The following is a 144,179-nucleotide window of genomic DNA, read 5'->3' on the forward strand; positions in this document are numbered from 1 at the left end:
CTTGAAAGGCACCAGAGACATACAGGGAAGAACTGAGTTGTTTGGCATCGAGGTAAGAGCTGGAGAGGCAGCTTTCTTCTGGACAGATGGACAGACGTGAGGGCAAAGGCCATTGTTCCTTTGGTGAGCCCCTCCCCCATGGGGCCTGCAGACCAGAGCCATATCTGGGACTCCTGGCTCATACTGTTTGCTCTGCCCTGGTGATTCCGAGGCCCTGCCCCACCCAACCTTTGGGCCACCCAAGCTGTTTCCAGTGGCTTTACCATAGGACTGACCTGTCTTGGCTCCTACTTCAGATTTTCCTAAATTCTCTCAAGAAGCAGCATCTAGCCTCAGCGAGCCCCATACCTCTCACTAAGTGGCCCCAGGCTTGGCAGTAGGAGGCACTAACTGAAATAAAGAATAATTTAGAGGGAATCAATAGTAGAGTTGATAAAGCCAAGAAGCAAACCATCGATTTGGAATATAAGGAAGCAAAAAACACCCAATGAGAACAGCAAAAAGACAAAAGAGTCCAAACAAATGAGCCTCTGGGACAACTTCAAGCATACCACCATTTGTATCATGGGGGTGCCAAAAGAAGAGAAAGAGCAAGAAATTGAAAACCTATTTAACGAGATCAGGCGCATTCAGGGCATCTCCTCAAAAAATTAAAAATTAAACTGCCATTTGACCCAGTGATCCCACTTCTAGGAATATATCCTAAGAAGCCTGAAACACCAATCATAAAGAATATATGTACCCCTATGTTCATAGCAGTACTATTTACAATTGCCAAGATCTGGAAACAGCCCAAAAGTCCATCAATAGATAAGTGGATAAAAAAAGCCATGGTACATATACACAATGGAGTACTATGCAGCTGTAAGAAAGTTCTCTTATTCTTTGAGACGACATGGAGGAAACTGGAAAGTATTATCCTGAGCAAAATAAGCCAAACAGAGAAAGAAAAATATCACATAATCTCACTTATTTGTGGAATATAATGAACAAAACAAGCTGAAAAACAAAATAGACCCAGAGACATGGAAATGGGGTACAGATTGACAAACCTCAGAAGAGGTGAATGGAGGGTGGGGAAGAGATAAACCACAGAACTTATATGCATGTACTGTGTGTATAAACAAGGACATAGAGCCCTGGCCAGTTTGGTTCAGCGGTTAGAGTATCGACCCATGGACCAAAGAGACCTGGGTTTGAGTCTAACCAAGGGCAAGTACCTCGGTTGCAGTTTGTCCCTGCCCCGATAGGGGTTGTGTGGGTGGCAACTAATGTGTCTCTCTCACATTGATGTTTCTCCCTCTCTCTCTCCCTCTCACTCTGTCTGAAGATAAATGTAAAAATATCTCCTCGGGTGAGGATTTAAAAATTAATTAATTAATTAAATAAATAAATAAATGGCATCCTAGCCTGGCCAGTGTGGCTCACTGGTTGAGCATGGACTGGTTGAGCATGGACCCATGCACCAAGAGGGTGCCGGTTCAATTCCTGGTTGGGGCACATGCCCAGGCTGTGGGCCCAATTCCCAGTAGGGGGCATTCAGAAGGCAGTCAATTGATGTCTTTCTCTCACATTCATGTTTCTATCTCTCTCTCTCCCTTCCTCTCTCTAAAAAAATCAATAAAAACATATTTTTAAAAAAAGACAAGAACATAGACAATAATGTTGAGGGGGTGGCAGGATTGGGAGGAGGGTGTCAATGGGGGGAAAACGAGAAACATCTGTAACAAAAATAAATAAACAAACATTTTAAAAAAATAAAACCTAGCCCTGGCTGGTTTGGCTCAGCAGTTAGAGCGTCGGCCTGCGGTCCAGAGAGACCCGGGTTCGGTTCCCGCTAAGGGCATATACCTCGGTTGCAGTTTGTCCCCGGCCCTGGTTGGTCATGCGGGTGGCAGCCACTAGATGTGTCCCTTTCACATCTATGTTTCTCTCTCTCTCTCGTCCTCTCTCTGCCTCCCACTCTATCTGAACAAAAAATAAAAAAATGTCCTCGGGTGAGGATAAAAAAAAAATAAAAAAAATAAAACCTATTTGAAAAAATAATGACAGAAAACTTCCCTAATTTGGTGAAGGAAACAGATATACAAGTCCAGGAAGCACAGAGAGTCCCAAACAAGATGAACCCAAAGATGTCCACATAATGACACATCATCATCAAAATACAAAAGGTTAAAGACAAAGAGAGAATCTTAAAAGCAGCAAGAGAAAAGCAGTTAGTTACCTACAAGGGAGCTCCCATAAAACTGTCAGTTGATTTCTCAAAAGAAACTTTGCAGGCCAGAAGGGAGTGGCAAGAAATATTCAAAGTGATGAAAAGCAAGAATCTACAACCAAGATTATTCTATCCTGCAAAGCTATCATTTAGAATTGATGGACATATCAAGAGTTGCCCAGACAAGAAAAAGTTAAAGGAGTTCATCACCATCAAATTAGTATAATATGAAATGTTAAAGGTCTTCTTGAAGAAGAAGATAAAAAATATGAACAATATAATGGCAATAAATACATGTCTATCAACAATTGAATCTACAAACCAATTGAACAAGCAGAACAGAAATAGACTCATAGATACAAAGAACTTTTTGTTGGTTGCCAGATGGGCAGGGGTTTGGGGGATATGAAAAAGGTGAAGTGATTAAGAAGTACAAATTTGCCTTGGATGGTTTGGCTCAGCAGTTAGAGCATCGGCCTGTGGACCAGAGAGTCCCAGGTTCCGTTCCCGCTAAGGGCATGTACCTTGGTTGCAGTTTGTCCCCTCCCCAGTTAGGGTTGTGTGGGTAGCAATGAGTCGATGTGTTTCTCTCACATCAATGATTCTCTCTCTCTTTTCTCCCCTCTCTCCCTCCCGTTCTATCTGAAGATAAATGCAGAAATGAAAAGGAAAAAAAAAAAAGAAGTACAAATTGATTTTTAGACTGAGAAACCTCAAAAGGAAAGGGGCAGGGGGACAGGAAGAGATAAACCGAAGAACTTATATGCATATATGCATAACCAATGGATACAGACAATAGTGTGGGGAAGGCAAGAAAAGGGTGGGAGCAGGGAGGAGGGGTCAATGGGGGCAAAAATGGAGGACATCTGTAATATATTCAATAATAAAGATAAGTTAAAAAAACTGAAAAACATTAGATATCAGTGTTTTTATTCTTTGACAATGTAATATTACAGAGAAATTATTCTTCTTTCACTGTTCAGCTCAATCATCATATATTCTTAATTCTTAATTGTCATTTGTATTATTTCTTTTTTTTTTTCCAGTGTGGAAAAGGCAAGAGGGGGGCAGGAGGAGGGAGGAGGGGCTCAATAAGGGGAAAAGGAGGGACATTTGTAATACATTCAATAATAAAGATAAGTTTTTAAAAAATCCAACAAAGAATTGTTAAAAAAACAAGACTCAACTGAGTAAATTTAAAGATCAAATTGGCATTATTCAATGATTCATGAATCATGCTGCATCCCAGGTGGCAAATAGAAAGGAGGTCCTTGAGCTGCAGAAAAGGGACGGTTTTTATAGCCAGAAAGGGGGTGGGAAAAGGAAACTTCTAGCAAGGAATGTTACCAATCCAAAATCTGTGTGCCTGATGCTCTAAAATGCCAAAACTCAAAATGTCAGAGTTTGGAAATATTTATTGATCGAGAAGGTGCCATTAGAGAAGACAGAAGTTTGGGTCCTCAAATCCATTTCAAGAAACAATGGAGTTCAGGGTTCTTTTATGTCAAAGGAAAGGGAAAATGGGAGGGGCTGTATTTGTAAAAACTCAAGCCCCAAGTAGAATTCCTCTAATGATTAATCTGTCTAAAGCAGGAGCTATTAGCCTGAAGCCATGGGAACAATTCAGGCTTGAATAAGATGGATCAGAGAGACAAGCATATCACTGTTACAAGAGTGGATAGTTTCAGGCTTAAGTCACCCTCATTAAGGGACCAAAGGGGTGTTTAGGGATTACTTCACTTGTGTTGACCAGGAAATTCCAGACTGGCCAGTTGAAATTACATTTTTGGGAGTGGCTGGAGCTGCAATTAAGTTAGGTATTAAGTCTTGGCTTGCTGACACAGGGCTTAGAACAAGTGACTCCATTTGGGGCCTGTTGCTTCTTTTCTAACAGAATGAATGAAGCAGCACATTTGATTTTGCTTACATATCTTGGCCAAACAGATTATCAGTTTAATTTCCAGAAAACAACATTATGAAATGGTTTTAAAGATACCATCTAATTTTATTTTAGCTATTCACTTCCTGCCCCTGAAACTGGACAACGAATGGGTCCAGGCCGCTGTTACTACTTGAGCCAATGAAGCAGAGACAAGGTTGAATTGTATATGAGTATTTATTCCAATATTGTTAGCAGTATGGGAGAGCAGTGGGTCATCCTGTAAAATCTGCTCTGCCCACCCTCACTTGCCAGCTGCTTTTAAAGCACAGAGAAAGAGCAGTTAGGCAAAAAAGAAAAATGGTTATAGGCAAGCTAGGAGGAATGTGGGCTGGAGGCTGCAGGGGCTGCTCACCAGTGCGTCACAGTCACAGGTCCAGTGTTCTGATAATCAGGTTGTTAATCTTTCCATGATGTCAGGTAGTTTCCCTTGTCCTCAGATTAGGAGAATGGACAGCATTCCTGAGGTAAACTCCTGAGGTGCACAGCTCCCAGCCAGGTCAGAGTGGGCTTTTTTAAAATCAAAACAAAGCAACCATGATTAACATTGCAAAGGATGATAAACATTTCTTATAACTATGGCTAGCATGCCACTACGATTAGTTCTCTATTCTATTCTTCTCTCCTGCCCCTTTCACCCCCATCTCCAATTTCACTCTTTTATTTATTTATTTTTTATCCTCACCCGAGGACATTTTTGCATTTATCTTCAGATAGAGTGGAAGGGAGAGAGGGAGAAAGAGAGAGAGAGAGAAACATCGATGTGGGAGAGACACATCTAGTGGTTGCCACCCACACGACCCCAACCGGGGCTGGGGACAAACTGCAACAGAGGCACGTGCCCTTCACGGGAACCGAACCTGGGACTCTCTGGTCTGCAGGCCGATGCTCTAACCGCTGAGCCAAACCGGCCAGGGTTCCAACTTCACTCTTTACAAAGGGTTGCTGATACAATTCGGATACCAAAAACTCAATTCACTTTAGATTTAGGTTCTTAATTTTAACAATAGAAAATGTAGGGGAGAAAAAAATATCCCCCTACCTTTCTGAGTTCTTGGCGGAAGACAGAAAACAAACAGAAGTTTATTAACATGTATATCACATGTACACATGAGAGATACCCAGGGAAACTGAGTAACTGCCTGAGATGGCCCATCTTTGGCTAACGACAAAAATATAAAATAAAATAAATGGGGATGAGGCCGGCCAGTTATGGGAGGTTAACAGAAAAAGTGGGTAAGGAAGGGTAAAGTTTGTTAGTGCCTTTGATACCGTTACAATAATCTGGCTATTATTAAACAGTAAAGGCGCAAAAGGGAAGACTGGATAATATAGGCATGCCATTTGTTGCCAGAAAGTTACAGATTAACACTCTAGGTTTGTTCCCTCTGATCAATGGGAAAAAAGCAGTTTAGACACATGCCCAGTAAGGTGTGGGGTGATGTGGGGAAGTATCTGTCAGTCACACTTGCCAGAATAGTCATGGCCACTGCAAGCTCAAGAAATCTGAGATACATAATCTCCTGAACAAAGAAAGTTTGTACTTTTAGTGCTTTCTCTCTTGCTGCCCACCAGACTCCTGACTTTTGGGGTTCCCATACCCTGCATTTGCCCACATGGACTCATGGCCATGTGGGACCCACACAACGGACTGATGGATTAGATTTAGCCTGATGTTCTGCTGGATTCAATTCCACTATGGAATGGAAACTCTGGACACTGGCCCTGCTTCTAGCTCTGCTAAAGCCCCAGCTGCCCCTTTCCCAGGGCTGGACTAAGGCACATGGGACTTTGCAACCCAAGGAATGTAACTCCACACAAATAAAGTCTTTTACACATCTTATTCTCCCAGGGGGCTTCTGAAATTGTTATTTCAGTGGTGCCCCAAGAACCTCACTCCCACTAGTGATGGGGACATCTGGCCCACTGATTTCTCCTGTAACACCCTCTCCATTAAGATTCCTTTGTGACCACAGAATATCAAGACAAAATGCTGCCATTACTGTTGATATTTGGATGATAATTTCTTGTTGTAAATGCAACCTTAGGTGGTGTGAAGGGGTAATCTGTTGGGAAATGAATTGTCAAGAAAAATACTCCACCCTGATAGAGATTACCATTTAGCCCCATTATTGTAGCTTGCCAATGGAACATCTCATCTCCAATAGGACCTGCTAATCACTGGGTTGGGAGGTCCCAAGCCAGGTCATTCAATTCCTTGTGGATTCTCTTCAGAGCCATCCTGGAAGTACTTGTGTATGTTTAAAGACCAAGTTGTTCCTCTGGAGCTTGTAAGTTCAAGAATGATTACTCTCTGAAATAAACTGATTACTACGGTTCATTAAAAAAACAAATTCTCTAGTGATTTAGAGTCAACTTTCTCTTGCAAGTACACAGAGGGAGAAGAGAAAGAGATTTTGTTTTCAGATTCTCCTGTGCCTGCTGTTTCTCAAAATAATCCTTATGCCAAAGATGCATATTTTGAGGTGTTTATTCTGCTACCCTTCAAAAACAAGGTTTTCTATCTTTGACAGTAAAACTTGCCCAACCTGATTAACCCTCTTCATCCCACCTAGAAATCTTTCCTTCCCTCTTCATGCTCCTCACCATCCCAATCCTCTTTTCCTAATGCTTGCTCCTCATCTTTCAGAACCCAGTCTTCTTTTTCTCATCCCACTCTTTCCACAATGAACCATGAAGTGTATCCTTTGAGGATAAGCCTTTCATATGTGTATGCATCCCCCCAAATTCAATGTAATTTCCTTAGTTTTATTTTTTGACAGGTTTTAATTTTTTTTTTTTTTTAATCCCCAACAATGCTTAAAAGAATCTGGCACCTTGGCCCATTATCTGAAAATAAATTGCTATAAAAATCCTACCCAGCCAGGAGTGTGGCTCAGCGGTTGAGCATGGACCCATGCAGCAAGAGGTCGCCCTCCGGGTTGGGGCGCATGCCCAGCTTGTGGGCCAGATCCCCAGTGGGGGGCATGCAGGGAGCAGCCAGTCCACGTTCCCCTCATCTATGTTTCTCTCTCTCTCTCCCTGTCTCTTCCTTTCTCTCTAAAGTCAACAAAGAAAAAAAAAAATCCTACCCAATTCCCTTATCACTGGAATTCCCTACTTAACTGTTTCCACCCCAAAGAGCCACCGGATCAGAAAACAAAGCACTGTGCAGACTCGGCGCAGCGCGGGGCGGCCGGCGCCGGGAACTGTGCCGCCCGAGCCCAGGGCCACCCTCCGACCTCCGCAGGCCGGGTCGGGCCCCCACGCGCGGCGGGTACGGCCGGGGCCGCTACCGACCGCGCGGCTCCTCGCCAAAACGCGCGAGCGCCCGGGGTCCCCGGATGGGCCCGGCGGAAGGTCGGCCTCCGGGGAGCAGGGGCGACAGGAAGACGAGGGCGCCGCCCGCTCCTGCAGACCCCGGAGCCGCCTTCGTGGGGCCGGCGGCGGCAGCACAGTGACCAACGCCGCTCCGACCGGCCGCCACGAAGCAACTGCCACGTCAGGGCAACTTCACAAACCCGGGGGGGCGGTGACGCAGGCCGGGCGGCCTGGCGGGGTTGGCCGGCAGCCAATCCAGGACGCTGACCTCCAGCCCGGCGCCTGCTTCAGCGACGCCCCGGCCGGCGCCGGCGCCCGCCCGGCCCGCAGGGAGGCGGGGAACAGCGGAGAAGGCGGCGCCATCGCGGAGCCCGCGCCTCGCCCGCACCCTCGCCACCCCGCCCGCAGTCCGGCCCGGGCTGGGCGCTGCCTGCGGAACCCCGGGGCCTGGCCCAAGTGGCCCGAGCCGCGCTGAGACCCGGCACCAGCGGCGCGGAGAGGAGGCCGGAGCCATGGAGACCCGCTACAACCTGAAGAGCCCAGGTGAGCAGCGTTGGGGGCGCCGGGCGGCGCTGGCAGGTGGACCGGCGTGACCCCGGACCCTGGCGCCAGCCCTGCGGTCCCCTCGCGTCCGCCGCCACTCGCGGCTCCAGTCCCGGTGTCGCGCTCTACGCGAGGCCGCCGCCTGCCGGCTGGTGCAGGCCGCAGGGCAGGCCGGCGCCCCGCAGCCCCCGGGCTCGCCCTTCCCTCCTCGGCGCGGCGGGAGCTGGGCCGTAAGCTCCGCCGTCCGAACGGGCAGACGGGAACGGCCCTCGCCGACGGCTCCCCGAGCTCTGTGGCTCTTCCCCGTCGCTGCCGCCGCACTTTCGTGAGCGGCGTGACTCACTCCCATTGGGGAGGTAGGGTAGCGGCGCGTGGAATCGGGCAGACAGGAAACGCCCGTCCCGGACCGGCTGGCCAGGGGGCCAGGGCAACTAGCGGAGTCGCTCCTTCTGCCGCACTGATAGGTGGGCGGTCGTGGGCCTTCATTTCCTGTGCTTATGACCCGGCCTCACCTCCAGGAGCCCCGCAGCCCGGCCTCGGACCCTTTGCTGGCGCTTTCTGAAGAGGCAGGAGTACGCGGTCCTCTGGGTTCAGGCGGCTTGACGAGAGCGCTGTAGATGCTCTTTCTTCTCTCCGCACCGCGATCTGTCGGGAGCGAGGGACTGCACGGTTCAGCCCCGACCGAGTCCTCAAGTATCTGATGGTTGACGGCTCTTACTGCTTTTTTTTCTCTTTTCTTCCAGTACAGTTTCTCAGTAGGAATCAGCAATGTTAGCATTCTTATGGAAAGGGCTGACGTTGTGAATCTTTTATTTTATTTTATTTTTTTAAATACAAAGACGCCAGAAAAGTGTGAGGGTATTGATTGAACAGAGCCTTGGTAACTTCAGTGCTGTCAAACTAAGTGATGTTCTTAGGTGACCAAGTATGTAGAGTGGGTCATAACATTGGGGCGGCAGGGCATAGACTCCTTTAAAAATCTGGTGAAGACTGTGGGCTGTCCAATAAATAATTTATACAATTCAATTTCAGTGGGTTGACAACTTCCCTCCTCCAACCCATCTCTTAAGAATGTGGGGGGAGGGGGAGAAGATCAAAGAGAAAGAGGAAAAGAAAACTTAATTTTAAGGGTAGATGGTTAAATTATTTAGATTGTGGTAGATTTATATAAAACACGGGCTAAGCCCTGACCGGTTTGGCTCAGCAGCTAGAGCTCTGGCCCTCAAACCAAAGAGGCACAGGTTCAATCCCCAGCCCTGGTCAGGGTTGAGCTGGAGGCAGCCAATCGATATGCCTCTCTCACACCCATGTTTCTCTCTCTATCTCTCCCTCCCTTCTACTCTATCTAAAAAAAATAAAAAATAAATAAATCTAAAGATATCCTCAGGTGAGCATTAACCAAAAACAGAAACAAAAAACTGGGGTGGGGGTGAGGGTAAAATATATGGTGACTCCTTGGTCAAAAGGTACCAAGTTCCTTAGAACACCTGAGATATTTAAAAAAAATTTTTTTTTCTTTATTGATTTTAGAGAGAGAGGGAGAGAGAGAAAGAGATAGAAACATCGAGGAGAGATAACATCGATTGGCCGCCTCCTGCATGCTCCCCACTGGGGATATGGCCCAAACCTGGACATGTGTCCTAACCGAGAATCGAACCAGCAACCTCCTGGTGCATGGGTCAGTGCTCAACCACAGAGCCACACTGGCCAGACCACCTGAGGTATTTAGTGAAATGTCTAGAGATAATGCAAATGTGACTAACAGTACAATTTGGAATGGAGATTGTTGTCAGAAGACATTCCTTGCCCTGGCCAGTCTGCTCAGTGGTTAGAGCATTGGCCCACAGACCAGAGAGACCTGGATTCGGTTCCCGCTATGGGCACGTACCTCGGTTGTACCTCGGTTGCAGTTTGTCCCTGGCCCAGTTGGAGTTGTATGGGTGGCAACCAGTCGATGTGTCTCTCTCAACGTCCATGTGTCTCTTTTTTTCTCTTCCTCCCTCTCCCTCCTCCTCTATCTGAAGATAAATGCAAAAATGTCCTCGCGTGAGGATAAAAAAAGACATTCCTCAATTTTATAGGTCATCATACCTGAGATTAAGATAAGCATTTAATATTCTCCAGAATTTTGTACATTTCCAAAGTACATGACCTATTGCCAGCAGGCTGAGTTTTGGCCAACATGCTTCTAGCTGTGTAATAAATTTGCTTCCTCTTTTTGGTTTCATTTCCTCAAAGGTGATGTTATTCTAAACAGAATTTAAAAAAAATTTTTTTTCTTTTTTTATTGTTATTGTATAGATCATTTAGAGTTCATGGAGAAGGTGAATTGAATGAAATATGGGACTTTTAGAAAATGCTAGGAGGCTTAATGAAAGTATTTCCTTTATTTTATTCTCAGTTCTGTGATATATATTTTTTATTATTATTATTTTTTAATCCTCACTCGAGGACATTTTTTCATTTTTTGTTCAGATAGAGCAGGAGGGAGAGAGAGAAACATCCATGTGAAAGGGACACATCGAGTGGCTGCCACCCACACGACCCAACCAGGGCCGGGGACAAACTGCCCCTGAGATACATGCCCTTAGGGGGAACTGAACCCGGGTCTCTCTGGACCGCAGGCCGACGCTCTAACCACTGAGCCAAACCAGCCAGGGCAGTTCTGTGATATTTTTAGAGTAATGTATATGTAAAAGGAAGTTATACTACACAATGTAAGAGATATAATCCTTTTTCTCACTATATAATAGGGAGTTAGTTGTCTTAGAAGTATGGATGGGACAATTAAGACAATACAGATGCCCTGGCCGGTTGGGCTCAGCGGTTCGAGTGTCAGCCTGCGGTCCGGAGAGACCCGGGTTCGGTTCCCGCTAAGGGCATGTACCTCGGATGCCGTTTGTCCCCGGCCCTGGTTGGGTTGTGCGGGTGGCAACTACTCGATGTGTCCCTTTCACGTTGATGTTTCTCTCTCTCTCTTCCTCCCACTCTATCTGAACAAAATATGGAAAAATGTCCTTGGGTGAGGATTAAAAAAAAAAAAAAGACAATACAGATGACAGGTTAAGGGCCAGTGTGCTAGTATGTGGATAGTAAATTTGTTCATTTTATAGGTGGGAAAACTTACTGCTTTATGAATGGACTTGTAGTTGTGGGCAGAGCTCTGTGTGTGGCTATCTCATAAGCCCTCTGACTAGTCTATCAGTAGTGGCCTCTGGATCAAGCTCCTTGATTCTTTTTTGGGTTTGCTCTGGCCAAGGTAGTAGGGTGTCGGAGAGCGAAGTAGGGAGACCTATGTATAAAGAACCTCCTGCAGCAGCTTTCCTCAGAAGGGGCTGAGGGGCACGTTCAGCAGGTGATTGGTGTATGTATAAGAGATTAGTGCAAAGGCACCTACTATCTCCATCAGAAACCCAGCAGTCATCCTGTCCATGCCCTTGGTGTCCACTGCACCTTCATGCTAATCATTCTCAAACTTTAATGTACAATTCAGGTCCTTCTCCTAGGCTGTAGACACATAGAATCTAATGGTGATTTAATATCTTCACCCAGATTTCTCACAGACTGAAAAAAATATCTACAAAGTATAAACATCAAACTTACCAGTTTTCTCTCCTCCCCTAAATGTGCACCTCACCTTAATATTCCTTGTCCCAGGGATTGACAGCACCCAAGCACCCATTGGAGTCATTTTTGATCTCTTGGTCTACTCCTTTACTCCACCCCCTACCCTAAAACTCTCTCTCACATAGGCATTTGAGCATGGGTGCCAATACATGCAGATACATATATATCTACCAGTTACTATTGCCACCAGATCAATTAAAATAAAACCTGTTTAGATCAGTTCTCAAATTAAGAAATTTTCAGTAGCTTACTGATAGCTGTGGATACAGTTCAAAGTAAGTTGTTTTGCTTGGCCTACAGGGCTGCTCATGATTTGATCTTTGCTTTTCTCACCAGCCTTACCCTATCTATCCATCCATTTTTGCCTGGGTTTCCCCAGATGGAACAGCTCTTCTCACCTATATGCTGTGGTCCCTATTGGAACCTCTGCTTAGAATGCTTTCCCTTTAATCCATTTGAAATTCCTATTAATTCTTCAGGCTTCTTTAAGGTTCAGTCTTATCCAACTCCTATAGGCAGTTCCTGTATTTGTAAATAGTTGGTCAGTGTTTGTGTTATAATTGTTTTCATGTCTTTCTTACTGTGAGCTTTTTGAAGGCAAGAAGCAGGTCTTGGTCATTCTTTTATTTCCATTGCTCAGATATTCTTTAAATGCTTGTTGAGTGGATATCTTTGCAGGGTCTTTCTGGGCAGAAACATTAGTCCTTAAACATTTGCTTAAGTGCCTTCATATGGGAACAGGAAGAGGCATTTGGGGAGCATGACATTGGGTTCATGTCCTCAATGCACCAGTCTCCTTTGCATTTTACCCATGCTTTGGGATTGATGATATCAGGATATTTGTTTTGCAAAATAAATAGATTCATGAGAGACAGTGACATGTAAAAGATCCCCTTAGCTGGAGCTTTGTCTCCAAACCACAAAATAAACGTAGTAAACTAGCCTGGGCATGTGCAGAATGCCACTGCCTCGGCCTATGGAGCCTAGTGCTTGGATCCAGAGTGATCATGTGGCCTCCATGAAAAGAAAGAACAAGAGCAGTCACGCAGATGCTCCCCACCCTTTTTCCTGGAACATCTTACCATGCTAGGAGAATTTCGCTGAATAGATAAAGAGGAGTTGAGATAAAGAGATAAAGAGGAGCTGATGGGAAAAATATGAGATAGCAAGAGATGGAGTATCAGAAGTGGCAGACTATATGCTCTAGCCCGAGTTATCAGTCAGAACTTTGAATTTCGACTATTCCATAGCAGTAATATTTCTCCTTGGGAGTCAGAAAACCATGCCATGTGGCCAACTACATATGCTCAAGGACTGATTTTGAAACAGAATTATTGAGATGGCCTTATATCCCAATTCATTTCTGATCTTAATAACTTGTGATCTGGGGAAGAGGGATGGGTGAAAAGGAAAGGATAATTATGTGAAGAAATTATTGACTCCCATTTGACAGATGTAACATTGAGGCAGAATAAGATGAAGTAACTTGTTCAAGGGCTTAGAACAAAGGAATCAGAGTAAGTATTTAATTATAATTTTTTAATGGTATTGCTTTAAAAAAATAACAGCTGTGGTAAAAACCATAAGTTTCTGCTTTAAAATTGGTGTTCTGAGGTGATTTACAAAATATTCCTCTCAGATGACATTGGAGTATATACTTTGTACATTCCCAAATAAACGAATAAAAATATTTATTATCTCTCCCACACAAAAAACAAGGTTTTTCTTGTTCTTAATTTTTTGGAGGGGGATATTAATTTTTTTTTCTTTTAAATTTATTTTTCCTACAGATGTTTCTCCATTTTCCCCCATTGACACCCTCCTCCTGATCCCACCCCAGCATTGTTGTCTATGTCCATTGGTTACGCATACATGCATATAAGTTCTGTGGTTTATTTCTCCCACCCCCACCCCCACCCCTGTCCCCTTCTGAGGTTTGTCAATCTGTATCTACTTCGGTGTCTCTGGGTCTATTTTGTTCATCAGCTTGTATTGTTCATTATAGTCCATAAATAAGTGAGATCATGTGATATTTATCTTTCTCTGATTGGCTTATTTCGCTTAGCATAATACTCTCCAGGTCCCTCCATGTCTCTCAAAGGATAAGAGATCTATCTTTCTTACAGCTGCATAGTATTTCACTGTGTATGTGTACCACAGATTTTTTATTTTCTTTTTTTTTATCCTCACCCGAGGACATTTTTCCATTTTTTGTTCAGATAGAGTGGGAGGGAGAGAGAGGAAAAGAGAGAGAGAGAGAAACATCAATATGAAAGGGACACATCAAGTGGCTGCCACCCGCAGGACCAACCCCGGGCCGGGGACAAACTGCAACCGAGGTACACGCTTTTTGCGGGAACCAAACCTGGGTCCCTCTGGACCGTAGGCTGACGCTCTAACCGCTGAGCCAAACTGGCCAGGGCTCCACTCATCTACTGATGGACACTTGGGCTGTTTCCAGATCTTAGCAATTGTAAATAGTGCTGCTATGAACATAGCGGTACATATATTCTTTCTGATTGGTGTTTCAGGCTTCTTAGGATATATTTCTAGAAGTGGGATCACTGGGTCAAATGGCAGTTCAGTTTTTAATTTTTTGAGGAAACACCATATTGTTTTCTAAATATTTTTTTCTTTATTAATTTTTAGAGAGAGAGGAAGGGAGATGGAGAGAGACAGAAACATCAATGAGAGAGAACGTCGATTGGCTGCCTCCTGCATGCCCTTAGCCGGGGATTGGGTCCACAACCTGTGCATGTGCCCTGACCGGGAATTGAGCCAGTGACCTCTTGGTGCATGGGTTGTTGCTCAACCACTGAACTACACCAGCCAGGCCAGAGTCAGTATTTTTTTTTTATCCTCACCTGAGGACATTTTTTTTTGCATTTATCTTCAGATAGAGCGGGAGGGAGAGAGAGAAACATCGATGTGAGACAGGCACATCAAATGGTCACCACCCATACAACCCCAACCAGGGCCAGGGACAAACTGCAACCAAGGTACATGCCCGTGGCGGGAACCGAGCCCGGGACCCTCCTGTCTATGGACCGACACTCTAACCACAGAGCCAACCGGCCAGGGCCAGAGTCAGTATTTTAATGCAGCTCTAATTCAAGAGTCCATGTTCTTTTTCACTAAGACATTTGTAATATATTTTATTTCAGAAAAAGTAGATTATGGAAACACTAGACTAACCTCATATTCTGTTTGACTATGTGGCTTTAGCTCTCACATGGTATGTGCCTGCGTGGCCTATGAACTAATAAAATCAACATGTTTAGTTGTTAAGTGAATGATTGTTTCTTTAAATGCATCCCTGTAGTATTTCTGATCCTTTCATATATCTCTCATAATATCCAAGTACTATTGGGTGTTTATCTTTTCTCTAACTGAACTGAGCTAGGTGAGGAGGAGGCAGAGAAAATGTGATAAGAGTATAGAATGACATAAAATCTGACCTCTTCAGCTTGATCATTATTCAGGTAGCTGATGAGAAATGAAGGCAAAACAATCTCCTTGGCATCTTAGATTTCTTACAGCAGCCAAACTAATGAACTTGATAACAGCTTCCATGATTTTACTTATACCTAATAATATTAACTTAAAACAATGATATTTCCGTGTGCTCCAAACCAAGGGTTTTCAAACCTTGTTCCATGGACCCCTTAGATAGATTAGGTGGAAGGATGGTAAATAGCTTAAAATATCTTCCATGTTGGCGGCTTCAACCAAAACAGCTGTTTTACTTACTGAGGTTCTCATTAAGCTTTTCTTTGAACAAAGGATTTTATCTCATTGCTAAATAAGGTTAAAAACCATTGCCTTTAATCAGATCCTTGGAATGAGATTTTTTTTTAGGGGAAAATAGTAAAAGTTAATTCAACTAATATTTGAGTGCTTACTATGTACTAAGTCCTGAGGAGATTTCAGTAAAGCAGATTATTTTGCAGGAAAGTCAGGTGTTAAGTAATTACAAGTGATATGAACTTCATAAAAAATAAGAGACAGAGAGTTACGGAGGCTTGTAGTAAGAGCACTCAACCTGGTGTCTAGGGCAGTGGCTTTCAAACCTGTACTGAGCATTAGACTAACTTGGAGAGCATTCCTGGTCTCCATTCCCCTCACAGAACTCAGGGATTTTTATCCGTCCAGACAGGAATCTCTAGCCACTAGTCTGAGGGTGGACAAGGGAAAGTGTCAGGGACACCTTCCTGAGGAGTTTACTTAAAGGTTTGGTGGGGGCCAGTCTTGATGATGGGGTAAGGGTTGGGGGTCGGAGCAGCATTGCAAGCTGAGGACCCAGTAGTAGGAAGGAAGGTCTGGAGTAGAGAGAAATGGAGTGTCTAGAACTTGTGAGAACAGTGTTTCAATATATATATGTTTCTAATATAGCATTTATCATGCTGTTTTGTATTTACTTCCTCTCCCGTTCCCAAGACTATAAGCTCTTTGATAACTGAAATTATTTTATTTTGGTTATAGATATAGCATCTAATATGAGCTCAGTAATTTGATGATCAAGTGAACAAAATCTCTTCCTACAGGGGCCTAGTTCAGAGTTGGAGATGGAAAAGAATATTAATGCTTATGGAATAGGATAGTCACTTAAGAACTTTTTTTCCTTACCTTAGGAAACCTTGATTAAAATGAAAAAAAAAATTTTTATTTTTTAATCCTCACCTGAGGATATTTTTCTATTTATCATCAGATAGAGTGGGGGAGGGGGGGGAGAGAGAGAGAGAGAGAGAGAGAGAAAGAAAGGGAATGGGAGAGAGAAACATCGATGTGAGGGGGACATATCGACTGGTTGCCTCCCGCATGACCCCGACCAAGGCCAGGGATGAACTGCAACTGAGGTGCGTGCCCTTGATCGGAACCGAACCCAAGACTCATTGGTCCGTGGGCCAATGCTCTACTGCTGAGCCAAACTGGCCAGGGTGGGAAACATTTTTTTAAATCTTCACCCAAGAATATATCTTCATTGTTTTTAGAGGGAGGTGAAGGGAAAGGGAGGGAGAGAGAAAGAGAGAAACATCGGTGTGAGCAAAACATCGATCACTTGCCTTCTGTACACACCCCAATCTGCAACCTGAGTATGTGCCCTGACCAGGAATCAAACCCACAACCCTTCAGTGCACGGGGTGATGCTGCAACCAACTGAGCCATGCTGGCCAGGGCTAAAATGAAATTTTATGCAAAAGTCCTGATACAGCCCTGGCCGGTTTGGTTCAGCGGTTAGAGAGTTGGCCTGCGGTCCAGAGAGACCCGGGTTCGGTTCCCGCTAAGGGCATATACCTCGGTTGCAGTTTGTCCCGAGCCCTGGTTGGTCGTGTGGGTGGCATCCACTTGATGTGTCCCTTTCACGTCGATGTTTCTCTCTCTCTCTCTTCCTCTCTCTCCCTCCCACTCTATCTGAACAAAAGAATGAAAAAATGTCCTCGGGTGAGGATTAAAAAAAAGAAAAAAAAAAAGTCCTGATACATACTGAATTGTGATATTGTGTGGGAGTTGCTTCTTAGTTAATCTCTCCTGATAACTTTCCACAGTATACCTCCACACATTTTACTTTTATTATTTCCTCTGCGTATTCATACCCACCTGTGTAATTCCTACTCTTTCAGATGTCGGTACCTGACATCTTTTCTCTAATGTCTGCTGTCAGTTTAGGTGCCCACCTGGTGCATACCTCTCTTATAGCACCAAGAACAATCCATTTTCAAGCAGTTTCCTGGAGTCTTGGGCTACCTGTCTTTTTTTATGACTTTGCTATCCTACACCAAGTATATGGACATTTTTTTAGCACCTGAAGCTTGAGGTGGGAGGAGCTGGGATCAAAGGACTGACCTTTGAGAGCCAGTAAGGTTGGAAGAAGGTACAGATACAGATAGGATTGTTTATTGTGATTAATGGTCATTTATCACGGAAGTAAAAGACTGTGCCATTAACTGAAAGAGGTGGAAGAGAGGAGAGATGAGAAGTGAGTAAATAGGTGTGAAATAGTGTTAGGGGGCTAGTTGGAGAGAGTGGGCCAGTGGACTTACTAGTGAAATATAGGAACATTGGGTGACATTGTGTCCCAATGGAAGTTGTTGATAATAACTCTATAATGGCATCAATATGCCTGCCCCTCTGACTTTTTTACCTCCCTCAGTAATGCTCAGGTGTTTGGGTATAGACACCAAATAAGAAGATGGTTGGGTTGGTCAGCTAGAATTGAATTTTATTATGAAAGAGGAGCCCCTAAGGTTAAGAGTGTGGCTAAAGAGGGAAATGAATATAGGGATAGGTATGGTAAAGAAAGTTGTGTGGTCAGTGGATTGGAGGTTTTAATTGAGCTGAAAAATAATTTCCAAAAGGAAATCAATTAGGTCTATGGAATTCAGTGATTTTTGGAGACAGTACCATTAAGTTAATGCAAGATAGTGGGTGGAAAGTCCCAAGAGGTTGAAAATATAGGGGAGTTTACTGTTCATGAGCATGAGTTCCAGAGGGCACGTTTTTGTTAATATAGACATTTTAACGTGGTAGGGTTGTATTGCCTGTGTTGGAATTTCAGCTCTGTTATTTACTAGTTGTGTGACCTTGGACAAGTTTCTTTGTGTGGAAAATTGGGATTTTTTTTTTAAATCCTCGCCTGAGGATATTTTTTCATTGATTTTTAGATAGAGTAGAAGACGGGGGAGAGAGAGAAGGAGAGAGAGGGAGAGAGAGCGCGACAGAGACAGAAACATCTTTTGGTTGCCTCCCACATGACCCCCACCAGGGCTGGGGATCAAACCTGCAACTCAGGTACATGCCCTTGACCGGGAATCAAACCTGCGACCCTTCGGTCCTCGGGCAGATGCTCTTAACTGCTGAGCCAAACTGTCCAGGGCAGAAAATGGAGATTTTCTATCTCATAGCATTGTTCTGAGGACTGTATGAGTTAATGTTCGAGTGCTACCACATAGGAAGTATATATAAGTACCTATTAAATACAAATAGTGCCTTTATGAGACTAACCTATATATTTAATTTAATAAGTAACTCTTCTAATACCCAGCTACCATTTCCTCTTCCCTTTCAGTTATTACTGTTATCCCATAATTAAACCTTTACTATATATTCAGTTGAACCAGTTCTCTATATGTTTTGTTAAAGTAGAAACTTTTTCATTAAGTTTATAAATCTGTGCTAGTCACTTGGTAAAGTATATTTTAAATGTCTCTATCTTATGAATTTTATTTTAGCTGTTAAACGTTTAATGAAAGAAGCGGCAGAATTGAAAGATCCAACAGATCATTACCATGCACAGCCTTTAGAGGTTAGTTTTTGTCTCCATCTTCTACATATGGATTTTAATATTTTAAACAAGTTTCTTAAAATTGTTTTTTCATTGCTTTGATCATTGCAGATGTATTTGATGTGGTTTATTAATGTGTTTTTCTCCTAGTAGTTTCCTCAGTATTTTATTAGCCATTCTGAAATCAACATTTTAGAAGAAGCAGATTTCTGGTCTCTGTAAAATGGGTCTCAGATACTAAATTGGTTTGAGGTCTTGAATATGAGGGAGGGAGGAGAAGTGGAAGGAACTCAGTACTTTTTATAATTTGGAAGACCTAGCCCCTTGAGGGATCTCTGCAGCTAGTCTGGGCTTTTTGTACAAACAACTCTACCTCACTTCAGTCTTTTTGTCTGTAAAATGAGGGTATTTAAATGTGCTCAGTTTTGTTTCCATGGTAATAGTGAGAACAAAATGTAATAATGTATGCACAAATATTTTGCAAACTGTCAAGTACTTGCTAACTGTAAGACGATATTGGTATATTAACACTACTAACTGCTTTTAAATAAGTTCTTAGGTTTATTATACAGTTGACCCTTGAACATTGCAGGGGTTGGGGCCCTAAGCCCTACACATTTGAAAATTACTGTATAATTTGACTCCCCAAAAACTTAACTACTAATATAGCCTACTGTCGACTGGAAGCCTCACTGCTAAAATAAACAGTCAAATAACACATATTTTATATCTTACATGTATTATATACTGTATTCTTACAATGAAATAAGCTAGAGAAAAGAAAGTGTTAAGAAAACCCCTGTTATTCAAGGATCAACTATATAGTAATTATCACTAATTAGTATTCAAGGAATAATTTCTAGCTTAATTAAATACCTAACAATGCTCAGACATTTTATTTATTTATTTATTTATTTATTTATTTATTTATTTATTTATTTATTTGGTACGTGCCCCTAGTGGGAACCGAACCCGGTACTCTGGTCCACAGGCTGATGCTCCAACTGCTGAGCCAAACCGGCCAGGGCTGCTCAGACATTTTATAATGCATTTGTTTAAAAAAGATTTAGCTCTTATGGGACATGAAAACTAGATTAAATAGCTTTTATTTATAACTTTTATACTTGAGCTTGAGACATTTTATGCATTAGAAACTGCTCTAACAATAACGTAAAACATATTTTCTCACCCAATATTTCAGATAGTCATTAATAAAAAGTTAAACTTTTTAATAGTGCTGATTTCTTGTTGGTTATTGTTTTTGTTCAGGATAATCTTTTTGAATGGCACTTCACAGTTAGAGGGCCCCCAGATTCTGATTTTGATGGAGGAGTTTATCATGGACGAATAGTACTGCCACCAGAGTATCCCATGAAACCACCAAGCATTATTCTTTTAACGGTAAGAATCCTTGGCTTTTTGGAATGCTTGTGATTTAACTTTTCATGGTGGCTGCAAAATTTGGTCGACATACTCATTTACATTAAGAAATAAAGTGGGCCCTGGCTGGTGTGGTTCAATTGGTTGGGTGCTGTCCTGTGCACTGAAAGGTTGCTGGTTTGATTCCTGCTCAGGGCACATGCTTGGGTCGGGGGCTTGATACCTGGGGGTGTGCAGGAGGCAACTGATTGATGTTTTACTCTCACATTGATGTTTCTCTCTCTCCCTCTCCCTTCCTCTCTCTCTAAAAAATGTTTATTTAAAAAGAGAAGTTAAAGCCCAGCCGGTGTGGTTCAGTGGTTGAGCATCGACCCGTGCACCAAGAGGTCACTGGTTTGATTCCAGGTCAGGGCACATGCCCAGGTTGTGGGCATGCAAGAGGCAGCCAGTTGATGTTCTCTCTCATCAATGTTTCTCTCTCTCTTTCTCCCTCTCTAAAAATCAATAAAGAAAAAAGAAAAAAAAAGAGAAGCTAAAAAAAATAAAAATAAAGTGAAACATTATTATAATTTTGCTTTTGGGAGCCAGGTCTTGGTACTATAATTTTTCCCCCTAAATAATAACTTATATGAATTATTGATATAGTGTGGTTGTTAGAATTCAATGAATTAATGTATGTAAAGTGCTAGGCACAGTGTCTGGCACATGATAAGAACTCAGTAAAGGGTTGTTAATATTGTTGTACCTCTTTTTTTTTTTTATCCTCATCCAGGGATATATATTTTTTTGTATTTATCTTCAGATAGAGCTGGAGGGAGAGAGGGAGGAAGAGAGAAAGAGAAACATCAATGTGAGAGAGACACATTGATTGGTTGCCACCTGCACAACCCCAACCAGGGCCGGGGACGAACTGCAACCAAGGTATATGCCCTTAGTGGGAATCGAACCTGGGACTCCCTGGTCCGATGCTCTAACCACTGAGCCAGACTGGCCAGGGCTATTATTGTACCTCTTAATCATATCATCTTCTTTAACCTCTCACTTTTCATGTGTAGCTCTTAGAATATGAAGTGACACAGAGTCCTCAATAAATGTTTGCTATATTATTACTATTTATATCTTAGAATTTATCTGTGTTCACATATTTTACCTCCATCTGAAAGAAAACTATTAATCTAATTTTTCTTCTCTTTGCTGAGATGTGTTTCATCAGTAAATTCCTGTCTTAATTGTTAAGCTTACCTTTCCTCATTTTCTTTTATTTACACATGTACTTAATTGCTCTCAAACTTGAAAAAAGCAAAACAAAAACCTTTCTTTATCTCTGCTTACCACTTTATGTTGTTGTCCTGTTCTTTTCTTTGATAACCTTCAAGGCATCTTTACTCTGATTTAGCCTGCTGCAGTCTGGTTTCTACACATGCTCACAGCACTCATCTCTAAGCCCAGTTTGAGAAATCCCACTGCTTTTTCTCAGTCTTTATTCTGTTCCATCTAAGTTAAACATCTGACACTCATGGGGTAGCAAATAGTAAAACAAAAGATATTCATTAGTAAATACCAAATTAATGCTGCTTTTTACCTATATTTGGTGTAGTGGAAAGAGCATTAGTTTCAGAGCCACTAGACCTGGATTCTAACCAGTGCTATTTCTATTACACCACAGGCAGGTTACATAATCTCTTTGAAATCTGGTTTTCTCATCTGTCAAAAGTATTGTGTATGGTAAATATAATCACACTTTATAAAGTTCCTTGCATAGAGAAGCTGCTTAACAGATATTAGGTAATATTTAGAATCATTAATGCTGGCAGCAGGGCTGGAGCAGGGTCTTGGAGTAGCTCTGCTGTGGTAGGAGTCACTTTTATTTGCTAGATCGTGGGGAGAGCCAAGTGGTCTAGGGGGAGGGGCTGGTGCATGGGAAAACTGGTAGGGCGGGTAGTTGGAGCAGCAGCTGTTCACCAACAGGTATAGAAATATTTCAAGAGTTAACCAATGATATGGTCATATTTAGCACAGTGACTGAGAATCAGCCTTGCCCTCCTGATTTTCAGTATTTGCTTTTGCTGGGTTACTTCTCTTTTGAAAACTTTCTTTTCCAACCTTCATTCAGCAAATATTCATTAAACACGTGTCATTCACCCTGTGGGTGTAGCAGAGAATAAGTCAAATTCTCTGACCATATGAAGCATATATTCTAATTTCATACCTCTCTCCCTTCCCCTAAGTACAGATATTCTTTAAATTCAGACTTCAGCTGTTTTTTATTATTTCTTTTTTATTATTATTTTTTTATCTTCACCCGAGGACATTTTTGCATTTATCTTCAGATAGAGCAGGAGGGAGAGAGGGAAGGAGAGAGAGAGAGAGAGAGAGACATGGACGTTGAGAGAGACACATCAACTGGTTGCCACCCACACGACCCCAACCAGAGCCCGGGACAAACTGCAACTGAGGTACGTGCCCTTAGTGGAATGGAACCCGGGCCCCTCTGGTCCGCAGGCCAACGCTCTAACGGCTGAGCCAAACTGGCCAGAATTGTTTTTTGTTATTTCTATGAAATGGCTTCAGTGATCACCTCTGCGAAGTCAGGTACCAAAGATATATATCTCCTGATATCACCATGTCTGTATTTCTACCTGCCTGCTGGACATCATCAGTAGCTCTTCTACCAAGAAAATAGATTCATGTCCAAAACTGAAATCATTATCTCTACTCTTCCTCCTTTGTGTTCCTGTCTTATGAAATTGTATCATCCTTTTGAAAATCACTCTCACCTCAGAGCCTTCCTTACCAACATCTAGTTAAATGATACTAAGTCATTAGATTTTATCCTAGTCACTCACTGTATGTCTTCTTTTTTTAGATTCTTCACAGAGCCTAGCACCATACTAAATACAGAGGAGGACATCAGGACATCTTTATAAATCAATTATTTAGATTTCAGTTGTATAATTCAGTTTCAAAAAAGTGCTACAACTTATAAAAACAGTTTGTATTATTCATTCAGAATCCAACAAATATTTGTGGAGTGTCTATAAGGGGACAAAAATCTGTATCCCCTTAGAGATTACATTATTTAAAAATTATCTTTAAAAATTATTTACATGTAAAATATATTTATACTTATAAAGTGTAAAACATTAAACACATCTATAATTGTTAAATGCCTTATTTATTCCTAAGGCTAATGGACGGTTTGAAGTAGGCAAGAAAATCTGTTTGAGCATCTCAGGACATCATCCTGAAACTTGGCAGCCTTCATGGAGTAGTGAGTACTAATTTAAAGTGAATATATCTTATATAACTTTAGTCAATTCATAATGATAAAGTATAATACCTCCCTGAGATTGAAGCTGTTTTTGATAAATAATTTGACATTATTGAATAAATAATAAAAATGCTTTTCCTTGTTTAGATATTGGCCATCGTTTTAGTACAACCCTTCTACCTGTACCTCTTCAGTGAAAGCCTGAGTCTTTCTTTTTCTTTCCAGAGTAAACCCAGTTCCTTTTACAAAGCAATTTAGATTGATGTTTATTTTTTATTTCAGTAAGAACAGCATTATTAGCCATCATTGGGTTTATGCCAACAAAAGGAGAAGGAGCCATAGGTTCTCTAGATTACACACCTGAGGAAAGAAGAGCACTTGCTAAAAAGTAAGTTTTGCATTTCATTATTTGTTAAGACCCAAATATTATTCTGGGAAATGGCTATTAGGAGATATGCTCTGTTTTTACTTTGTGAGTTACCTTTGTTTGCTACAGGTTCTAGCCTTAGTTTTGCTCTTTAAGAAATTCAGCTGTACCAATTTTCTCAGGTTTGACCAGAGTCTAAAGAATTGATTTCATGCTATCTGGTATTAGAAGGTAGTTGATAACATCAATCTACAGTGGGAGATATCTTCTAGAAAACAGTACAAGTCATTGTCTCCACTTGGACAGTAATACAGATGGAAGAGAACTAGAGCCATTATTTATATGTAGCTTTCCACAAGATTAAAGATGTCTTGAGGGCAGGGAGGGAATCCACTTATCCATCTTTGTATCTGTAGTAACCGGCTCATGTAGGTGCTCAATGGGTGATCTGGAATAAAGACAAGGATATTTTATTAAGTTGTCGTTTCCCAGTGCTGTTACTTTCTCAGTTTTTCCCAGGTGCACTCTGTATAACACAGACTAACTCATTAGATTTAGAATATTCTCTCCTTTGAGTAGTGCTAAGACTATTTCTTGATTTTGATAATTTTCTTGTCTGGACTCGGCTGCCTACTACTCTTCAAACATATTTTATGAATTAAATTATACAGGGGTAGACAAAAGTAGGCTTACAGTTGTGAGTATGCAAAACACAGAGTTTGTTCTTGTATTATTATTTATTAATTATTGCATTATTTTTCATATGAACAAATATAAACCTACTTTGCCTACCCTGTAGAATATCTTACCCTAGCATGGCCCAGAATAGGCCCCCTACATATGTTTGTTAAGTCAAAGAGATTTTAGTGTTTGGAAGATTTGGTAGACTCCTTCGTTTCTTTTTAAATCTTATTCCCAAGTTCTGGGTATATTACTTGCAGCTACTATTCACAAATTACAATATGTACTTTGAATACATGACATTTGTTTTATTTGATATTTTTTTTATCTTGGCTTTCAGTCTTGATATTTTTATCTAGTTCATTTCATGTACAAGGTGAAAAAAAAAAGAATTTGGTTTTTTGTTCTAGACTTGTCAATGTATATATTCCAGGTTTTAGGTCTGAATTAGAGGCTTTTTAAAAACCTGATTTTGCATTTAACCATGGTAAATTACTATTTTTGTGGATAAATTAATATATTCAAAATAAACATTCTTCTTTAAATTTCATCTGACTTCTCAGTTAAAAGTGGACATATTTTAAGGCAGATAATTTAGAAATAACTGATTCTCAAAAGGGTATGGATAGCAGAACTGCTTCTGGTGAAACAAAAAATATTCATCAATAAATACTAAATTAATACTACTTTGACATATATTTTGTGTACATGAACTATTTAATAAATTTAAGCAGCATGTTCTTTAAGGCCTAAGGATTTTATGTTGAACTAGATATACAGTAAAATAATTTTTTAAAGGAAGTTCAGTAATGTAACAATAAATATTTTTACATAATATACATATTTACTTCTAGTCATACAAACCCTCAGCACTCTTGTGAACTTTAGGGCACTTTTTGGCTATATCTGGAACACAAAGGAGAAAATGAAAACATAGAAAAACAAATAAATCTTAGGAAAGTCTAGTTAACTGGTTGAGTATCTACTTAATATAATCAGTGATAAATTTTAGAGCCTGAATTTTCCACGAATTTGTCTTTCAAGTGTACTGCTATTTAGATTCATAAGATTTGTGATTTTTTTTCCTGGAAATATCTGTAAATTCTATTTTTAATTGGCTTCTTTACTGTTTTATATTTGTTTCTGCTGAAAATGATTTGAGCTAAAATAATTTGATCTTTATAGTGAACTTTTTCACAGGCTTAACATAGTGTTGTTATGTGTGATCTTGAGGACAGTGTAGACAATTTATATCTTTTGTTATACAAATCTAAAGCTTATTTTTCTTTATATAGTATGTTGGGAAAATAATGAAATCTAAGCCCAGATTTTAATGTTAGATTTTTTAAATATTGAGATATAATTGATAAGAAATTTTTATAACAATCTAACATGTATATGTCTTAGAACTATAATTATTGCCATAATTGTCTAATTTACATGTAGATAAATGTGATATGGAATCCATTGTTCTTTTCTTTTAAATTTAATTATTCATTGTTTGATTGTCTTGAATGAATATTCATGTATTTGATTTGTACTCATCAAAAAAATTATTTCCTACCAGATCACAAGATTTCTGTTGTGAGGGATGTGGCTGCACCATGAAGGATGTCCTATTGCCTTTAAAATCTGGAAGCGATTCAAGAAAGGCTGACCAAGAAGCCAAAGAACTGGCTAGACAAATCAGTTTTAAGGTACTCTCAATTGATAAATAAATTCAATTTATTATGTAGCCCTTTTATGTAGTTTCAGAAGTAAAGTAATATAGTCCTATTGTAATAAGGGTTTTTTTTTTTAATTTTTATTTTTTCTTTATTGATTTTAGAGAGAGAGAGAGGAAGGGAGAGGGAGAGATAGAAACATCAATGAGAGAGAACATAGATTGGCCACCTCCTGCATGCCCCCCACTGGAGATCAGGCCCAAAACCTGGTCATGTGCCCTGACTGGGAATCAAACCAGCGACTTCTTGGTGCATGGGTCAACACTCAGCCACTGAGCCATACCGTCTGGGCTGCAATAAGGTTTTTATAAGTAATTTTTAAAAAATCACAAAACTAATAATACATTCACAAAGGCATTATATAGCATAGTGGTTAAAAGCTTTGGACTCTGGTATACAGTGCCGGGATTCAAATCCCAGCTTTGCTGCTTAGTAGTAGGATATCAGACACATTACTTAACCACTTTGTGGCTTTTTCTCATCTGTAAATAATAATAGTACTTATCTTATGGGATTCTTATAAGGATTAAGTGAGTTAATGTTCACTTTAATATATTGCATTTAGAAGCGTCCCTGGTGCTTAATATGTTTTAGCTATTATTATAGAAAATATAGGTAAGCAAGAAGAAAATAACAATCACATATTCCCAGCCCCAAGAAATTAGTGCTGTTATTTTGGCATATCTCCCTTACATACTTTCTTTTCTGTATATATTTTACCCAAACATATAAATACTTCTATAATTTAATTAGCTCCATAAAAAATGTCAGCCTGCCTTAAGCAACATGTTACCTCATCCTTCTTTTCTTCCTCTCTACATCCTGTCTGTCCTTTAAAGGTCTAGTTCTTGGGAGAAATCTTTCCTTCTATTTTATTGTGCCTGAAAGAGGAGGTGCTTAATAAATGTTGGTTATAGTCTTTCTTCTGAAGATTCCTATTGTATATAAAATTGCTACTCTGAAAATCTTAGGACCAGATGTGTTTTATACTTAAGAATTTCAGATTTTATATTAACACTCATAGAGAGATCTGACGCAGTACCCTATAATCAAGCTCATTAATATTTCATCACCAAACCTGGGAATAGCTACACTAATGTGGAATAAAGATTGTTAATAGCCTCACATGTCAGGCTTTGCCTGAAAATTACAAAAAGCTTTAGATTTAATTTTTATTAAAAAAATTTTTTTTCTTTATTGATTTTAGAAACAGGAAGGGAGAGGGAGAAAGAGAGAAAAACATCGATGAGAAAGCCCTGGCTGGTTTTGCTTAGTGGTTAGAGCGTCGGCCTGCGGACCAGAGAGTCCCAGGTTTAGTTCCCACTAAGGAACTTTGGTTGCAGTTTGTCCCCAGCCCCAGTTGGGGTCATGTGGATGGCAACCACTTGGTGTGTCTCTCTCACATTGATGTTTCTTTCTTTCTCTTCCTCCCTCTCTCCCTCCTGCTCTATCTGAAGATAAATGCAAAAAATGTCCTTGGGTAAAGATAAAAAAAAAATTGACGAGAGAACATTGATTGGCCACCTCCTACATGCCCCACACTGAGGATTTGGCCCACAACCTGGGCATGTGCCCTGACTGGGAATCGAACCAGCGACCTCTTGGTTCATAGGTTGATGCTCAACCACTGAGCCATACCAGCCGGGCCAAAAAACTTTAGATTTTAGAGATTTTTGCAATTGTGGATTGTGAACCATGGGTGTTAGTTTTGTCCTTCACTGAGTAACATCTCCTTGAACAGGGATTGTCTGTGCATCTTCCTGTAATACCCAGTATAGTGTTGGACACATGAGTGCTCAACACTTAACTGATTGTTGTTGATATTAAAGTACCAATTAAAATAGATCTAAGAGTTCTGGCCTATTTGGCTCAGTGGTAAAGCATCGGCCCGCAGACCAATGAGTCTTGTATTTGATTCTGGTCAAGGGCATGTACCTTGGTTGCAGTTCGTCCCCCAGCCCTGGTTGGGTTCATGCAGGAGGCAACCCATTGATGTGTCCCTCTCACATCAATGTTTCTCTCTCTCTCTCTCCCTTTCTCTCCCTCTCTCTCCTTCCCACTCTATCTGAAATAAAATAAAATAAAATAAAATAAATCTAAGAAAGGGGATTTAGTAGGTTGTGAGTTATTCTGTACATTTTGTCTTGTTACACACTTCTGGGTATTATTTTTTTTATAGGCAGAAGTCAATTCATCTGGAAAGACTATTGCTGAGTCGGACTTAAATCACCCATTTTCACTAAATGATTTACAGGACAATATACCCACAACATTCCAGGGTGCTACGGCCAGTGCATCGGTATGGTTCTTGTCTTTTATACATATATATATTATCATTATTTGCAGTAGTAGAAGGAGATCCTAGAGTAAATATCTGAATTTTTTGGTTTTCCTAACAGTTGGATTTTAGCCCAACTCTCCCTCTAATGAATTACTATATATCTTGAACAAGTTATTCATGCTTTCTGGGCCTTCTTTTTTTTGTTAGATGGGGCTGGACTAAATAATTTTTAGGTCCTATTGTTCCCTCCAGAATTCTGTGATTTCTCTGAACAGTTTTTCAATATAGTGCTTTAGTCAGAATAAAACAAAATATACGTACAGTAGCCACTTTCTAAATAGGCACTCTGTCTTTGGAGCAAAAGATTTGCCTTAGACCTGCTCTGTCCAATATAGTAGCTAACAGTCATTGTGGCTATCTAAATTTATATTTAAATTATTCTGAATTAAATTAAGTTAAAAATTCAGTTCCTCAGTTACACTAGCCACATTTTAAGTAATTCATAGTCACATGTGGCTAATGGTTACCATATTGGGTAGCACAGATATCGAACATTATTATCATCGTACAAAGTTCTATTGGACAGTGCTGCCTTGAGCATGGTAAATGTTCAATAAATAATTATTGATTGAAAGGTTGAATGAACGGTATGGCTGTTGTTAAATGGTATGACTGTTGTTAGTTGTGCCCTGCTCTACTGTCTAAATATTGGCAGGGCCTAGGTCATTAGAGAGATGGATTAAGAAAATGTGACTGAACTGTTACCACATAATTAGGAATATGGGGAAAACATTGACTTTCTGTATATTAGAGATAAACGATCTTTTAAGGTTTTTTTGGTAACAGATTGTTTGGTGGAATAACCATATCTTCCTCACCTCTCCAGTTTATAGAGGTTTTAAAGGGTCAGGAAAATTGGAATAGAAGCTGGACAGATGCAGATTTGCCCTTTACTCAGGAATAGCATACTGTAAAGTCAGACTAAATAGTGTTGAGTGGCTCTCTCCTATGCAGAGAGTGAGATGGCAGAGAAGTAGATTGGAGAAATCAGGGTGCGGATGCTCTGAAGGAAGTACTACTTGGAGGACTGGAGAAGGAGGTACAAGAAAATAGTGTAGCCCTGGCCAGTTTGGCTCAGCGGTTAGAGAATCAGCCTGTGGTCCAGAGAGACCCGGGTTCAGTTCCCGTTAAGGTTGTGTACGTTGGTTGCCGTTTGTCCCTGGCCCTGGTTGGTCGTGTGAGTGGCAGCCACTCTATGTGTCCCTTTCATGTTGATGTTTCTCTCTCTCTCTCTATCTCTCCCTCCCACTCTATCTAAATAAATCTGTCTTAACAAAAAATGGAAAAATGTCCTCGGGTGAGAATAAAACAAAAAAAGAAAGAAAGAAAACAGTGTATGTTGAGAGTTAAATTGTTTTCACATGATCTCCATGTAATTTTATGTATTTTAGAGGAATATAGTGATTCATTTTAGTTAGCGTTTTTGTTTTTTTGGTGCGTGCCCCTAGCGGGAACCAAACCTGGGACTCTGGTCCGCAGGCCAACACTCCAACCGCTGAGCCAATCTGTCCAGGGCAGTTAGTGTATGTTTTAACTTTTCATCTTTAAAATTCTAATTGTTTTCTTATTTCATAGTTTTTTTAGAAATAAAAACATCCTATTATAAATTTGTGATATGTTTAAGTCTTTTTAGTTTATTTTAAATCTATGTCAAGTTTTTCTGTTGCATATTCCAGTTATACTTATTCCAGTTGTAATTTGTTTTATAATTATTGTCTGTCTTACTTCCCAGAATGTAATGTGTAAGTTCTTTGAGGATCAGGGCTGTGTCCCCAGTGTCTGGCATAGTGCCTTGTATATAGTAGGTGGTCAATATATATTTGTTGATTGAATAAATGAAGTTTAGGATTAGCACTTTTTAAAAAAACTAGGAGTACAGGTAAAGAAATAAAGAAGTTTAAGTAAATTAGATAGCATAAACAATGTTATCATTACAGTAGTAGTTTTAATTTTGACTTTAAAGTACATAAAACTTAGAATAATTTCATAGATACAAATTCTGGTTAAAACACTGACAAGCAATAAGTTATGTACAATTGTGAGTTAAGCTTTTAATTACATTTATATACAAATCTCAGAGTGTGATTATATAATTTGATCACTATGGAGGTAACTGAAACCTGGTTTTGGCTATGGGTGGCTGCTTTCCATGCAAGTGTAATATAAATTCAGAGATGTTATACATCAAATCCCAGATAAGCTGTTTTTTCAACCTTCAGGGGGCAGGAGATTGCCGAAAGTCTAAATACAGCAGATAACGTTAGACCATCTGTTGCTTGTTGGTGCAGATTTTTTAGGGGAAAATACTGATGGTAGTTTTATATTCTTCCAGTCTGTCAGATTTTTTTCCCTTTTCCTAGGATTGAGGTTCTGAATAAGCCATTCCATTTTGTATTAAAACACAAACACAAAACTCCCTTTAGAGGATGATTATTCCAGATTATAGAAAAATTTATGTGACATCTGTGACTGTGATTTTTAAAAAATATTTTAATTTAATTTAATAAAACATATCACATTTGTTCACCTTCCCATAAATGGTTGCTTCATCTTAGTTAAGAGACAAAAACTTAAGACTTAAAGTCTTTATTCTATGATATGCATTTGGACAAATTTAGGCAAACAGCAAAGGTTTAGAAGTCCCACCACCGATCTTAAAGCATTTTGAAAATGCTAAAGCGCACTGATTCTCCATCTGGCAGTTCAATATGAACTGCCAAAATTTGGTCCAATTAGTCCTTCAACTCTAAATAAACTAGGTTTCTCAGGATCTATGACCCTGGGTCATTACAGTTTCCCCTTGATGTGATTATTTTAAATAGGAGAAATTTTAGAACTTTATAATACTGTAGCACTACATTTTAGTCAGTAATTTATTATCCAAAAGACACTAGAAACATAGAACCTAATTAAACCCGTATATCTATATAAATATTTCCATTAAGTTGATGTACTGAAATATCATCTAAAGTCAGTGTTGTAAGGGATTGTTGTTCTAACTATATTAATCATACTGATAGAGATCCAAACAGCTGTCCTAAGTAAAGTCATGATTTTTTTTTTTAACCTAAATCTGGTGCCCCCTAAGGAATCTATATATATATACATACACACACACCACATATATATACATATCACATATATATACACATATATATTTAAAAATTTTTTTTTCTTTATTGATATTTAGAGAGGAAGGGAGAGGGAGAGAGAGATAAAAACATCGGTGAGGAAGAACATCGATTGGCCGCCTCCTGCATGCCCCCACTGGGGATCGGGCCAACAACCTGGGCATGTGCCCTGAACTGGGAATTTAAACTGAGTCAATCTCTTGTACTAGTTTCTGAATTGATAGTACATTATGTTTTTTTATTTTCCTTAAGAACCCATCTCCTTCTATAACCCTTGAGTACTTTTGCTCTATCAGATACTTTTAAAAAATATATATTTTTATAGATTTTTAGAGAGAAAGGAAGGGAGAGGGAGAAAGAGATAGAAACATCGATGTGAGAGAGAACCAATGATCGGCTACCTACTGCATGTCCCCTATTGGGGACTGAGTCTGCAAACTGGGATTGTGCCTGAACCAGCAACCTCTTATTGCATGGGTCAACACTCAACCACTGAGCCACACCAGCTGGGCAGCTCTATCAGATACTTTTATCTTGGCTGAGCAATTGAAAGAATGGGAGATTTCAAATGGACTGTTTAATTGGCTGCTGTAGCTCAGTTCAACTCGGTGAGTCACTGTATGACACCTGTGACAATATAAGACCTCACAAAATGCTGCAGCTTTGTGTGCTCTCTTCAGTGAGCAGACTGCTCCTGGGAGTCTGGAGTATGGAAGTCCAAGTTCATGCAATCTAATTTAGTATCAGCACTAACATATTTTTAACTCAGAGTCAGTAGTTCTTTTCTACTGCTGTATTATGGGTCACTACATTTTAGTGCTTCCAAAGGATAGTTTTAAGAAATACAGATTATTTAAGCTGTTTAATTCAGAGATGAATGTCAGATTTAAAATGTAATTTCATCTGCATATAACAGATGAGTGGTTTTTCCCTTAATGTTCATAGCTGTGGCCAGCACAGTCCATACTCTTACCTTTTGAAAAAAAATTTTGAATTGCATTATTTGATTATTTTTTCTATTAAATATTACATTTTTCTCTAATATAACGTATTTAAAATATTTATGTATTTATTGATTGATTTATTTTAATCCTCACCTGAGGATATTTTTCTATTTTCAGATAGAGTGGGAGGGAGGGAGGGAGGGAGAGAGAAAGAGAGAAGGAGAGAGAAAAAAACATCGATGTGAAAGAGACACATTGATAGGTTGCCTCCCGCATGAACCCAACCAGGGCGGGGACAAACCGCAACTGAGGTACATACCCTTGACTGGAATCGAGTCCAAGACTCTTTGGTCCATAGGACGACATCTAACAGCTGAGCCAAACCAGCCAGGGCTAAAATGTTTTATATTTGCTTATTTTTAGTTATTTTGAATAAAACATATGTTCTTTTTTATTTGAAAGAATGTGTATTGGCACTAATATAATCAATATAAACTTGTTTTCAATAAAGGAATTAAAGGTCATTGAATTATTATAGGTAGAATTAAAGTATCTAAATAAATGAAATGGAATTCATATTAAAGAGCTTTCATGTCTATTAACTATAATTAAGATTTTGGCTCACTTGGTACCACATTGTGGTTATGCGGTCATGGAGCAGTCACTAAAGGATAGAAAACATTTGATATCCAGTGCTTTATGGGGGGCAACTAGTGTGTCAAAGTAGAGGGTACACTGAATCTTCTACAAGTGCCTCCAAATTTTTCTCTGTACATATCTAAAGAACTCTTGATGTCACTTAAAGTAACACGAGTCAAACATACAGTAAAGGGTTCTTCTAGACTTGTGTTCAATTCAGTTGACAAGAATTGTGAGAAATGATAAGCCTAATTTTTGCAGTGATATTGCTGTGAAGAACATGTGGTTTGAAATTGTTTCCTATGCTCTATGATTATTGGTGGAAGCACGTTGGCATAGTAAGATAATATTGAAAGAAATATGGATCACGAGAGGCATCCTGTTGCGAGTTGCCTTTTTTTGCCATTTAGAATGGCAAACTTTCAAGCAGAAAGTGGAAACCAAATTGTTTCTCTCCTTGACTCTCCTGAAGAAGGGAGGTGCCCAGATGCCTAGCAGATTCTGTTGGAATTGCAGGTGAGGGAGCTAGAAAGCCACCTGTGGAGAATGTGGGTAAACTCTGTCCTTGTCTTGTTTGTTCTGTTAAATTCCTCCTCCACCTGGTGAGTACTCAGAATAAGTTGTGTTGCTAGCTTACTCAGAAGGGTGAGTTAATAGGAACAATTAGATAATTCTTGGTAGTTTTGCCCTCAGTCATGTTTAGTGCTCTGAGATTCTTTGTACTCTTGAATAGTTAACAGGTATATGTATAAGTTTTCTTTGCCAATTTCAAACAGAATTTTAAAAAATTTCCTAGTATGCAGTCCAGAACCCCTCAGGAGCATCCCTTCAACAACAGCCTGTCCAACCTGTAGCTAAGAATACCTCCATGAGTCCTCGACAGCGCAGGGCCCAGCAGCAGAGTCAAAGAAGGTCGTCTGCTTCACCAGATGTAACCCAGGGCCAGCAGCCAAGAGACAACCACACTGATCATGGCGGATCTGCTGTCCTGATTGTCATCTTGACTTTGGCATTGGCAGCGCTTATATTCCGACGAATATATCTGGCCAATGAATACATATTTGACTTTGAGTTATAGTACTGTTTTGTGTCTTAAGAGCTGTGACTCAACTGCTTCATTAAACATTCTTCATTGGGTATAATCTAAGAATTGTTTACAAAAAATTATTTTGTATTTATCCTCCATTCCTTTTTTGATCCTTATAAATTCAGTATGAATATAGCTAGACATTCAGACTGTATCTTGCTTAGTTTAAGGGACTAGAAGTCAAGTCCCTTGTCTCACTATATGACCTGCTTTACAGGGAATAATTTGTTATTTCTCACCTTAGCTTTTTATGTAAATTTGTGATAGTTTTCAGTATAGCCCTTTTAAATTTTTGGATAAACAATGGTGTTTTAAGTTCCAATGAATATTAGTAGTTACTCAATATCATTTATTGAGTACTCTGTTTCTACTTATGTAGAATGATATAGGGATAAGAGTTGAAAAGGCAAAGTAAAACCCCTCCAATAGCTTACTTAAAATGTCATTCATGGGGAACATATTGGGATTACCCATTCTTTGACATACTTTATGTCCTTAACATTTTCAGTGCAAGTTACTATTACAGTCAAACATTTATGAGGAAATGAGATTGCATCTTGGCTACTGGATGTTACTTGAAGAGGGAATAATGCTTTGTAACCACTTTGATATGCTATTATCCCATTATCTCCAAAGAGCACATAAGATTTAAAAAGAAAAAAGGAAATAAAAAAAACAATCCTCCATAGATCTTTGTTTGAAGGAAGGGAGGGAGGGAGGGAGGGAGGGAGGGAGGGAGGGGAGGAGGGAGGGAGGGAGGGGGAGGGTTCAAGCCAGGAAATCACTTGATTTTATTGCCGAAGTTAAGTGAGAGTATCTTAATATTTGAATGTTTGCTCTGCTTTGAATTGTATATCTTTTGAGATGTATATATGCCTAGCTTTGTAATCACTATAAATGTAATTATTCTAGAATATGCGCAATATTAAACTATTTCATGTACCATATTAATAGAAAAGCTCAGGGCCCAAGCAATAGTGATAGAAATTAGAAAAACCTTTACTTGGAATTGGCCACCTAATCAAAGCCCAAGAAATAATTTTCAGTGCAAAATCAATATATAACATAGTACTAGCCAGCTCCACAGACTCCAGTAGATAATTTTACCATCAGAATGCCTAGTGAGAACGTATAATCACAGAGAAACATTGCCTTCAGCATGTTTAGTAGCAGCATTGAAGGCACTCGAGAGAGTATTGTTAGTGAAGATTTAATTTTTAAATACAGGCAGTCCCCAGCTTTCAAATAGGTTATGCTCTAAAAGCATTTCTAAGTTAATTATTTTACAACTCAATGTTGTAAATGGTGTTTAGGTTCTAGACCAGTCCACAAAATTAGTTTGTAATGTATCTTGAATAATTTGGGGGATGGTATCCATAAAGTCCTTATGTGGTTTTAACTAACTGAAATTATGGGCAAGATAGAAACAATTTTTAAAATGATTTTAAAGGCAAATTTAATTTTTACTCCTGCTATGGGACTTTGGTTCTATTAACTGTCACACAATTCCTGTGTCTCTCTCATAGCCAATCTTCCTTTATGTCTGCATCTAAAGTAAGAGCATATTGTATACTATGATATAATACATAGTTGTCTTAAACTTTAATAAATGAGCATTTTAAAAGCATTTAGAGATTGTTTCTGTTATATCTACAGCAGAAGGTGGTAAAGTCTAAAAAGCCCAAGGACTTTATGAAGACCGGTTTGTTAAGAAAATTTTAAGTTACCATTTTATAACTTTATTGTCATGAAAAAAATGCATTCTGAAGTCTTGGTTTAGTTTTTAGAACATAAGATATTAGAAATATTGGTTCAGTCATCAGTGATCTCCTAACAAGAGGTTACTGACCCTGGAAGGCCAGGAAACGTTATCACCAGAGAAGGAAATCCCTGTGCTCTCAGCCTTTGTGGAGATGAATCTTGTGCTAGAACAGTCTTCCCTCCGTCCCCTCTCAGTCACGCCCGAGCCCGCCTCTGGAGCTGTGTGATCTTGTTGCATGTTTCCATGGATGTACCTGTACTTTCAGATTGATTAAGCCAAGAAGGTTTTACATTGTGCAGATCCTTGTCTAACTGCTTAGCCTCTCTTCCCTCACCTGTCAACTGCCAGACCACCTTCTTTGCATTGGGATTTATTTTTTAATACCTGATACACATATCTGAAAGTGGCATCTTTTATGCTCCTTCCTTTTCAGCTTAAATATGTTACTTAAAAATTCTTAAGCTGTCAGTCTGACCCCCATGTGGAATTCATGAGCAAAACTGATCTTTGGGGCCATTCTTACTCACACCCCACCTGATGGGCCTCTCCAGAAAACTTATTATTAAAGTCCCACTTTAACCCTTTATTTACAGCATAAGGTCAAAACCGAATGTATGATCTAGCAGGTAAAGGCTTAGGACTCATTCTTTTGCCAGTCCTCAGATTTAGGTAACACAGTGACTTTTTCTTTGGCTGACATATACATGCCTACATGCCAAGGTAGTTAAAATAGCATGCTTGAAAAGATATATAATGTCTGTTTCACCTGTAACTGTTTAAGCAAACGAAACCTTCAAATTGTATGTATTGTGGGGCTTTTATGTAGCACTTTACATTTTCATGCTGCTTACTGTTTTTATTCCACTGAAATAAATGAATTTCATCAAAATTCTCAACTAATTTTTTTAAAATCCTTTAAAAATTGTTTATTATTTTGACTATGGAAATATAAAATTTCTATTTCAGGAGAATAAGAAAGCTCTTTGTTATTTTTAGCCATGAATAAACTTTCTGGTATTTTGAGACCTCCCGTTTTTATAGACTGGAATCAGTAAACAAGCAAATCTCACACATTTGGACTTACTTGAGCAGAAACCCAGGCTGAGTACTGAAAGCCTATATTGTTTTATTACTTGCAAGTAAGTATATGAAAGATGAATGCGTTAAGTGAACCTGACTTTTAACAAAGAATAATGTATACATTAACATGTACTATTAAGCCTTTGTGGGAGGCTGTACATTGCTCAAAAGCTGTTTGAAACTCTTTAACAATATCCTCCAGAACCAGTTTGAGCTGCTCAATAAAACCAGTGATTTTATTTATACCTTGTTTTGATCAAAGGTTGTCTTCTTTATGTTATTGGTCTTCTCCCCCGTCCTTTCTACATCCTTGGATATTCTCTAGCATCTTTTCACTTCTCTTCACGCTCGGTGCCACGACCCTCATTAGCCTTCGTCTCCTCTGAAGCGGTGCAATAACTTCTAACATATCCAGTCTTGCCCCATTCCTCACTGCAGCCAGTGCACAGACCTGACCCTCTTCCAGGCGCAGACCCTCCATGCACAGGACAAGGCTGTGTGTGACCACAGTTCCACCTGGCTCTGGCCTAATCCGACCTCAGCAGATGCTGCTGGGGCCTTCCCACAGCTCAGCCTGCGCCAGTGGGGCCAGTCTCTGTCCTGAGAGAAATGGACAAGTGTTAAAGCTCTACATCCACTGCCTCACACCACATACAAACATTAACTCAAGTCCGAGACCTTGAGGTAAGAGCAAAAATGAGGAAATTCTTAGAATAAAACAGTATATCTTTGTGACCATGGGTTAGGCAGTAGTTTTTTAGATATGCAATAAAAAGCACATATAACCAAAGGAAAATAAATTATATTTTATCAAAATAGAACTTTTCTGTTTTAAAAATCATCATTTAGAAAGTGAAAAGACAACACAGTGGGAGAAAATATTTGCAGATAACATATCTGATTAGGGACTTGTATCCAGAATATCTAAAGAACTCTTTTAACTCAATCTGATTTAAAAATTGCAAAGGGTTTGAATAGACATGTGTACAAAGAAGGTGCACAAATACCCAAAACCACACAAAGAGATGCTCACTGGTCATTAGGAAAATGCGAATTAGAACCACAGTGGGGTAGCACTCCACACCCACTGTGATGGCTAGAATAAAGAGAAAGTGTTGGTGAGGATGGGACTCACATGGGGGGCGGGTGGGGATGTGAAATGGCGCAGCCGTGTGAAAAAGCTGCTCGACGGTTCCTCAAGAAGTTCAACACAGTCACAGCAGTTCTACTCCCAGGTAATATAAAAGAGAAATGAAAATGTGTTCATGCAAACTTGAACGTTAATATTCATAGCTGCATTATTAATAGCCAAACTGGAAACTCAAATGCCTATCAACTGATGAATTAATTGTTATATCTATACAATGGAATATTATTTGGTAATAAAATGAAATTACAATATATGCTACAACATGGATAAATCTTGAAAACTGAGTAAAGCCAGCCACAAAGGTTGCATATTGTATAATTTCATCTATATGAACTGTCCAGAATAGGCAAATCCAGAGAGACAAAGTAGATTGGTGATTGCCAGGGCTGGAGGGGAGGGTGAATGGGCAGTGACGGCCAATGGTATGAGGTTTCTTTTGGGGAGATGGAAATGGTCTAAAATTAGATAGTGGTGACTGTTGCACAACAACTTTAGAATATACTAAAAACAACACTTTAAAGGAGTGAGTTTATGGTATATGAATGATGTTTCAATAAAGCTTTTATAAAAAATGTTGCGCCATCTCCAACCATGGTTTTCTTTCTATTGTAATTACATAATTGAACTACTGAAAATAACAGTGTTAAAAAAAAATTTTATGGGACCTAAAGTTGCATGTGGAATTCAGCGATAAATATTTCTTGAAAACCAACATCTGGCATAATTCAAGGGTTCTAGCCAGTCCTTTATTAACTTGTTCCAAAAGGAAGAAATGAAGAGCTCTTTTGAACACAATCTATGGAAAAGAACTTCCATAGGTTTCTCCCCTTCCCCACTAAATCTTTGGCAGGAGTGGGGCTTTTAAACAAATTGCCTGGATAATTCTGAGGAGTGGTCAGGTTTGGGAACCACTGAATTAGTTCCCATACTGAATTATTCCCACTCCCAAGTTTCTATTCAACTCACTGTAACTTGGCTTCCTGCCACATCTCACAACAGAAACTACAGGTAACTGAAGTTAGGAATGATGTTCTTCCTGGTTGCCAGATCTAGCAACCTGTTTCCTGCCCTCCCTTCTTGGCAACACTGACTGTTGACTATCCTCCTTCCTGAAACTCTCCTTTGGTTTTCATAGTAAACTTCTTTTGCTTCATTCTGGCAGCCCATCAATCGTTTAAAAGTGTAGATTCTTGCCCTGGCCAGTTTGGCCTCAGCGGTTGGAGCGTCGGCCTGTGGTCCAGAGAGACCCGGGTTCGGTTCCCACTAAGGGCGGGTACCTTGGTTGCAGTTTGTCACCAGCCCTGGCTGGTCGTGTGGGTGGCAGCCACTCGATATGTCTCTTTCATGTCGATGTTTCTCTCTCTCTTTCTCTCTCTCCCTCCCACTCTATCTGAACAAAAAATGGAAAAATGTCCTCGGGTGAGGATAAAAAAAAATAATAATAAAAGTGTAGATTCTTCAGGATTCTGTATTTGGACTTGGACCCCTTCTGTTTCCCTGGAAGATCTCACCCCTTTCTGTGATTAAATTATCAGACACTGATGGTACCAAGTCTATTTCTCCAGTCCAGATCTATCTCTTGAGCTCCAGGCTTATACTCCAGCTGCCTACTGGGCATCTGGAGGTCCCATGGCACCTCAATCTCCACAAATCAAAATTTACCTCATCTCCCCACCAAATTTGCCCATCTCTAATGGATATCAACTAATGGTTGTTCCATTGCCAGACCTATCTCCAAACCAGGACCTCCTACTCTATTCAGTCACCAAACGAATTCTACTTCAGTAATAACTTGACTACGTCATCGTCAAGTTCTGTCGTCTCTCCTCGTCTTCACTCTTCGTTTAGGGCAGAACCTTCGTCATCTCCCTAAGTATCTACCACACTAAAATTCTCTCCACTCCCAGGATGCAACAGGCGAGCAATAAGTAGTTTTAAAACATTTTATTGTCAGTAGGTTAAACATAACCACATGTGTCTTTACACTTCTGATGTTCATACTTCTATATCTTACCATAGGCATTAAGCTTGATTTATTGATGTTTGACATTATATATTGTAGGATTAAAGACCAAAGTTTTTTTTTTTTTATTTTTATCCTCACCCAAGGACATTTTTGCAATTTTTGTACAGATAGAGTGGGAGGGAGAGAGAGAGAGAGAGAAACATCGACGTGAAAGGGACACATCGAGTGGCTGCCACCCACACGACCGACCAGGGCCGGGGACAAACTGCAACCGAGGTACGCGCCCTTAGCGGGAACCGAACCAGGGTCTCTCCAGACCGCAGGCCGACGCTCTAACCGCTGAGCCAAACCGGCCAGGGCTAAAGACCAAAGTTAATCGAATGCTCATGATAGGAAGAACAGTTTACATAATCCTGAGTTCTTTGGTTTATACTTTCCTTCAAAATCAAAATGTATTTTATATTTTGATAAGATGTGTTTTCACTGAAGACATTGATGTGTACATGTTGGAAAAGCAAGCCTCTTTGGTCAGAGGCAAAGCACAGTCTCTTAGATCGAGAACTAAAGCAACCCTGTGAAAATAGGTCATTTGTGTGTTTACGCAGCATTTCCCGAGCACACTCATTCACTCGTCTCCATGTCCACGACGTCTTCCCCGCAGCCCACTCAGAATCCAAGCCGACTCCCTGGTGAATGTGACAGACTGGTTTTACGTAGGCAGAGAGATGGATTAGTGATTTCAGCAAAAAGCTGGCATGTTCCAGAGATTTAATTTTTTTATATAACAGTTTTAGTCAAAGCTGTCCTGAAGCTCAGCCGAAGCAGTTTCACAGGAGGACAAACTCGCTGACTAATGACCAATCACTAAGCAGCAGGGAGGACAAAGCCTGGGCGTTTGTGTCGTGTCCCGGGGAGTGAGGGGTGGGGCGGGACAAGCATCAGTATCAAATATTAATTCGGGAAAGTGACCCCGCCAGCCTGACCTCGGAGAAGTGCTGGCACGAGGCAGCGGCGGTATCGATGGTCAACCCCGGGGGGATTGGCCCCGCTGCAGGTCCCTGGAAAGCAGCTTGTGGCGTTGCAGACATTCACAAAATGCCTTATTTTACAAAACTCATTTTGTTCTTGTTTTGCCTGATGGTTCTGGTGGCCAGCAGAAAGCCCAAGAGGAGGAAATGGACAGGGCAGCTGGAAATGCCCACGCCAAGGTAAAGGCACGGGTGAGGGGGAGGGGGACCCCAACACCCTCCTGCCACGGGCAGGGAGAGAGCACGGCTGGGCTGTGGGAGGCTCCGTTCCGGGGTCTGCGTTCAGCCAGAGCATTTTGATTTGAGGCAGGTAGTTGAAAACTCAGTAGGTAAAACATCTTTGTATCTCTCAGGATTCTATCCTGGAGGAACCATAAATGGCCTGCTAAGTAATTACACTCAGTATTTTGGTTTATATACAGGAATTTATCCAGATTCAGTAAGAAAAAAATGTACCTGGGAGTTGTCTTTAAATTATTTGAATTGGAATAACTTTATAATGGTATAGGGATTCATTTTACTGTTTTGAATCTTAGAAAAGGTGTTTGAAATTTGCTAGATTATCAGAAATATATGTCTGGACAACAATGAATGACATTTCGAGATGTAATGGAAACATTTCCAAGAAATATTGGTTAAGCTCAGAATTTACCTTCAAAATCATTACCTTACGAATCAAAGTTCCTTAATAGTTTATTGTGAACTGATGTACAAAGCATGATACTCCAGGCCTAACTGTTCAGCATGAAGGACAGAGCAAGTAGCTAAGATACACCATGTGTGAATGTTACACATTTGTTTTCCATTCCACTAAGCATTGTGTGAACTCGTGATTATGAATATGAACTAATACCTTGAGGCACATTTTCTAGGTCAGTGTTCTCTATTTTTTTAATTTATTTTTTATCCTCACTTGAGGATACTTTTCCATTTATCTTCAGGTAGAGAGAGTGGGGGAGACAGGGAGAGAGAGAAAAACATCGATGTGAGAGAGACACATCGACTGGTTGCCTCCCTCACGACCCCAACCAGGGTCGGGGACGAACTGCAACCGAGGTACGTGGCCTCGGCCGGAATCGAACCTGGGACTCTTTGGTCTGCAGGCCGACGCTCCAACTACTGAGCCAAACCGGCCAGGGCAAGGGTGAGACTTTCTTGAAATCCATCCCATAAGGTGTTAAAGTGGATGAAAAAGAATGAACATACACATTCAAATAATATAAAGTAATTATTGAACAGAGAGTGAACGAAAAAGGTAGAGCACGTGGGCATCAGGAACCATGGCTCTGGCCCCACTGCATCCCCTGGGGCATGGACTGGTCAGACGATCACAGAGCTATGCCACGGTGTTTACCATCTCCGGGATGTCCCCTCACCCACCCAGGTGCTCATCCTTGCCCCTCTCTTGTCCTCATACCCCATGCCCGCTCCATCTGCCAGACCTTCGAACCTCCCTCCAATCTTATCACTGCTCTACACCACACCCCCACCACCCTCCAGGGACCGTGTGGTCTCTGCAAGTTTCCTATTGGCCTCCTGTCTCTACACTGTCCTCCTGCAGTCTCCTCTACACATTAGCCAAGTGGTCTTACCAGGGCCTAAACCAGATCTTTCGACTATCCTGCTCAGATGTCCATGGTCCTCCCGGCTCAGTAATATACCCACAGTTCTTATAATCTGGTCCCTGGGCTGTCTCCCGGCTCCTTTCTTACCAGAAGGATCTCTTTGCCCCCAGCCCTCGAGTTTTCTTACTGCTCCTCACACAAGCCAGATTCACCCCGGAACATTTGTACGTCTATTCCCCCCTCAGAATGCCCTTTCTTCAGATCTCATGGTTTGCTCCCTCCCCCATCCTCTCCAGGTTTCAGAAGGCTCCCCTAACCACCCTCCACACCAACCTTTCTCTCTTGTTCCTTACCTTGCTTTATTGAGGGCCATTTATGGCACTCAGCACTTCCCGAAGCCACATTGTTTATCTGTCTCTCTCTGTGTTTATTGTCTCTCTCCCCCACAAAGTTATCCCCGTGAAAGCAGTGAAAATATGTCCTCCCCATGACTTGAACGGCATCTGGACTGAGTAGGTGCCCCATAGAAATGTTTAGCAAATGAATTTGAGTCCAGAAATTGAGGAGCTGTACCACCAGAGTGTGGGACGGCTGTCCACATGGATGTTGGCATCCCTAAGGTTGATGGGAGGAACGGAATGGAGGGAAAGAACCGGTTGGTGGCAGAGCCCTCGCTGGAAATGGGAGAATGATTGGGAGGTCTGCGGCCCGGCCAGGTGGGAAGCTCTGGCTTATAGGGGAATCTGCTTCTTGGGTAGGAAGGGAGTAGGAGGGGGATGAGGGGTGGTGCAGGCCAACCTCTAGACCAGCTGAATAATGAAACTTTTTGTAACTGTGGAAATGTTATATATCTGCACTGTTGAATATAGCAGCCAGCATCCACGTGTGGTTACTGAACCCATACGTTTGGCTAGTGCAACTGAGAAACTGAAAGTTAATTTCATTCTATTTTATTTTATTTTATTTTTGTATTTATCTTCAGATAGAGTGGGAGGGGAGGAGAGAGAGAAACATCAATGTGAGAGAGATAGATCGACTGGTCGCCACCCACACGACCCCAACCAGGGCCGGGGACAAACTGCAACCGAACCCATGACTCTCTGGTCCGAGGGCCAAAGCTCTAACTGCTGAGCCAAACCAGCCAGGGCAATTTCATTCTATTTTAATGGACATGTGGCTAATGGCTAATTTTTTTTTTTTTTAATCCTCATCGGAGGATTTTTTTTTTGCATTTATCTTCTGATAGAGGGGGATGGAGACAGGGAGGAAGACAGAGAGAGAAACATCAATGTGAGAGAGACACATCTACTGGTTGCCACCCACACAACCCCAGCCGGGGCCGGGGACAAACTGCAACCGAGGTACATGCCCTTAACAGGAACTGAACCCGGACTCCCTGTTCTGGGGGCCAACACTCTAACCGCTGAAGCAAACCGGCCAGGGCATGGCTAATTTACTTGATCAGCACAGCTTTAGACTTCCCATCAGATGGCACCGTCTGGGCAGAGCTGCTAGAGAATGAAAGTGAAGGATCTCGCAGGAAGATGTCTCAAAGAGCAACCCTCGGGAGAGGACACATGTTGTGTCCCTCTTACAGGGTTAAAGCAGGAGATATGCTTACTTCCCTAAAACAATGAATGAAATGTGATAAGAACACTGAGTAAAATAGGAGTATATAAAAATGATCCACAAACACTCAAAACGAAATCTCTTCATTTACTTCCAGAAAACTTAAATCGCCGACACATAACAAACATTATAGTAACCTGACTTCTTATAAAATTGCTTATTTTCTTCCGTCAAGAATTAGATCTCACATCCTGTCAAATGTACAAATGACCTTTCCTTCCTTCCTTCCTTCCTTCCTTCCTTCCTTCCTTCCTTCCTTCCTTCCTTCCTTCCTTCCTTCCTTCCCTCCTATTCTCTCTCTCTCTTTTTCCTCTTCCTATTTCTCCCTCCCTTCTTTTCTTCCTTTGTTCCTCCCTCTCTCTCCCCTTCTTTCTCCCTCCCCTCCTTTTTCTTTATTTGTGTAGTGATAATCCTGTTGCTAGACTATTGCTTTAGAACATCTTGGACTTCGCTGCTTTAGGGTTATGAATGTGGTGGTGGGAAAAGACCTGGGGAGAGTGAGTGTAAATGAGAGAGAAGAGAGAATTACTCCTTTGTCGCCTGGGTTAGAGGAGAGAGGGAACGAGGGTCCTCCAGCTGCAGCGTCCACCTCAGGGGCTGCAGCACCTCTGTTTCCAGCTTGGCCTTGGTCCCTTCTGGCTGTGGAGAGAGGGGGCTGAGGCTCTGCACCAGACAGCTGCCAACTGGACCGACGTCAGCATCAGGTCTGACTAAGATACAACCAACATTTTAATTTTATCTATTTATTTTTTTAATTCTCACCTGAGGATATTTTTTCCATTGATTTTTAGAAGGAGGGGGAGAGAGAGAGAGAGAGAGGTTGATGTGAGAGACACATCGACTGGTTGCTTCCCACAGGACCCTGTCCAGGGCCAGGGATCGAACCTGCAACCCAGATCCATGCCCTTGACCGGAAATAGAGCCTGAGACTCTTTGTCCACAGGCCAACCCTCTAACTACTGAGCCAAACCAGCCTGGGCTGCAACAAACATTTTAAAACTTTATATTTGTCTCAAATTTTTAGTTATCACAAAAGCAATAACAACACGAGAGAAATGTTTAAAAAGAAAAACCCCCACATTTGAATTCCTCCACCATTTAACCCAACTACCAGCCTCTAATCACAACTTTTGACAATTAAGAGCTTGTCAGGGTAGACTGGCACCCAGCCAGGGGGTATATACTTTAGGAAGGTTCTGGAAGGGTCTGTTCCTCAGCTTGCCTGTGAGGATCCAGGGCAGAGGGGGGTCGAAAGGGTGGTCAGCATGTGTGTTTTGAGCCTGATGGAGAAAAGGTGCCTAATGGTAGTGTTTGCGGGAAGCCACCTTCCCAACACTCTCACTCAGTGCCTTGGTGGGCCAGGGAAAAGTGTCTCTCCCTTGTCTTTGCAGTCACCTTTATAAGAAGAACCTCGACATGACCAAGATCCGGAAGGGAAAACCTCAGCCACTTCTCAGAGTGGAGGACCATGATTTCACCATGAGGCCTGCCTTCGGAGGTAGGACTGTGTCCTTCCCGTCCCCAAGGCTGCCTGCTCTCCCCCGGGGCATGTTCTGTTGGCTTCCAGAGTCACGAATTTTCCCAAGGAGAAAGGGCTGGGAGGAAGTGAGTAGAGAGAGCTGTTGACAGAAGAGGAGCTGATGTGACTAAGCTGTTTACATTCAGAAAGGACATGCCCCACAGCTGTTGACTTTCCTAAAAAAATAAGAGCCGGCTGGGAGAGTCTGGACACAACATGGCTCCCCGGCTCGGGCACCCCTTTTCTTGCTGGAAATTTGGGGTTTTGAGGAGGCCAGCTACTTTTCAATGCAGCGACAGTTTAGTAAAAGCCACATTATGAAGCCCCTCTGCAAACTGGTCCCCAAGGAACTTCCCTGCGTCCGGGGTCAGGGAGGAGTGGCATGGCAGGTGGCTGCACCTTTCAGGAACTGGGGGGCTGCACAGGAGGGCTGGGAAGGGGCCAGCTGTTCGCTCTGTCCAACCAGGTGAGGAGTGGGGTGAGAACCGCTGGCTGCATGAGCTCTGGGGCTGAGTCTTGGAGCATTTCGGCTGATGGGCCCTGACCAGACAGACCCAGGCAGGCTGGCCTCCATTTCCCCTTATCTTTGCTCTTCTCTTTGGTCCCAGCATTCTCCTGGGGTGGCAGCAAAACGTAGGGGTGACCTACGGGCAAGTCAGTGGCCCCCTCTGGGCCTCTGTTTGCTGGTTTGTAACATGGGGACAGTGACCCCCTACATCTGGGGCTGTTGTCAGAATTAAACGACATAATGCAGGTAAAGCTCCCAGCACACACCCATTCACGTCTCCTTAGAGAAACCCAGCCGCCAGGCTTTCCCCTTGTGTATCTGCTACGAGATTAAGACATTAATCTATCCCAGAGGCCTCTGCATTTTGAAAGTCCTCAAAGCCTCCCATTCAGTTCCCTGAGCTCTGACACCTGCCGGGCAAAAGGAGACGAGTAAGCAGATTCCAGCCTGTGCCTCTTCCTCCTGCTGGAACATGGCCCGCCACCGGCGGTGAAGGTCAGGGGCCGCCATCTCTGGTTTCCTGGGAGCTTGCCACGAGTAATCCCACCAAGGAATTTTATAACAATAAAGTTTTCCTGAGCAAGCAGTTCTGAAATAGCTGTATCTGCTCCAGGAGGCCCCAGCAAGACGTCCCCGTCAGCAGAAAACTCCACCTTGCCCTTGCCTTTCTTTTATTATAGACAAATTACAACTTCTTTTTTTTTCTTAATTGATTTTTTAGAGAGAGGAAGGGAGAAGGGGGGGGGAGAGACTGATTTGAGAGAGAAACATCAATCAGATGCCTCCCTCATGAGCCCCAAGGGGATCGAACCTGCAACCTGGGTATGTGCCCTGACCAGGAACTGAGCCTGCTACCTTTTGGTGTATGTCCAACCAACTGAGCCACATGGTCAAGGGCTCCACCTTGCCTCTCTTATAAAGTGTCAGTTAAGGTACAGAGGGTTAGCTAAGTGGCTAGAACAATAACAAACAATGGTATTATTATTTATTATTAATAATATTAAATAATATAAAAATCCAGTTAATGGCAACTAATACTTTTTTGGTGATTCCTCTGTGCCAGGCACCATTTGAATCAAGGTACGTACACACACAATCTTATTTTAGTCCCCACAACTACTCTGTGAAGTAGAGACTGTTATTATCTCTAGATGGGGAAACTGAGGCACAGAGGGGTGAAGTGACTGACCCAGGCCACACTGCAGCTGAGGTTAGACCCTCCCTCCTAGCCTAGTCTCTTTCTTGCCCCTCCTACCGTCTGTCCCCTGAGGCAGAGCTGACGTATCCATCAGGCAGAATAGCCATAGCATCTGAGAGCTCACCAATGACACTCTTGGGGCTCTCTTGAAAATATTTTAAAATCAGAAGAAAAGAGAAATTTTTGGTAGAAGAAAAATTTTTTAATATATTCATTTTTATACTAATACAGTTGGAAAACATGATTTTTAATATTTTTTTAAGAAAGAAGGGTCCCATGAAGGCAAACACGCATAGGGGCCCCAAAAATCCTGACCTGGCCCTGACTCTGCATAGTCCTGTGGGGTAGGTATGTGTGTTGGGGTGTGGGTGATGGTCTGAACAATGTGTTGTAACTTTCTACAAGGCTGTTGTTGCTGGCAGGAGCCTGAGCTGACACCTGGTCAATACCCTTAGTTTACAGAAGATGAGCCTGGGGTCCAGAGGGTTAAATGATAGCCACAGAACAGCTGGGGGCAGGATTTGTTTCTTTTCCTGCCCGATGTTGGCTGCAAAGCTGAAAGCCATATAAAAATGCTCCCTCCTCTGGGAGAAAGCCAGTACTCAGGAATGGTAGGGGAAGTCCTGCCATGTTCCCAGAAACCCCTGGGTGACCTTTTCAGTGTGGAAAGAGAACAGATTAAAAATCTAGCAGCTTCCTAGTAATTCTGGGAATCAGTTGACTCAAATACCTTGTCTGAGCCCTCAGCTGCCTGATTTGGTGGTGTGTACCGGTTAGAGGAAACTCCAGTGCCCGGGGCTTCTCCTCCATCTGTTAGAAGAAATATTTAATTTAATGTTTAAACATTGTGGTAAACTATATATAACACAACATTTACCATTTTAACCATTAAAAAAGTGTTTTTATTGATCTTTAAGAGAGAGGAAGGGAGAGATAGAAACATCAATGTGAGAGAGAAGCATCGATTGGCTGCCTCCTGCACGCCCTCTATAGGGGATGGAGTCCGCAACCTGGGCATGTGCCCTGACAGGGAATTGAACTGGCCCCTCTCAGTCCATGGGAGGATGCTCAATCCCCTGAGCCACACCAGCGGGGCCATTTTAACCATTTTTAAGTGTGCACTTCAGTGGCATTATGCACCTTCATATGTTGTGCAACCATCACCACCATCCATCTCCAAAATGTTTCATCTTCCCACACTGAAACTGCAAACCCACCAAACAATAACTCCCCACTCTCCTTTTCCCCCGGCCCCTGGTAACCACCCTTCTACTTTCTATATCTACGATTTGACTATTCTAAGGACCTCATATAAGTGGCATTATACAGTTTCTGACTGGCTTTTGTGACAGGCTCGTTTAGTTACCATAATGTCTTCAAAATTGATCCATGTTGTACCTTGACAGCATTTCCTTCCTTTTTAAAGCCAAATAATATTCCATGGTAAGAATATATCACATTTTGTTTATCTACTCATCTGTCATTGGACATTTGAGTTGTTTCCACATTTGGCTATTGTGAAGAATGCTGCCATGAACATGTGTGTATGAATATCTGTTTGAGACCCTGCTTGCACTTCTTTTGGGTATATACTCAGAAGTGGGGTTGCTGGGCCTTTTGAGGACCCACCACACTGTCTTCTACAGGAGCTGTACCTTTCTACAATCTCACTAGCACAATGCTGATTTTTCATTTAAACTGTGTAGATGGGAGGACAGGAGGGATGTAGTGTCATCATAGAGTCTCTTGAATTATATCCAAGGAGTTTTTCAGAGTGTTCCAAAGTAAGTTAGGTTCTCCAATCAAAATACTGTTGTTCTTAAGGCAAGTATGTGTGGTTTGTTGCTGTTTTGAGCTGTTCTTATGTGTCAGACAGGATCTGTGACGGTTGCGGACCAGTGGTGAGCAAGACAGCCACAGTTCTTGGAGTTTTTACACTCCAGTGGGGGAGAACAGTGCTAGTGAAATCCTCACACCACGACGTCAAATTGTGAGAGCTGCTGGGAAGGAACAGTCAGGAGCTGTGGGGGTGGTACAGCCAGGCATGGTCATGGACACCAGGTGCCTCAAGGAGCCAGTGAAGACAAAAATGCCAAGAAACCACGCTAGCCTGGGAAGCTCATGCTATTGGAGTCTTTTACATTAAGTTATTTTGTTGTTTTGTTTGTTATCCTCACCCAAAGATATCTTTCCATGGATTTTTTTAGATAGAGTGGAAGGGAGGGAGAGAGAGAGAGAGAAAGAGAAACATTGATGTGAGAGAGACACATCGACTCCCCCATGACCCCAACCAAGGCCGGGGATCAAACCTGCAACCCAGGTATGTGCCCTTGACTGGAATCGAACCCATGACCTTTTGGTCCACAGGCCACCGTTCTCACCGTTGAGCCAAACTGGCCAGGGCTACATTCAATTACTTTGCCTGAAAGAATAGATTATTCTCAAGGAGTCTACTGGGGAAACAGATAAATGATTAAGAGCAATCAAGTATCACAGAGCAACGCAGGACGGCTCCGTGATGGAGAGGGAGAACCGAGAGGGTGGTCAGCGCTGCTCAGAGAAGGAGCAGAGAAGCCATCATTCAGGAGGTGACGCTCACGAGTCCGGGAAGATGTGCAGTGGGTGCGCCCAGCAGACAGAGAACAGAGGACAGACCGGGGGATGGGAACCCAGCAGTGAGGGTGAAGCACATCAGGGAGATGTGAGCAGCACTGTGTGTGAGTGTGTGAGTGTGTTACACAGGGAGGGACACGGCGGGAGGAGACTGGCGCGGGTTGGGGCAGCTCCGGGAAGGTTGTACTGTGTTTGGAGTCTTAGCAGCACAACCCAGGCTGAGGAGTGACAGGATGAGGCGTGTGCTTTAGAAAGTTCCCCACGGGCCTGCGGGGAAGATGCTCGGCGGTTAAGAAGGCACACCGGACAACAGCAGACCACTTCAGCTATGGTCCAGACCAGAGTTAGAGAGGGATTGAGCTAAGGCCATAAAAACAACCAGGGGTGGGGGTGGGGAGACAGGGATCTGTGAGATGCTAAGGAGGGAGATGGCCTTTGATGGGATTAGAGGAACCTGGACACCTAAGTGTCTGACCCCAGGAGACCATTCACTGAGATGGAGCACCTGGGAAGCAACTGGAAAAAAGATACAGTCATCGTTGGGGAACAGACAGCTGCTCAAAGGGGTGAGTGAGGACTTAATGGTCTGCTTACAATGGTGTGGACAAGGTTCAGGGAAACCACCAAGCCCCGGTGAGGCGAAGGGCTGGAAGACTGCAAAGCCATTGCCAGCTGGAGGTTTGAATGATAAGAGGAGGGAGCAGATTCAAATCTGGAAAAGAGCTAGAGCTGTGGAAAAGGGCCCAGGCAGGAGCTGTGGCCTCAAGAAAGGGCTTCCACCTGTAGCCCTGCAGGGAGGGATCTGGGAGAGACAAGATTCCCTTCCCTCTCCTCCTGCTTTCTGATACCTGCTGGCACCTTTGTTGGCTGAACCCAACCAGAACACAGAGGGCAAGGGGTAAGGGCCTGTTGTCAGCAGCAGCCTTAGGCCCAGGCAAGGAGACCCTGCCATGACCACACCTGCCCTCGGGATGTGGCCAAGAGGACGTGCCCACCTGGGTCTCTCTCTAGGCCACATCCAGGTTAAGGGACGCAGAGTCACCTGTCCGCACAGCCCTGAGCTGCTTCCAGGATCTACACAGGTCCCTTCTGCAGGCAAGCTCCCAGGGGGACGGCTCCACCCGTGTACGCATGCCTGGTCCTGACCAGTGGCCGCGGGTGGCTATCAGAAGCAGGCTGGATGGAGCTTAGATATGTAGGTAGGGTGTCCACATGTGCAAGAGGTGCCCTGTGCAGGGTGCGGCTGTGGGCGAGAAAAGAGGAAAGATGGCTCAGAAGTGGGCCTGCCCTCCCTGCCCTCCACATACCGGCCCGGAACGCTGAGGTCTCTGACAGTTCTGAAGTTGGACGTGGCCTCCTGGGTTGATATGAAGGTGTCAAAGAAGTAGGGCAGCACATATGTCATTCTGCAGTTTCTCAGCGTGCCATAACCTTTAGATATTCCAGCATATAGCATATGGCCTCCAGTTGTACTCTAGGCTGGGGCTGGGCCTGCAAATGTGGGTGCTGTCCATAGTGGTCAGCTCCAGAGTTGGGCAGAGCAGAGTGGAGCCTGGGTCTGGAGAGGCAAACCCAGAGGTCAGCATTGGGCAGGTTGACATTGAGTGAACCAGGGAAGACTGGGAGATGTGATGTGACCAGAAGCACTGGCTGGACCTGTAATGCTTTCCCCATATCAGCTTCTAGAACACAAGAGAACCTTTCCAGTGATACATTTAAACAGCAAAGGGCTGATTTAGGAGCGAAGGCCCGAACATTGGCTCGTGCGCTTCTTCAAGCATCGCCGGGTACTTGTTGGAGTGGCAATTCTCCAGTCCCACCCCAGGCCTCCTGAACCAGAGACTCTGGGGGTGTGGCCCAGGCGGCTGGTTTTCACAAGCCCTGCTTTGGTGCTGATTCACACGCACTGGACAACTCCCAGAAGTGAGGTTGTACAGTGTCCCAGGCCCTGTGTCCATTTTCCTTCTCTGTCAAACTATTCCACTTTGCCACCTCCACCAGCTGTCTCCACTCCCTACCTATCACCATCTCCACCCCGCTGTTCTTGCCGAGTAGAGGAGTCTTTCCTGGGCCTTGGCCTCCCCGACCTGTCTCCGATGGCCACTCTCCTCTGGGAACCTCGTCCCTCTGTGGTCTCTGTGATGCAGCTCTTCCCTGGCTCCTTCTCTGCGGTCCTTGGGTTTCTTCTCCTCCCCGAAGACACTCAGCCCCTCCTACAACAGTTCTGCTGCTGATGACTCAGCCTCCCTCTTGAGCCTGATCTCTGACTCAAACTCTAATTGCCTAGCTGTGGTTAAGTCCAGAAGAGGTCTCCACTGGATATCTAACCAATTTCTTAAAATTAATATCCATAAACAACCCTGCCCCACAGCCCAGCTTCTGTCCTTGGTGCACGGTGAATTTCCACCTGAGCTAAGTCACTTACACTAAGTCATTTACGCTAATATTTCTGTTGAAAACGAAATGCTTAAACTTGCAGCATTTCGGAATTATCACGTTGGACAATGTTTGTTCATTGGAGCATTTAGTCTATTAACATTTATTGAATAGTATATATAGTGGTTTAAAATCTATCATCCTACCATGTTCTTTTTATTGTCCAACCTATTCTATATATCTCGCCCCCCCCCGCCCCCTTTGTTGCTTTCTTTTGGATTTATTATTTTGGCTTATTCTTACTTTGGCTTTTTCTATTTTGAAAATACATATTCTTACTATTTCTTGGTGGTTCCCCAGAAAACAATATGAATCCTTGGCTTATCACTCCAGTGTGTTAATCAGCTGTTTCTACTGTTCTCCAGACAATGCAAAGGCCTCAGAACACTCTTACTCCATCTATACCCTCCCTACTTAAATGTTATCTTCACTGTGTGTTTTTGTTTTCTCAGCCCCACAATACATTATTAGTATTGTTTTATGTAGTCAATGTTCACTTATGCACATATTTACCATCTTTGTTGATCTTTATTTGTTCTTGCATGTCCAGCTCTCCTTCTGGAATCACTTCCTTCTGCTTGAAAACACCTTCATTTAGGGCAGGACGCTTGCTGGCAAATTCTCTCAATTTCAGTTTGTCTGAAAATTCTATCTCACATTCGTTCTTGGAGTGTCAGCAGGGAAGAAATGACATATATCTTTTTTTTTATTCCTAACCCAAGGATACTTTTCTATTTCTCATCAGATAGAGTGGAAGGGAGGGAGGGAGAGAGAGAGAGAGAAACATTGAAGTAATAGAGCCATATTGACTGGTTGCCTCCTGCACGACCCCACCAGGGCCAGGGACGAACCGTGACTGAGGTATGTGTCCTTGGCCGGAATCGAACCCGTGACTCATTGGTCTGTGGGCCGACGTTCTAACCACTGAGCCAAACTGGCCAGGGCAATATATCTTAATTTAAAAATTGATAAATCCCTGATATGCTTTCCAGGACCATGTAAAGAGAAGTAACAGCAGAAAGCTTAGGAACCGAGCAAAGCCCTTGGCTGAACACGTGTTTCCCTGATGCTGCCTCGAATCTGTCACTTCACTGGCATCCTGCCTGAGATCCCACCAGTGACTCAATTTGGCTCACCGGATCCCTCTCTTAAAGCAGAAAACCCCACAGCTATGTTAACCAGCCGAGGCATGCATGCCTCGTTAGTTTAACTGGACTGTTTTCTTTCTAACACCTGATACGCCTCAGTTCTGCTCAAGACATAAACTTGTTCACGAAAGGAGGAGGAAGATCAGTAATTTGGAAGAATTTCCCCCATAACCAGTTTGGGATGGGCCTCAACATGGAGAGTTCAGGAGAGCCTGGGAGCAGCTTCGGGCAGGTCAAAGGCCAAGATCAAACCCATTGTGCTCGGACCACGCAGGGCAGGGCTGTTGGTTCTGTTCAAGCTCGAGCTATGACTCCCCCGGAACCTCCTGAACACACAGCTCCGGAGCCTCCTGAACACACAGATTGTTTACCCCCAACACCAGGTTCCCTGTGAACTTGACCTGCACTCCCTTGCGGCCGTACCTGCAGAGCACTGACGCCACCCTCCCAGGCTTTATCAAATTTCTCTTAGACCGGTGCCTGGCGCTGTGGAGGGCAAGGCAGGCCCTGAGAACAGACAGACACAGTGACAGGCATTAAGCAACCTGATATGTTTTATCTGTGAAATGTCCTCCGCCCAAATCAGCTCCTGGTTAAACACTGTGCGCATTATCTGAAAACCAGGCCACGGGGAAGTGAGTCCAAAGAGGGTGTTGGCTATGCTGTTTCTTCCCTTCGGCTTCTGAAGTGCTGGTTGTTGCAGGCCACACAGTGGGAGGGTGGAGCAGAGCACACCTTCCACGAGAAGCAGCACCTGCAGGGGATAAGAGCTCCAACTCGGGGCCGTTTAACATCTCAGGCTAACAAAGAGTCCAGAGGACCGGGAATTAACCCGCTCCACTTCCTGGAGAGCAAAGTGGGAGCACACGGCTGTGCAGGGTGCAGCGCTCTGGGTTCTGGGAAAGGGCCCCCGCAGGGTGCTGGCAGACCCTCCCTCGTGTTGCAAGGCCCTCGGGAGGAAAAGGGCAGACTACTCAGCCCTGCGGAGGCGTCCTCCGCCGCTCCCCGAACACCCCTCTTCTGCTGCCTTCAAAGTACCCCTGGAACCTGGAATAAGGAGAGAATATGGCTTTAGAGCAGGGATTTCTCATGGGCCCTGACCTAGCCATCAGTTGAAGAACACAGGGAAATAAAAAGATCTGAGAGGGAAAAAGTAAATTTAAAAAAAAAAAAAGTATTGTACTCATTTGCTTTCATGGTCAAGACCACAGAAAATATCAATGAAATCCCACTAGTAATGAATAAATGCTTCCATCCTATCGAGCTCAGCCAAAAACCTGAATCTTTAATGGTGGGATTGCAAGTAACTAGTATTAGTAAGCCTCAGGGGGAGGTTTAGGGCCATCAGTGAGCCCGCCCAATGCCCAGGGCCACCACCAGGAGGACCTCCTGCCCCTGCATTTACGCTGAAATAGGGCTGAGCCTTCTAGTTCCTGCTCCCTCAGGATCTCTGATCCTCCTTCTCCGCCCACGGCTGAAGTCTTGGTCCCTTCTAGTCCATCTCATTCCCTAAGAACCGGACTCCCCCTGACACCCTAAGGTTCTCCCCACTCAGACCACCGTGGGCCAGGGTGTTCCGGTCCAGCACTCCTGGCCAGGGCTCAGAGGGCCCAGGGGCTGGCTTCTGGACAATGCCCTCTCCCCGGGAGGCCCAGTCCAGTTGCCACCTGACTCTCTCAGACACATTTTTTGCTGCGAGTATAACAGCATTCATTAATATGTTTGACAGACACAGGATTTTGGTTTTCCTCATTCTAGGTGTTTTAAAAATATCAAAATTCTTAAAAAAAACGTATGGAAGCATAATATACATACAAAAAAGTGCACAGGTTATAAGTGTATAGCCCACTAAATGACAGCAAAATGAACCTACCAGTGTAGCCATCACCCAGACCACAAAATAGAGCAGGAACCCGCAGGCAGACATGGTTTTAGAGATCTGGTCACAGGCCAGATGACACTGAGTGCCGAGCTTCTGCGCGGTGTGTTTTCGTGCTGCTCATCTGACGTGCCCTGAAAGGATTTCAAAACCTGTGCGATGTTCTTCCACTGCATCTAACTGTGCACAGATCTCATCTCCCACCACGTCAGAGGCCTCCAGGGACAGGACCCGCTACTGTTAGGTACTCTGCAGGTAGAGTTTGAATGACTGAATGAATCTAGCCCTGGGTGTGGAGGTGTCCCAACCCTGTGTCAGAGGCTCTTTGGCCTCATTCTTAGGCACCATTCCATCCCTTTTAGGTATCACAGGAGAATCAACAACCAGGGTCTCCACTCACGCACTAGAGCAACATTAGTGGCTCTTCCCTACAGAGATAGTCCTGGGAGTAGAAGGCAGTGTTCCAGCTCTTTGACTCATTGCAACAAGCACGGATTAAACATCCACCTTGGCTCGGGAAAGGCACGTAAAGCAGGCACAGTCTCTGTCCTCATGGAGAAAACTCGGGCACCCAACGCGACAGGAAGTAGCAAGGAAACCCTCGTAGAAGTCGAACCAGCCTGGTGGTGGAGAGAAATGTGTCTTAACCAGCTATCTTTGCTCTCCCGCAGGCCCTGCCATCCCAGTGGGTGTGGACGTGCAGGTGGAGAGCTTGGACAGCATTTCAGAGGTGGACATGGTACGCAGTGCTCTTGGTGGGGCCACCTAGAGTGTGGGGTCTCGAGGCTACGGTTCTGTGACAGCCGGTGGCTGGTGGGCCAGGCCAGAGCTGGTGGGAATAAAACTGGGACTTGGAAGTAGGCCCAGCTACAGTAAAATCTAAAGCAGGGGCTCTGGAGTGTCATGGGTAAAGATAACTTGAGGACTTGAATCAGATCCCTGGGCCCCACCTTCTGCTTTCTGATTCAGTCTCTGGGAATGAGGCCCAGCACCTTACACTTGAGTGTTCCTCAAGTGATGCGAGCAGTCAGATGAACCACGCTTGGAGGAGAACAGGAAGTGAGCTTTTTCAGATTGGAATTCTGTAGGAAAGGAAGCTTTCTAAGCCATCTCTCTGGTCTCACCTGGCTCCCCCAGGACTTCACCATGACCCTGTACCTGCGGCACTACTGGAAGGATGAAAGGCTGTCCTTCTCCAGCACCAGCAACAAGAGCATGACCTTTGATGGCCGGCTGGTGAAGAAGATCTGGGTCCCCGACGTCTTCTTTGTTCACTCCAAAAGGTCATTCACCCATGATACCACCACGGACAACATCATGCTGAGGGTGTTCCCGGATGGGCACGTGCTGTACAGCATGAGGTGACTACCCACGTGGACGGTTTCTCTGTCCAGTGCCATTCTTTTTTTTTTCATCCTCACCCGAGGACATTTTTCCATTTTTCAGATAGAGTGGGAGGGAGGGAGAGGGAGAGAGAGAGAGACATCGATGTGAAAGGGACACATTGAGTGGCTGCCACCCGCACGACCCAACCAGGGCTGGGGACAAACTGCAACCAAGGTACGTGCTCTTAGCGGGAACCGAACCCGGGTCTCTCTGGACCGCAGGCTGATGCTCTAACCGCTGAGCCAAACCGGCCAGGGCTCCAGTGCCATTCTAATATGTGTGGCCAGCCTCTTTGGCCCTGAAGAGTTTGTAATTGCGGTTGTGTCTATGGGCTACTTGGGATGATACAAGTCTTCTGATACTAATACAACACTCCAGTGTAATGGCCACCCTCGTAGCTGGTGAATTCCCTGTTGTTGGGGATCTTAAGCCTGATTAGGAGACTAGATGGGACTGAATGAGTTGAGGGAGACAATGATCTTTATGTACCACCACCCCTCTGTGTATCTAGGTCCAAATTTCCCTATTCTCTAAGGACATCAGTCATTGGATTATGGCCCATCCTATTTCAATATGACCTCATCTTACCTTGATTACATGTGCAAAGACCCTATTTCAAAATCAGGTCCCATTCACAGGTATTGAGAGCTTATACATGCTAGTTTATTGATAATAAAGATTTTTAAAAAATAGCTACTGTTTATTGAGTGCTGTTGCAGGTTGGCTTCTGGGCTAACTTGAGCGACCACACCATCTTATTCACATCTTCCTGGCCTGCCTGTACAGTTCACCAGAATCAGATGCTAATACCTTTGGGTGGGGTGTGGGAAGGGGGCATAATCGTCCAGGTATCTCTGGGGAGGCTGGTTGAGAGCAATGACAAGAGAAGAGTGCAGAGGTGAGCCATTGGCAGCCAACACCCTTAGTAGCTGGGATCCAGGCAGAGCACCGATGTCTCCTGCAGAAAGACAAGAGTTAAGGTTCTGTAATTCGGATATTTGGGTTTCCAAACTTCTGAAACAGACGCCAAGGAGGCAGCTGCTCTTGGTCAGGTTCATGTTCTCCTACTCAGGGCAGATGGATGAGACAACAACTCACTGTACGAGCCAACACACGTGTTTGGATTTTCTAGGATTACAGTCACTGCCATGTGCAACATGGACTCCAGCCACTTTCCCCTGTACTCCCAGACCTGTTCTTTGGAGCTGGAAAGCTGTAAGTATCAGTATGATTAATGATCAATCTTTGCCTTATTCTCTCTCCAATATTTGTGCCATTTTAGTAACCATGAGACTGAGTGCTGCTGCCAGTGTTAACTGTTTGCTCTTAGGCTGGCATAGAATTTCCCTGTTGCTTCACCCTGCATCAGAAGCAAAGGAGGCAAATTGATTATTTCCCCTCCTCAAAGATGCACATAGAGATGAAGATCTGATGCTGTGTTGGAAGCATGGAGATGAATCCCTAAAAACAGATAAGATCTCCCTGTCTCAGTTCCTAATTCAGAAATTCCACACCACTTCCAGACTGGCCTTCTACAGCAGCACCGGTAGCTAACTTCTTTTGTGTGTGTGTGTTTCTTTTTTGTAAATGTATGTATTAATTTTTATTTTTCAATTACAGCTTACAATCAATACCACTCTGTATTAGTGTCATGTGTATAGCATAGTGGTTAGACAGTCAGACACTTCACAAAGTGGTCCGGTAGTTAACTTTTGCGTGGTCTGACTCAAATGTGAAAGAAAGTAGAATTCTTCTTCAGTCTTAACCTTTCCTTTCCTAAAGAAAATACATTCTTCTTATTAAAATAGTTCATAGTCCCCCAAAACATAAACACCACTTAAAAGCAGAGAGTAAAAAAGTTGCTGCCCTTGGAAATCCCATGGCCAGAGGTAGTCATTCCTAACAATTTAGCAAACACCCTTGGAGACATCTTTTTTTCTTTTTCAAATTTTATTTGGAAAAGGTCTTTATTGTCAGGTAGAATGCAACACCGTGGAAGGAAGAGAGGGAGGGAAGGAGAGAGACATCTGTATGAGAGAGATATCAATTGGTTGCCTCCCACATGACCCTGACTGGGGCTGGGAATTGAACCTGCAACCCAAGCACATGCCTTTGACCAGGAATTGAACTGGAGACCCTTCAGTCCTAGGGCCATCGCTCTAACCAACCGAGCCAAACCTGTCAGGGTGACAACATCTTACTTTAATTATGTAATTTCACAAAAGTGGTGTTTTATTTTACATGCTGATCTGAAACCTGGTTGACTTAACAAATGGACAGATAGCTTTCCGAGGCAATGTTTTATACCTACATTTAGATCTATAGTTTCATTGTTAATGCTAGGGCAATCTCTTCTTGGACCCTGGGCCATGTTTGAAGCTTTGAGAGGATCCATTTGTCATCTCTTCTCTAATCTCACCATGAGTTCTGTATTAATTTCTTTGGACTGCCACAAGTAATTATCACTGAAGGCTCTAGGGAGGACTCCTTGGCTCTCACTAGCTTCTGGAGGTTGCTGCACCACTCCAATCTCTACCTCCGTGGTCACATGTCATTCTCCCCGTGTCTCTGTGTCTTCATATGGTGTTGTCTCTGTATCTGTGTCCAAATTTCCCTCTTCTCTAAGGACATCAGTCACTGGATTATGACTTCATCTTATCTTGATTACATATGCAAAGGCCCTATTTCAACATCAGGTCCCATTCACAGGTATTAAGAGTTAGGACTTCAACATATCTTTCTGGGGGACACAATTCAGCCTACAACAGCTCTGCAGTAGCTATGGGGTCCTAGAGGACTTCTCACTTCATTGCCCTTTGTCCCAGTGCTGAGAAACCCAGGCCCTTCCATGGAAAGATTTTGTGCTACTGTCTGTCCCTGCGTGGCCATCATTTCCCCATTCCCATGTCCCAACCCACACTCTTCTGTTCACAACATGAAACATTGGAAGAGAGTGAGCCCACCAAGGTTGTATTGGTGTTGAGCCTGCCCAAGCCTGCTTCCCTTTATGCCTGCAGTGCTCATCCCTCTCTTCTCTTTCATTCTGATATGTACTGCCGCACAATTTTCTTTTCTATTCTTGGGAAGTTCAAATCAACTTTCTTTCTAAAACCATTAGTAAGAGTTCTATTATAGGTTTTATAATGTGCCACTGTTTTGAGTACTTTATATGAATTATCTAATTTCTACTCAACAAACCTATGGTGTACATGTTATCCCCAGTTTACAGATGAGGAAACTGAGGCTAGAAGGAATTAAGGTTAATTGACATTACCTAGCTGGTAAGTGGCCAAGCAAACTGCCTTAGTCACTGTGTATACTCCTCTTAGAGGCTTTCTACGTTGGAATAACATGCTTATTTGTTTGTTAATTTTGTCCCTGTTTGAGACCTTCTGGAGTCCAGATTAAAATGCACCTTCTTTCTGCTCGCATTATTATTTATGTGCCAACAAGCGGGTTTATCATTCCATCCCACAGGGGCTGTGATCTCTCCCGAGTGCTCTGTGTGGAACACGGAGTGTACATTTCAAAGCAATGCAGTGAGAGCGATGTCAGGGACAGAAGGGCTCACCGGGAAGGGGTCTGTCTTTGCCTCTCAGGTGGAACCTCACTGGCTTCTTCCTATGTCCCCCAGGCTGGTACAACCGTCTATACATTAACTTCACCTTGCGTCGTCACATCTTCTTCTTCTTGCTCCAAACCTATTTCCCTGCCACCCTGATGGTCATGCTGTCCTGGGTGTCCTTCTGGATCGACCGCAGAGCTGTGCCTGCCAGAGTCTCACTGGGTAAATAGCATGTGATAAGGTGTGGTAGGGTGGTTATTTATTTATTTTTCAACCAATCACTAGGTAAAGAAAAAGTAAAACCATTATCCAGAGTTCTTAAGTGATGTGCTGTCAGAGTCAAAGGAGGAAACGTTCCTACGGTTTCTTGTCTTGCCCTCCCACACTGCCCTGTTTCCTGGGCTATGAACACCACAGGGAGCTAAAACAGCATCAACTCTGCTCCAGTCATGTCAGAAAGATAGAGCCTGTTCCGGCTGGAGACTTCCACCACCGGCAGTCTTAGAGCTCAGTGCTTTGACAAATAAGATAACTCTACAAATGCCAAGAACTTATTGTGTAAATACAAAAATGTTGTTTGTTGGCCTTGTTTAGACGCACAGAGTTTGGAGGCAGGGCCCATGGTGGTGATTAATGGGAAGGAGAGGGTTGTGCTGCTGGCGACTTGTGGCTTTCGTCCTCCGCAGACCCTGAATTCTAGAGTGAACATTACCAACGGATCATTGTAAATTTGGACAAAATCTGGTGGGGCCCTGAGAACGTGAGGGTTTGACTAGCAGAGCAGTGTGAAGAAGAAACTGGTTTGATAGACTCCAGGGGTTTCGCAGTCTTCACGGCCTCAGTCATGGGCTTAGACGAGGGAGAATGTGTTCCCTCCGGAGGTCGGGGAAGGTTCCTCCAGAAGCGCCCGTTGGCCACTGTGTCAAGTCCCACACTTGAACAGGACCTTTCTGAGGCACTGCTGACCTTGTCAGCCGCATCGCAGAAACCCCGTGTCCCAAGGGGCGTGGCAGTGGAAAGGGACGGGCGAGTTGGTCAGGACAGCCCGGCTGCTTGCGGGGCAGATCCCTGCGCCTCTGCGAGGTGGAAACGTGTCCGGGGGATTCCTCGTTGGATTTAGGAGACGGACGGTGTCAGGGGTGACTTAGTGAAACGTGGGGGCCGTTCTGCACCCTCGCCAGCGGCCGAACTGAACGCCGGGTGTTGCAGGTATCACCACGGTGCTGACCATGTCCACCATCATCACGGGCGTGAACGCCTCCATGCCCCGCGTGTCCTACGTCAAGGCCGTGGACGTCTACCTCTGGGTGAGCTTTGTGTTCGTGTTCCTCTCGGTGCTGGAGTACGCGGCCGTCAACTACCTGACCACGGTGCAGGAGCGCAAGGAGCGGAAGCTGCGGGAGAAGGCGAGACGTTTCTTCTTTTCGGGGTCTGAGTCCCTGCAGGATGGGTGGGCGGGAAGGGGCTGCGTGCAGAGAAGGCCACGTGTACGCAAACGGAGGGTGCTCCATTCCAGAAGAGGGTCTAGCGTCTACCATAAAGGGTCCCAGAAGGCAGAAAGCCTTCGGACAAAGACAAGAAACAGGAAGACTTGGGTTCTTAGGCCTAAGTCTGCTGCTTATGCTGGGCCTCCTTCTCACCTGTACAAAAGTAAGCATCCTCACACCACCTTCCTTTCAGGGTTATTCTAAGGGTCACAGGAAATAATGTATGTGAAGGTTGTTTTTAAACTGTAGGGGACTAAACACACATAAGTAATACTATTATTATTGAACATACCTAGAGAAAATGACCTCATATTCTATGTCTAGATAAGGCAAGAATCTAGAATAAAAAGCTCCTTTATTTATCAGTACTCTGGCTCAGTGAAAATTCAGCCCCATAAGACCTTAGTCTTCAGAGTCATTGGAAATACTGTTCTATCTGTTCGGCACTGCACTTTACTAGACCACACTGTGCTATGAGATGGAGTGCGAATGGGGAGGCGAAGGCAATGTGTATGGGTCTCCACACAGGGAGAGAAAGTCTATTGCATTCATTTTAAGTCTCTTATTAATGACAATAAGAAATAAAATGCCAACTGGTTACCAAATCATTGCTAGTCATTTTACTAGTCCAAATGGGTGTTCACCTGAAAGGCGTAGAGATCAGGGGCCATGAAAATCCCACATTTACGCCCATCTAGGTGGCCGGTAGCTCCTTAGCATGGGAAACTTTAAATTTTAAGAAAAGAGGCCCTAGCTAGTTTGGCTCAATGGGCCCAATTTGGCTCTGTGGTTAGAGCGTTGGCCTGTGGGCTGAGGGGGCCTCGGTTCAATTCCGGTCAAGGGCACGTACCTGGTTGCAGGTTTGATCCCCAGCCCTGGTCAGGGTCGTGTGGGAGGCAACTAATCAATGTGTCTCTCTCACATCAATGTTTCTCTTTCTTTCTCTCCCTCACTCCCACCCTTCCACTCTAAAAATCAATGGAAAAATAACCTCAGAGGATTAATGGGGGGAAAAATGTAGGAAAAGAGTATGTGTTGCCTTTTCAAAAGATTTTTCAATGCCCACATTAAACCTGTTGAAAATTTCCACATTTTCTCCAAGTATGCTAGATTATTTAAAAATTTATATTTAAAATTCTATTCAAAAATTTTTTTTTATTTCAGCATTTGATTATTTGTTCAAATTAATAATAATCTGTACATTGATTATTATCAAATGACTTTGGGTTATATGTAAACACTTTTGATTTATAATCTGTTAGACGTTCTTGTATATAGCTGTTAAAAAACAACAACAACATAAATCTGACAAATTTGGGCTCATGAATCAATAACTGCAAATAACCTATAGTTGGACAGTTCATTAACCTGTAACCATACCTTGGGGCCTAGTCTTTGCCAATGATGACACAACACTGTCTAAAGAGAAACAGGGAAATCACACGTGGAAAGACAGTTGGGTCCCAAGTCCAGCTCCCTGTCTGTGTGAGAACAAATACCTGGGGGTGAGAGTTGTATCCCACTGTTGTGACATGTGCCATTTAAAGACTGAAAAGGTGCAGTTGCTGAAGGATAGACAGTGGTGGGGAGACGAAAAATCTCTCTTCTGCTGCCTCACAGAGAAACCACTATTCACAGCCGTGAAAATGGCCCTCAGTGGAGCCATTTTTGAGGTTCCCAAAGTGGGAGCCAAGGAGCACCTGGCCTGGAGTCACCTTCTAAAGCTGTTAAAAATGAAGATTCTGGGGCTGTACCCCAGACCTACTGAGTCAGAATCTCTGGGGATGGCATCCTGGAATCTGCATTGTTAATAAGCTCCCAAGTGATTCTGAGGTTCCCTGAAGTCCATCCTCTACTCTAAAAAAGACCAAGCTGATTGGAGCCTGCTGGGCTCACCCTGCTTCAAATGGGGGCCCACACTGCTTTGGGTGGAAGGGGGTCTGCCTCCCCTGCACCCTCGAATGCTTGGGCTGATTACCTAGACCTATTCAACATGCCAGGAGCTGCTTAATTTTTCTTAGAAACAAGGTGTTTGTGGAAAATTATCAAAATCTTTGACATTTCCTGATTCTAACTCAAAATCTTAGGAGAAAAGTTTGTTTTTATTTTAGCAGAATGAATTTCAGTTTAAAACAAGGAAAAGAAGTAAAGACCTGTGCCTTTAACAACAACAAAAGGCAAAAGGCTCCAGTGACAATATCTTACAATTTTATCTAAGTTTGGCTGTGATTATATCTAAATGCAAAGAATTGAATAGATAACTTCTTACTGACCTTTTATTCCTAAAGTCTATGAATTAGTCTAATCTAGGAATGTATTAATGTGCTACATAATTATTGTGGCTGATAGGATGAGACATAGAAAAAAAAAAAAATGAAATAACCATGCCTGATTAAAAAAATAGCCCTCCAAACCACAAAAGATTTCTTCAAGTGTAAGATTTCTTCAGGTAATTCTAATTTTCCATAAAGTCACCCATCTGTTTTTGCATTCTTCCATGGTATTCATTTGAGTATTTCAAGATGCTTAACAAGAGAAGGCAGGCTGTGAAATGTCATTATTTTACATTCCCAGGTGGAAAAAACAGGCACTGCAGGGCTGAGAGCCAAGTTAGTAACATATTAAAATCAACGGGTTGGGAAGAATAAACCCACGACGAGTTAGCTGTATCAGGCAGGCTAATGCCTTTGGCCAACAACAACCAGTGTAGCACCAGCTGGAAGCCCTCTCTTTGATGACTCAGATTGTGGGAGAAGTTAAGTGAAACCATTTTCTTCCCTCTAACTTAAAATTTATATATATTTTCGTACTTGCAGAAATAGTTTAACAAAATAGGATCACATACATCCATATGCCCTCACTTACATCCAACACTGTTAACATTTTGTCATCTTTGTGTGCTCTTAAACATAGTTTTGTTGGTGTAGTCGTACCATTTAAAAATACGTTGCAGGCATCGTGACCCTTAACCCTCACATGTGACTCCTTAGAGTAACGACACTCGCCTAGCCAGTCATTTTTTTTTTTTTATTTATTTATTTTTTTTTTATCCTCACCCGAGGATATTCTTCCATTTTTTGTACAGATAGAGTGGGAGGGAGAGAGAGAAAGGGAGAGAGAGAGAGAAACATCGACGTGAAGGGACACATCGAGTGGCTGCCACCCGCACGACCAACCAGGGCCGGGGACAAACTGCAACCGAAGCACGTGCCCCTAGCGGGAACCGAACCCGGGTCTCTCCAGACCGCAGGCGGACGCTCTAACCGCTGAGCCAAACCGGCCAGGGCTAGCCAGTCATTTTTTGATCCATGCACAAAGACATGGAGTCCCACAACTGGAATAAGAATATATGGGTTTAAAGTCCTGACTCTGACACTAGCTGTGTGATCCCCGGAGAACTGTATAGCTTCTCTGGGTCTTAGTTTTTGCCTCTGCAATTGAGGGCTAAATCAGTGGTTCTAGAACTAGGCTACATAGTAAAATCACGGGGGGGCTTTAAATTAGTCTAGAGTGGATCATGGATGTGGCCATGCTGAGAGCTTCCCAGCTGACTCCAATATGCAGCCAGGGTAGAGTCTCCTTGGGCTAAGTGATCTCTGGGATCCTTCCAGCTGTGCTTTTCTGTGGTTCTGAGTAGCCATGGGCTTTGTCCTAGGCCCAGGCCACTTCCTCTGCCCCTCTCACAAGGCCTAACCATGCCTTACACCTTGTGTTTGCTGCCCGCAGTTCCTGTGTACGTGCGGAATGCTTCACTCACGAACCATGATGCTGGATGGAAGCTACGAGTCTGAGGCCAACAGCTTGGCTGGGTACCTGAGGAGCCACGTTCTGACCGAAGAAGAAAGGCAAGACAAAATAATGGTCCACCTCACCCTGAGCAATGAATCCAATTCTTCCAGGAAGAAGGGGCTTCTGAAGGGCCAGATGGGCCTTCGCATCTTCCAGAACACCCATGCCATTGACAAATACTCCAGGTTGATATTCCCTGCCTCTTACATATTTTTCAACCTAATTTATTGGTCAGTGTTTTCCTAGGGGCTCCAAGGCTGTGCCTGGGAAAGGGCCTAGACATCTATGGGGCCTGGCCAGCCATCTGCACATGGACCTGCTGACCACGCTTCCCTCAGCAGACAGAGCAGCAGCCCCTGGACTCCCGTGAGCGGCAGCCCCTCCTGGAGGAGCCCAGGAGCCCTCCAGCTGCCCTTCCCCGACCTCAGGTTTTGCCCCTCATTCATGCTGTGCTGTGTCCCACTTCACGTCTCTCTGGGATTGTCTTCTTCTGTTCTTGTGTGTGAACAGGTTGAGAGCCCCTCCCTATAAAAAAATACTCAGATGCCTTTTAGATGTTCTGAGACCCCTATGAAGCCTAGGATTCGGCTGTGAAAAGAAAAAGGGAAATTGAAGGGCAAGCTTAGGGGCATTCTGGATAGGACACAGGAAATTAGGATTCGAAATAGGAATAAAACATCTGTAAACCCATACAACTGGATTAAGTGCCTACCTAAGACGGAATAAAGCTCAGATCCCAGACCGTATATAATTGACCTGTGTGAGTCTGTCAACTGACATGATTTTGCAGTATTTGGGGACATCATTCATTCATCCATTCAACCATTTATTAAATATTGAGTGCCAGGTGCTGTGGAAACGCACAACTAGAGGTCCTCTAAGTCTGTGCCCATTCCACAGCTGGCAGAAAGCACTCTGCTCTTCTCCCGCCCTGTACTCCCAGTTACCCCACAGACCCCTTCTGTTTGCTGGTGCTTTCCCCGCTAGGTCTGTCTAGAAGAGCATTTCCTGTCTCCTGTGAGGCTCCCATGAAGCCAGCTCAATGCTCTTCTCCTGGAATCTCCATGCAGGAGAAGCCTGGTGCTGGGGCGAGGGAGGGACTAGAGCATTTGTGACAGCAGAACTTGGTCTGGGGGCGGAAGGAGGCATGGGTCTGCTGTAGAAATTTCAGATGCCATCTTGCCTCCCTTTTCTCCAGCAGGTGTCCTCAATAATCCCCATGTCCAAGCCCTGCCCCCACTCCAGGGACACCCCCCGCACCCCCTTACCTATGCCTACCAGAGTGCTCCATACCTTAGAACAATTTCTCAAACTAGTGTCTCTTTCCTCTAATGCAGCTAAGCTCAGGCTAGGAAAGTAATCTGATTTATTGACTCTGTTATACATTGTGAACGACCATTTCCCCCAACCCTGTTTTAGGTGTTTGCTAGTTAACAAAGTAGAATCTATAATTAGTAGAGGATGTAATTTTGAGAAGGGTACTTTTCTTTCTTTTTTCTTTATTGATTTGAGAGAGAGAGAGAGAAAGGGGGCGGGAGAGAGATAGAGACATTGATGAGAGAGAACATTGATTGACTGCCTCCTGCACGCCCCCTACTGGGGATCTGGCCCACAACCTGGGCGTGTGCCCTGACCAGGAATTGAACCGGTGACCTCTTGGTGCATGGTTCAACACTCAACCACTCAGCCACACTAGCCGGGCGGGATGTGTTCTTTAAATCACAACACTTAAAATTAAAAGGCTGTTCTGGGGGAAAGAGCCTCCTAAATCAGTAAGATTTCTTGCTTACTGAAAGGAATTGTTCTGCTCTTTCCCCCACAGCCCCTACCACCTTCCTGCTCAGGGCCAGGGTGTCTGAGTAGACAAATGGTACAGCTCAAGAGCATAACCCTGCTTTAAGTCAAGTAAGCACTGGCCTGTGGAATCTGCTCCACAGCTCAGGACTCCCAGGGGCAGAATTCTTAGCTCCTGAGGATTGGAGCACTGGATACCAGGGCCTCCAGAAGTTCTGAGTCAGAGGCCGGTAGCTACCTGATCCTCTCACTCCCTCAGCATGACTGCTGCCCAGCTGCTCTCTGCACCCAGCTTCTCTTCTCCTTCCCCTGGATCAGGCCCCGCCCCCACAGACACTCCTTGTGTGACCCTGGTCCCACACACTTGCTTCACCACTCCATTGCTCATGTTGAGGACCAAACTCATCATCTCTGGCCACCAGCTCTCATTTGAACTGTGGCCTCCAGCCCACTGGTCCAGAGGCTGTGTGATTCAAGAAGCTTAACTCTCAGTGTGACCAGCTTCCGGCAACAATATGAATTGATTACCTCGGGCAACTACAAGTTCAGGAGGTCCCCAAAACCACTCTCAGGTTTAATGATTCTCTAGAAGTTTAAGGATTTGGAGAAGAAGAAATATACATGCTAGATGCACATGTAGAAAAGGACACTAGATTTATTCTGTCCAGTATAGTAGCCACTAGCCATGTATCTACTTAAATTTAAATTAGAGTTAAATTTTAAATAATTCAGTCTCTTGGTTGCATTGGCCATGTTTCAAGTGCTCTGCTCAATGGCTAAATATGGCTAGTGGCTACTGTATTGCGCAGTGCAGACCTATAGAGCATTCCCACGATTATAGAAAGTGCTATTAGTGCCTCTGTAGATCAAGGGATCAGCCTGAGCAAAGGCATGGAAGAGGCAGGAAAGTTTGGGATTGCAGAGTATAGGGTTTGTGGGGCAAGTCATCTGTTTTGGTTGGATCCTAGGCCATGGGAAGAGGAAGTGAGAGAAGTCCTCTTTCTACAACACTAGGAGTCATGGCAAGTGTCCCATGCCAGTGCTAGTGAGGACAGCTTCCCCTCCATGGCCCAAGACCACTGGATTTCCCAGCCTCACAGACAAATGAAGAATGAAAGTGTGTAAACAAGGATAATTGGATGAGACAGGGCATCTGGGCTTGTTGAGAAACCTTTACTCTCTAGAGACTCTCATAGGTCACAATGCTGCTCAAAGAATGATAATTATATTGTCATTAAATAGATCATATTACTTTGATTGTCTTATTTAATTCCAATACTACTCTGCTTCTGACTATGTTGTCATCATAAATTCAGGCTCATATAACATGGTAGCCTGTTCACACTTTTAAAAAATAAAGATGCACTTTGAGTAGCTTATATATTTAACTGGAATTAATTCTATAGTAAACATTTAGGCTCATAAACAGTATTTTATCATTTGGGAACATGATACAATGATGCTGTTATATTTAACATTGCTTATTGCAGTAGAATAGTCTGACTCTGCTTGAGAACAGTGGAAAATCAAAGGAGGTAAAGAGGAAACAATAGTAGGAGCAGAAAATAGGAACCAAGGAAATGCTGAGAACATAAAAGGATTCATCCTAGAGGCAGAAAGACAGAGCAGTAAACTTGTTTTCAGGAATAATTGAACTATGCTTTATTTCACTGAATCTAAGACACCATCAAATGTAAGTAAGATGCACCCATATTTTATGTACCACCCATTTTTCCTTCAAGAAAGAAAACATTCTAATTAAATGATAGCATGCCAATGATTATGAGATGAACTCTGATTTCACCAGTATAAAACTGTGCAACATCTGCAATGAGAATAAAAGAAATATACAAAAACTGGTGTTTGAACATAATTCTTTGACACCAAGGAGTCAACATTTGTTACACATTTGTCTTCAAGGCTTTGCACCAAAGTTGGGGGATGGGGATGGTGGCAGATAAAGAAATTAATGAAAAACACCTTTCAGTCATTAAGAAACTTACACTGTAGTGGGCGTGGTTCAAAGGAGGGAGAGATCATGGAATTTGAGGAGTACATGCTGATTGTGTTAAATTTTGAGCAATGGATAGATGAAATTTCAGCTAGGAGAACAGGAGGGGAGGGGATGATAATGTGGCAGAGGACAGCTCAGGTGTGTTCAGGGGACCGTGAACAGACAGCCAATCACATGTACAGAAGTCTCGAGTTCTCATCCTTCTAGTTCCATGGCCCTGGTGTCAAGGATTCTTCTGGGTTCATTCCACTTAGAATAAACCTGGGGAAGAAATGTAATCAAAGCTCTGCACTGTGTGCAAGTTTAGAAAGTGATAACTCTTCAAAAACACTTTGATTTGGTTTGATCTTTTTGTAAACATCTGTAGAAGGGAGACTATGAATTAGAAAAATGGAAAGTGGCCTAGTTTGAGGAAACAAATGAGGAAGAACATAATGATAATGAGAGTGGAGAAAGTTCCTGTTAAGTTCGGTTACATGTGAGAGCCACAGCCCATGTGCTCGCGTTAACAGACTGAGAAGCCAGGGGCAACAGCTATGTCATGTAGAGGGTCTGGCAGGCAAGAGGAGATGGCAAATAAAAACATCTAAATGCTTCTCTGGGGCTAGAGGGAGGTAGAGATTTGGGACTACCCTCTTAGATGTACTCACTGAAACTATCAAGGTGGATGAACTCGTGAAGGAGAATAGCAGAAGAGAGGGGGTCTGCAGACAAGAGCTTGGGAGCATGTATCTATCTGGGAAGAGAAGGACTGATCAGAGAAATAGGAGAACCAGAAGACTGTTGTCATAGAAACTGGGAGAAGGGAGACTCTCAACTGGAGTAGGATAGGGCCGGGGCAAACAGTGATCATAAAAATTGAGAACAGATGAGCAGATGTGGCAAGATGGAGGCCAGAGGCCAGGTAGGATCAAGTGCACATGTAGACAGCTCTTCTTAGTAAAGAAGGGGGACCCTCCTCTCAACTACAAGTGAAGGGAGGTAGAAGGAAAAATGTTCATAGAATTACTGCTATTTATTATGGAAAGACTCTTGTTTTCTTGGCGGATTTAAAAATAACATTGTGGCATACTTGGCCTGAATGAGGGTTGTGGTCTCCATGTTAGTTCCCCAAACTATTATATTGGAATTTGGGGCGGTGGTCCAAGAACAGTGTTTGTAACCCAGTCACCAGGTAGGTCTGTGGACAAGAGCTTGGGAAGCAGCAGTCTTGAGGACTTATGCCATTCTTTGTTCCCACACACACGGGGTCAGGAGAGGCCTCTGCCTCTGCCATCGCAGGAGACAGGACAACAGATGTTAAAGCCACCGCATCGTGGGAAGGGCAAAGTACTGAGTGCGTCCTCTGTGCTTGCCCCATGGTGAGGGCGAGCGGGATGTGCGGTTCCTAATTCAGTTCTCCTGGAAACCCTGCCGAGGCAGGAAGGACTCTCCCTCCTACACACCCACTGAAGTGGGCTGCCTTCCACAACTGTGTTCAACACGCCCAGGTAGGTGGACTTCACATGAAACCGTTCGTTTCTCATGAGATTTTCAGGAAAAAGGTGATTTATTCCCTTACTTAGATGGACAGAGGAGGGGCTGAAAAAGAGTAGAAAGGAAACCCAAACTGGTCTGGGTTGTGCTGAAGCATGTCAGCACTGAGCTATCCCCAAACCCAGGTGGAATCCTGGAGTCAAACTAGGATGTGATCCTTGAGACTGGAAGCTGGCCTGTGGGCCATGCGGCCATGCAGGGCGCCCAGCACAACGCATTATGGGTTTCCACCCCCTGTGCTGTAGTAGGGGAGGGTAAAGCTTCCCTTCATCCTCTCTTGGGATCCCTGGCTGGGTCTGAAAATTAAACTGAAAGGGACAGATTAACAGGAGAAAAGCATACACACTTTCTAATATAAGTTTTACCTGACACAGCCTTCATACAGAAATGAAGACCCAAAGAAACACTTAAATAGGAGGGTTTTTGTGCCAGATTTGAAGAAGAAAGGCAAGTTGGGGGAAGAAGAAAAGATAAAGGGTGTGAGGTGAATGTAGTAAACTGAGGGAAACAGCAAGACCTGTTCATACAGGTTCCTCTCTGTGTGCCTCCTCTTCGGACATAAATTAGATGCTTCTTTTTCCTGGTACATGAGGGCTATGACCTGCTTCAGGAGAAGGTCAGAAAGTTGTTCCTGAACATGCCATTTCTCAAATTCTTTCAGCTTGAAATATTCAATAGGCCAACATGCCATATTTGGGGGTTGTGTCCTGAATCTCATCACTATTTAAACGGTATGTTCATTTCATGAATGCAAAGCAGAATTCACAGACCCACCACCACCACTGGAGACCTCTTCCATTTTTTATTTCATTACAAAAGAACAGACGGCTGGGATCCAAGGGGTTCTCTGGGGGTGCTTCAGGCTGTACTCTGGGGTGGGCGATGGGAAAACAGGAATGAGGGAGTGGCAAGGCAGTGGACCTTGCCAGAGTGAGCAAAGTGAGGAAGGAAGACAAGCCCGCCGTTCCAATTTTCCCAACAACGTGTTCATCCTGATCTTGGGCAAACTAACCAGCAAACAAGGAATCCTTAGCCTGCTATGAGCAGGTGCTTTTATAGGAACCCCATTTTTTTTTTTTTTTATTATCCTCACCCGAGGACACTTTTCCATTTTTTGTTCAGGTAGAGTGGGAGGGAGAGAGAGGAACAGAGAGAGAGAAACATCGATGTGAAAGCGACACATCGAGTGGTTGCCACCCGCACAACCAACCAGGGCTAGGGACAAACTGCAACCGAGGTACGCGCCCTTAGCGGGAACCGAACCCGGGTCTCTCCAGACCGCAGGCCGATGCTCTAACCGCTGAGCCAAACCGGCCAGGGCGGAACCCCATTTTTTAATCCTTCCAAGAATCCGGTGAACTAAGGTTTATAGAGAAGATAAATCACTAGGAAATGTGACATGAGTGCCCAACATGTGTCAGGCTGAGCCAGCTGGCCTGTTCGCATGAGCGCTAAATCCCGTGCTGGGAGGGTCCTATGTCCCAGCCGGTCCAACCTCCAGAGCCACCGGCGAGTGTCCACACCAGCAGTATCAAAACATTCTCCATTAGCAGATTGGATAAAACACTCAGTCCTCACCCTCAGACGTTCAGATGTCATTATGAAACGACATTTGGGTCAGCCATTGAGATCATTAGATTTGGGATTTATTTTAAAAGACAAATTGAAAAATAAACCTCAGCTGTAGTAAACCACTGTTAACCTGGCCAGGTTTATGTTGGTGAATGTTTTTCTCCACCTTGTCCATTTAGCCAGGGCATCTTAAATTTTAATGCGCATAAGAATAATCTGGGGATCTTGTTAAAATGCAGATTCTGCTGCAGAAGGTTTGGGAGGGGGCCCAGGATTATGCCTTCCTAACAAAATTGGAGCGATGTCATGCTGCAGGTCTTGGACCATGCTTTGAATAGTGAGGCCCTAGAGACCCCTGCTCATCATTTAAAGTTGAGAACAAATGTCACCTACCCTCTGTGGCTTTTCCTGACATCCTCCCCCTTCTCAAAGCAGAACTTATTATTACTTCAACTGTGTTCCCAAAGCATTTTATGCCTTTGTGCTTTGAGGTACTTTATGTTGTGATTATTCTAATCCCAGCTCCCCAGTCCTGGCTGCATGTTAGTCACCTAGGGAGCTTTTGAAAAAAATCTTGGCGCCTGATCCCCACCCAGAGTTGCTGATTTTATTGCAGTCCCACTCTTTTTTATTATTATTATTTTAAATAAGAGTTTATTTTAGAAGGCTGGTACTAAAGTCTGAAATGAATTTCTCTAGGAGAGTATTGTCTCAACTTGGTTTGCATGGTTTGCAAACTGTGTTCCCTGGGACCTAAGGGGTTCTCTGGGGGTGCTTCAGGCTGTACAGGGTGGGGGGATGGGAAAGCAGGAATGGCGGAGTGGATGGGGACAAGGCAGTGGACCTTGCCAAAGTAAGCAGAGTGAAGAAGGAAGGCAAGCCCGCCCTTCCAATTTTCCCAACAATTTGTTCATCCTGCTCTTGGGCAAACTAACCAGCAAATAAGGAATGCTTAGCCTGCTATGAGCAGGTGCTTTTACAGGAACCCCATATTTTAATCCTTCCAAGAATCCGGTGAACTAAGGTTTATAGAGAAGATAAGAGGTAAAGATGGCAAATTATAGGACCAGGACTGAAACTGGGATTGCTGGCCCCAATTTCTTTTCGCTTTTTATAGTTCCCTGCAAGAAGCTGTAGGGTGAGAAACACAGGGGCCTATGGGAAGTTTCAGTCTTCTCCTGTTGACAGTTCTCAGATCAATCCAGAAGGCACCTGGCCTCCAGCTGGTATGGGTGAAATGGAAGTCTGCGGTGGGAGGGACAGGCTGGCACTGACCACCCACAGAGCTTTGGGTTTCTGAAATTGAATTTGCCCAAACTACTTGGAGGAAGTTTCCAGCCCCAGGTCTTGGTCCTCTGGTTGCCAACCCTTTTCTGGCCTCAGCCTTCACCTGGTTTTTCCTTTCCTTGTGTTAAAGAACAAAATTCAAACAAGTCAATTTGAAGATCTAATTGGTTTTATTAAGCGATTCATGAATGAGGCAGCATTCTATCCAGCAACTAGAGGGGTGCTCCGATAATTGTACAAAATGGAAGTTTTTTTGTTTTGTTTTGTTTTGTTTTGTTTTGTTCTGTTTTGTTTTGTTTTAAATAGGCAGAGAGAGGGTACTACTATGGATTAAAAGAGTAGATTATTTCAGGCAAAAACATCTTCTCTTAGGGCAGTGGTTCTCAACCTGTGGGTCGTGACACCTTTGGGGGTCGAACGATCCTGTCACAGGGGTCACCTAAGACCATCAGAAAAAACATATTTCTGATGGTCTTAGGAACCGAGACGCGACTCCTCTATCCATCTCCAGGTGGGTCCGCCCACCTGCAGATATGTCCACATACAGATACACCCACATACGAGTATCTAGCATGATGACATCATTGCGCCAACCACGTCACATACACTCCGTACAAATACAGGTGTGTGTGACGGGGTTGGCGCCATAATGTACTTATGCGGACCAGTCACACATGTGTAGAGAGCAGCTACTGTGTAGAAAGCAGCTACTCTGTTAAAAGCAGCTGCTATGCTGAAAGCAGCAGTATTGGAGGTAAAACGACTCTTCATGAATTATAATTACTGGGTAAATGTAAAATCATGTACTGTAAAATCTTCAACTATTGCAAATATATATATATATATATATATATATCTGTACCATGGAAACTTAATCTGGATGCTGATTGGTCTTTTTATATTCAGCTGTGGTTGATGTGAATACTGCCCCCTTGTGATAGTAACAGGTATTTAAAAAAAGAACACAGAAAACGGTAAATCATAGGAAACTTTAATAAACTGTATTGACTAAACTATGCCATGTATCATCTTTTGTATTATTAAAGCTATTGTTATATATTATTTTCATTAGTAAACCATCCCATGACAATAGATCGTGCAGAGAAGACCATTAAGAAAAGAAAATATAGTGAGGTTTTTTGCAGAATGGTTTTATCCCAATAATTACAGCAGGAATTGAGAAACCACAATGTGTTATTTGTTGTGAAGTTCTATCAGCTGAATCTATGAAGCCGAACAAACTGAAACGCCATTTTGATAGCAAGCATCCGAGCTTTGCTGGCAAAAATACCAACTATTTTAGAAGCAAAGCTGATGGACTCAAGAAAGCCAGACTTGAGTGGCAAGTACCACAAACAAAACATAGCAGCCATTGAAGATTCATATTTGGTGGCACTCAGAATTGCCAGAGCTATGAAACCTCACACCATTGCTGAGGATTTACTGCTGCCAGCAGCCAAAGACATTGTTCGAGTTATGATCGGGGCGAATTTATTATGAAATTGAGTGCAATTTCCTTATTTAATGACAATGTCTGCAGAAGAATAGATGACATGTCTGCTGATATTCTTGATCAGGTAATCCAGGAAATTAAATCTGCTCCACTTCCAATATTTAGCATCCAACTTGATGAATCTACAGATGTTGCAGACTGTTCACAGTTACTGGTTTACATGAGGTATATTAATGATGGCGACTTTAAAGATGAGTTTCTTTTTTGCAAACCTCTTGAAACAATGACTGTGCGTGATGTATTTGACACAGTTGGTTCATTTCTGAAAGAGCATAAGATCTCTTGGGAAAAGGTTTGTGGTGTTTGCACAGATGATGCTCCAGCTATGCTAGGATGTCAATCTGGATTTCAACTTTTGGTACTGAATGAGTCACCAAAAGTCGTCGAAACTCACTGTATTCATCAGCAAATATTAGCAATGAAGATGCTGCCACAAGAGTTACAAGAAGTAATGAAAAGTGTCATAAGTTCTGTCAATTTTGTAAAGGCGAGCACTTTAAACAGTTGACTGTTTTTGCAACTGTGCAATGAGTTGGATGTGCCGAACAATGCTCTGTTATTTCACACTGAAGTGAGATGGTTGTCGACAGGAAAAGTTTTAAAACGTGTTTTTTAGCTTCATGATGAACTCAAACATTTTTTAATCAGAAAGCAAGACTGTAGTTTGAAGCACTTTTCAGCGATACAAGTGAACTGCAGAAAATAGCTTACTTGGTTGACATCTTTGCCATCTTGAATGAGTTAAATTTATCACTGCAAGGACCAAATGCAAGATGCCTCGATTTGTCTGAAAAGAGCCGATCATTCTAAATGAAACTTCAGCTTTGGCAAAAAAAAAAAAGGATGAAAATAAAATTTACACGTTGCCTGCCTTATCTGCTTTCTTTGAGGAACATGACATTGAACCAGACAAAAGGATTACGATGATAATTTCTGTGAAAGAACATGCTTGCAGATGAAATTTCTTTCCAAATCTACCTGACACCCCATTTGCACTTGCCAGAAGCCCATTCACAGTCAAAGTTGAAGATGTTCCCGAGACAGCACAAGAGGAGTTCATTGAAGTTATTAACAGCAATGCAGCGAGAACTGATTTCTCTACAATGCCAGTTACAAAATTCTGGATCAAGTGTTTGCAGTCATATCCTGTCTGTCTGAGACTGTGTTGCACTTTCTTCTTCCATTTCCAACAACATATCTTTGTGAAACAGGATTTTCCAGCTTGTTGTTATCAAGTCTAAATACACAAGTAGACTTGTTGTAGAAGATGATCTTCGTTGTGCTCTTGCAAAGACTGCCCCAAGATTTCTGATCTGGTGAGAAAGAAGCAATCTCAACCTTAGCACTGACGTTGGCTTTTTTTTTAATTAATTTATTTTTGTTACAGATATTTCTCCTTCTTCTCCCTATTGACACCCTCCTCCCCATCTACCCCACCCCATACCAGACTTTGTTGTCCGTGTCTATTGGTTATGTGTACATGCATATAAGTTCTGTGGTTCATCTCTTCCGTCCCCCCACCACCCCCTCTTCTGAGGGTTGTCAGTCTGTACCTACTTCTACGTCTCTGGGTCTACCCAATTCCTCAGACAGTTATGTTCATTATATCACACAAATAAGTGAGATCATATGATATTTGTCTTTCTCTGCTTGGCTTGTTTGGCTGAGGATAATACTTTCCAGGTCCCTCCATGTTATCTCAAAGGATAAGAGATCTTTCTTTCTTACAGCTACATAGTACTCCATTGTGTATATGTACCACAACTTTTTTATCCATTCGTCTACTGATGGACACTTGGGCTGTTTCCAGATCTTAGCTATTGTAAGTAGTGCTGCTACCAATATGGGGGTACATATATTCTTTCTGATTGGTGTTTCAGGCTTCTTAGGGTATATTCCTAGAAGTGGGATCACTGGGTCAAATGGAAGTTCAATTTTTAATTTTTTGAGGAAACACCATAGTGTTTTTTGTAGTGGCTGCACCAGTCTGCATTCCCACCAGCAGTGTACTAGAATCCCCTTTTCTCCACAACCTTGCCAACACTTGTTGTTTGATGATTTGTTGATGGCGGCCATTCTGACAGGTGTGAGGTGATACCTCACTGTTGTTTTAATTTGCATCTCTCTGATGATTAGAGATGTTGAGCATTTCTTCATATGTCTTTTGGCCATTTGTATGTCCTGTTCAGAGAGGTGTTTATTTAGCTCCTCCGCCCATTTTTTAATTGGGTTCTTTGTCTTCCTTTTGTTGAGTTGTATGAGCACTCTATATATTTTGGAAATTAACCCCTTATCTGATATATCATTGGCAATGATGCTATCCTATACAGTGGGTTGCCTTCCCATTTTGATGATTGTATCTTTTGCTGTGCAGAAGCTTTTGATGTAGTCCCATGTGTTCATTTTTTCCTTTGTTTCTGTTGCCTTAGGTGATGTATCAGTTAAAATTCTGCTGTGTATGATGTCTGAAATTTTGTTGCCTACGTTTTCTTCTAGGATTCTTTCCTAATAAAAGAAACAAGACTACAAAATAAAGTTGTGAATAACAATGTGTTACTAAGTGGGTTCCTAGTCTGGACCCTGCTATTCACGTTACTGCTTACCTTAAGTCATAAAGTCAAGAACAAAGGCCTGTTTTGTGTCCTACAATATTATTCTGCTTTTATTTATTGTTTATTAACCACTAGTCCACATAAATTTGGGCATCTAAATAATTGGCATGTCTAGTCATATTTCTGGAAAAACTACCTTTTAAAAAAATGATTATTAGATAACTGTATAACTGCCTATAGCTTACAGCTTTTACTGAGGCATGATTTACATACAGACCTTAAGTGTACTGTTCAAGGAGTTTTAACAAGTGTGTATACCCATTAACCCCCCCTTCCTATCAGGAGCTAGAACATTTCTGACACTGCATAAAGTTCTTTCACGTCCCGTTTCCAGTCAGTCCTTACGTTCACCTCCTCCTGACCTCTCAACAACTGATAGGAGTTCTACCGCCATTAGATTTGCTTTGTAATTTCTAAAACTTCATATAAGTGGAATCATAAGGTATGTGCCCTTTTGCATCTGGCCTTTCTCACTCAACATACTATTTTTAGGATGAATTCATGTTGTTGTACATAGGTGCAATTTACTCCTGTTCACTGTTGAGTGGTGTCCCATTGTGTGGATAAACCATAATTTCTTTACTTTTCCCCTGTTGACAGACATTTGGGTTGTTTCCAGTTTGGAGAAATAAAGCTTCTTATAATAGTTATAATAAATAATAACTCTAACTTATGAATACAGACACTGACACCTGTATGCGTGCGTGCCTGGCTCAGTGCAGAAACATGCTCATCTCAGACAGATGTTCAGCCAAAGCTCAGAGGCAACAAACATACAACTTGAACCTTATCTTAGGTGGATACAGGGGTGAGAAAAGAATTTGTAGAAATTGGTAGGATAACACCAAAAATTACCAGTTAATGCAGTTTTAAAAAGTTATTACCTACCAATTGCAACTAAATGAAGAGAATAGGCTTGGTATGAAAATGCATGTTTACGATTCGGAGATGAGTCACTTCTGATGGGCTGTTAATTGCTTCATTTTCCAGGGGGTGGAATTTTTGGACTCTTAGTTTCCTTATGTATAAAACAGGCACAAATTCACATCTAGCCCACCTCACAGGGTTGTGAGATGCACATGGGAGAGTTCGTGAAAAGCATCTGTCAGCCCAAAGCTCTCTGTGTAAGTGCAAGGTGGTGGTGCTGTCTATGATAAATGCACACAGTTTCCTCTTGAGAGATGAGAGTGGAACATTCTACAGGTGTCCTGCACTTTTTGTTTATGAACTCACTTACCTCCTTAAGAAGTAAGTACCATTGTTATCATTCCCATTCTGCAGATGGACAACTTGAGGTTTGGACAGGTTTACGTCCCAGAGGCCACACAGGTGTAGATAGGATCACTGGGCATTGAACTTCATTAGAACTGGTTGGAATCTGAGCCTTTCTAACCTAATGTCATTATATTTCCTCCTCCTTTACAGTAACTGCCTTTCTCCATAGTTTCCTTGTGGGCGGGTTGCTATATTCAAATTCTTTGGCATTTTATCTACTAGATGTAACAGAAGGAAGCTGAAAGTTTGCCTAAAATCTTAATGATGTCTCATTTTGGTCTTCCTGGAGGTTTGTAGTGAGATTGCTGGGTCAGCTATATTCTTAGTGCAAACTTTGTATTTGGAAAAGGGTCAGAACCACCAACCCGATGGGACAGATCCAGTGAGCTCCTACACCTGGCTCTTTCCCAGGACATAGAGCATGCTGTCCAACTGAGGTGGGAGAAGCCCTGTTGCACTGTATGCTAGGCAGGGAGCTCCCCCATATCCAAGGCCATCCGGTCATGTACTCGAATGTCTTTGCCCTACAGCCTGGGCACGTTGGCGTTGCTTCTTACAGACTTCTCCAGCCACCCAGGCTCCATCCGCCTCCTTCTGCCCGAGAGGCTGCGGATAACTGAGCTGGAGAGGCAGCTGGCATGACTGGGTGGGGGCAGGTAGGGATGGACAGAGCAGAAGTTCTTTTTCTTTTCCATTTTAAAAGTACAAGGAACCACTAATTAACACCTGTAAATAGACCTGAAAGTGAATCACAGTTTTAAAGCAAAATCATCATGTTTGTCTAAAAATTACCTGTCCCTACAGAGGTTTCAGAGCGTGAGCTGTGGAAGTTCTAAAGTTAGGTGAAGCTTCACCCAGCAACTCCTGAAACTACTGATTATTCAACTCAAGAACCAACTGAGAAACCTCTCTGTCATCTTCTACAGAACAATTAGAAGCAGGAGTCATGGACTTAAAGTCCACGTCACTAGGGACTGGATAGCTCTACCTCCAGCACTGACTAAAACAGACAGGAAATGATCAGATATACCCACAAGGAACTAGTGAAAACAAGAACCTCCTATGACTTTATGGCCCCTTGGGGAAAGCAACCAAATCCATAGAACTCGTTTGGACCTGTTTACTGCTGGCAAATGAAGTAAATCAACCAACACCTCTCCCAGCTGGAATAGTCACCGTTCTGGAAGACCCCAAGGTAAGCCTGGGCCTCCAATGATCAAAGACTACAGTCTCCCCAAATCTGTGGTTTATGTTCACATCTGAGCTGTGCTGGATGTTTTCCTGGTGGCACAGCAGGGTACAGAGTACAATTCCGAAGCCCCTAGGGAAAGCCAATCCCAAGCCGCAGAGAGCAGAAATAATTCATTTCACTGACCCTTAAAGATCTCCAGTGTTTTTTCTCTCCTTAAAACAAAGAACCAAGTCATTTGAAAAAATGGAGACAAGAATACACTCTGAGGCTTGCTATTTTGTTTTTATTTTTTCCACAGATTCAAAGAGAGAGTGGAATTTATGTTAAGAATATTTTAAGAAATTATGTGCAACAAAAGTTAGTCTGTGAATCAAGACAGTCATATGCTGAAAAAAGGTAGTCAGGACTGGCCTGTGTGGCTCAGTTGGTTGGACATCATCCCATACAACCAAAGGGTTGAGGGTTAGATTCCTGGTCAGGGCACATACCTAGGTTGTGGGTTCGATCCCCATCGGGGCACATACAGGAGGCACCTGATCAATGTTTCTCTCTCAGGTTGATGCTTTTTTCTCTCCCTCCCTTCTTCTCTCTAAAATCAATAAAACAACAATAAAAAATTAATCAGACATTAAACGGTCCTTCTTTTCTGCTGTACATTTGCCCATGAGTTCAATTTAAGTTTGTTGTGTATTTTATTATAAACTTTAATTACATTCTTTCTTTTCTTCGAGAGTTCAACATTTCCAAACGTGGCTTCTCACTCCAAGAATTCATTCTTACCATCGCCAAAAAGCTTCTGTTTCGTTCAGATGAACCAGTCCCTCTGATTAGCAGGAAATAATCTGGAACTAACTAACAAAAAGACTTGAGTTGTCATCTAAATGCCTTGGACAACATGTTAAGTAAAGAGACTGGGTGACAAATAAAATCATTTACAGACCAGTCACTTCAGGAAGGGGGAGGAGTACAGAATCGACGGGAAAACACGGGCCCTGGCATCAAAGGCAGGACTTTTTCTGTTTATTAACCACATGTCCTGGGTAAAATACATCAATGTCTGGGGCCTCAGGTTCCTCACTGATGAAGTGCCTACTTCCAGGGCTGGTTCTGAAGCCGAATGGAACTGAGGATGTGAAAATGTTTTGAAAATGCCGAAGAACCATCTGATTGCAAAGTGCTGCTGTTATTCAGTAGCAGTTGGGTTGTTTGGGGGCAACAAAAGAAGTCTTTGTATTTTGTATTCAGCCCTCAGCCCATGTAATGCTGCTGAGGGGACCCCCTCTTCCTTCCTAGAGGACCCCAATCTGTGGCTTTAGGCCCAGATGCTCTCTTAGCATTTCCCCTTCTCTCCACAGTATCTACCGCAGGGGTTCCCCTGGATCGTCACAAGCAGATCAAACTCCATCAACAAGAAACTCAGGGACTCCTTATGAAGTTGTATTTGAACCTGGACTCCTATGTGTTTGTTAAAAACACACTTGGAAATGAATGAGAAGTAGCCTTAAACAATTGTTCTGATTCCAGCAGAGGGAGACAGGGCTGCATGGACTCTCCTACAAAAACTGTCATTTAATTCGAAGGTTTACAACACGAGAAGCCTTCCTCCCTCCCTCCCTCCCTCCCTCCCTCCCTCCCTCCCTCCCTTCCTTCCTTCCTTCCTTCCTTCCTTCCTTCCTTCCTTCCTTCCTTCCTTCCTTCCTTCCAATTAGGTGACTTTCATCATCATTTACTGTCTCTGGGTGGAGAAAAGACATGGCTAAAGACCATTATGAATTCAGCTGCCCTCCAAAACACGCAAAATGGGTTTGTGTTTTATGGCTCACCGCAGACACAGGGGCCTTGGAAACGGCAGCAAAGGCAATGCCATGAATTCAGTCTCCAGGTGCTCCACACCTGTGGTGGGCACTGGTGGTGGCTGAGCAGCATTCACCCTGGTTTCCTCCCCCCTGAATTTGAGCCCTGGGTGTGTTCAAGCACCTGCCTTGGCCCCGGTCCACAGGGGAATCTTGATTAGTCTAAGCCAGTGATTTTCAGCCTTTCTCATCTCATGGCACACTTAGACTGATCACTACACTCTGCAGCACACCAAAAGATAGACCACATATGTATATTTTGCCAATCTGACAAAAAAAAAGTATACTTTTGATTCATTCACACCAGACAGCTATTGTTGTGTTGGCTGTTGTCATCTTTTCATTTGACAATCTAAGGGAAAAGGCCTGACTAAATAGTCAGGTGTTGCACGTTTTAAAAACTATGGCGGCACACAGGTTGAAAATCGCTGGTCTAAGCCAATCTGGGCACATTTTTCTCTGATGAAGCTTACTGGTCCAGGGGTGGACTTAGATGACCTTCCTTGGCCCAGGCAGACAGAAGGAAGGGGCTGGGAAGAGGTTTGCCCTCTGGCTCTCACACTGGATACAAATGAAGACACTTGTTGCTGCTGGCAGTCATATTGCAACCACGAATAAGACGGCCAGAGGGAAAAGGACACATGAAAGATGGCTTTTTGATGACACCACTAAATCAAACAAGCCTGGACTTCTTGTTTGTGAGATAATACATTTTTTATTAAGCCAGCTTAAGCCTCCATATTTTTCAGATACAGTCCCTATATGCATTGATGGACTCCCTTCAGTTTCCCCAAGGCCACCCAGTGGTCTTCAGTCTGCTAGTCAGAAATATTGACTAAGAACCACGACCTTTGACTACTTTTTACTTTAAACTATCTACTGGTTTCCCATGGGTTACTTATTGAGAACACCTTTACATATTATTTCTGTGCTATTCTTTTATCTCATTGACACAGCACTTTACAAATATTTATTTATTCCTCTTCCTAGATGGATCTATCTTATAGAAGAATTATCTTCAAACAAAAGATTGCAGTACAGCAAGTCAAAGCATGTGCAAAGCACTGCAAAAGAAAAAAGAAAAAAAGCCTGGCCAGTGTGGCCTCAGTGGTTGAGTGTCAACTCATACACCAAGAGGTTGCTGGTTCGATTCCCAGTCAGAGCACATGCCCAGGTTGTGGGCCCCATCCCCAGTGTGGGGCATGCAGGAGGTGGCCAATTGATGTTCTCTCTCATCTATGTTTCTCTCTGTCTCTCCCTCTCTCTTTCTCTCTCTCTAAAATCAATAAAGGAAAGAAAAAAAAAATACCAGTTCTTCCCAACTTGATCTATAGATTCAATGCAATCCCAATAAAAATCCAAGCAAGTTATTTCATGGATATTGACAAAGTGATTCTAAATTTTATATGGCAAGGTAAAAGATCCAGAGTAGTCTGCACAATATTGAAGAAGAACAAATTTGGAGGACTGCTACTGCCTCACTTTAAGACTTAGTATAAAGCTACAGTAATCAAGACAGGGTGGTATTGTTGAAGAATAGATAATAGATCAATAAAATAGAATGGAGATCTGAGAAATAGACTCACATAAATATACTCTTTTTTTTTTTTTTTTTATCCTCACCCGAGGACATTTTTCCATTTTTTGTTCAGGTAGAGTGGGAGGGAGAGAGAGGAACAGAGAGAGAGAGAGAGAAACATCTATGTGAAAGGAACACATCGAGTGGCTGCCACCTGCACGACTGACCAGAGCCGGGGACAAACCGCAACCGAGGTACATGCCCTTAGCGGGAACCGAACCCGGGTCTCTCAGGACCGCAGGCCGGTGCTCTAACCGCTGAGCCAAATCGGCCAGGGCGACTCACATAAATATAGACAACTGATCTTTGACAGAAGAGCAAAGGCTATTCAATAAAGACAGGATGGCCTTTTCAAGAAATAATTCTAGAACAATTGAATATTTACATGCAGATAAAAAAAAAGAATCTAACCCTGGCTGGTTTGGCTCAGCAGTTGAAGTGTTGGCCTGCAGACCAGAGAGTCCTGGGTTGGTTCCCGCTAGGGGCACATACCAAGAAAAAAAAAAAAGAATCTAGACATAAACATCTATTCATGCAGCACATCTTTATTGATTTCTACTACTCCATGTTCTTTAAACTAGGTGTTTTACACCTAGTTAAATAGCATCATTTTTTAGCTATGACATTCTAGGCAAGACCTTAATTGCATAATTGATTTTTACAACTGAAGGGGAACAGAACATATCAACCCCTTAATATATGCCACTTTAATATATTGACTATTTTGAATTAAAGTTACCTGAGAAACTACCAGTGCAAGAAGGACACTTTGACCTTCCTTTGTACCCCTGAAAGCAGGAAATCAATATCCCATGGAGAGGTACCCTCGCTGCACCAGAGATAGGGAATTTAGGACCAAGAAACAAACCTTGTTACTTCTTCATAATTTACTGTCCCAAGTTCAAATCTCTTTGTCTTGTCAACTCTTCACAAATTTATTTTTTCTTTGTCTAAAAGGTATAGAAGCATCCTGCTTTAGTCATTTCTTTGAGTCTCATCTTTTTATGGGGCTCCTGTATATATGAAACTAAAAATTTTCCCCCTGTTAAAATGTCTTGTGTCAATTTAATTATTAGACCAACCAAAGAACCTGGAAGGGAAGAAGGAAATTTTTTTCCTTCCCTACACGGGGGTCTATCAGGTAGATGACCTAAGTAGGGATCAGGCAATTCCTGATTCCATTGCCGGGAGAACCAAAACGAATTAATTTTTGGCTTGGTGAAGTGGGACATAGTGTATAGCTCCATTTGAGACCTGTTGGCTCATTTTTAAAAAAACATGTCTTTATTGATTTTAAAGAGAGAGGAAGGGAGAGGGAGAGAGAGAGATAGAGAAACATTGATCAGGGAGCTTCCTCTTGCAGACCCCCTACCAGGGATTGAGCTACAACTCTGCCCGAACCAGGAATCTAACCTGAGACCTCTCAGGGCACCAGGTGACAATGCCCAATCAACGGAGCCACACCTGCCAGGGGCTGTTGTCTTGTTTTTTTTTTTTTGTTTGTTTGTTTGTTTTTGATACATTTTTTATTATTTTATTTTTTTCATCATCATTTATCCTCTCTATGCCCTCTTCCATCTCCCCCGCCCCCACCCTCTCATCTTGTCTTATTTTTAACAATAGATAACACAGACTCAATGGCCATTATTCATTTATGACTGGTATTTTTCAAATGTGAAAAGTCTGATGAAATTCATAACAAGAATAAAACAATTGACAAGGACATTTTATTCTTTCTGTGTGAAACAAAGTAAAAAGAGGCTCTCCCCTTTTAGCCCTCCTGCCATCAGCTATTTATAGACAGCATGCCCAGGTATCAGCCCCGAGATTCCACAGATTCAGCCACAGGAGGGAGTGGGGGCGAAGAGCTGTCCAAATCCAGCCCTCAGCTAAAGCAAATAATGATGGCTGGATGCTTAAAATAGAGGCAGAAAGGAGCACATTAATGTGGCATTCGGAGCAGTTCAGCACCTCTGACGTTTTTCAATTTGGAAATTGCTTTGGTTCATTATAACTTGCTTCTTTCTTTGATTTATTGAACCAGAAAATACAGACTTTTACTAACATATTTACCACATCTGACGATGAACTAATTTAGACCAGTCAAAATGACTGTTGACAGGGACACAGGACTTCAACTTCAGTTCAGAAAATCCCTGACATCTGACGTAGGGGGATTTATAGGTTTAGCGGAAATTGCTTTCTCCTGCTCTCCAGATTACATACAGTGGGGTTGTATTTTTTTTTTCTTTTTATAAAACATCCTTCTAATAATGAACAGACCAAAGATGTCTTAAGAGAGAAGAATAACAGCCTTTTCCTTTTTGTTTTTTCTTGAGAAACTTTGAATTTGGAAACCCATGTTGGCTGTCCAGAATATGAAAGCTGGCGTCGTCCTCTTATGGTGGGGGTGGATTTTGGCCACTGAAAGCAGAGTGCACTGGCGAGGAAGAGAAACCCACGAGATGCCTAAGAAAGGCAGGTGAGTGGACATTTCGGGGTAGAGGATTGAGGGGAAAGGTGTGCAAAGCAAGCTTACGATGTTGTTCTGGAGTCTTTTCCAGCTTATGGTGCTTTATACGGATGCCTTTTCCCTTTGTTCTCCTGCTTCCTGCCTTTTAGGAAGTTAGAATTATGTTTTATTTTTAAATGATGCTAGATCAGAGACATTGCTAATCTTGTATATTCTTACATCTCTTATCAACTGTCCTAGGTGAGAAAGAGATTCTGGAAAAAAGAATACAGTACAGGCACATTTGTTTAAAAAAAAAAAACAAAACCCAAAAAACATTGAAGTCAATTAATTGATATCTCCATCCTAAATTAAAACAAATCTGCTAATTCTCAATCAATGGGACCTCGAATTAGTGAGAATGATTATGTCAGTTCTAATTATTTCTGCTGGATTTGTGGGTCCTTTTAAAAATTATTTAAAAGAAACCAAAGCAGATTTTTTCAAGCTATAATGACTAGAAGGATCCTTAGATTGTCTTCTACTAATAAATTGGAAGGGGGCAGGGATGACTCTGCCTGCAGACCAGCTTTCTTGCTTGTTGCCACCATGGGTACGTGCCGCCCTGGCCATACCAGCCTGCGAGGAGGGAGCTTAGATAGAGCCAGGCTGCTCCTTCCACACTCAGTCACCTAGGCGGCTCTGATGACCGCACTGGTACGTTAGTGCATACCTGCGCACTTGCTGGCCCGACATCCATCAATCAATTAGGACATTCAGAGAAAACCCAATCCAGCTCCCTCTCTTTACTGATGAGGAAATGGAGGCAATAAGGGCATTCTTGACTCTCAGTTCTTCATCAGCCTTAGGTCCAAATTGAGTTTCAGGTTTCTTTTCCTCTGGATATAAATGTGAATAGATGTTGAAAATATACATTAATATTTAGGAAATGCAGCTTTGTGACATTTGGGGCTAGGGAGGGGGCTGGTGTCTGGCTCCGCAGTGCCCCCATCATGGGTTTGAGAGAGCTCTCCACATACAGGTTCCCAAACAGCTGGCTGGCTCATAGCACTTGTTACCGGCTGTTTGAGCAACATCACAAAGCCAGGAGCTGAACTGTCCAGTGGTCACGGCGAGTCCCGGGCACCGAGAGCGATTGCTGTGCTCAGGCCATGTGCCCTGTTTCTGTCCGTCAGAAGCTGTTTGAGCAAACAGTGGAATTTGTGGAGCGGTGCAGCCATAGAGATTATTTGAACCAAATGTGCTCATGAAGATTAAAAGCAACAGCAGCAACAAACCCTACTGGTTGTCATCAAAGACTTCTCAGCCTTGCTCCTAAGCCAGAGTTAGAGTGGCGACTTATTGGTAAACACCAACGATGAAGAGAAGTCCTGGAGAGCAGAACAGATTTTCTTTAAAAAAATTACTTAAAAGAACTTTCTTTCTTTTTTTTTGGTAATTATGAAAGACATATATGACCATTATTTAAATTTTTTAAAATGGGAAAAGAGTTTTAAAAATATAAAAATTGCCCATAATTCCCAAACCCAGAAATAACCTTAACATTTTTGTATATTTTCCCAGTGTTTTTTTTTTTTTCCTAAACATATATTGAATATTAACTAGTTTGGGATTGTTGTATGCATATAGCTTTGTCACCTTATTGTACTTAATATGACTTTGTCAGCATGTTTACTTACCTGAAGTCCACTCGGATGGCTGCATGTAATATGCATAATATGCATAATAATTCCGAATGTACCACCAGTTAAGCAGTTTCCTCTATTTTATAAACATTTAGTTACTTCCTTTGTTATTATAAATATTCTATAAGATATCTTTGTACAAAAGAATACACCATTATTGAGTTAGGACAGCCTCCCGGAAGTACACTGGGTCAAATGGCATGAGGACATTTAAAGCTCCAGGTATTTGGCAGACCTGCTTCTCAGAATGATGGACCCCACTTATGCTCCCACCAGCCAGGTTAAGTCTTCATTTTATGTGGCCTAAACTTTTCAAGGGCTCACTTAATTTTATCCAGACTCTAAACTCATAAGTCTGTGGTAATTTGTATGCAGGCTTCTTTTCTTTCTTTTTTTTTTTATCTTCACCTGAGGACATTTTTGCACTTATCTTCAGATAGAGTGGGAGGGAGAGAGGGAGGAAAAGAGAGAGAGAAACATCAATGTGAGAGAGACACATCTACTGGTTGCCACCCACACGACCCCAACAGGGGCCGGGGAAAAACTGCAACCAAGGTATGTGCCCTAGTGGGAAATGAACCCCGGACTCTTTGGTCCATAGGCCCACACTCTAACCACTGAGCCAAACCAGCCAGGGCCAGGCTTCTTTTCATGGTTTATACTAATAAAATGGGAAGCAAGGTAAACACATGCACCAAACAGGGGTGAGGCAGGTGAGGTGCCCACAATGCAAAATTCAAGGAGGCCCTTGCATGGCCCTGAGAGTGTGTGTTCTTAAATTTTACTCCTCACTTGCCTCACTCTAGTCTCTGCCCTGGCAAATAATTCATTTGCTGTTCCCAAGACCTTCATAGGAGGCACATCCAGGTGGGACCTCCTTCACAAATCATGCTGGGCAAAGGTCAGAATGCCAGGGCATTGGACAATGTTTCTAGAATAAATCAATATTTGGTCTCTCCCTCCTCCCCGGAAGAATGGAGACATAACCTGCCTACGCCACAGGTGCCGGGACAAATGCCAGCTCATGCTCGGGGAGGGCAAACTAATCCTATCAGAAGCCGGCAGTACCATTACCAGGCTCGCTTTGCCACGCTAAAGAATTCAAATTTATTTTGAAGGTAAAGAAGATCTAAATAGTTTCAGCTAGTTTCCATTTTGGGGAGTTCATACTGGTGACAGTATTGTAGAAGGATGGGAAGGGTGCTAGAGGGGAGACAGAGAGAGTAATACAGAGAGTGTGCCTTAGACCACATGAGAGATGGTGAAAGCCTGAACTAGGATATGATGGAGGTGGACAGGGACTGGAGAGACGGATCTGGGAGCTTTAAGGAGGTAGAATTGTCAGGTTAAGGTTGGGTGACAGTCTAGCAGGTTTTTGGATTGTATGATTGGGTAGAGGCTGGTGTCAGGGAAAGGGGAATAGGAAAGGAGTGGGTTTAGGGGAAAGATGATTAGTTCAGTGTGAACATGTGGACCTGAATGTGCTTGTAAGATTCCAAGAGGTCGTTGTCCAGTCGGCAGGAAAGCCTGTAGGTCGGCAGCTCAGGAGGGAAATCAGGCCTGCAGATTTCAAGGGAATTGTCCTAACCAATGGTAGATGAAGTGACTCAAAGACAGCATGGAGCATGAAATAAAGGACAGAACCTTGGGGAAAAACAACATTTAAGGAGAGGATAGAGGAAGAGGACTTGGTGAAGGAAGCTGGAAATGAGGGCCCAGAATAATAGGTGTACAACGGGAATAAAGAGGTATCCAAGACGCTGAGAAAGCTATTTATTTGACAGCTATCAAATGCCTGTTATGTTACTCAAGGTGGAAAAACGAGAGACTAGGTCCATGTTCAACCTTAGGCAGGCAGCAGCGCAAAGTCAGCTGGGCTGGCCTGGAGGCAGGAAAGCCTTGGTCTTGGGTGTGGACTGGGGGGTTTTTAAGCTCCTCAGGTGTCCCAATGTGCAATCAAGGCTGAGAAACACTGCGTTTCTCGTTTTCACAGTTTCTCATGCTATCATTTTCACTATGCTGAGCAGCAACTAATTCTTTTCACTCTTCCCTTCCCAATTTGAAGCCATTCCCTTTACAGGACAATATCAAAGTAAGATTGGATTTTGTTAACAGAATCTCAGCCTTATTGTACTTGCTTGTTAACATTACCTCATCTTCTCCAAGCAGTGTATTTCCTTTACTCTCCAGGCTTAGGATGCAACTTTGAAGAATTCTGCTCGTCTTTAGTACTTTCCTTGAGTCTTGCCTCATTTAGATCAGCCCCGTTGGCACATTTCTTATGGGCTCACTAAACTTTGTAAAATGCTCTCTTGGGTTTGTGCTCCCCCTTTCATATTTTGCACATATCTTTGTAAAATCTGAGCTCTACGTTGTGATAGGAACGGCGGCTACAGCGATGTAGAAGAGAGTCTTTCCTTTCTGGAGCTTGCAGTGAGGTGAGTGAGAGGGTCGGGAAACACCGGCCACGTGGGATGACGCACATTCCAAAGGAGCACGTGAAGGACAGAAGCGTTGACTTCAGTGGGAAGTAGGGAAGCCTGGGAATCCTTCCAGGAGGAGCTGATATTCAATCTGGGAGTACAAGGCATTGTCTGGGTAAGAAGGAGAATGGAGAATGTTGGGAAAGACCTTCCAGATGGATGGGAAAGCAGAGCAGAGGCATAGAGGTGTAACTTGCGATTGCAACTAGGCAACAGAGTAGGAGCTGAGGCAAGGAAGGAGGGCAGGAGCCTTATTATGTGCCTTAGGTGCCCAACTTCTATGAGTTTTACTTTGAAGGTAAAGGGTTTTAAGAAGGGCAGTGGTGTGACTGTTCTCTTCATCCCATGGTGTTGGTGTGATAAGTAAGAGCAGAGGCGAGAAAACCTCTGTCTTCCACGTAAGGAATAATGATGTATGAGACAGCGGGAGTAGGAATGGAGAGGCCAGGGCATGGAGAGATTTTGAGGAGGAGGTTCCTCCAGGACTGGTTGACTGACTGGTGTGGGCACGTCCCAAGTGGCCTGTGCAGGGTCTTTACGCACATTAGAAAAGGGCAACCCTATGAACAGATAGTGGGGCTGGGGTTGGACATGCCCAGCTATCCTCTGTGGCCCTGGATGAGGGTGTGAGAGGGAGGAGCTGAGGATGACATCCATTGTTTTGGACCACAGACAAGGATTTCTCTCCTTGGCTATTACACAAGCCAAAGAAGCAAGATCATTTCATTAGCTACTTCTTGCTTCCCTGTCAAAATTAAGTTCTTTGTCTTCTCAGAGGTGAACTAACTCATCAGGTTCTCTGCTATCAGCTGAATGATACCCTGGCAGACTTTTTGCTCATCACAGGCCCCCCTCTGCTCTATCTAACCTCTGACAGAGGTCTGAGGGAGGTTTGGGGAAGACATTGTCCACATACAAACTGCCTAGGAAGTTCAACAAGGAAACATCAGGAGGTACCATAGGTCAGAACAAAATGAAAGTGGGTGTTCAAAACATCGACTCCCTCTGTTTGTTTCAACAAAAAGTTGTCTTAAATGTCATCCTCTATCATCATAACTTGGGACATATCTGTGCTTCATAATTTTCCAGGGACACATTTAATAAAGGAACTCATTTAAGAAGTGAATGGGCACCAGTTTTGTGCAAGTCCACGCTAGCTTCTACCTGAGGAGAAGATAAGCTTGGACCTGCCCCATCTAATCCACATTCCAGGCAAGGGGACCCAAATCTTCCAAGACCAACCTTTCTTCCAACCTTTGGATCCAGACCCCCTCTGGGTTTGACTCCTGGCTCCATTCCTTTTACAAGGTGTTCAGACCCTCCATGTGTATAAAATGTGGATAATGGCAAGGCCTGCCTCATAGGATTGCTATGAGGACTAACCCAGGTTAATAGGTGTAACAAGTTAGCATGCTAATTGGCAAATAACTCAAGCAGTGTTAGTTATTTCTATTATTTCCTATGTGTCATACCTCATTTCAAGGTTAATAATCATACCCCTGGCTGGTAAAAAGATACAAATTACATGAAAAATATTTCATGATACATTGTAACTTGAGTTTCAAAGCAAGTTACAGTGCTCTCTCTCTCTCTCTCTTTCTTCTGTGAGGATACATACAGAATGGTGCAGGTATTTCTGAGTGGCTTTCATTCTCTCCTTTATGTTTAAATCTATTTTCCCAAATTTTTAGCATGAGCACATAAGCAGAAAAAAGTTATTTTAAAATATTAAACGATAATAATAAAAATAAATGTAAGAATTCTATTTATGAGTCTTTTCTAGGCTAGAATCTAAGCTTCATGAAGGCAGAGGCAGTGGCATCTCAGAGTTGACAAATCTCCCTTTAGTAGATGCCCAGATCTGTTCCAGGCTGGCCTAAAACCAAAATAAGAACTGGGCCAAGCTTGCTGTCCATCCCAACCCTCCTCTTTCAGTCCCCTCTGCCTCCCTTTTCAGGCATCAAACCAAGGAGCTGATTCCTTCCTTTATTCAAATAGCCTGTGTTGAGAGTCTGCAGGAGTCCAGCACTGTGCAAGGTGCTAAAGATAAGGGGCACTCTGCCCTCAGTAGCTTGTGGCTTCATTTTGCCCCTGTTCACTATCCACTGCGATGGCCTGTAGCCCAGATGCAGCTCTCGCTCCAGTCTTAGCTCTTCTCCACTCCTGGGACCCTTCTCGCAGAGCCCACACTTGTCTCTGCTCCACTTTGCTACAGATGACATAATCCCTATGCATCAGTTCTGATGTGTCCCTGTACATAAGTCCTGGCAGAAAACAGCATTGCACCCAAGTGCCTTAACCAATAACTGAATACAGGGACTACTTGCAGAGCTGTGGGTAGGGTTCAGGGAACCAACCAGGCATGCTGATGCCCTCAAAGACTAGGAATAGCAGGAAGCCATGATTACTCATAGGCTTAAAGGGGAAATAGTGTTATTGGAGCCTATTGAAGATACAGTGATTACTTGTAATCACAGAGCAACACAGACATGGCATTGAAGCAGGGAGAGATGGAGGAATAAACACTGTTTTCTCATCTCCTGCCAGCACCCATTTGGCTGCATCCAAAAGCCAGAGGACAAGGATGCCCAAGTGAAACAGTTCACCTCTCTCTGTCCTAACTGGTTTATGGTAGATCCAAATTAGGACTGGAATCAATTTCAAGCCTGGGTAAACCAATGGGGGAGATACTTTAGGTCAGACCTCTTCAAATCAAGCCTTCTAAGTAACTAGTCCTCCAATCCCTGCTCCTGTGGGTGCTGGGGAAATGCCCATCAGAAGGCTAAATTAATGCATTGCAGCTTCATAGTTTTTTGTTTGTTTTTTATCTTTCACATTTTATTCTGATTAGATTTGAAGCAAGTCTGGAGGGTGCGGGTTGTTGATTTGCATACCTAGAATATCTCTAGCACACCTTTATTTTTAATTTTCAAAGTAGGCCTCAAAGACCAAAACCAGAAGCACGCAAAGGTGCTCACAGCCAGGTAGGCATGGCCATGGGCACACACACCACGCTAAAGATGTCTCTTCCCCACACCTCAGCTGATTTTCAGCAGGGCCCCCACGTCTGACTGAGGAGCAGGAAGCAGAGGGTGGGGGACAAGAAGGAGAGGGAGCCACACAGGAGAAGATGAAAGGGAGCTCCTGGCTCCAGCTGGGGAAGGAGTGTGTGGGCAGCAGTCTGGCCTGGCTTCCCTCCCCTTGAAGTCTCAGCTTCTTCCTCCCTACCTTTGTCGGCCCTGTAGCTGGGTCCTGATTCACTAGTTCAGATTCTTTCCCTGGGTTACTTCCTTTGCTGGGAACACTGTAATTTCCTTGCTTTATTTTATTTTATTTTATTTTATTTTATTTTATTTTATTTTATTTTATTTTATTTTATTTGTCCTTAAGAGATTTGGGGACATACCTTAATCTATTAGTGAGATTTATAAAACAGAGTTGGGATAGGTTATTCCATCTGACAATAACCACCCTTTATTTGTGTATGTACATGTGTATTGTGCATTTATTTTGAGGTGTGTTTTTTTTAATTGTGGTAAAATATACATAGCATAAACTCTGCCACTTTAACAATTTTTTTAAGAGAAAGTTTATTTAGAAAGTTACAGAGTTGGAAGAAGTGAGGCAGCTGGGCTGGGCTGTGCAGGCTCAGGAAACAAGTTACAGAAGCAAAAGCAGGGACCGTGGAGCTTAGGAGAGAGAAAGGCAAAGGTAACACCCTTGGTGGAAGATGAGGGGGATGAAAGGGACAGGAGAGTGCACCCACTTTAACAATTTTACAGTGTACAAATCAGTGGCATTAAGTACAATATTGTGCAACCATCATTACTATCTAGTTCTAGAACTTTTCCATCACCCCAAAGGAAAACCCTATACCCATTGTCTATGGAAGGAAGAGTTTATTTGAGCCAAACTGATGACATAGGCTGGGGAACAAGATCTCATATGCTCCCCAATGTCCTTACTTTAGAAGAAAACTTCCTTGTCAGGTCAGTAATGACAATGGCTCCTTCCACTTGTGTACCACATTAGGGTTTGAAAAGCACTTCTAGTCGCATGACCTCACTATGTCCCGCAGCCCTTGGCAGGTCACACCGCTTTATCTTTTATCTGCTGCGGTACCAGTCTGGAGTCTCCTGGAAACAAACTCCCAAAGGCGGTCCCAGAGTGAAGTCAGAACCCTGTTTTTCTGTCTCCCAGTCACATTTTTTCTCGCGGTGGGAAAGGGTTTCTTCAGGAAAGAAGATGGCAAAGGACTTAAAGGTAGACTGAGCTCGTTATAAGGGAGGAATCTCTGGGGATAAAATGTATCAGGTCTATGGTTCTCAAAGTGCAGTCTCCAGACCAGCAGCATCAACGATGTCTGGGAACTCGTTAGAGAAGCATGTTCTTGGTCCTCAGCCCAGACCTACTGAGGCGGAAACTTCCAGGGAAAAGGGGGAGGTTCAGGAATCTAGATTTGAACAAGCCCTGCAGCTGGTGCTGAGGCGGGCCAAAGTTTGGGCACTACTTAATCCAGGGGTGTGCATGGTGGTACCCTGGAGGGAACACAGCGCGGGTGTCGTCATAAGGAGGAGCTGGGAAGGTCGCTAATTTTTCATGTGGATTCTACAGGTGGTGCTGAGGAGTAAATGAAGACCTTTCAAAGCTATTGCAACATTGCCCTGGCCGGTTTGGCTCAGCGGTTAGAGCGTCGGCCTGCGGTCCGGAGAGACCCGGGTTCGGTTCCCGCTACGGACACGTACTTCGGTTGCAGTTTGTCCCCGGCCCTGGTTGGTCGTGAGGGTGGCAGCCACTCGATGTGTCCCTTCACGTCGATGTTTCTCTCTCTCTCCCCCTTCCTCTCTCTCTCCCTCCCACTCTATCTGTACAAAAAAAATGGAAAATATCCTAGGGTGAGGATTAAAAATAAATAAATAAATAAACAAAGCTACTGCAACATCGTTTGTAATAGCAAAAGACTGGAAGCAACGCACATTCCTACCACTAGAGTACTGGTCACATGAATTATGGGGCATTCATGTGTAATAGAACACTATGAAGCGTGAAAAAGAATAAGAGGCTAGAGGCTTGGAATACTTAGACATGGAAAAATTCAAAGTATAATTAAAGAAAAAGTAGAAAAGTGTATATAATATGTTAACTTTGTGTATAAAAATAGTAAACCGTTTGCAACAATATGAATGACATATCTTGTAAGATCTCACTTATACGTAGAATGAAAAACAAACAAACTCAGATACAGAGAACAGATTGGTAGTTTCCAGAGATGGGGTGTGGGGTGTGGGGGGTGGGACTGGGAGGTCAAAAGGTAGAAACTCCAATTATAAAATAGATAAGTCCTGGGGAATGTAAAATGTACAGAATGGTGACTATAGCTAACAGCACCATATTGAATATATTTGAAAGTTATTAAGACATCAGATCTTGAGAGTTCTCATCACAAGCAAAAAATTGTAACTATGTGAGGTGATGGATGCTAACTAAAGGTATTGTGGTAATCATTTTGTAATATATACATATATGAAATCATGTATGCCTAAAACTAATACAAATTTATATGTCAATTATCTGTCAATAAAACCAGAAAAATAAAACTAAGACTATATAATATTTATATTTACTTGTAGCTACAAGAAACTCTTGACAGAGAAATAAGTAATAAAAAAGAGAGGTGCCTGTGGACAGCAGGCTGGGGTGGACGAAGGCAGAGGTGGGAGGCTAACTTCTTACTGAATTTCTTTTTAAAAAAATGATCAGCCTGGCTGGTTTGGCTCAGTGGTTGGAGAGTCGGCCTGCGGACCAGAGAGTCCCGAGTTCGGTTCCCGCTAGGGGCATGTACCAAAAAAAAAAAAGATAAAATCTTGGCCTACCCTGGTGGCTCAGTTGATTGGAGCATCGTCCCATACACCAAAAAGGTTGCTGGTTGATTCCCGGTCAGGGCACATACACAGGTTGTGAGTTCGACCCCCAGTTGGGGTGTGGATGGGAGGCAACTGATCAATGGTTCTCTCTCGCATAAATGTTTCTCTCTCCCTCTCTCTAAAACCAATAAACATATCCTTGGGTGAGGAATTAAAAAATTATCAAACCTTGAAAATATATTACCTATTTAGAAAAAATGAAAAATATATTAAAATGGTCCTAGGTACAATTCAAAAGCAGAAGCACAAGAAGCTTCCTCTCAGGGAGCCAGGATGGTTGACATCTGACCCAAATGCAAGTCCATCCTCCTTCCACAGGATGGGCCAATAGAGGTCAAGGGTGCCAGCCCACACCCATGGCCCCTCCCCTCAGGCCCAAACCCTCCCAAAATGACACAGGAGCTTTGGGGTCATTTGGACTTATTAATGAGGCTGAGACGAACAGTTCTTGTTCTTGGTTACACATTACAATAATCTAGAAAACTTAAAAAAAATACCAATGTGCAGGCCCCATTCCCAGACCACCCATCCAGAAACTCTGAGGTGGGGCCTGGACACTGGTATTAAAAAATAATTTTTTTTTCCTTTATTGATTTTTAGAGGGAGAGGGAGGGAGAGACAGAAACATCGATGAGAAAGAACATCAATTGGCTGCCTCCAGCATGCCCCTCACTGGGGATCAGGCTCACAACCTGGGCATGTGCCTTGACCGGGAATTGAACCAGTGACATCTTGGTGCATAAGTCGACGCTCTACCACTGAGCCACACTGGCCAGGCTGAACACTGGTGTTTGAAAGCTCCTCAGAGATGCTTCTGAATCACTGTCTGGGACCTTCTGGGTCAGTTCATTTACCCAGAAAGCTGGAGAAAAGAAGAGAGGATATCCAGTAGCTTAAAAGAAGAAGGAACATATCCCGTCAAATCTATCAAGATTAAGTCTGAATGCAAATGCTTTTTTATCTGGCTTAATTAAAATATGTCATCAACCTATTTTTTCGTCCTTGGCAGCCCGGTTCTGAAACGAAGCCCTGACATCACCAAATCGCCACTGACAAAGTCCGAGCAGCTTCTGCGGATAGATGACCATGATTTCAGCATGAGGCCTGGCTTCGGAGGTATGAGACATACACTCTTGGGGATCATCATCTTTTTGGGGGCCCATCAGACTGTCTATGGGCAAAGTTCAAGCCCAAGGGACCACCCAGCTTTGCTCTCCCCTTGTCAGGGCTGCCTCAGTTGTGCTTGGTGGACAAGGCACTGAGCCCAAAGCATCTTCTGAGCATCTGCCCTGCCCAGCCCTGCCTGGCTCTGCCCAGGCTCTGCTGAGCATACTCTCAGGAGGCCCGTTGGTTGTTGGCCAGGCCGAGCTGTCCTCAGGCCACTGTCCCTGGTAAGATTGGCTCAGGGTCGTGAAGCCAGCAGCTGGCTGTGGGACGAGCAAGGGGAAGACAGGACGGCTGCAGCCCAAAGCTGCCTCCTGCAGATGCTCTGAATAACAACCTTGCACTACACTTCTTCGCATCGGGGAGCTGGCAGACAGAGCCTGGGTACATAGCTGAGGGCAGGCTGTGGACTGCTGGGGTTGATTAAATGAAAATAGCTTGAGAAAATAATCATTCAGCTCAGAGGGATGCCAAAGCCCTTTGAAGCTTGGCCTGCAGCTGCGGGTTTTCATCCTTAAGGGATTTTTTTCCCCTAGAAAAAATATTTATTTTAGAAATCATTCTCATACCTCTTATTTTTTCCAGTCACTTTCACCCAAAGAATAAACAGGTTCCAGAAGGGAGTCTCTATCCAGTCCATAATCTGCTGCTGTTGAACTCAAATCACCTTTTCACAGGGATGACCCAAGTACGCGCCATGCCTCCTGCCTGCCCCACGTGCCCCAAAGCAGGGAGGAAAAGGGGCAACAATCCACTCCCTTCAGATCGTTTTCTTTAACCCTTTATGAACATTAAGTTTTCATAGTCTAGAAATGCCAAAAAAATAAACACACACACACACACACACACACACACAACTAACGGTTTCAAGGCCACCCTGGTGTATTATGTACCCCCTGGAAGCTACTCCATCATAGGGCAAGGATGCAGATCTGTGGGCTTGGCGAATCCTCTGAGTATGACTGTTTCTGGGTGCCTACTTACCAAGCAATGCCTTTCTCATGGCCAGACAGAGACCTTAGCTTCCAGGATGAAAGAGGGTGCAAGGCCAGGAGGAAAATATAGAATAGGAAGTGGATGCCCTCATGCTAAGGAGTAACTCCTTAGGTCAGACCTGGCTCTGATCAGCTTTGACCTCGGTCTTCATTGTACCTTTACAGGAGCATTTGTAACCAACCAGGAATGCTGTATATTAACCTCACTGTTTCAGAATCACCTGGAAGATTAAGAAGTGTGTATATATATATATTTTGTTTATTTGTTTGTTTTACTTTTGCTGAATATTCCAGGGAGTGAGCCCATGATTCCATCCTTTTATCCCTGGTTTAACTTCAGTATGGCATGTGGGAACATCAGACCTTCAAATCTGACATGACTCTGAGGTTCCAGGGCAAATACTCCTTATGCCTATATTTTCCATAGTAGAAGTTAAAGTTAAAAGAGTAAAAGCTGTTGCCATGCCTTGTTCGCAGGCCCGGCCATTCCTGTTGGTGTGGATGTGCAGGTGGAAAGCTTGGACAGCATCTCAGAGGTTGATATGGTAAGTGCTTCTCTTCAAGGGAATCCACACAGGGCCTGTGCTGGGCCAGAGCTCTGCCCACACGGTGGGCATTCCCACACACGTGTTACAGATGGCTCAGGGAGGTTAAGACACTTGCCAAAAGCCATCCAGTTGGTATGAAACAGAGACAGGTGGCAATGTTGATCTTCTTCCTCCATGGCCCTGGTTCCTGGCATCAGGATGTGTTCTCTGGGCAAAGGCTCTCAAACATATACAGTCAGGCCCAAGGTTGCAGCTGCCAAGTGGCCAGGCACATCCTGCTACTGCAGATTCTGTCTGGCTGCAGAAATGCAGAAGAGTCTAGACCTCCTTGGCTTACAGGACCTTTGAAGGCCTTATCTTAGTTTGGGTTCTCCACGAAGCAGACCTGAGACAGCATTTTAGCATGAGGAGTTTTCTTGGGAGGTGATTCCAGGAAACACGAGAAGAGAGTGGGAAGGGAAGGAAGCAAAAAGGGCAGTGCCATCAAATCCCTTACTATTGGGGTGTGAAATGCTGTCCCATTGGGGTACTCTGGGAGTCAGCACAGAGTATATTTCAGGGTTATCCCAACTGAGAGGCCAGGGAGCTGGGACACTTAGCCATCCCCCTCACCCCCACCCCGACCCCACTCTCGGGTCGAGGGCAGCTTCCAGAGGCATTAACTCTCTGGCTGCCCTGTGTGTGGGTCTAGGAGCCCTCAGGCAGAGGGTCACTGTGCTGTCAGCTCAGTTTCATTCCCAGCCAGGTGATGGTTTCACAGGGGTAGCGAATGTCCTGCTGACAACAGTGGGTTCAGTGTGTGGGGCTCCCCTCTCTGTCCTCCACCCCCAGGACTTCACCATGACCCTCTACCTGAGGCACTATTGGAAGGACGAGAGGCTGTCTTTCCCAAGCACCAACAACCTCAGCATGACGTTCGATGGCCGGCTGGTGAAGAAGATCTGGGTCCCCGACATGTTTTTTGTGCACTCCAAACGCTCCTTCATCCACGACACCACCACGGACAATGTCATGCTGCGGGTCCAACCCGACGGGCAAGTGCTCTATAGCCTCAGGTAAGGCCCTTCTCTGCCTCCTCTGGGCCTTTTTACCTGGGGAGTTTGCTTTCTCTTTTGCATACCTGAAGCATGGGAAGAAAGGCAAATCATTTGTCTTAATTAAGAAAATCATTGGTTCCACAACAGCTATTTTGTTTCTGGGCCTTGAATAGCTAGCTTCTAACCTTTTAGGAGCTGCCAACTTTTCAAGGAAAACTAACTTGTACACAGGAGTAAAGAATGACTCAGTATTGAAAATACACTTGGGGAAATGTTTCAAGCTAATAGTTATTATTTATACCCTGTCCCGTACAGTACATTTTAATTGCAAAACTTTACTATAATTCATGTTTTATTTTTCTCGTAGCAGTCCGAGAAGTAAATAATGCATTCTTTTCAAAGACTTTCCTCCTTCAGCTATCCTATCCCACCCCCCCTTTCTTTGCATGTGATGGTGATAGACATAGCACACTTTTAGGTTTAGTCTGCTTTCTTTAGACACTTTCTCAAGTCTAGACAATCACCAAAACAATAACTCAATCCCCGATCTGCAGCATTTGCTGGTTTCTTTAGTGTAGATGCGCCCATCATAGCTAATTTCAAGCTACCAACCTGCTGTCACTGAATGCAGAGCTGGGAAGAAATGGGTAGTAACACACCTTTAGACAGTATTTCCACTATCTAAATATAGTAGATGCAGGTAGCTTCAGGAGTATAGATAATAGTCAAATTAGGAAGTGATGAGTTTTGAATATTTATTACTTCTATTTTAGTGTAACTTATTAATTTTAAATTCATATACTGTACTTTCATTTTAATAATGGCTATGTTTAACAACCAGCTTGCAAACCTCCTGATGATGTAGCCATTGGCTCTCATGAGCCGGCAAATTACTAATTCCCTACATCACTGATGTGACCGCAGAGGCAGAGCAGAGGAAACAAGAGCATGGAAAACCTGTGTGTTCGGAATCAGAGTTAACAGTGAGCCTCCTTGTGTCTAAAAACAGATGATTTAATTTTTGTTGCAAATCAAACCATAGGATGATTTGATTTGAAAGAGAAAAAATGAAGAGGCCTAAGTTACTGAGGACTACCACTTTGAGCTTTATTTTGGGGAAAACAGAGAGTAGCTGGGTATTGTCAACTCTGTCAGCAGCAGGTTAACTCCTAAAATGTGTACTAATATACCATCCTCCCACTTCATCCTTTCATTGGTCATTCAACAGAATATTTTTATCCTCACCCAAAGACATTTTTTTTATCCTCACCCGAGGAGCAGGAGGGAGAGAGAAGGGGAGAGAGAGAGAGGGAGAAACATCGATGTGAGAGAGACACATTGACTGTCACACACACAACCCCAACCGGGGCCGGGGACAAACTGCAATGGAGGTATATGCCCCTAGCAGGAACCGAACCCAGGACTCTGGTCCACAGGCCGACACTCTAACCACTGAGCCAAACTGGCCAGGGCCAGAATACATTTTTATTAAGAGCATTCTAGGTGCCAAGGTGGCACCCAGAGTTGTGTGATGAAAGCCCTGCCAGATCTGGTCTTAAGCTCTGGGGACATAAAATGAAATAATTTGTTTTTTTTGTTAATGCAACTTCAGGCTAGGGGAAGAGATAGACATGGAATCAAATGATTAGAATGCAACTAGAGGTCTGGGCCTCGTGCATGGGTGGAGGGGCAGGGAGAGACAGGTGACAGGATAGTGACGGAAGTTTCCTAGGCACCAACATACAATAATAAGTGAATTTGCAAATGAGATACTCCATCATGCTGGTAGATTTCATTAAGGAAATGTTGAAAAACCATTTCCATGGTGCTTGAACTCTTAGTCAACTTCAAGATATAAAAGAGTCAATGATGTGGAGGATTTGATAGCTGTTGTCTGGGAGAGAGCTATGGGGATGCCATGGGTGGGCCTGCCCTGGGACCACTCAGAGCGCACGGTACATGTGTGCCTACCACTGGGACGCGGGGTCGTTAGAGGGTAAGGGAAGAGCTGTCTAACCACCCCAGGGGAGAGCCAGGAGAAGTTTCGGTGGTGGTGGGATCAGTCTGCCCTCCCAGTGTTGTTGGGAATAGTTCAGTGTATGTGCACTGGAATGTGGGCGGGTGAACCAAGAGCCAGGCTGGGACGTAGCTGCTGGAGAAGGAAGGTGCCCAGCAGTGGGAATGAAGAACCCAGAAAAGAAAGTACCAGCTTCAACCAAGTTTCAGGCCTAGATATTGTGAAGCCACTTGGCCAAAGAACAGTCCTGCTGTTACCTCCTTCTCTCTTCTCATGTCCACCCACACAGGAGGTGATCAGACACGGACAGAAACTGGCCACTCGAATGCCAGCTTCGTACGTTAGCCGGGAGGGGGAGCAGAAGTCTTAATTTCAATAAAGTGTGACATGTTGGTTAACACCTTGGGCCAAAATTCTTTTAATTTCTGAATTGAGATGTGTTTTGTTACTTATGAGAGTTTTGACACTATTATGTGAGAGTAAGCAGAAAAACCACAGAACCTGCCAAGTTTCCATCGAAGACAAGGGAAGATCCTCCAAAGAATCCATTTAAAGGGACTTGGGGAAAGAGAAACAGACATGGGTTAGCTTACACCACAGACTGTACTTGTTCACTGTGCAGGTTACAGTGGAAAAGCATCAGGTCAGAGTGCACAGAACCAGGCTGATAACCTCCCTCCACAAACACAACCTGTTTATCAGAATTCCCAGGGGCAATGAGACCACCCAGCTGCTGGCAAAACAAAATCCTCCCAGAACACACATTCCACACCAAATGGAATGGGGAAAATAAGACAAATATTTGGATATTTCGTCTCAAGAGAGCTCTTTTCCTTGACATTTTCATTTAAATTAAAAGTGTTTGTTTTTCTTTGTAGCCATAAATTATCCATATAATTTCCACAACATAGCCAATTTTCTGTAGCTGAAGAAAAAAATAGTATGTTCAATCCAGCATGTCAGTCACGTCCAGCCAGAAGATGGAGAGTTTTCTTCTGACCGGTGATCTGTGCTTGTTTATTCTTTGATTCAGCAGCAGGTTTTTCCACGAAAATTCTGGAACAAAACCATTAGATGTGTGCATGTTAGTACAATAAGATCTTTCAGTGTTTCCCTAATACTATGCTCTCCATGGAATTATGCACTAGAAACATCTATGTTCACTAGTAGATATTATTATCAATATAAAAATATCAACATTGTTAAAAAAAAAGTGCTGCTTTTGGCAACTGGCATTAAGTGTTTCTTTAATATTATTTCTGAAACATTGTACACAAATACTGAATATCAATATAATCAACAAAAGAACAGAAGAACCTGAATGCATCTTAAACAGGGGAACAACACAGGCAATGCCTTGGAGGCAATGGTTCGGTTCCAGACCACGGCACCAAAGCGAGATGGGATCCTTTTGCGGGTAGAAGGTTTTGCCTTCAATTTGTAAAACATCTGTGAAGCCCAATAAAATGAGGTATGCCCATATATGTATGGTCTCAGAGTTTCTTTCAAGAAACAATGTCATATGAGTTTTTATTTCACATTGTTATATTGACTGAGGCCATTGTTTCTTTAAAAATGCTCAAATGTGATAGGAGTTAGCAGAGGCACTCTGTCTGCCTCACATGGACCCTGGGGTTAAACTTAAATACTTACGAGTACTCCAAGGAGGGTATCACTCATAAACTGCTCATCTACATCCTGACCCATTGCTTAGGAATTATAAGAAGGAGGCAGTTACATTGGAAGGAAACAGAGGCCTTTTCTGTTTGTTTTCACATTTTGCACTTGTATTTCGCATCCTCTGAAAACCCGGACTTTGTCTTCTTGTTTCCAGGGTTACAGTGACCGCAATGTGCAATATGGACTTTAGCCGATTTCCCCTGGACACACAAACGTGCTCTCTTGAAATTGAAAGCTGTGAGTAGCCTTGTGCCAGACGTTAGCACGCAGCTCCTAAGTACTTCCGAACACCTTCAGCTCAGCTCAGCAGCAGGAGCAGTGTGCTCCTCATTCATCACTATGCCTTTTTTTAAAATCTTCACCCGGGGACATTCTTCCATTTTCTGTTCAGGTAGAGTGGGAGAGAGAGAGAGGAAGAGACGGAGAGAGGGAGAGAAACATCGATGTGAAAGGGACACATCGAGTGGCTGCCACCCGCACGACCAACCAGGGCCGGCGACAAACTGCAACCGAGGTACGTGCCCTTAGCGGGAACCAAACCTGGGTCTCTCAGGACCGCAGGCCGACGCTCTAACTGCTGAGCCAAACCGGCTAGGGCCACACTATGCTTTTAAAGTGACTTTTTAGATGGAAGCTAAGTCTGGGCTAACTTTTTAAAACCAAGAACAAATTTAGGATTAAAACCTTCTGTTCTTATAACTGACCCTTTTAACGCCTACGGTAATGGTTTTCAGTTTTGTTCTGTGGAACCTGGAGGTTTTGCAGTTCCCCAGTGTCGCCGCTCGGGGAGGGATGTAGAGGGCTCAGCAAATTCCAGTCTCCTGCCAACTCCCCAGCTCAACACTCACACACATGCTCCACCCAGAGAGCTCGTTTTTTATTTGTTTTATTGCTCTTCTGAGTAAGATTTTGTGGAAGAAGGAGTTCCCAGCAACAATTGCGTAGGGAGGTGCCACTGCGCTACAGGCGGTGGTGGAGAGTCTCAGGCCAGTGGAGGACCTCAGGAAACTCGCGCACACAGGAGTCCCAGAAAAGCTCAGCAGCAGGCCCCAGGAAGAGCAAGGTGGAGGCAGGGTGGAGGACTAGCCTCACACCTCGAGCTCTCTGTGCACTTACTCATTTGCTGGTCTTGCCCCAGTGCTTCCCCTGATGAGCACTGCCTGGATTCCATACTCCAACTTGTTCACGCCTTCCAGACCAGCACCACCAGTGGCACTTCTGAGCCATGTCAAAGTCCTAACGGGAACCTCACTGCCCCAGGGCACCTTTGTAAGACTGCCCGTGGCGGTGGATCAGGTGTCCTCTGGTTTTATCTAGCTAAGGACTGCAAGGAAGTGAACTCCACATATAGTAGGGGCCAAATGGACCTCCCTGCAGAGCACTGAATGTGAGAAAGGGTGTAATCAAACCCACGACCAAGGGAGTGACTCCCTACTGCACAGTGGCCTTACATCTGTCCTGTTATTTCACCCTAGCAAGATCCCTGGGAGAGGGTTAGTGTTCTCCCCATTCTGCAGAGGAAGAACAAAACTTGCTTGAAGACCCAGTGCTAAGAAGGACTAAGATAGTTGGCTCTGGAAGATTGTTTTCTCCAGTACACCTGGGCATTTCCATTCGGACTTTAGATTCTTTCAGGTTGTATCAGTCAAGGTTCCACCAGAGAAGCGGAACCATAGGAGATACATAGATATTTAATGCAAGGAATGGGTTTACACGAGCCTGGGGGCTGGTGCAGTAAGTCCGACATCCTGCCTGTCAGGAAGGGCAGGCTGGGAGCTCTGGGTGGGATCTGACCCTGCCGTCCATAGGTGGAATTTCTTTTTCTTTGGGGAACCTCAGGTCTGCTCTTAAGGCCTCTCAAGTGATTGGCTCAGGCCCACAGATCACCCTAGATCGAGACGTCTCCTTTACCTAAAGTGAGCTGTTTGTAAATGCCACCTCTACAAAACATCTGCACAGCAGCACCTAGTGTTTGATTGAATAACTGGGTATAGAGCCGAGCCCAAGTAGACACGCAAAACCACCACCCAGATTGAAGGTCCAAAATAGAAGAAAAGAGAAGAAAATAGCAGGAGCCAATGGACAGCTCTGGCAAGAACTGTTCACACGTAAGCAGACTGGACAGGCAGCTCTGTTTGGTTTTATCTCCGTTCTGCCCAGGCTGTAGGTAGGTTTGTTCAGCTGGTGTGAGCAGTGTGTTCACCTAAAGTGGGCAGCAGGTGGGGAATGGCAATGCCAGAGGGAGTGATCCTTATGGGGGAATCTCTTTGATTTTACCCTGGGTAGAAGCAACTGGAGGCCTATAGAAAAGGGATGTGTTCTGCTCCTGTCTTTTTCTGGGTCTCTTCTTCCTAAAATGCAACCCTTATCACCTGAGAATGGCAAAGTTATTTGCCATCAATGGTGCAACACTACACTTTGAAAGAAGAAAGGGCTAAATTACCCTGGTTTAGAAGGCTGAAACCCATATGTAATTTTGCCATTATTTACCATTTGTGATCTACAAAAGCAGCAATTTCATTTGGTTTAACCAAATAAATGGCAAACTGAATTGCGGGGCGAGCCCTTTTGCAGGAATTATGAACATTTAGTCGTGAGAGCTTTGCTCTAATGACTTCTGGAAGACTAGGAAGAGTTAAATTTGTCTTTTTAAAGTCATTTTGCTTCATTTAGACTATTATTTATTTATTCAAACGATCGTATTACAATCCTAATAGTTTGGGAGATCGGGGTTGAGGGGGCAACTTTCACAGAGCCACACGGACAGGCTTGTCTTCTCACCACCTTGTGCTTCCTGCTGTCTCCCTACTTTTCAGATGCCTATACAGAAGATGACCTGATGCTGTACTGGAAAAAAGGCAACGACTCCTTAAAGACAGATGAGCGGATCTCGCTCTCCCAGTTCCTCATTCAAGAATTCCACACCACCACTAAACTGGCCTTCTACAGCAGCACAGGTGGGCGTGGGGTGGGCTGGGGTCGGGCAGGCGATGGGCCATCCTCTGTCTTTAAAAAAGGTGTGAACTGATTATCAAGTGAGCAGAGCCTCTGCCACTTGAATTAGACACCAAATGTGCCAATTAGACACATAGGGCACCGTTTTAATTCCAACATATGGCAATCTAGCATATGTTATCTTCTGTGTATATCACCCATTAGTCTCAGATCTTCAGGGGACCCCCATTCCTTTGACCTTTAGCATTCTGACATTCCCTCTTGTCTTAGTCTATTTGGACTGCTATAATAAAATACCACGGACCGAGTGGCTTCTAAACAACAAATTATTTCTCACGGTTGTGGAAGTCCAAGCTCAAAGTGCTGGCAGACTCAGTGTCTGATGAGAGCCCACTTCCTAGTTCATGGGCAGCCCCCTTCTCCTTGTGTCCTCACACAGTGGAAGCTCTCTGTGGTCTCTCTTATAAGGGCACTAACCCCACTCATGAGGGCTCCACCTTCATGACCTAATCACCTCCCAAAGGTCCCACCTCCCCATACTACCATACTGGGCATTAGGTTTCAACATGCAAATTTGGGGGATGGGGTGGAGACACAAAACATTCAGTCTACAGCACCTCTACAATCACTTTCTGAAACTGTTGCAGTTATAAACATTGCATTATAATTACCTAGGATGCCAAGTTTTCAAATTAATGTTGCCATTTTAGTTTCAGTCCTTGTTATCTCAAGTTTATCCTGCCTTTTCCTTCCACTGTTCTCCTGGTCCTTTCAACTCCTCCATGTATATATTTCCCTTATAAAGATCACAAAATTTGCCTTGGCCAGTTTGGCTCAGCGTTAGAGCATCAGCCCACAGACAGAGGGGTCTCGGGTTGGATTCCCGATCAAGGGCATGTACCTGGGTTGCAGGTTCAATCCCTGGCCCCAGTCAGGGTTGTGTAGGAAGCAACCAATTGATGTGTCTCTCTCACATCAATGTTTCTCCCCCCCCCTTCCTTCCACTCTATCTGAAAATTTATGGAAAAATATCCTTGGGTGAGGATTAACAAAAACAAAACAAAACAAAAAAGAAAACAAAAGGCCAAGCTGAAGCATACATAGATTACATAGATGGACCTGTGATTGTTCACTCTGTTCCTAAATGCAATGTTGTGTTTAGGTTCATATATATGTGTGTGTATATATATATTATTAAATATATTAAATATATGTGTGTGTGTGTGTGTGTGTGTGTGTATACACACACACACACACACACACACACACACACATATATTTAATTCTCACCTAAAGATATTTTTTTCATTGATTTTTAAAGAGAGTGGAAGGAAGTGGGAGGGTGGGGGGAGGGAGAGAGAAACATTAATGTGAGAGAGACACATCGATTGGTTGCCTCTGACACATGTCCCAACAGGGCTGAGGATAGAACCTGCAACCCAGGTACATGCCCTTGACCAAGAATCAAACCCATGACCCTCTGGTGCATGGGCTGATGCTCTAATATTGAGCATCCAGCCAGAGCTAGCTTGATATTTTAACTTAAAACACATTTTCCTCTGTAAAGAAATCCTAAGGAGGTTGTTTAAATCTGTGTCTCTTGAACTTTAAAGTTCATATGAATTATGTGGGGAGTATTGTTAAAAAGAGATCGATTCAGTAGATTTGGGGTGGGGACCAAGAGTCTACATTTCTAAGCTCCTAGGTGATGGTGATGGTGATGGTGATGGTGATGGTGATGGTGATGCTGCTGGGTCCTGTCCCATAGTGTGAGTCATGAGAGTCTTAAACAGCCTTCTCAAGGGGTTTCCTTTATGTATAAAACAGGGGTCAAATGTTTCTTAAGACAGATTCAACCATGCGGTGTGGGTATCATGTGATAACTCTGTTCCATGGTTTTTCCCACCTCTGCTTTGTAAAGGTACGGTAAGGTTCCAGTGAAGTGTCTAAGGCATTGATGATCCCCTGAGTAACATTTGTTTTATGAAGGACCTGAGTAGCTATTGTGTGTGCTGTCTTTTCTTCCTTGTGTCCCCCCAGGCTGGTACAACCGTCTGTACATTAACTTTACGTTGCGTCGCCACATCTTCTTTTTCTTGCTCCAAACTTACTTTCCGGCTACCCTGATGGTCATGCTGTCCTGGGTGTCTTTCTGGATCGACCGCAGAGCTGTGCCTGCCAGAGTCCCCTTGGGTAAGGAATAGTTCAAGTGCACATTCCACGCATCTGAAAATGCAAGTAATTCCTTCCAGATAAAACCCTTCATTTTAAAGTGATCCTAAACCCCTATTGGCATTATAACTTGGAAACACTTCAAGTTCTTTACTCACAAGTAAAGTGCCATTATGAAAAATCTAGGTAGAAAAACTGTTTCCAGGTCCCCCCAGGTGCCCATGTGCACATCTTATCTTCAGACTTGTCTGAGCCTTGTTTGGGGTGGGTGATCTCGGTATGTGGGTGCTTTCTCTGCCCACGTGCATAAGGAAATCACATTCTATAACAGGGTTTCTCAAAAGTGGCCCAAGGGGTCTTGCTGACAGACTCTTCAATAAAAATTTTAAAAAGAGGAATCCTGCATATCACTTACACATATAGAGTCAGAACCTTGAGAGAAGACAAGGAACTTGCATTTTTGAACCAGTTCTCCTGTTAATTTTTGTGTGTACTCAGTTCTAAGAACCCGTACTCTATGAGCATTCCAATGACAGCTATTTGCCAGCAACTCTATTCCCCCCATTTTTAATATTGCACTCACTCAGTCACATAGCCATTGCTCAGACAGTTCAGGGGCTTCAAGGGAGAGGGTGACCCACCAGGTTTTAGTGAAACTGGATTGGGGCCGGCCCTTAAGATGACCCCAATCCCCAGTTATTTGGTGTTTGCCAAGCAAATGTTCTGAGCTTAATTTGAAATCCTGGGCAAATTTCCACTGACAGATGCCCTGTCCTTTAGCAGTTGTTCTGTAGTTTAAACAGTGACTGTGCTAGAAAACGTATATATTCTAATTTTAAATACCCGTCTCCTATAAATGAGGTTAACACCATCATCCTTGATAAAATGGACATTGCTGAATAGGCAGGCAGGCACGGTTGGGAGGTGGCTGCCAGAGGTGCCCTGACAGTTGATGAGACAGGCCTGGGACTAGACGACAGCAACAAGGGCACGGATATACCGTAAACCTCGAGTACTTGTTTCCTTTTTTAGAGAAGTAGTTACAAGAAACACATAGACCTGCTCATATATGTAATCTTTGTTTCAACAATTGACTGGAAATAAATGTCTCACTGCCAAATGTCTGGGGCTCTCTGCGAAAGGAGAAGGGAATACAGGTGTTATAATGGACATGCAGGTATGCAAAGGGGGAAAGGGTGATTTTGAGGGATGAGGAATAGGAGAGGCTTCATAAAAGCTCAATCTCGAACAATGAGTAGGTGTTTGCTAGACAGAGGGGCGGTAGGGAGACATTCTAGGCCAAAGGAGCAGCAGAGACAAAGAACAGAGGCATGGAGCTGTCCAGCAGTGCTTGCTGAAAGAGAAACAGGTGCTCATCTCTCACTCTCTTTGTTTGCAGGTATCACCACGGTGCTGACCATGTCCACCATCATCACGGGCGTGAATGCCTCCATGCCCCGCGTGTCCTACATCAAGGCCGTGGACATTTACCTCTGGGTGAGCTTTGTGTTCGTGTTCCTCTCGGTGCTGGAGTACGCGGCCGTCAACTACCTGACCACGGTGCAGGAGCGCAAGGAGCGGAAGCTGCGGGAGAAGGTGATTTTACTGTGCGCTCAAGTGTCCACTCAGGCACACAGCCTGGTCTAGCTCTGGACCTCGGGCAGGTCAGAGGTCCTTTGTAAAATGAGGTAGTGACACCCTTCTCCACCTACTTTCTGGGGTTGGTATGAAGAGCAAACAAAACAATATATTGAAATTCACTCTTGGCTACATCTCTCACTCATTCATTTACTGAGCACCTACCATGTACCAGGAGCTGCTAAGCCAAGTTAACTAAGACATTGGTCCCTTTCATTTTGGTGGTGATCATAGTGATAAAAATAAATGAAAATTCAACATGGTGGAACAAATTATTTATGAACATAGAGATATACTAAAAGAAGCTTCCAAGGAAACACATACACCATTCTAGGAAACTTTTCTTCATATGTGATCTTAAATACCTCCCACTATTTTCCAGATTATTTTCCCTTCCACCTGATTTTTCTTTCTTCATCCTATCCACAGCTCAGTGGTTATGTCTTACAGAAAACTCTAACTATATAATAACAAACGGTTGCCACAATGCCACACCTTTCAAGTTTCCCCTCTCCCAGTCCTCTTTGTCTCTCAATATGTTATCTGTAAACATTTTTATCTGGACTGCTATCCGTTAATGATCTCGTGGAGAACAGGGCGATTCTTTGATCATGAACATTCCTCTTGGTCTCTGGTATGATGTGAAGTTTCCTAAGAGTTGATCTGTAGACTTTAGTTAAACAAAAAAAGACCTGCTATTAGAATATTTACAGTGCCACCACCACTGTTTTCCTAACCTCTACCCCAACAAGAAATAAAAGAAACTAGACAAAGGCCACCTCCTCCGCCATGCAGCTTCTTCTAAGAAGGGCTTCTGAGAGCCGAAGCTGAGCTCGCATCCCAATGTGTGTTTGCTGTGTTCACAGCTTCCCTGCACCTGTGGATTGCCTCAGCCACGCGCTGTCATGCTGGATGGCAGCTACAGCGACGTGGAGGTGAATGACCTGGGCAGCTACATGCCAGAGAATGGGGAGAAGCCAGACAAGATGATGGTGCAGCTCACTCTGGCCTCAGAGAGGAGCTCCCCGCAGAGGAAAAGTCGGAGGAGCAGCTATGTGAGCATGAGAATCGACACCCATGCCATTGATAAATACTCCAGGATCACTTTTCCTGCAGCATACATTTTATTCAATTTAATATACTGGTCAATTTTCTCATAGATGCCTGTAATTCTGTAAATTTTACATTCTTTTATGTGTACTACAGGAATATCTGTATGGTACAAAGTAAGGTTATGGGGGGGAAAAAAGCTCCTAGTACTTACCCCTTTCCAGCTTTTCAAAACTTGACAAGACACTCCTGGTTTAATTTGCACTTATTAACCATCTATTGTACACACAGCATGATACTAGGTGCTGCTGGAACACAATACCCATAGCAACTGGTGGTAGTTGTTACTGGAATCTCCTGGAAATACACTGTACCAGGCTTGTGGGCACACTGTATTCAACCTCTTTTAGACCCTAGATGCTTATTCACATGAATGATTTCCTTTATGTGAGCGTTATGTTCTTTGGACTGGGTGCAACTGGAATACACTGAAAACTCACTTGTACAAAATATATGTGCACCCGAAAATTCCTCCTTTGACCAAAATTCATGCTTCAGTTTATAGCCTATTGCCTATTTTTGATGTATTGCCTCACCTTTATTTTACTACAAGGCAATAATAATATTCTATTTGTATTTATGGCTTGTGGTTCATGAGGTTTCTCTTCTTTACAAGGAAAGTTCTTTAGACGGTGCAATTACTTTGATTTTGGTAGGAATTTCCCTGGCAGGGATACCTGGAAGATAAGGGCATATGCATGCATTTTCTCAGTTTTGTCATAGAGATAGCTAGCTTAGAAAACTTGTGTTAAGTGTTCCCTGTTTTACAGTTACTGCTTCATGTATCTCCACCTTGGAGCATGTCCTAATTCAAAGTGAAGTCCTTCCTCAGTGATGAGGTATCTTTACTAAGGAACTTGGGAATGGACTGATTTTTTTTCTGTATAAACATTTCAAGAAAATGCATAATTTGGGCCTACCTGTAACTTATTAGAATGAGAAATACTCACATGCTTTCTGAAGAGAAAAAGAACACCAAATAACAAAAGAAATGAAAAATATCACTGGATATCTGCATTCATACTTAGTGAATACCAGCATTTTCTATAAGCCAGATAACAATGGCCACTGATGTTGAGGCATGGGACAAAGGAGAGGGTTCTAATTTGATGAATCATTTTAATCGAATAGTTAGTTATGCTATGTACTTATAGGAACAACCCCCATCAAACTTATCCAAGCAGCATTTGTTTGAAACTCACTTTAATAAAGTGAATGCTAGCCCTGGCCAATTTGGCTCAGCGGTTAGAGCATCGGCCTGCGGTCCGGAGAGACCCGGGTTCGGTTCCCGCTAAGGGCACGTACTTCGGTTGCAGTTTGTCCCCGGCCCTGGTTGGTTGTGCGGGTGGCAGCCACTCGATGTGTCCCTTCACGTTGATGTTTCTCTCTCTCTCTCCCTCCCACTCTATCTGTACAAAAAATGGAAAAATATCCTCAGATGAGGATAAAAAAAAAATAAAGTGAATGCTATACATAATAATGATATTTTCATTCCAAGTTAATTTGACTAATAATTTATACTAAATAATATTGTGGTATTTTTCATATGCAGAGAGGGCTATATACTTTATTCCCATTTGAAAACAAAATGTATTTGCACAAATCCTAATTACAAGGCAATTTTCCATTTCTCCTAATAAAAGCTCATCAAAAAAAGTTTTTGAAACTCAAGGAAATAAACTTAAAGGGACTTAGAAGAAATAGTTAATTGTTAACTTTTAATATTAAAAGTTATATTTAAAACATTACTTCTTAATGCTTACTTTATGAAACAATTTCAATTAAATTCTTCACAGACATCTTTGCCAGCAGCTTCTTCCCTGTGACCAGGGCCATCTTGAATCACCTAGCAGGTTTTCAGGGTACATCTCTAAACTTCCATCTCCCCTGTTGGAAAATTCCACCATTTGAACCAGCATATATGATGTTGTATTAGTCTACTTGAGCTGCCATAGCACAGTACCATAGACTGAGTGGCTTAAACTACAGAAATTTATTTTTTCACAGTTCTAGAGCCTGAAAGTCTAAGATCAAGGTGTTGGCAGGTTTGGTTTTCCCTGAGGTCTCTCTCCTTGGCTTTTGGATGGTCACCTTCTTGCTGTGTCCCCCCATGGCCTTTTCTCTGAGTGCATGCTGCCTTTCCCTTTTCTTATGAGGTCATATTGGATTAGACCCCCATCCTTATGATCTCACTTAACCTTAATAACCTTAGCATCTTTAAAGGCCCCATCTCCAAATACAATCACATTGAGGGCAAAGGCTTCAACATATGGATTGGGGGTGGGGGGCACAATTCAGTCTAAAACAGATGACCCTTGGAATTATTCATTTGCATAATAGTACATTTAATTCTTTGGTCCACGAGTTGACCCTCTAATCACTGAGCCAAACTGGCCAGGGCTACATTTAATTCATCTTACAGGTATTGACTCTTGATCTTTGTATAACATAATCACATCAATATACATATTTTTTTCCTTTACTGATTTCAGAGAGAGAGGAAGTGAGAGGGAGAGAGAGATAGAAACATTGATGAGAGAAAACTTCAATTGGCCGCCTCCTGCATGCCCCCCACTGGAGATTTGGCCCACAACCTGGGCATGTGTCCTGACCGGGAATCTAACCAGCGACCTCTCGGTGCATGGGTCAATGCTCAACCACTGAGCCACACTGGCTGGACTCACATCAGTATATTTCAAAGGTGATCTTTGAAATTGATATCCACCTTAGTGATTATAAAGAATAAATGATTAAATTCATATTAAATTTTTTTGCTACCTTTTCTAGGGAATTTCTCAGGTGATCTCTACAAATACATAAAACTAACAGTGATTGAGGTAATTTCCATGCTAACGTTTTCTCAAGGCAGTACTTTGCTATCAAAGCTATGTGATTAAGAAAGAGTAAAGACCCAAATATAAAGCACCTTCTTTTCTGATGGGTAATTCTGTGAAAACTTCACCATATAAGTGGGCATATAACTACTTAATAAACTTTTGCTGGCATGACTAGAGAGTAGAAATATTTGCTTAGTAATATTATCTGGTTAATAGGCAGGTACCACATGGCCATATTGAATAATTTATTTTAAAAGTTAAAATACTGCCCAGCCAATATGGTTCAGTGGATTGAGCATCGTCCCATGGACTGAGAGGTCCCAGTTCAATTCCCCATCAGGGCACATATCCGGACTGCAGGCTCCATCCCCGGTGGGGTGTGTGCAGGAGGCAGCCGATCGATGTTTCTCTCTCACATCGATGTTTCCATCTCCTTCCCCCTTCCTTTCTCTCTAAAAAAGTCAGAAGAAGATATTTAAAAAAATAAAAGTTAAAATACTGTGAAATACACTTGAAAAATGATATCAAACATAATTTATTGTCTGCCTGGTAGTTCAGAAGGCACTTTAAGATTTTGAGGATTTCCTGGCAATAAATACATACAATCAAATCTACAAACAAAATGAACATGCAGAATAGGAACAGACTCATAGATACAGAGAACTTTTTGTTGGTTTAAGGGATTAAGAAGTACAAGTTGGTTGTTAGACTGACGAACCTCAAAGGGAAGAGGGGAGGTGGGATGGGAGGAGAGAAACCAAAGAACTTATATGCATATATGCATAACCAATAGACACAAAAAATAGTTTGGGGAAGGCAGGGCTGGGGTGGGAGTGGGGAGAAGGGGGTCAAGGGGAGAAAAAAGGAGGGACATCCATAATACATTCAATAATAAAGATAAGTTTAAAATGGAAAAAAATAAAATTAAATTTAAAAAAAGATTCTGAGGATTTCTTACCATTGTTATGATAAATGTGGACATCACAGAAAAGTACAGAGTGTTAGGAGAGAATTGGGGTTAGTCAGAGCAACTTTTACTTAGTGGCAACCTCCTCTTTCTGTGTTATATATGCCTAACCAATATTCTTTAGTTTTTAATAATTCATATTTTATAGAGAAGAGTAGTGATACTAGATCTTAGAGAGAATAAAAAAATGGTTTGTTACTAACAATGAAACCTCACATTTGTAAAACCCAGCTTTACAAAAAAGTACTTTCACATACACTGTTTCATTTGAACCTGAATGAAGAAGCTTTAAAGGCTGAAAAAGGCTGATTCTTAACCCAATTCTCATTCACCTTATTGCAGATAACGAATACTGAATAAGTAAAAAGTCATGCACAATACATCAACTCTAATATGAGGAAATTTTCTTCACCAATCAAGGGCACCTTTTCATTCATTCATTCATTCATTCATTCATTCGTTCGTTCGTTCATTCGTTTGTTCGTTCATTCATTCACATACTACTGTTCAAGACCAGTGTTTCTCAAACCATCTGTGGCAAAGGACCAGTTTGTTTTATTATTTTAAATTTCCAACCCATAAGCTTTCTGTATGACAAATTTTTTTTTAAGGTGGAGAATCCCTCACAAAACCCAGACCTGCACCTGTATTCCACCTTCTAGGAACATGGATTCGTGGGTTTGACCATGGAACCCAGCACTGCGTGTGGATGTAATCACAACAATCACAGTAACACATGCACAGAAAGACCATTTCATCTGGATGTTGTGATGTGTACAAAAAACAATTGTGTTACAACAACTGAATTTCAGGGGTTGTGATATGTGGGAAATGTCAGTACCTACAGTAATAAGGAAGTACCTATCCAATGCATATATCAACAATTTTTGAGTAACACTATTCCGCTCACTTTAGTATTATCATAGCTCTCAAAATAAAATGATGCTTTAACTTTTCAATTCCATATGCTGAGTTTAATTTTAATCTATTTTCTTTTAATCATTTTAGTATTTGTAACTTTGTGTGCAAAGAGACATCTTTATTTTTCTTGAGATCAGAGTATTTTATCAATGCTCTCTGGTTTACATCAAAGACAAATTATATACTGGTGAGGTTAGTGGGTTTCTTCAAGTAGCTCTTATTAGCTCTGTATGCATTCAGTCAGTACCCTCTGTGAAAAGCATGTGCATTTGTAGGAGATCTGGCTGGCCTTGACCATGAAAACTGAATGAAGGTTAACTAGTTCTCCTTAAGAATCAAGTCCATGCCTTTCTTTCTTTTTTTTTTTAAATCCTCACCTGAGCATATTTCCCCATCTGTCTTTAGATAGAGTAGGAGGGAAGGAGAGAGGGAGAGGGGACAGAGAGAGAAACATAGACGTGAAAGAGACACATCGACTGGTTGCCTCCTGCAGGACCCCACCAGGGCCGGGGATGAACTGCAACCCAGGTACGTGCCCTTGACCGGAATCAAATTTGTGAATCATTGGTCCGCAGGCAGATGCTCCAACTGCTGAGCCAAACTGGCCAGGGCTCAAGTCCATGCCTTTCTAAGTGAGACTAACTGATGTGAGGTGCCCAACCATTCAACTATCCCTTGTATCATAATTAGAGGTGGGAATTTTCATTTTGCATGATGTGCAAATTTTAATACTTTGTTCAAAACAGCATAGGAGGGAGGTTGGGGTAATGGGTGAAAAAGGTGAAGGGATTAAGACATACAAATTGGTTGTTAGACTGACAAACCTATAAGGGAAGGGGGGTGGGGAGTGGGAATAAACCAAAAAACTGATATGCATATATGCATAACCAATGGACACAGACAACAATGTGGGGAAAGGCAGCAGGGGGAGGGGGAGCAGGAAGGAGGAGGTCAATAGGGGAAAAAAGAGGATCATCTGTAATATATTCAACAATAAAGATAAGTTGAAAAAAAAACAACAGCATACAGTTGACCCTTGAACAACACTGGTCTGAACTGCCTAGGTCCAGTTATACAGAATCTTTTAAAATACTTATATTGTAAACAATTTTTAGAGATTTGTGATCATTTGAAAAAAACTAATAGATGAACCTTATGATGTTCTTAAAATATTTTCTTTTCTCTAGTTTACTTTATTGTAAGAATACAGTATATAAACATATAACATTTATAATACATATAATTATGTCAACTGTTTATGTTATCAGTAAGGCTTCTGGTCAATAGCAGATTATTATTAGTAGTTAAGTCTTTGGGGAGTCAAAAATTATATGTGATTTTTTACTGTGTGGGGTGGGGGCAATGGGGGAGTGTTGGTGCCCATAATCCATACATGTGTTATTTAAGGGTCAATCATAGTTGCATTAAAGACTCCAACTTTCAAGTAAAGAAACCTTTCGTGATCATTCACTAAAGAACTCATTTTAAGAGACATGAACTAAGAATTCAATAAAGGAAAAGAATAAGATTAAACTCTTGATGAAATTTAATATCTAGTTAGCAGGAAAAAACCCACCTAAATAGCACTTCCAATTTCAGGCCAAATGAGAGTTAAACACAACCCTAATTACTGTAAGATAGAATTCTGTCTCTTTTGGGTTTATACAACAGCTATACAATGTCCGACAATTCGACTAGTCTGCTAAATTGAACAGTCGCTTTGGCATTTCATTAATTAAACACTCTTCTACCTATCTAAAATTTATGATTCTCTAATATATAAAAGCCCTTTAAACCTTTTATAGATCTAATTTATCCTGAAAACTAAAATTAAGAGAGGAGTAACAATGCTGTAAAGACAAAGCAAAAAGTAAATCATCCTAAATTCACACCATTTCCATTGGCTTAAAATTTTAATTGACATTTCTAATAGTAGTATTAACTCCGTGAAAATCTACTAGAGCAAGAAAACAGATTCTGTCAACAATTATAATCTTAAATTTTTTATTGCAATGTAGTTCTAAAACAGTATCCCTAAAATGATGGAGTCTAAGGAAACAAATTTTGCAGGCTGAGAGGACAATGGAATTATTTGATAAGAATTAAATAAAGAGGCACAAAAGTTGCTTGAGGAAATTATACTGGATACCATAGCAAGGCTTTCTTAATGTAAGGGCCAAGTTTTAAACCTCATTCAGGAATGTTTTAACAGGATTCCACTTGTAATTTTCCAGTAGGCTTTTTAGACTTCTATTGAAAAGCAATCAATTTTATTATTGCCCAATCCAATGATAGGCCCAAAAAAGTTCAAGTATGATGTGAGGAAAAAAATCTGAAAATGTCTCAATCTTCACCCATAATTGGCACCATTTTCTCATGTTGTGCATTTGCACATAACTATACTTATTTAAAAATCAATTTTAAGTCCTTGCCGGTTTGACTCAGCAGTTGGAGCGTTGGCCTGCAGACCAGAGAGTCCCGGGTTCAGTTCCCACTAGGGGCATGTACCATAAATAAATAAATAAATAAATAAAATTAATAAAAATCAATTTTAATGTTCTGGCTTCTCCTCCAAATACCATGACTACAACTTAATATAAACCTAGCTATATAATTACTGGCTCTGCCATTCCAAGTAGTTACGTCTTTAAAAAACATTCCTCCACTACAAAGCTCAACTGAGTTTAAAAATTTTTTAAATTCTAATGAAGTATAAATCTGATTTACCTGGGATTAAGTACAGATTTGGGAGGTGAATTTCCTTCCTTTTTCAGGTATGGGGTGGAGAGGCAGGTAATTTGTAAAATTCATCAAGTTACAAAAAGCAGAAAAAAATTATTCATAATCCTGTTAGCCCAAGGCAACTGGTATTATTTACCATCTTTTTCTAGACATTTTTTATATAGTTACCATCATATTTTATATACAAATTGATTTTTTTTCTAACATAGCATGACAATTTTCCTACTAAAAACTTCCTATATTTAGCAGCCATTGAAATCATTCCATACTATGGATGTACAAGGTAATATTTCCCCTAATGTTGGATAAAATATAACACTGTGATAAATCTTTTTATCACACTCTAGACTATTTCCTTACATTAACAATATAGAATGAATGTTGGTTGAAGATCATTATTCTTTATTGTTACAGTTGTATAATTCTAGGTTCCTAGTATTCTGAGACTTCAAATATTACAAATAGGATTAAACTATACCTTAGTGACATTTGATAGCATGGAACAGTAATCCACTCAACTAGTTTATGAAAGAAATAGAAGAATACAGGGAAATCCTACAGATACAAAGAAAATACAGTGAAGTACAGCTCAGCCTCATGAAAGATTTCAGACATCTGCCCTGGCCGGTTTGGCTCAGCGGTTAGAGCATCGGCCTGCAGTCCAGAGAGACCCGGGTTTGGTTCCCGCTAAGGGCACGTACCTCAGTTGCAGTTTGTCCCCGGTCCTGGTTGGTCGTGCGGGTGGCGGCCACTCAATGTGTCCCTTTCACGTCAATGTTTCTCTCTCTCTCTTCCTCTCTCTCCCTCCCACTCTGTCTGAAAAAATGGAAAAGTGTCCTTGGGTGAGGATAAAAAAAAAGAAAGATTTCAGACATCTTTCTTAGGTAGTAGGTGATTGCTTGCTAGGTGATTGCTTGACTGCTTTATTCCCTATCAGCATTGTCTTTCTCTGCTCATACTTGACATTCACTCCCAGATTTATTGACCTTAAAATCTCAAGGCTCATATTCATCTAACCTGTGTCAATTCTAAATTCCCAGGAGAGCTCATTCAAATGTTTTCTCACTCATATGAGAATCTCATTCCAGTTAGTGTAGGTCTTCTAGAGAGCCAGAAGAGGGTAAACTGGTCCTTTAGGAAACATAAAAGGAATTAGTAACCATAGCCAGATTAAGTTTTTCCTGCTCAGCCAACCACGAACTCAATGATGGCTGTCTGCAAAGGAGCCCAGTATAAGAAGGATCCTTCAGACTGTTAAAAAACAAACCTCAAAACCCAAACTTTAGCAACTGATTCAACATGAAGGACATGCTTTCAAATATGCAGAAAAACTAGTTCTTTGGCAGAAGGAATGGAGAGATCAGGCCATATATTAAAAGGTAGTAAATATGGTTGTGACATATTGAGGTAAGAACAGAAAAAAATTTTTGTTAAATTATTATTGTCATCTTAGAATAAATAAATTTGTGCTTTATGAATTAATTTCTAAGATTTTATAATTTCCTTCCCTTGATTTCCTAGGTTCTTTTTTGTCTAACTTTGGATCAATGAAACAAATCATATTTAGGCCAGGAGAACTTAAAAAGTGACAGATGGCAGGTGGAGTAAGGGCAACATCAGCAGCTGGGGACCATGAATGAAAATCTGACTGGAGAGAGACACCTCGAGATTTTTTAAAAAGAAGTATGGCTGCAATCTCCACCTGGGATTTTCTATTACAAGCTCTCCATATATACACATACGTACATATATAAAATTATATAGTTTTCTTACAAGGTATCTTCTCTTAAAGGACATATAACCCACCTGAGTGGGTTTTGAGAATGGGCAGATACTAAAAGCCTTCCAAAGACTATGGAAGGTATACAAAACAATTGCTATGAAACTATTCCATCTTTGAAGAAATGTTATGGCTGAACAAAAATTTAATGCCACTTACCAGTTCAGAGATGAATAAGCTTGGACAATAATTTAAAGCTTTAGGTTTCAACTGCATGTAAGTCTACTTCTTCAAAGGTGGCATCCTACCCCTCTATGAAGCAAACTTGAACTCTTATAGTCAAGGGATACTTAGGTACCTATCACTCTTTAAGGTTCTCCTACCACAACACATGATCTTCCTGTGCAGAATGTGTCAGGACAGATGACAAGGCATGAAGCAATCATTACCCTGAATCTGGATCATCTACAAGCACTACGATGCTTAGATTTAGAAAGTTTGGTATTCTTTGAATAAATTAAACTCAATTGGGAAGACATGAACTTTTGAACTGTTTCCATTCTCTTGAGCTAAACAAAATACTATGCCAGGTATTAGTGACAGAACAAATACATAAAAAGTCAAACTCTCAAATGCAATTTATAGTTCACCCAGTGCGGCAACATCTGTTTTTTTTAACCTAAATAAGATTGTCTATTTAAGACCCCGACTTGCTATTCTTTTCTAGTTTATATTTTTGAGGTTTATTTTTTAAGGTGATTGGATGCTTTGATCCACTTAACTGACCAAAGCTAATCTTACATTTTAATCACCAGGGTGGTGGTGGGGGGTGTAGGTTTGGACTCTGTTTTCAAAGTCGGTTTAAATAAAAAAAACATGGATACTTAAAATTTTTCTCATATGAGGCACTTATACTTTAAGCATTTATAAGAGTAAAAAAACCTGTTCTATTGCATTTGAGGTATTACATAAAATTACTTTGAAGTTGAAAACATTTTTAAAGAAAACTCAGTACTATACTTATGTATCTAACATTTACCATGTACAATTTTCATTGGTATTTTTCAGCTTCTGAGACTAGTAAGACATTCGTTTTTAAACAAAAGGATTTAATTGTTCTTTAAAATTCTCATTATATGAATAATATGGTATTTACAGTTTAAAAGCACATTAACATCTGTGATACTGAAGAACTAATGAGAGAATAAAACAGTATATTTGGGTGATTGTGTTTTATCTTCACATATTTTCATTAAAGGTATGATGTTGAAAAAACCACAATATAACTGCTATTAAACATATTTATTAACATTCTACTTTTTTTAATACATACTTTAATATGTATTAAAATATTTTAAACTACTATAATCTGATGGTAATAGACAGTGACTGCTTACTTGAAAGGAGTAACTTCATACATATCAAAATGCACCATCCTCAACTATATAATTAGATTACAAAATACTTGCTGGAGTATGTAAAAAAATAAAATAGTTATCATACCTTACAACTTACAGAGTTGCTGGCTAGCACAAAATAATCGATTTCTTTTACAATGAAAATTTACTTTGATAGTTTGAAGGCTAGTACAAGAAGGATATTTTTCAAAAGACTAACGAGATGTTTCAGGTAAAAAGTTAGAAATGTATAAAACAAAAACTATCAGAAAGGTTTTTTTAAAAGAGCATATTATAAAATTAGACAGTAATTCTTTTTAAAAAGACTTTTTAATATCAATTTCTTCTGGCTGAACAGATGGATATGACTCCAATATTTTTAAATATTTTATAAACACTTCAAGATTTCCAAGACAGTAGCTTTAAAATGTTCCTTCAGCCCTAGCCGGTTTGGCTCAGTGGTTGGAGCGTCGGCCTGCAGTCCAGAGAGACCCAGGTTTGGTTCCCACTAAAGGCGCATACCTCTGTTACAGTTTGTCCTCAGCCCTGGATGGGTCATGCGGGTGGCAACCACTCCATGTGTCCCTTTCATGTCGATGTTTCTTTCTCTCCCCCTCCCACTCTATCTGAACAAAAAATGGAAAAATGTCCTTGGGTAAGAATAAAAAATAATAATAATAATAAAATGTTCCTTCAGTCCCACTGTTGTTCAGATTAAGTAAGTCTTAGGAGAATGTATCACCAACCACAAGCTTTTGGGGACATGGGTCATGTATTACTCTTCTTTTTACCATTCCAGGGCTTGGAAGTAGGCACTCCTCAGTAAATAAATGTTCACTGAACTCAACTGCTAAATTAACAGTTAAAATATCAATAAATTATATTAATAATCAGTCCTTGGAGGTTTGTGGGAAATCAAAACACTCAGTTTACATAAGTATTCATAAATAGATGCAAATATTCTAGTTTATCTTAAATGCCCCAGTTCTTATGTTATAGGGAAGAGTAATTAAAAGGGAAACATTACCTGAGTAGTTCATATAATAATAGTTTGTTGAAACTGAAAAGCAGTCTGAAAATTTTAAGAGGCAAGCTAAATATTAGCTATACTCAATCTTTTTTTTTTTTTTTTGGTACGTGCCCCTAGCAGGAACCGAACCCAAAACTCTCTGGTCTGCAGGCCAATGCTCCAACCGCTGAGCCAAACCAGCCAGGGCGAGCTGTACTCAATCTTATATGATACATAGCAACTTCGGTTATTAATAGTATCACGATTTATACAGGCCCATATTCAGGCCTGCTTTTAAAATTAATTCACTAGGTGTAGGGATTGAGGAAGAAAAAGAGAAAGAGAACTCATGGACATGGACAACAGTGTGGTGACTGTGGGGGGATGGGGTGATAGAGCCAGAAGAGGGCACAGAGGGGATAAATAAATGATGATGCGAAAAAATAAAATCAAGTCATTAAAGAGAAAGCATTTTCAATCTGTAATTAAATTTAGGTCATCAACTTGATTACACCTACTGATAGCCAAAAGTTGAAATTTGAGGAAAAGGCTCTCCAAACGTTATGTAATAAAAGCATTTTCCACCTGCCTTGCAGACACTGCCATGCGGAACCTCTCGAGCCCAGCCATGGTGAACCCACCGTGTACTTCGACATCACCGTCAGGGCGATCATCCTTGGGCCGTGTCTCCTTTGAGCTGTTTGTGGACAAAGTTCCAAAGACAACAGAAAATTTTCCTGCTCTGAGCACTAGGGAGAAAGGATTTGGTTATAAAGGTTCCTGCTTTCACAGGATTATTTCGGGATTTATGTCCCAGGGTGGTGGCTTCACACGCCATAATGACACAGATGGCGAGTCCACCTATGGGGAGAAATTTGATGATGAGAATTTCATCCTGAAGCACATGGGTCCTGGCGTCACGTCCGTGGCAAATGCTGGACCCAACACAAACGGTTCCCAGTTTTCCATCTGTACTGCCAAGACTGAGTGGTGGGATGGCAAGCACGTGGTCTTCAGCCAGGTGAAAGAGGGCATGGCTAATGACAGCCATGGAGTGTCAGGTCCAGGAACGGCAAGATTACCGAGAAGATCACCATTGCTGACAGTGGACAACTCTAATAAATTTGACTTGTGTTTTATCTTAACTACCAGACCATTCTTTCTGTAGCTCAGGAGAGCACCCCTTCACCCCCATCTGCGTGGAATGTTTCTATGGAATGTTTCTATAATATTCATGCTCTTGCTGCAAGTTCATTGGGTTCCATATTTTCTTTACCCCTTCCAAGTCTAGCTGGATTGCAGAGTTAAATTTATGACTATGAAATAAAAACTACACAATAGTAAAAAAAAAAAAAAGCATTTTCCATAAAAACAAAGACACCTCAAGCAGATCCAACTATATCTCTAGGTCAGAACTACTTCAATGTTTTATTATTATTATTATTTATTTTTTAATCCTCACCCAAGGATATTTTTCTATTTATCTTCAGATAGAGTGGGAGGGAGAGAAAGGGAGAAACATCAGTGTGACCAGGACACATGGACTGGTTGCCTCCCGCATGACCCCAACCAGGGTTGGGGATGAATCGCAAGCGAGGTATGGGCCCTTGGCTAGAATCCAACCCGGGACTCATTGGTCCACAGGCCGACACTCTACCACTGAGCCAAACTGGCCAGGGACTAACTCAATATTTTAAAAATTATATAATTTTAAACTTTGCAGAAAGTTAGCTTGGCCTTTTTTCCCCAACTAAGTGAGGGTTAGGTGTACCTGAAACAAATTAAGCAAATTGAAAAGACTGTGGCTTTGAAAAATACATAATCTAGTGGAGGAATAAAATACAATATATAGGTATATATTATCAGTGAATTTCAGTGATAATAAAATGTCATTATTCAAACTAATTGGGAGAAAAACATATTGCCCCCTTCCTCAAGAACAAGATACAAAATTTAAAAGGTCTATTCATTTGTCAACTTCCTAAAAACAAGCACTGATCTTTTAAGTATAAAGAGCTAAATATAACCTTTCTAAAAGTGACACTGTTCACCTATAATCTAATACATCCCTCTTTAACTTCCAAGATCTTTGGAAATTCTATCCAAAATATGAGAACCAACCAACCAACCAGCCAACAAAGATCATTTAAGCTAAGAATAAACACTTAGGAAAATTTAGCACAATTGTTTAGAAAACATGCCACTGGACATGAAAGTAAAGAAAGAACTAAGTTCCAAAAGGAAAAACTATTTCCCAGCAGATGTAGCTCAGTGGATTGAGTGCCGTCCCATGGACTGGGAGGTCGAGGTTCGATTCTCCTCAGGGCACATGCCTGGGTTGCAGGCTCCATCCCCAGTAGAGGGTATGCTGCCAATCAATGTTTCTCTCTCCCATCAATGTTTCTCTCTCTCTGTCCCTTCTCTCTCGAAAAAAAATCAATAAAAACATAATTAAAAAAAGAAAAGAAAAGAAAAAACTATCACTACAAAAGGAAGCACTCTCCCAAATTCAAATGGCATAACAAAGATTGGCTATAGTTGGTTGCTCTGGACATAAGAATTTGACTCCAGCATTTATTTATGTATTTATTTACACTTTATAGTGTAATATGGCTCAATTAACTCACTGGTACATAAAAAGTAAAAAGGTATTTTAAAATCTGAATTATATTAAAAAACTGTTAAAGTAAAATAAGGTAAAACAAGTAAAGATCTGAAAAAAAAACCTCATAGTTCAAGACTCTAGAACATCAGTGCTCAACCTTTTTTCTGACGATAATTGCATGGCATATTCCAAATGGGGAGACATTTATTTGGACCAAATTTTTCAAAAATTGAAAAAGAAATAAAGTATTACAGAAACCCAAACGTGACCCAAATCTTAGTGATCCATCAGTATCAGTTCCTCACTATGACGGGTGGCAGACGGCAGGTGCATTATACTTACTCCCTGCGTGCCAGCGGCATGGCCACTTCCTGCTGTCCCACACAAGAATGCTTGCCAGATGCAAGCGAAGCCACAGAACGCTAATCTTCAATTTCCTCTCACTTGTTTTTAAAAAGTAATTTAATCACAAGAAAAATACAGATACTTTATATGAGTAACGATGATCTTCTGACACTTCACAGAAGATGAGAGAATATCAGTGTGTTGGGATACCAGGTTACAGACAGTGTTCTAGAATGTTATCAAGGTTTTAGAAAATAAAACCACATTCCTGAGTGCAGGAACTTAAATATGACTTGAGAAATTTATAAAATTGATCATTAGGAAACTAATTATTTATATAAACCAGAGGTCTCAGACATAGTCAATCCTCAGCCTGACGCCTTTGTTGTTGATCCCTCCCCTATATATAATATACCAACCATGACTTTTTGAGCTTATAAATAATCAGACAAAAAGTGTGGTGGAAAGGGTCAAGTTCTGAAAGTTAAGATGAAAAGTTAGAAGACTGGCTTCCATAGGGCAAGGTCTTAAGGCAGCAGGGTAACTGCATCTCGCAGTGAAGTAAATGCTGAAAGAAGGCACACTTCTGAAGGGGCAGAACTCCAGTGAGGCAAACTGCTGCCTTGTAATGGTTAAGTCAAGGCACAGCCATCTAAATCCACCACCCCCCTTTTTTTATCCTCACCCGAGGACATTTTTGCATTTATCTTCAGACAGAGCGGCAGGGAGAGAGGGAGGAAGAGAGAGAGCAACATCAATGCAAGAAACACAGAGTGGGTGCCACCCACACGACCCCAATCAGGGCCAGGGACAAACTGCAACTGAGGTACGTGCCCTGGTACCGAACCCAGGACTTTCCAGTCTGCGAGACAATGTTCTAACCGCTGAGCCAAACCAGCCAAAGCTAAATCCCTTTTCTCAATGTTTTCAATTCAGAGACTTGAGTTTTATCCTAGGAGAACATCTGACTATATGATATAAATAAAAGAGAAACAGGTTTTATTCTACTGTTATAGAGGATAGGAGCTGGCAAACATTTTTTGTAATGGACCAAATAGCAAATACTTTTAGGTTTTGAGGTCACATCATCTAGTCTGTTTCTGCTCCCTGCCCACCCCAATCATTTTTAGCATGCTAGCCATATAAAATCAGTCTGCTTCCCAAATCAGACTATAATTTGCAGACCCCCGATGTAGAAGATAAGCAATTCTCAAGTATCAACACTCCCCCAAACTATTAGGAATTAGAGGTTCAAAGGACTGTAAGTGTAAGTGATTTACTCTAACTTTCCAAATGGAGAGCTGAAGGCTCAGAGGGGCCCAAGTGACTTACTTACAGCAGAGGCCAAATGCTCACTTTTCACTCCTTCCCCTTCCGTTTTAGAATATTTACCCTCAAATTTGAGAAACTCCCTTTAAAATATACTGAAGCTTTACTATGTTCATAACTTAAATAGTTTGCTTTAACAGATACTTTTTAAACATTCTTTTATCACATTAAAATAAGAACCAAGAAAAACTTACAATACTTTAAAATTAATATTGGGCTAGCTAGCATTGGGCTTAAGGAGGCTTAGAATTCTATCCTCTAAACTCAGTAAACTATAATGTGCACCCAGCCTACACAGGCTGGCTTTTGAGTAGAAGCCAGAGTAGTTACATGACATTAACACTCAAAGTAAGTAGACATTGTTCCTCTCTTATTAAGTCCTCTTAGAACACACTAGGCTACCAAGCAAACACCTTACAGGATGAGTCCAATACTATGCATCTATAATTTTTCCTATTATAGTAATATGGACTTAGGAACAAAATTTTAGTAACACTTCTCAGACTTAATTTTATTTAAAATATGAACATTTTATTTTTCCTTCAAATGGTAAAACCAAAGCTTATTCTTTGTACTGAATTTCTGGTTGTTTCCCACAGCATTTCTGATTAAAAACCTACTTTTATTATTAATGAAAACAGCCTCTAAACCAAAACACAGTCAGACATCAAAGTGAACTTCCCCCAAATTTAGAACTTGAATTTTAAAAATACTTTATAGAACAATTTTACCACCCTATACCAGAAAAAAATCTTTCATGTGTCAAATTCTGAATATAAGTTTTGAAGCCCCTATGATCTTTTGAAATGTACTTACACAACATATGGATTTATAAACTATTATCACTGATAAACCGTGTATCATCCAAGTTGTTTAAGAAATGCAACCACATACCAGCTCCTGAAAGATCACAATTCCATCAAATATAAACTTGTGAAAATTTTAATTTACCTAAGAGTTGATGTGTTTTCACCACACCAGGTCCTCACTTTTTAGGTAAGAGAGATTTTACTCCTCTAAGATTGAAAAACAAGCATGCCCTCCTCCTTCATCAAAAAAGATTACAGAAAATAAATCATAATTTCTTCTTAATGATCCATAAGTGGCTCCTAAATCTTCCTTTTATTCTACTCTATTTAAAAACTCTTCTTCTTGAAGTTTTGATTTAAAGTCCTCTCTGATTCTTTCCAGCAACTCTGGTTTAAAAATAACATCCAACGCAGTCATTGCCAGTGCTTTGGCTGTACGCAAAGTATAGAATTGAGCTTCTTGTGATCCTAAAAGGTAGAGAAGACAAATTAAAATACTTCCATATTATCATAAATTAACTTATTAGTTTTCATATTAGCTCTCAACATCTAAATTGCCTCTCCACTGCCCACCACAACATAGTGCTTTCTGAGGTGATGTTAAGTAATGTAATAACAATAGGTTACACTAAACAATCAGAAAGGCAGCTACTACTACAAAAGGAGAGCATGTGCCAAAACATTCACTTCTAATAATACTTACCAGCAGCTTCAGTATATTCTTCTGTATGATTCAAGGCATCAGAGCCAATGTAGAAATATGGGTGAATTCCAGGAACGACAAAACTAACATTTCCAAAATCAGTAGATCCTTGAAAAGGTAAGACAATCCATGAATTTCTCATTGCTGGTCCAATGGATACTAGATTATACTTACTTTATTCAGCCTCTTTAGCACCTGTCATGATTTACTGCTCCTTCCCTTCTAGAAATTCTCCACACCTGTGGCTTCTATAACTCCACTCTCTCCTGATTGTCTGTCCTTCTCTGATCACTCTCCATCTCCTTCTCTAGATTGATACCTTTGTTTGTGTAGTAACTGCTAGTGATCCCTAGGATTTCTTGAGCAACCTCAACAACTGTTTTCAATGACCTTTCAGACATTGAAAACTCCTAAATCTCCAACCTAGATATCTTCTGGGGGTTCTAGATTCAACAGGCTACTGGACAGCTCCTCTTAGAAATCCTGTAAGCACCTCATATTTAACATATGAATTATTTATACCAACTCCCCACACCCCAACCTGTTCATTCTCCTGAACTTCTTATCTTAATGAATGAGATCGGCACCCCATTTTTATCACCAAGTCTTTCAGAGTCTACTTCATCAATATCTATGATTATAGTTTAGGAGATACATTTCTAAGATGCAAATGTATTAGTAATAATGTTTTTAAGAGGAAAAAAATCCAAAATAACCCCCAATACACTTATGATTATTTAAATAAAAAAAAATTTTTTTTTCTTGCCCTGGTCTGTTTGACTCAGAGTTTAGAGCATCAGCACGTGGACCAGAGAGACCCGGGTTTTGTTCCCACTAAGGGTATGTACCTCAGTTGCAGTTTGTCCCTGGCCCTGGTTGGGGTCATATGGGTGGCAGCCAGTAGATGTCTCTCTCTCACATGGATGTTTCTCTCTCTCTTCCTCCCTCTCTCCCTCCCACTCTATCTGAAGATAAATACAAAAATGTCCTCAAATGAGAATATAAAAAAATCTTTTTCTTTATTGATTTTAGAGAGAGACAAAGGAAGAGGGAGAGACAGAAACATTGATGAGAGAGCACATCAACTGGCCACCTTCTGCACGCTCTCCACTGGGGATTTGGCCTACAAACTGGGCATCTGCCCTGACCAGGAATTGAACCCGTGACCTTTTAGTACATGGGTCGATGCTCAACCAATGAGCCACACTGGCCAGGCTGATTATTTAAATTTTAATAGTTGTTTGTTATTTCTCAGAAACCAAAAATGACCCCATGTAACTATTTAAGTACTTAGTAGCCTGTATACTGATGACTAAAAATGAATTTAAATTCTATTTCCCCTATTAGTAGGTTATTTAAAACTTGTTTGTAATGGGGTGATCACTTACTAAGTTATATAATGTCCAATCACACTGGGTTATACACCTGAAACTAATATAATATTGTATGTTAACCAATTGTAACTGAAAAATAAAAAATCATTTTAAAAAGTTAGAACTAAGCAAATTTAACACTAGAAATATTTAGAATATAAAGCAAAATGTATGTTGGCTATTTCTAAAAACAAATCTGCTCATTTGACACTCTACAATCACTGAAGAGGTTCATTAGTTTCCTTCCCCTAACCATTAAGTTTGTAAAAAATATCATTTAAAACATCAGCAATACCTCCTTGCCTTCAAAGCTACTAAACAAAACAATTCAATCAAAGATGGTATTTCCCTTCCTCAAATAGCGTAATATATAAAATATCTTAATTACCTGAAGAGCCATTCAAAACTGCATCATTTTCTGAAATGAAATCTATTCCCAGCTTTTCCCCATTTTCAATATAAGCTTTCCATAAGCTCTTATTGGGAAGGACATTGTAATAATCATGTGCTCCACCTTTAATTTCTACCTAAAATAAAATTAAAAAAAAATATTTTGAAATAAAAAACTCAAATTTACTATCTAAATTTCAAACCAGCAATGTTTTATTTACTAGAAAAAGGTTAAGAGGGGGGTTAAGAGAGTATGTAAACTCTCTCAAATCTCTTACCTTACAAAAATATGTATTTTCTACTAACGAGAGTTCCTAGGACCCTATCTCCTGTGTCATATATGCACCAAACTACATGATGTCACCTAGCTCTACTAGCCAGTGAGTCTCAACTTTAGTCACCTCAGTAGGGTATGGGAGAGAGTCAGAATCTCTACTTTAACCAGCACCCCCAAGTAATCCTGATGCAGGTGGTCCAAACACTCTAAGAAACACTGTTCTAGTCTGTGACCTCTACAATAAGAAATTAAGCTTTACTAATATTCAATATACAGACTAACATTGACACCATTGCCTGGTCGGAAAGGTACAAAGGTACCCTGAGAGAAAGAAGATTCAGAATTTACAGATTTAGTTTTGATTAAATCAAAATGGGCAATACTCCCTCAAACTAAAGATAATACCTAGAACATTAGCAAAAACCAATTATAAAATGGCAGAGATGACATCTATTCCTAGCAACAATGACAACCTAACCAGATATTACAAGTCAACCAAAATATAAAAAGTTACTAAAAGACTATTTAAAATACAGATCGAAATCCAATAACAAAGAACCTTAACCTAAGGGAATATTACATCGTGAGATACTAGCGAAAGATCATAGTTCATGTATTTATTTTATAAACAAATATTTAAGCCTGGCTGGTGTGGCTCAGTGGATTGAGCATCGTCCCATGCACCAAAAGGTCACCAGCTCAATTCTCAGTCAGGGCACATGCCCAGGTTTGCAGGTTCAATCCCCAGTATGGGGCATGCAGGAGGCAGCCCACTGATGTTTCTCTCTCATCGGTGTTTCTATCTTTCTCCCCCTCTCACTTCCTCTCTATTTAAAAAATCAATTAAAAATATATTTTTAAAATATTTAAAATATTTACAATTATAAATAAACAAGGGCTAAATGCTTAATTTTTTTATTCTTTGGATACTTAACATATCCTGTCTGAGAATCATTGTTACTGACTGAGACACTGCTACTATGTGAATAAATCCTACACCTCAGTCTACCGAGGGCAGCAAAAAAGAAGGTATTATGTGTGACGGTTAGACTCTAACTCTTCATAAACACTATCTCATTTAATTCTCACAAGAACCCTAAAATAGATTATATTATCTCCATTTTTCAAGAGAAAATGGAGGCCAAGAAATATTAAACAATGTTTCCAAAAGCTAGAGAGTCAGTGAGATTGAGAGAGGCACAGATCCAGATCTCATCTCTCCAACTAGAATACTGGCTCCAACCTGGGCAAAATGTGTGTCATTCTGTAACTTCTCATCCCACTGTATGCCTCACATAATTGGTATATAAATGTTACTGATTTCATGGTACAAGTGAACAAAACCTCTTGACTAACTTCTGTGACTATTTTAAGTTTCATTCCAGCAAGATATAAGTATTTACATCCCTACCACACATATCTAGAACTTAGCCAAAAATAGCCTTTGCTGATTTTGTCATAAAGTTTCCTTTATAGAAACTGTACAGAGCAATTCTAAAAGCAAACTATCAACAAGGAAGGCTATAACTTGCAACAGGCAAGAATTCCAGATCAGCAGTAGCAGAGTTAATCTAATTACTGTGATAAGATGACTGTAGTCTTCCCTGCATAGACACTGAGTAAAATAGATAAGTGAAGACTTAAAAAAAATTTTTTTTCTTTATTGATTTTAGAGGGAGAGAGAGAGAGAGAGAGAGAGAGAGAGAGAGAAATATCCATGAGAGAGAACATAGACTGGCCACCTCCTATATGCCCCCCACTGAGGATCTGGCCCACAACTTGGGCATGTGCCCTGACTGGGAATTGAACTGGTGACCTCTTGGTGCATGGGTTGACACTCAACCACCGAGCCACACAGGCTGGGCTGAAACTGCTTTTTAATAAAGGGGCAGGAGTTTGAAATTTAATTCATATTGCACAATTCACCTTGCGGGGGGCAATAAGTGAAGACTTTCACATAAACTATTCAGTCAACTGATTTTATATATTCAAGACGTTACCAAATGAAAAAGAAGCAAGTAAGGTTCTAATCTACTTAATATAAACAACCCCAGCCCACTTATATACTTCTGATTATAAATTTAGATTAACTCTTAAAAGTTCTTACTGTGCACCCAGTAGCCAAAGCTGCAGCTCTGAAGCAATCTTCTGTCTTTTTGATCAAAACTGGAAGTTCTTTCATTGAGGGTGCACGGACGTAATAGATTAATTCAGAATAAGAGGGAATTATATTGGGTTTTACACCACCATTTTTTATTATACCTATAAAAAGAATCAAATTACTGGAATTGAGCTTGGAGTTTGGAGACCATTTCTCTAAGCTTAAATACACCCATAACGTTTTTCAGCCAATATGTACATAAAAAAATTTTTTTAACTTATTTACTTCACAGATATACCAATCAAAGATTTTGCTGTACAACAAAATTTTCTACATATCATATGGTGATACTTTCTGGCTAATAGGAAAAGAAATAAAATAACTGTCTATATGTACTTCATCCTAAGGAATTTATAAGAAATTTTTAATCCTGGCTATAAAAAAAACTATCAGAAATTATATAACTATATTAAGCCTTCTGGAAAATACTTTTATTTCAGCAGCTTATATTACAGTTGTACATTTTGATAAAGTTTCAATGAGAAGAGAAAAAAACCCCAAAAGTGTGAAGTTCCTTAACTACCCTTGTACCTCAAGAATCACATGAGTATTTTAAAAGGCATTTGGCTCTGAGAAAATAATTTTCATGTTAAAAATAAACCAATGTGTCAAAGATCGCTAAGTACTATTAACTGTTAAAATAAATGCATTTATTTGGAACTACACAGAGAAGGAAGATTTAGCTACTCAAAGTTATAACTAAAATAGATATGCAAAATTTAATTTTATATACCTACTTTTTAAAAATATTATTGTTACATATTTCTGCTTATTCCTTTTAGAAAATAAGATGGGAGATTGGTAAAAGTGTAATTACAAACTAATTTAAGCCTATAGCAAAATCAGGTAAAAAAAATAGGTATTAAAGTATAATAATTTCTAAATCATAAGGAAATAAACTAAAAAATAAAACTGTACCTTCAAGACAGTACTTTATTACTGTATTTATATTAAGGTGATATACATAATTTTAAAAGATGTTACTTAGGATTAACAGCACTTGAGAAAATAAAACCAGCAACCATAACTTTTTTTAAATTGAGGAAATGACAAAATGTGGTTATCATTAAGAGACAGGACAACTGCAAAATCAAGTTCCAACTTGTAAACGACCACAGAAAGAACATATATCCTTATATAAAACTACTGACCTCTAATACTCAATATGACTATTCCATTTCTGTTTAATAATTGTATATGTCTTCTTACCCATAAAAAGACAAACATCTTAGCATCCTGTCACATAAATTCTGAAAATATTTACATATTTTGAAGTACTCAATTAGTACATAAAATGTTTCCAATGTTTTAAAAAAATCCAACATTAAGTAATTATATTGCACTGAAATACATTAAGCACCACCTATTACACAAAACAGTTCGTACCATGAACTCTCCAGGTTGGTTTCATTTGCTGTCTTAACACAGACAAATTGTTATAGGCGAGAACAGCAGCATCTAATGCGTTCACTCCCTCCCAGGGATAAGCAGCAGCATGAGATGCTTTTCCATAATATTTCACAGTCACACTAGGAAATAAAACATCAATTGGAATTACTTTTTTCAATATCACTAAAGTAAGAAAATCCAAGTAGTTAGAATTATCCAACTAGTATTTAAATTAATTCACACTGCTAGAATTGTTTTAAAAAAAGTTGTAGCAGTAACAGCAATTTATGTATCCTAGTTGTAGTTTATTATTACATAATACAGTGACTGACACAAAGAAGGCATTCTAAAAAAAGTGAGAGAGAAAAAGAGAAACTGATCAATCAACTTCCTATGCAAATTAAATCTGTATACAATTCAATTTAAACAAATATGCAATACTGTATTAGGTGCTGGAATTACAAAAAAGATGACTCATGTCTCTTTCTACACATCACTGTGATAATTCTATATCAAAGGTCTGTAAAAACTCAGATAATTCTTAAGGGTTGGGGAAGGTCAAGGAAAGAGAAAGGTGACATCTGAAATGGGTTAGGACAACCTGTAAAAATCAGATTATACTCACACGATAGGATACTTTAGTATTAAGTCAGTTGTTCCTGACCAATATTTTATTAATGTTCCAAAATATCTATAACACTGATATAATTTTATAAATTATTGTTATTCCACTTCAAATAGTCCTATTTGAGGACTAACTACTTAGTCTAACTTAGACTAACTAAACAGTCTAACTACTTAGATACAGTAAACACACACACACACACACACACACACACACAAACAATAATAAAGTTTAGAGAAGGATTGCCTATTATTTATAAAGATGACTTGCTTAGAAAATATTTTAAAGCCCAACTGGTTACCTTGTTTCTCCCCCAGACTAGATCGCATGTCATCACTACTTTCTTGCCTACTTCCTTATTTCTTTCTAAATAAAAATTCCTTTGGTTTCCCTTCTGCCAGAGCCGATCTTAATGATACTGCTATTTCTAGCTCCTAGTACAGCCAGGGAGGTTGTTACTTAGGATTAACAGCTAATTGATCTTTCTTACTATTATCAATTAAAAGATAATTGATCTTTCTTACTATATTCAGAGTGCACATGGAAAGAAAATAATAGACTTCATTGAGATGTTACCAGTTTTAAGAAGCTGTTACTAATCTTCTAAAAACTTCTGACCTCCACAATGCACCCTCATTAGCATTCTTCTAAGTGTAATGTGGATCATATAATCTCTCCATTAAATGTACTTGCCTCGTCTCCAAAAAAATATCCACTTTCTGAGGTTTCCACCTTATTTATTAGACTGTGTCTTTCATGATGTTCTGAAATGTGGGCATCTTTCTAAAGCTTTAGCCCTTTCTACCAAAGACTGAACATGACAGACCTGAATGTAACTGACAGGGAAGTTCTGGGGCTTCTCCTACTACATCTCACAATTCACATGACGCTCCCATCACCAAACTACGAAGGAATAAACTTATTTTACTCATGAGGGAAGCCAAGGGCTTTCTAACATCCCCTATGCCCTAGAAGCCAACTTTCTCCAAACTGGTTACTGGGAGCTGGGTTCAAATTTAGCAAGCCAACTCCTAAATAAAGTGTTCTGTCAGGGAAATTCTTTGGTCCTACTGAAGAAGAGCCTTTTAAGATTTCCCAGAAGATCCAGTTACTTCCAAAAATTGCTTCATATAGAAGCATCAAAAAGACCTTTAAAAGAAATCATTAAGGTAACTCTACTCTGAGAAAAACAAACCAAAACAAAACAGCATTTTACACTTCAATTTCCAACTTGCATCTTTGTGTTCATTTTATTTTATTTTTAGTATACTGGTTAGTTGCTTTCCACAGTCAAAAACCAGAGACCAACTCATGAATGTTAGAAGCCTGGATACAAGTTGAGGATGCTTTAGTTATTAAGAACCATGGCCCCCACCCCCACTCCCTTACTTCCCTAAGTTTAGCACAGAAGACAGCTTCTGCTCCCTTTAGTCAATTACACCAGACCACACAGGAGGCCACACCACTGAGCTTCACCCTGCTACAGGGCTAGACTTTTTTTTTTTTTTTATCCTCACCCGAGGACATTTTTGCATTTTTTCAGACAGAGCGGGAGGGAGAGAGAGGAAGAGAGAGAGAGAGAAACATCGATGTGAAGGGACACATCAAGTGGTTGCCACCCGCACGACCAACCAGGGCTGGGGACAAACTGCAACCGAGGTACGTGCCCTTAGCGGGAACCGAACCCGGGTCTCTCTGGACCGCAGGTCGATGCTCTAACCGCTGAGCCAAACTGGCCAGGGCGACAGGGCTAGACTTTTTAAAAAATGGGCTAGAGTCAGGAGTTCCTAGAGTGCTCATGGTATTTCCTGATTCCAAACATTTTGTTACCAAAACAAAAAGAAGTAAAAGAGACCAAACTTTTTTTTTTTTTTTTTTTTTACATTTATCTTCAGATAGAGCAGAAGGGAGAGAAGGAGGAAGAGGGAGAGAGAAACATCAATGTGAGAGAGACACATCCAGTGGTTGCCACCCACATGACCCCAACCGGGGCCGGGGACAAACTGCAACCAAGGTACGTGCCCCTAGCGGGAACCGAACCCATGACTCTATGGTCTGTGGGCCGATGCTCTAACTGCTGAGCCAAACCAGCCAGGGCGACCAAACATATTTCTAAGATTTTACAATACTTGTTAATTCCTTGCTATATATCTTATCACCATCACCCTGAAACTGGAATTTCAACAAAACTGTGACAAATGTATAGAACGTAGAAGCATGTCCTTTATGAAAACGACTCTAGCACCATTTCTTCCACAGTTCAGACCTATGCACAATTAAAGTACAACGAACTGCAAGAAAATAAGTGTTAATGATTGTTTTGTATTAGCATTAGTATTTTAGGCTTAACAAGCATATATTTATACAAAATGATATGGAATGATTTTCAACACATATTTAATTTTATGATCATAGTGTTGTAGCTCACTGTCCTTAGAATCCAACTTGTCTTTGAGCTGCCCTAATTAACAACCTCAGAGACAGCAAGATGAACAATGGGGAATGTTATAGAGGGCTTTAGCCCCATAAAAATTAACTAGAGTTTGACCTTCACTGGGAATTTGAAAAGCAACATCCTTCAAGAAAAGGGAGGACAGAAACGGCCCCAAGGCCAGAGTGTCCTGCATGCTCTGTAAAGAAACTGATAGGGAGAAACTGAAGCTCCCTTTACCCCATAAAACTGTAACTGTTCAACATGTGTGTATTGCACCTGACTGACCGCTGATATCCGCTGATACCCGTCTCGAATTTGTTAGTTTTTAAAACTTGGATAATGGAATGAATAGCAGAATAGATGTATGCTGACCCAGTTTACCCAGTTCCCTTTCGCCTCAGCTCCCTCCCACCTCCGTTCCCTCCTGCTTATCGATAACTGCCTCCGCTTCTGTACAAGCAGCTTGCTTGCTCTGCTAAACTCTTGAATGACCCCTGCCCTATATAAGCAACCCTCCCCCTGAGCTCGGGGCTGCAGTTCTCCTCTGTGTAGGTTGGCTGCAGTCCCTGCGCAGGTAATAAAACATCCCCAAAAACTGAAAAATGGAGTCTGAGTATGGTCGATCTCCTGGGTTACAACAATAGTATCTCCCCTGCCAGGTAAGTATGGGACATATTGTTTAACTTAATTTTATTTTATTTTATCCTCACCCGAGGACATTTTTGCATGTCAGAGCAGGAGGGAGAGAGGGAGGAAGAGAGAGACAAACACCAATGGGAGAGAGACACATCAACTGGTTGTGTGTGCCACCCACACAACCCCTACCGGGGCGGGGACAAACTGCAACCAAGGTACGTTCCCCTAGCGGAAACCGAACCCAGGTCTCTCTGGACCGCAGGCCAAAGCTCTAACCACTGAGCAAAACCGACCAGGGCCATATTGTTTAATTTTAAAAAGCAATAAGCAGACCGATAACCTATTTAGCAGAGTATTTCAGAGTGGAAATCCTCCTTTACAATTTAATTTATACATGTCCCTACTTATTATGTCTGTAAATATAACCAGAAGTCCTGAAAGGATATATGAAGGAGTTCTGAGGATCACTAAAGTGAGACCCACATACTAAAGACAACTAAGGGCAGCTGCAAACGGCTGAACCTTATTGCATTCCCACGATCATTCCTGAAGCTTTGCAAACGAGCTCAGGCACTCCTACGCTACAAACAGGGGGAGCCTGAAGGAACAGTTGCATGCACTGACCTTCCTGGGGACATTCTTACCAAGAACAGTACTGAACAGATAAGGGACTATGTTATTCAAATAAAGGGTTCAAGGAGAAAATAAGGAACAAAGTCCAATAAAGCTGCTAAGTAAGCAGGGCTGGTTGCCAAACCTTTGCCTTTAAAAATAAACTGCTGCAAGCACTCGGGGCTGCAGCCATGTCCTGTCTATGTGTGTCTTGTCTTCTGTATGTCTTGTGTTCTGTGTGTCTTATGTTCTGTGTTCATTCCCTTCTTCAACTTATAGAGGAACCGCTACAATATATACCTCTAGAGGAGGGACTAGACGTGGGAAAGGTGGTCAGTAGGGACTTAGTGCCATTTAAAAATTTTTTTGGTTAGAGATATTTAGAATGAAGAGATTAGTAATTCTTTACATTTTAATTTTTGTTTTTGTTCTCTTTTCCACCTGAAAAGATGGACAATAAAAAAAATCTAAGACATCAGACATAAGAAAAAGCCTCAGGCCAACTGGACTGACCAGTATCAAGACCAAAAAGCTGCCCTGGTCGGTTTGGCTCAGCGGTTAGAATGTAAGCCTGTGGACCAGAGTGTCCCGGGTTTGGTTCCTGTTTCGGCCCTGGTTGGGGTCATGTGGGTGGCAACCACTTGATGTATCTCTCTCTCACATTGATGTTTCTCTCTCTCTTCCTCCCTCTCTCTTGCTCTATCTGAAAATAAATGCAAAAAAAAAAGTCCTCCGGTGAGGATAAAAAAAAAAAAGACCAAGAAGCCTAACCCTAAATCCTAGAAGGCTAATGGGCTGGGAAGCCTGCCTGCAGCTGCAGGCCCCTTTCTAGCCAGAGGCATTGGCAGAGATTTCTAACTGCTACAGTTTTTCACAGGTGTACTAGTATACACCACCCCTAAAACCAAAGTTTAAAGATTCTCCCTACTGTCACACCACCAATTCCCAGTGATAAGAACAAAGATACCAGAACAGTTATAATAGTCACTCTTTGAAAACAAGGCCTCGTGGTTGAAATTTCTGGTGCACAAAATTCAAACCACTTCAATAATGCATGCTCCTAGATACCAAAAGAGAGCGAGCTCTTCAACATAAAGAAAGATAAATAAAAGGATTCAGCACCAGACACATCAGAAAAGTATGGATTGTCCCACTTCACTAAAATTATAGCTAGTCAGTTTCTACATTCTTGCTCAGGAATTTATCCTCTTTTCAAAGAAGTCAAATTAAAATAAGTAAACTAGAGAAGTGTGTCTTCTTTCCAAGTCTAATAAAGCTGCCTCTTGCAAATCAGTTGCAAAGCCTTCATATCAAATGCCAGAAACCAGATTATACTCAGTTCAAAATAGAACATGTGTCAAGTACTCTGTTTGCTATTTTTATACTTTTTAGGCACTATTTTAATGATCCATTTATGAACATCATATTAAATTTCAATTAGAAAAGGCTTACCAAATATGATTCAGTGGAAATCAAGTAAGACATCACATCGTTATCTTTCAATTTACTTTTTAAATGTGTAAATATGGAGTTTTAGTCTCCAGTTAAGACATAAAAGTATTCTGGAGACACAGAGGAAAGACATGTGAAGAGGCAGAGATTAAAATTAGGCTGCCACAAGCCAAGGAATGCCTGGGGCTACCCGAAGCTGGAAGAGGCAGGAGGATACTCCCTACAGGTTTCAGAGGGACCTTGGCCTTGTCACCTGATTTTAGACTTCATGTCTCCAGAACTATAAGACAATAAATTTGTTCTTCTAAAAAAAAAAGACATAAAAGTATTCTAATAGTCTGTTTTCCACTAAGAAGTGTATTTCAACTTGATTACTTACTCATGTTCAGCCACATCAGGGAGATAAGCAGCATTCTCTTGGGATGGATGGGCCATAAAAACAACATCAAGATTTTTAAAAGCCCCTGCTTCAATTAAATCAATTTTGCCACCACCATCTTCTTCTGCAGGGGTTCCCAGAACAATTACCTAGAAGGAAATACCTGTGTCAGAACAAAAGAACAAAAAATCCTAGTAGGAAAATGTCAAACAAGTTCTCTTGCATATGTATTCACAATCTACATTAAATGCTTAAACTATGAAGAGATGTTTTGTTCTCTGACAAAAAAACTTTTCCTAATTTTACAACTCAATTTTTAAAACTATTTTCCTTTTTTGTTGACAGTATTACAGATGTCTCCCACTTTCTCCTTTTTTGCTTCCCTCAATCCAACTCCACCCCACCCTAGGCCTTCCCCATGCTATTGTCTATGTCCATGGGTTATGCATATACATTTGTTGGTTAATCTCTTCCTGTCCACCCCCACCCCGAGATCTGTTATTCTGTTTCATGCACTTATACCTCTGGACCTATTTTGTTCTTTTGATTCCACTTGTAAGTGAGATCATGTGATATTTGTCTTTCTCTAATTGGCTTATTTCACGAAGCATAATAGTCTCCAGGTCCATCCATGCTCTCTCAAAGGGTAAGAGATCCTTGCCTTTTTACAACTGCATAATGTTCCATTGTGTAAATGTACCACAGCTTTTTTATCCACTCATATACTGATGGGCACTTGGGCTATTTCCTATTGTAAATACATCTTAGCTGTTATAAACAGTGCTGCTATGAACATAGGGATGCATATATTCTTTCTGATTGGTGTTTCAGGATTCTTAAGATATGAAAAATGCTCAATGTCACAAATCATCAGAGAGATGCAAATTACAACTACAATGAGGTATTACCTCACACCTATCAGAATGGCTACCATCAATAAACCAACAAACAACAAGTGCTGGCAGGGATGTGGAAAAAAGGGAACCCTGATATACTGCTGGTGGGAATGCAGACTGGTACAGCCACTGTGGAAAACAGTATGGAGTTCCCTCAAAATAACTAAAAATGGATCTGCTGTTTGACCCAGCAATCCTACTTCTGGGAATATATCCTAAGAATTTCAAAATAGAACTCAATTTTATAAAACAAATGGCAATGATGAAAAAGATAAATACTATATACTAAGTTCCTCAAAATTCCTTAAGACTCATTTCCTAAAGTGTCTTCTTGACTAAGTCTTTCAGTTTAGGTACATAATTATTCATAAGCACTTTACTCATAAGGAACTTTCCAGTTATTAGTTCTCCTCACAACAACCCTGTGAGGTAGGTGAGCAATCTATAACATCATGTTAAAGAGGGTGGTTTCAAGGCATAGGGTGAAGAGTATTGCCCCAGGTCACAGAGCACATTTGCAGGGAGAACTGGGATTAGATGTTCAGGCCTGTTCCTTGCTAAGCTACTTCATTAAAAGATCTTAATTCATTAATCCTTTATGAAGAGCATTAATAAATCTTAAATCTTAAAACCATGGTTAGAAATGGCCAACTATTACACACACTTACTAATTCGATTCCACCAGTTCAATCAGGCACCAAACATTTATTGGTCATCACACACCTAATTAAACAAAAGAGAACTGTGCAGAATAAACATTTTACTTTGATATTTCAGTTTAACTTCTTCAAAAAAAATTTTAAAGCAAAGAAAAAATATCTATGAACAACTAATTATTTTCAAGATCATGTATAAGGACACAATGTAACAAGCTGGAGAAAGTCTTGTCTTGCAAAGGGAATCATCATAAATTTCATTTTCAGGTAGAACAGATAACCTTGCTAAAAAAAACTCAGCTTACCATTCAAAATCAGAAGTGTGTACATTTCCCAAAGACTAGCTTTCTTTAGAAGTTATAAAGCACCCAAACTCTTAAATGAAGCTACTTTAAAGCCTCAACTCTTTACTAGGTAAATATGATGACTTCTCAAGTTAAATCTTGCTAACATCTACGAACTTCTCAAACACCTGGTTAAAGCTAAATCTCTTCACTGTTTCATGCAAAGGCAAAGGATGCCCCACCCCCAAAAAACAAAAACCTAACCAGATGCAAAAACAAGTCCCCAGAGGCAGAAGAGAGAAAGCAGCTAAACAGAAAAAGTCACAAAATATGGAACTGTTAGGATGAAAGCAAAAGGTTACTGACATTGGGGGGAGAGGGGGGAGAATGAGCTAAAGAATAAAATAAAACATTAGTCTTCCCTTTAACCTGAATGGTGATGATTGCATCTTAGCTCACAGAATGAAGAATATATCATCTGGAAAAACAGAGTAACACAGGATTAAACCTGCCCTATGACAAAAGTAAACATTTCCCCATTTAAAGAACGGAGATATTTACTAATACCACGAAATAAACATTAAGACTCAAAGATCAACTACATCTATGCAGTAAATCCATTCAGTTCCCAATTTTTTGTATACATCTAGAGGTTTGGTAGTATAATATCCTAACCAAAAACCAATGATTCAAATCACAACAGCTTCTATGACTGCCACAAACAAAATATTTTAGGGGAGCCTAAGGGCTGTAGGTTTCCCTACAACTACTTCCTCCAGAGATTGCACAACCTTATCAGCACATTGCGGTGGCTACTGTTACCAAAATAAATAAGCCGTAACAAAAACCAGGCTTGGTTCTAAGTTTTTCGAGAGAATCCACTCAATTCTTTACAACTACCTAAGAGGAAACAAAACCCCAAA

The 144,179-nt window shown here is 41.9% G+C and overlaps 5 protein-coding genes across 6 annotated transcripts in view; 4 read left to right on the forward strand and 1 right to left on the reverse strand.

Annotated features, from left to right (window-relative positions):
- Positions 1 to 7,912: 7,912 nt before the first annotated feature.
- UBE2J1 (ubiquitin conjugating enzyme E2 J1) lies at positions 7,913 to 34,814 on the forward strand. 2 transcript variants are annotated; one of them, XM_036249187.1, is made up of 8 exons: positions 7,913 to 8,018; positions 18,875 to 18,948; positions 20,197 to 20,328; positions 23,494 to 23,578; positions 23,861 to 23,966; positions 26,194 to 26,323; positions 28,530 to 28,649; positions 34,202 to 34,814. In XM_036249187.1, the coding sequence occupies exons 1-8, from the start codon at positions 7,988 to 7,990 to the stop codon at positions 34,481 to 34,483; spliced, it is 960 nt and encodes a 319-aa protein (XP_036105080.1). In that variant the 5' UTR covers positions 7,913 to 7,987; the 3' UTR covers positions 34,484 to 34,814. The 2 variants fall into 2 exon arrangements, with proteins under 2 accessions (XP_036105080.1, XP_036105081.1); XM_036249188.1 differs by lacking the exon at positions 7,913 to 8,018 and adding an exon at positions 13,125 to 13,162 and having other exon boundaries at positions 34,202 to 34,552.
- A 6,640-nt stretch (positions 34,815 to 41,454) lies between these two features.
- LOC118621196 (gamma-aminobutyric acid receptor subunit rho-2) lies at positions 41,455 to 67,328 on the forward strand. The gene is made up of 9 exons (XM_036248532.1): positions 41,455 to 41,658; positions 46,064 to 46,170; positions 56,645 to 56,712; positions 57,111 to 57,334; positions 58,492 to 58,574; positions 58,768 to 58,905; positions 60,994 to 61,146; positions 62,134 to 62,330; positions 66,138 to 67,328. The coding sequence occupies exons 1-9, from the start codon at positions 41,471 to 41,473 to the stop codon at positions 66,444 to 66,446; spliced, it is 1,467 nt and encodes a 488-aa protein (XP_036104425.1). The 5' UTR covers positions 41,455 to 41,470; the 3' UTR covers positions 66,447 to 67,328.
- A 19,276-nt stretch (positions 67,329 to 86,604) lies between these two features.
- Positions 86,605 to 112,992, forward strand: GABRR1 (gamma-aminobutyric acid type A receptor subunit rho1). Its single transcript, XM_036249127.1, has 9 exons — positions 86,605 to 86,909; positions 98,002 to 98,108; positions 99,629 to 99,696; positions 100,531 to 100,754; positions 104,588 to 104,670; positions 107,250 to 107,390; positions 109,429 to 109,581; positions 110,960 to 111,156; positions 112,065 to 112,992. Exons 1-9 carry the CDS (start codon positions 86,788 to 86,790, stop codon positions 112,356 to 112,358), a joined length of 1,389 nt encoding a protein of 462 aa, XP_036105020.1. The 5' UTR covers positions 86,605 to 86,787; the 3' UTR covers positions 112,359 to 112,992.
- An 11,513-nt stretch (positions 112,993 to 124,505) lies between these two features.
- Positions 124,506 to 125,069, forward strand: LOC118620735 (peptidyl-prolyl cis-trans isomerase A-like). The gene has a single exon (XM_036247748.1). The coding sequence runs from the start codon at positions 124,506 to 124,508 to the stop codon at positions 125,067 to 125,069; it is 564 nt and encodes a 187-aa protein (XP_036103641.1).
- A 3,656-nt stretch (positions 125,070 to 128,725) lies between these two features.
- Positions 128,726 to 144,179, reverse strand: part of PM20D2 (peptidase M20 domain containing 2) — a 16,137-nt gene continuing 683 nt past the window's right edge. Inside the window, exons 2-7 of the mRNA XM_036249128.1 lie at positions 141,421 to 141,569; positions 135,280 to 135,422; positions 133,840 to 133,994; positions 131,454 to 131,592; positions 129,693 to 129,800; positions 128,726 to 129,457 (exon numbers count right to left, since the gene is read on the reverse strand). Coding sequence (XP_036105021.1) covers positions 129,303 to 129,457; positions 129,693 to 129,800; positions 131,454 to 131,592; positions 133,840 to 133,994; positions 135,280 to 135,422; positions 141,421 to 141,569 — 849 coding nt within the window. The 3' untranslated portion in view covers positions 128,726 to 129,302. The remainder of the gene's footprint in view (positions 129,458 to 129,692; positions 129,801 to 131,453; positions 131,593 to 133,839; positions 133,995 to 135,279; positions 135,423 to 141,420; positions 141,570 to 144,179) is intronic.

This window comes from Molossus molossus, unplaced genomic scaffold (genome assembly GCF_014108415.1).
Source record: "Molossus molossus isolate mMolMol1 unplaced genomic scaffold, mMolMol1.p scaffold_m16_p_8, whole genome shotgun sequence".
NCBI classification, from domain to species: domain Eukaryota; kingdom Metazoa; phylum Chordata; class Mammalia; order Chiroptera; family Molossidae; genus Molossus; species Molossus molossus.

Excerpts from the sequence above, each read along its gene's own strand:
- LOC118621196 (XM_036248532.1), top strand. The coding sequence starts at position 41,471 with ATGGTCAACCCCGGGGGGATTGGCCCCGCTGCAGGTCCCTGGAAAGCA. Across the intron at positions 57,335-58,491 it reads CACGTGCTGTACAGCATGAG|GATTACAGTCACTGCCATGT; the intron begins GTGACTACCCAC and ends TGGATTTTCTAG. Across the intron at positions 61,147-62,133 it reads GCCTGCCAGAGTCTCACTGG|GTATCACCACGGTGCTGACC; the intron begins GTAAATAGCATG and ends CGGGTGTTGCAG.
- GABRR1 (XM_036249127.1), top strand. The coding sequence starts at position 86,788 with ATGTTGGCTGTCCAGAATATGAAAGCTGGCGTCGTCCTCTTATGGTGG. Across the intron at positions 107,391-109,428 it reads GGCCTTCTACAGCAGCACAG|GCTGGTACAACCGTCTGTAC; the intron begins GTGGGCGTGGGG and ends GTGTCCCCCCAG. Across the intron at positions 111,157-112,064 it reads AGCGGAAGCTGCGGGAGAAG|CTTCCCTGCACCTGTGGATT; the intron begins GTGATTTTACTG and ends CTGTGTTCACAG.
- LOC118620735 (XM_036247748.1), top strand. The coding sequence starts at position 124,506 with ATGCGGAACCTCTCGAGCCCAGCCATGGTGAACCCACCGTGTACTTCG.
- UBE2J1 (XM_036249187.1), top strand. The coding sequence starts at position 7,988 with ATGGAGACCCGCTACAACCTGAAGAGCCCAG. Across the intron at positions 18,949-20,196 it reads ACCATGCACAGCCTTTAGAG|GATAATCTTTTTGAATGGCA; the intron begins GTTAGTTTTTGT and ends GTTTTTGTTCAG. Across the intron at positions 23,967-26,193 it reads AGAAGAGCACTTGCTAAAAA|ATCACAAGATTTCTGTTGTG; the intron begins GTAAGTTTTGCA and ends ATTTCCTACCAG.